This window comes from Pangasianodon hypophthalmus, chromosome 14 (genome assembly GCF_027358585.1).
Source record: "Pangasianodon hypophthalmus isolate fPanHyp1 chromosome 14, fPanHyp1.pri, whole genome shotgun sequence".
Lineage (NCBI taxonomy): Eukaryota > Metazoa > Chordata > Actinopteri > Siluriformes > Pangasiidae > Pangasianodon > Pangasianodon hypophthalmus.
This window is the reverse complement of record NC_069723.1, coordinates 8,211,590-8,355,768: the sequence shown is the minus strand read 5'-3', so window position 1 is coordinate 8,355,768 and position 144,179 is coordinate 8,211,590. Positions and strand designations below refer to the sequence as shown.

At 37.7% G+C, this 144,179-nt stretch overlaps 6 protein-coding genes, 2 long non-coding RNA genes and 1 pseudogene across 16 annotated transcripts; 1 reads left to right on the top strand and 8 right to left on the bottom strand.

The window, feature by feature from the left end:
- Positions 1-28,580: 28,580 nt before the first annotated feature.
- LOC113532954 (uncharacterized) lies at positions 28,581-43,783 on the bottom strand. 2 transcript variants are annotated; one of them, XR_008303480.1, is made up of 4 exons: positions 43,427-43,783; positions 32,691-32,751; positions 29,808-32,007; positions 28,581-29,759 (listed from the first exon to the last, which is right to left on the bottom strand). It is a non-coding gene; the product is annotated as an uncharacterized LOC113532954 (long non-coding RNA). The 2 variants fall into 2 exon arrangements; XR_003403375.3 differs by having other exon boundaries at positions 28,581-32,007; positions 43,427-43,782.
- A 12,412-nt stretch (positions 43,784-56,195) lies between these two features.
- Positions 56,196-61,294, bottom strand: LOC128320031 (uncharacterized). The gene is made up of 3 exons (XR_008303481.1): positions 61,163-61,294; positions 58,354-58,446; positions 56,196-56,532 (listed from the first exon to the last, which is right to left on the bottom strand). It is a non-coding gene; the product is annotated as an uncharacterized LOC128320031 (long non-coding RNA).
- A 4,036-nt stretch (positions 61,295-65,330) lies between these two features.
- Positions 65,331-86,676, bottom strand: ubash3bb (ubiquitin associated and SH3 domain containing Bb). Its single transcript, XM_026924474.3, has 14 exons — positions 86,400-86,676; positions 72,555-72,608; positions 71,224-71,410; positions 70,627-70,825; positions 69,972-70,141; positions 69,569-69,777; positions 68,927-69,071; positions 68,697-68,817; positions 68,484-68,603; positions 68,309-68,401; positions 66,659-66,803; positions 66,435-66,541; positions 66,239-66,348; positions 65,331-65,983 (listed from the first exon to the last, which is right to left on the bottom strand). Exons 1-14 carry the CDS (start codon positions 86,525-86,527, stop codon positions 65,849-65,851), a joined length of 1,923 nt encoding a protein of 640 aa, XP_026780275.1. The 5' UTR covers positions 86,528-86,676; the 3' UTR covers positions 65,331-65,848.
- Positions 86,677-87,215: 539 nt separating this feature from the next.
- gkup (glucuronokinase with putative uridyl pyrophosphorylase) lies at positions 87,216-100,160 on the bottom strand. The gene is made up of 23 exons (XM_026924940.3): positions 100,004-100,160; positions 98,411-98,517; positions 98,283-98,327; positions 98,003-98,156; positions 97,834-97,905; positions 97,441-97,529; positions 96,898-97,054; positions 96,645-96,722; positions 96,433-96,524; positions 96,242-96,347; positions 96,076-96,155; positions 95,894-95,962; positions 93,966-94,026; positions 93,846-93,862; positions 93,518-93,575; positions 93,333-93,425; positions 93,191-93,251; positions 92,134-92,247; positions 91,992-92,049; positions 90,578-90,646; positions 90,419-90,482; positions 88,904-88,975; positions 87,216-88,639 (listed from the first exon to the last, which is right to left on the bottom strand). Exons 1-23 carry the CDS (start codon positions 100,058-100,060, stop codon positions 88,568-88,570), a joined length of 1,845 nt encoding a protein of 614 aa, XP_026780741.3. The 5' UTR covers positions 100,061-100,160; the 3' UTR covers positions 87,216-88,567.
- Positions 100,161-102,722: 2,562 nt separating this feature from the next.
- On the bottom strand, positions 102,723-110,499 carry arcn1b (archain 1b). Its single transcript, XM_053239547.1, has 10 exons — positions 110,310-110,499; positions 108,235-108,498; positions 107,950-108,129; positions 106,995-107,194; positions 106,716-106,880; positions 106,443-106,608; positions 105,924-106,071; positions 105,698-105,806; positions 104,330-104,534; positions 102,723-104,232 (listed from the first exon to the last, which is right to left on the bottom strand). Exons 1-10 carry the CDS (start codon positions 110,310-110,312, stop codon positions 104,143-104,145), a joined length of 1,530 nt encoding a protein of 509 aa, XP_053095522.1. The 5' UTR covers positions 110,313-110,499; the 3' UTR covers positions 102,723-104,142.
- A 1,959-nt stretch (positions 110,500-112,458) lies between these two features.
- LOC113533099 (alpha-crystallin B chain-like) lies at positions 112,459-113,501 on the bottom strand (annotated as a pseudogene).
- Positions 113,502-117,240: 3,739 nt separating this feature from the next.
- dixdc1a (DIX domain containing 1a) lies at positions 117,241-125,638 on the top strand. 3 transcript variants are annotated; one of them, XM_034310363.2, is made up of 15 exons: positions 117,241-117,869; positions 119,661-119,773; positions 119,862-120,013; positions 120,992-121,078; positions 121,209-121,262; positions 121,374-121,424; positions 122,600-122,704; positions 122,845-122,898; positions 122,999-123,091; positions 123,254-123,325; positions 123,439-123,600; positions 123,692-123,758; positions 124,131-124,239; positions 124,313-124,421; positions 124,536-125,638. In XM_034310363.2, the coding sequence occupies exons 1-15, from the start codon at positions 117,847-117,849 to the stop codon at positions 124,617-124,619; spliced, it is 1,335 nt and encodes a 444-aa protein (XP_034166254.1). In that variant the 5' UTR covers positions 117,241-117,846; the 3' UTR covers positions 124,620-125,638. The 3 variants fall into 3 exon arrangements, with proteins under 3 accessions (XP_034166254.1, XP_026779716.1, XP_026779717.1); XM_026923915.3 differs by having other exon boundaries at positions 119,859-120,013; XM_026923916.3 differs by lacking the exon at positions 123,254-123,325 and having other exon boundaries at positions 119,859-120,013.
- A 56-nt stretch (positions 125,639-125,694) lies between these two features.
- pih1d2 (PIH1 domain containing 2) lies at positions 125,695-132,523 on the bottom strand. The gene is made up of 5 exons (XM_026923917.3): positions 132,101-132,523; positions 131,899-132,019; positions 126,944-127,201; positions 126,426-126,697; positions 125,695-126,006 (listed from the first exon to the last, which is right to left on the bottom strand). Exons 1-5 carry the CDS (start codon positions 132,281-132,283, stop codon positions 125,872-125,874), a joined length of 969 nt encoding a protein of 322 aa, XP_026779718.2. The 5' UTR covers positions 132,284-132,523; the 3' UTR covers positions 125,695-125,871.
- Positions 132,524-134,399: 1,876 nt separating this feature from the next.
- Positions 134,400-143,188, bottom strand: tmprss5 (transmembrane serine protease 5). Of its 6 annotated transcripts, none has more exons than XM_053239474.1 (13): positions 143,063-143,188; positions 142,339-142,408; positions 142,031-142,117; positions 141,824-141,934; positions 140,875-141,010; positions 139,129-139,242; positions 138,950-138,993; positions 138,677-138,842; positions 138,382-138,566; positions 136,241-136,339; positions 135,840-135,982; positions 135,588-135,740; positions 134,400-135,461 (listed from the first exon to the last, which is right to left on the bottom strand). In XM_053239474.1, the coding sequence occupies exons 2-13, from the start codon at positions 142,397-142,399 to the stop codon at positions 135,453-135,455; spliced, it is 1,308 nt and encodes a 435-aa protein (XP_053095449.1). In that variant the 5' UTR covers positions 142,400-142,408; positions 143,063-143,188; the 3' UTR covers positions 134,400-135,452. The 6 variants fall into 6 exon arrangements, with proteins under 6 accessions (XP_053095449.1, XP_053095451.1, XP_053095450.1 ...); XM_053239476.1 differs by having other exon boundaries at positions 138,382-138,560; XM_053239475.1 differs by having other exon boundaries at positions 138,677-138,839.
- Positions 143,189-144,179: the final 991 nt, after the last annotated feature.

Genomic DNA, 144,179 nt, shown 5'->3' with positions numbered 1-144,179 from the left:
AGTGGAGCACTATCTTAAATGGGCTGTATACATTTTTTATACCCACAGCACTTCAATGGCATAAATACATCTCTGTTTATGGTGTGCATATGCAACCCCTATTATCCAGTTCAGCAATTTGTCTGCCTTGTGTATTATGTAATGGATGGAACCTTCACCACCACTTTATATTTTGGTTGATAATTATTTTTTCTTCTGTTATTTATTTGCTTCACTGTTACATTTTTAATTTGAGTACCTTAGACTTTGAAGACTGTATTGACCCTGTTCTTCTAACATGAATTCCAACTTAAAACATTAATGATAAAATCAATAGTAACCAAAATTAGTGTGGCTAGTCTACACAATTGAGGAAGATCCTCTACCGCTATCTTTACCAGCACTGAATACTCTGGCTTTTTATTCTCAGGTGTCAAAGTAATAAAGTGGACAGCTCTGTAGTGTCTTAGCAGCACTACAAACATCTAGCTTCCAGAAATAAAGTGCTCCCAATGCCAGGTGAAAAATATGATGTGTAAATTCTGAGCCCCCACATCACAAGAAAAAAAAAAAGAAGACCTTTTAGTTGGCAATTTAACTTATGATAAATGTGCCACAAACCATAAAAAAAGATATTTACTAGAATAAGAAGCTTGAAATAAAACAGGTTACGCTGCACATGATGTTAGACTGAAGGTTTGTTGACACTGATCACTATGGGCATGACACTGAGCTGTCTATCCACTACAGGGACAATGCCTTGGTATGGGAAAGCTGAAAAGTCACAGAGCTTTTTTTTTTTTTTTTTTTTTTTGCAACTCTCCCTATTTTCACAGGGCTGAAGTAGTGGTCCAGGGCCAGATGGCTGTCCTGTAGCCCTGCACTCAATACCTTCCCTCTGATAGAGCAAGCAGACCGTTACTCTCTCCAAAAGGGTCTGAAAGAAAATACAGGAAGAAAAGCCTTGCCTTCCCAAATCTTTAATTACCCGACTGTCTGCTGCTGCTTTTCAATGCTCCTTTCTGAACAGGCCTGCCTTCTGAAGGGAAAGAAAAAAAAAGAAAACCCTTCGAGCCTCAGGAGGAGACCCTTTGGAAGAGAAAGAGTAAGAGAACCTGAAGAAAAGAAAAAAAAAAGAGACAGAGAGGAAAGAACATAAAAGATATGCAAATGTGTGTGTCTAGGGCGACAGGCATTAACCACTGATGGTGCTGTCTATTTTTATCTGTTGTCTCTTTGCAGTGAGAGTAAGGTGTGTGATGGCTTTCTTAAGCTCGGTTTTAAAGACCTCAGCAGACAGGCTGAACAAGTTGCTCTTCCAGAAATATGTCACGTAATAGAGTCACAAAAAATAGACAAGGGAGTCTACAAAATAGAAACACACTTAAGCATTGTAAAAAATAAGATGCCAGGAGTGTGATATTTTTACAAAGGTTGTACAGATGACCAAAAAATGACTCCGACAAGTCAGGTTGGAGTGAAACTCAACCTAAATAGATTGGCCTGTTACACAGATTCCTGTGTATCTCCACACTCAGATCACTGTAAGTAATATTCCACCATATGGCATTGTATTATCTTTTCAGGGCACAGATAAAAGTGGAGGGAAAAGTAATAGGTGGATGGGGCAAGCGGCCAGGTTTCAAAAGGTGCCTGAAACCATAGCACACTGATGGCTGTCTCCATGTGCCCCCTAATAAAGACTCCAAACAACGTGAATAATGATATGGATCCACCAGAGAGACGTGCAGTCATTGCGCAACTGATGATGCATGCTGGGTGGAACCTGATATCTGATAGCACAAGTGCAACCCTGTGCAGGCCCTCTCATTCATTGTCTGTCAGGTGATATAAGACAGCTCATAGACGCATGTAGTCAGGAAAGTGGTAAGCTGCTTTCCGTTCATAGAATGCCTTAGAAAATAGAAGGAGCAGGAGCGAAGCAAAGTCGCATTTGTTATTGTTTGCAGTGAATGAGCCATGGCTTGGGAAACAGCAGGCTTGCTGCAAAGCATGGCACTCCTTCTCGCCGCTTAACATATGGCATTCAAAATGAACAGAGCTCAAACAAACAAACGTGGGAACACGACTTAGGAGACTGTATGAACTATAGCATTGTCATGCGAAACATAGCATCATCCTATAGCACCCCCTGGCTATTGCCAAATGATGTTTCGCTTGATGAATGCCTTCTGACAATTAAAACAATGTGTGTTGGGCCTAGTCTTTTTCTTGATGATTCCTAATGTTGTTTTCAATGCCAGTAATAAACATATACAGCATATTTCTAATCTAGCCTAACTGCTAATTGTGAACTACTAAGCACACTGCATCGCTTAGCTCTTTGCAGATGAATCATATGTGAGGGTGAGGTGAATGAAAACCTTAAAAGTGCAACATGAATTAGAGAAACTGTACATTACATTTATAGTTCTAAAAGTAAAAATGTACTATTGGTCCATTTTTCTCTGTTTTACTTTTGTGAGACCTATTTGCAATGAACAATGCAAAAAAATAAAAAAATAAAAAAATAAGGCATTCTTTTGATTCATTCTCATTATTAGGAACACCTGTATACCTGTACATTCATGCAATTATCCAATCAGCCATCAGCCACATCATCAGAACGGGAAAAAAATTTGATCTCAGTGACTTTGACTGTGGCATGGCTGTTTACACTAGAGTTTACACAGAATGGTGGAAAAAATAAAAACATACAGTGAGTGGCAGTTTTGCTTGTGGAAAGACCTTGTTGATAATAGAGGGTAGAAGAGAATGTTCAGATTGGTTTGAGTTGACAGGAAGGATACGGTAACTCAAATAATCGCTCTTTACATCCATGGTGAGCAGAAAAGCATCTCAGAACACATAATGTGTCGAACCTTTAGGTGGTTGGGCTACAACAGCAGAAGACCACTGTCAGCCAAGTACAGCAGTCTAAGGCTACAGTGCATAGGCTGCACAGGCTCACTGAAACAGGACAGTTAAAGACTGGAAAAAAGACCGGATAATGAACACGCATGATTTCATGCTTTGCACTGCTGCCACATGATTGGCTGATTGGATAATTGCATAAATGAGCAAGGGTACAGGTGTTCCTATTGAATGGCCATTGAGTGTAAGTGCAAAAATTGTCAAACATTTTGCTTTTGCACTCATTCTGGTTTGGGTCTTGTCCCAATCCTAACACTACCTGATACACTTGTGCAAGTATAATCTAGCCTCAAAGGACACACACTAAACAGTGGCAGAATTTGTTTAAGACTAAATATATTAAATTCTCTTCTAAATAGAATTTGCAGTTAATTTTGTGTACTCAGGGGGCAGTGAGTTGCAAACCCAGGAACTCCAGGAACTTTGTTGTTACATTTGAATATATCCTGTTTCTCTGAGAAATAAATATGATCTGGGCCACCTCAAAGCCCATGGTGGTATTTTTGTTTCAGTTCCCTGGCTCAGGAATATGGTTTCTGTGTGGTGTGGTATACAAATAAACTATAGAACCAAACATAACCAGCATATGACTGACAGAACAGCAAATTAAATATTTCCTAAATACTTAAGGACCTGAATTACCATAACTGTTTATCAGTATTATTATTATTATTATATCTCTAATTATGCAGAGTTTGAATCTCGAATGCTTTTCAAAATTCCCTGTCATAAGATTCTGTCTGTAAGTGTTCTGGAAAGTGATCAGTACATGTGCTACATTACTGTGCTGGCATATGCTAGCTGTGGATAGACGGGGTCTGCTCACCATTAAAAAAAAAGTACAGTTGTAATTTCAATCTGTTGTAATAAAAACTGAAAGGCTGAGTGAATACAATTGAGGTCAAAAGTTTACATACAGGGTAAAGGCTAAAGATTTTCAATCTCAGTTTTTCACAGCTCCACACATTTCATGTTACCATACATTTCTTCTGGCAAGTCAATTAGGGCATCCACTTTATTCATATAAAATGTATTTTTAAAACAATTACAGACAGAGTTATTTCCATTTTACTTCACTATGTCAGAATTCCAGTAGGTCAAAAGTTTACATACACCAAGTTGACAGTCTCTTTAACAGTCTGGAAGATTCCAGAAATTAATGTAATGATTTTTAGAAGCTTCTGATTGGCCGACTGTCGTAATTAGAAGTTAATTGGGAGTGTACCTGTGGCTGTAAAAGGGCTACCTTTAGAACCAGTGCCTTTTTTCCCCCCTTGATACTATGGGAAAATCCAAGCTACTCAACCAAGACCTCAGAAAAATTTCTGGAATTCCACAAGTCCAATTTCCAAACAATTGAAGGTATTGAAGCATTTGAAGAATCTGTACAAATATAAAAATCTTGGGATCACAGACACTGCATCATTCAGGAAAGAGGCACAAATTAACCACCAGGAATGAACAAACTTTTGCCAAAAGATTCAAATGGACCCCAGTGGTTTACTGGTGGTCCCCAGCATTTTGGAAGAGCATTCTCTGGTCAGATTAAACAAGACTTGAACTGTTTGGCCATAATGATCAGCCCTATGTATGCAAGGAAAAGGGAGAGGCTTCTAATCGGAAGAACACCATTCCAACTGTGAAGCATGGGGGTGGCAGCATCATGATGTTGGGATATTTTGCTGGAAAAGAGACTGGTGCACTTCAGAAAATAGATGGCATCACAAGGAAGGAGGATCATCTAGAAATACTAAAGCAACACTTTAAGACATCAGACAGAAAATTAAAACTTGGTCACAACTAGGTCTTCCAGCAGAACAATGATCCTAAGCATACCTCCAAAGATGTAATAAAATGGCTTAAAAACAACAAAGAGAACGTACTTTGTTTGGAACCCTGACCTGGCTTCCACAGAAAATTTGTGGACTGAACTGGAAAAGCATGTCTGAGCAAGGAGACCCACAAACCTGACTGAGTTACACCAGTTCTGTCAGGAGGAATGAGCAAAGATTCCAGCAAAGTATTGTAAGAAGCTTGTGGAAGGTTAAACCAAGAGTTTGAGTTCAAGCAATTAAAAGGCAATGCCACCAAATACTATCAAAGTGTATGTAAACTTTTGACCCACAGAAAATCTGTATTATATTGATATAGTAAATAAAAGCTGAAATAAATCTGAAATTACTTCTTATGGAAATAAAGTAGATATCTTAACTGACTTAACGCAAGAAATGGTATGGTAACATGAAATGTGTGGAGCTGCGAAAAACTGAGTTTGAACGTCTTTAGCCTAGGTGTGTGTAAACTATTGGCCTCAGGTGTAGGTGTATAAATGACTAGGACTAAGGACAGAACATACAGTATAGTTCCTCAACTATTTCTATAAAATGTAGTAGTACATAAGTTTAAGCCCTAAAAAGCCCATTATAATTAAATGATAGAACACAATGCAAACAAAACATACTTCACATACAGTAGAGCAGCCAACAGGTGATTACTGATATCTTTGCTGTTCCCTTCTATCTGCTTTCTGCCACTGGCAAAAATATTTCCTCTTCCATTTAAAAATTACTGACTGCCCCTTTCACACGCGTGCAATACACCGTATCTTTGTCGACAATCACCCTGGGGACAACCAAAGAGCTTTCAAAAGAAATCTGATTTCTGAAGCATTTTGACCTATGTAAGTCAAGTCACTGGTATATTCTATATATACGTATAGTAATGATCTGTTAAAATACCATTAATCAGACTCAGGCAAAAAAAGACACTCAGGAATATAAAGTCTTAAAAGTATAACAGTTTCAATATTTCACAGTTTAACTGATTCTTGGGGTTGTCAATTTTCAGAAGGAAAAATTAGGCTGTTAGAGCTCTATAAGGACAAGCTGTTACATGAACATGTTGCATGAAAAATTTAAATTCTTCTTGAAATTACAGGAAAAGACTCAGTGCTGTTATTTTTTCTAAGAGAAGCTTCACCAAATCCTAAATTTGAAGCCAGTGTTTTGTATGCTAGATATGGATGTTCCACCCTAGCGTAGCATGAACAGTGGCTTTTCCTTCAGTTCTGTTTGTATATATGGAATAACAGCATTGAAAGTGTAAGACGTAAAGCTGACAGACTGGACAGAGACAGACTGTTGTAGCAACATGCTGTTAAAGCAGCCATGCCAACACACTGAATACTAAATGAAGAAGAAGAAGAAATAAGAGTAAGACAAAGAGCAATAAATAGAAAGAGCAGGAGACAGAAAACAGGAGACAGAAAACATAGAAAATGAGAGACAACAAGTGCAAAAGAGAGACGAAAACAATGATCAACTTCATATGGAGAAGACATCTTTCAGCTTGCTCTGATTCAATGCCAGAGTAGCCGGCCCACAAAGGCAGCCATTGTGTTTCATGGCTACGGACCTCAACTAGAGTTCAGGCCATCCTGGACCTGCCCAGACCTGCTTCAACTCCCCAAGCACCACAGCTCCACGACCACTTTCATTCCTACCCCCTCCCTCACACCACACACCCACCTGATATTGTCTGAGCTTACGTTCATCAGGCTTTTACCACTGGGCTTTGCGGTATCCACGGAACCGAGCTCCGACGCCACGACGCTGCCAGAATTCTTATGTTTCACGCGGAGGCGCTTGCACGGGCTAGCTTATATTTCAGTGGCTTTTACACGCATGGCCAAGGACACTGATGAACAGTTTAAGACAAAGATACATGAATACAGCCACAAAACACACACACACACACACACATGCATAAGGATACAAACACTCACTCGTGGTGCTCAGGATATAATGGAAAATCCTTGAAAAGAAGTGCAGGTCACATCCTGAGAGGATCCAGGAGATTTACAGCTTATGTTGCTTCGCTGGGCTCCATGGAGAAGTGGAGGGTTAGCCAAGGACTAATTGAATTGATAAAATCAAAGACTGCATGAGCAAAATCTCTAAACTGGAGACTCTGAGAGAAAGAGAGTAGTGAAAGATAGAGTAATGGAAAGATTCATCTGAGTGCGCACATTAAATAACATGAAGACAAGATAAAACTCTGAACTAACACTGAAGATCAAGTAGGTTCTGGTGAAATGAAGATGATTTGTATTGAGTCACAAAGGTATCATATGCCGATAGCAACAGTGCACCGTGTCTATACGTTTGCTAACAAACAGTCAGGACTACAAAGAGACACCTGTTTTAGCCGGCAGTGGATGCCAACTCTCTCTTCCTATTTTTACATTAGTGGGCTATGACAGATTATCAGATTCCCAAGAGCAACTGACCCTTATCCAGCACCCCTTCCCTACCATGCTGGACCTATTGACACCACTGACATACACACACTCACACATATGGTCATTTCACAAATGCTATTAGTGTAACGTGGTCTCATCAGCCCAGGGTGTCCTTTCTCAGTTTATAATAATCTTGTTTATTATTAGACTGAATGTTTGATGAGGTCAGCACAGGCCTGTTGCAATATTCTTTCCTTCCTTCCTGCCATCTCTCTATCTTTTGTCTGTTCTCCATCTCTTATTTCTTACCCTATCCCTTATGTGTGATGGTCTGGAAAAAACCCGGCTGATGTTGCCATGTTGCCATGACTGGCAGACAGTCAAAAAAAGACTGTTTTTTTTTTCAGCCCACTAATTTATTTTGACACCTCAAATTTAAGAAGTCACAAAGCTATTTCACCCAAATGATGTGGAAATTTTTTTATTTAATTTTTAATTATTCTTTGGCTATTTGCTGCAAAGATCATATTGGGAAAAGAGCCAGTTTAACAAACAGTGGTTAAAAACAGTCAGAGTGCCTAAAGACTAAAACCTTGCTAGCAAAGTGTGATTTCCTCACACAGTAAATATCACACTTTGATCAAGTTGTTTAACATCTATGTGGCATAGCAAAAATGGACATAAGCTTAAGCAATTTAGTAATCTGATACCAGCTGTCAAAATGTCCTCGGTGCTCCTGTACTGCATTCAGAATGGGATTTTTAAATGCAATTCTCTCCCTTTTTACTTTTAGAGAGAAACAGATTTTAAAATGCTTTTTAGATTTTAAAATCTAAATATATATATATTTATGTATATATATATATATATAAATGCAAATAGACAGTAATCTAATAATAAACAGTTATCTTACAAAAATCATGTGTTTTTCATATGCATTTATTGACTGCCCTAACAACTGCCCTTAGACATCTATTGTTAATTAGCTTTATGGAAACAGGTTTTTTTTTCATTCTTTTCTCAGTTGAGAGAAATGTGTCAAAATTAGTGTCCGTTATTGATGTGGTAGGAATTCCTTTAGGATCTCCGTTGGCACACACTAATGCTCTGAACTCAGCCTTACACATTAATGCCTGTGGCATGGAGCCTGTACTTAGCCAGCCACAATGCACTCACTGCCGTTTAGTTCTATCAGCTGTTCAGTTCTACAAAGCATTTCTTTAAGCTAGCAGCAGTGTTCTGTCTTATGGAACTGATCACACAATTGGGATCGTTCGCTAAGACTGCCAAAACTTTCTGTGAAAGAGTCTGTGTGCAAGCTTATTAGTTATTAGCTGCCAGACAGTGATTTAACTTCCTGTTTGGTGAAACTTAAGGGACTCATTAAAGTCACTGGAAATAATTGCGCCATTTCAGAAAACATCCCTTTCCACAATGCAGGTATTTCTTACATTTACTTGTACTATAGGGCACTTGGAACTCTGAGTAAACATTAGCTAAAACTTTCTCAACTAACCAGAGTGAGGCACAGCAATGCTATCTCATCAGCCTCCAGCTAAACAGAGCAGCAGCAGACACCTGAGCTGAGCTTTGCTCACGGCTGATAAACGATAAATGCTTGTGCTATGAGCACATTGTATCTTTGCTCAAACTGAAATCGGTGAGTTGACATGTTCCTGCATTTTGAATTATCTATTCTTAGATGCACTGGAATAAATACTGTAAGGCATGAGGTCTTCATGCCAAATCGATAGACATGTCTGTTTAGTGTACTCTGTTACAGCATGTATCCTGTGGAACATTTGGTAAAGTAGCTCCATCTGGGATGAACTCAATAACCTCTGCCATTCGCCCCTTCTCTCCCTCTGTCTCCCTGATACTTTCTGCATTTTCCTCCTGTTTTTTTCACTGTCTCTGTGATTTTTCATCAGCCCATACGATCAGGCTCTTCGCATTTCCTGTCTGACCCCAACACAATTAAACCCAGCTACTTTCTCTCTAATTGTTCATAAGAGGTTTTGGCTGCAGACCTGAAGAAAAAAGCTTTGTCATTGTCAAATGTTACAGTATTACAGCTTAAACAAAGCTGGGACCCCATTTTCCCCTAAGAATAAACCACATTTAAACAAGAAGGTTCAAAAGAGCGACCAGAACTATTTAATAACAAGGACAGGATGACAAAATGCTAAAGAGAATGAAGCAGAAGGAGGAACATTTGCTTTGTATATTTAATTATCTGTGTCCATACATTTTTAAGCCAAATTTACGGCGTACGATCTTCAGCCCAATTTTGCTGTCACAGACATCATCAAACAATTCTTTGGTCATTGAAAGCGGAGGTCTTAGAACACATAATGTGATGTTCTCACCAGCAACAGATTTGGTGCCACTGCGACTAAAGACAGCCGACAACAAAGTTCTGGCAGTGACCTTTATTACCTCAAATTCCCCTGAAGAATGTTTCTGTTTATGTGACCCTGTTTTCTGCACGAGCCCAGAACCCACTAACTGTTAATGTAAGCAGAATGTAGTCATTTTTAATGGCAGGTCTATTGTTAGAGGATCTTCATCATATTAACACTTTTTTACCAAAATGTCTTCCAAAATCTTTCATACTTAGTCTATAGCCTTTAAGAATGCCTTTGACAAAAGAAGAATGTATTGAAATCATTCTCATGGCTGGATCGGGAAGCGTGCAAGCTTGCAATGGACTTTAACAGGAAACATGGTAAGCACATCACATACAACGTCAAAAAGACTGGAAGTGTTGCAGACCAACCCGAGAATTGGACGTAAACGAACATCCACTGACAAAGGCACAACCGATGTGGTGCTGGCACACATAGTCTCCTATGTATGGAGACTTTTAGGACAGCCTCTGTGTGTGTGTGTATGTATGTATATATATAGTGTTCACTCCCCACACGCATCAATGAGCCTTGGGCACCCATATATATATATACATACACATCTCTTTTGGGATTTTCACGCAGAACAATCTCAGTCTTAGATTTTACACAGAATGGTGCGTGAAAAAAAAACAAAAACAAAACATACTGTATACAGAGACGCCATGTTGAGATCAGAGGAAAATGATCAGACCGGTTCGAGCTCACATGAAAGCTATAGTAACTCAAATGACAGTTTGAAAAGCATAAAAGCATCTCACATAGCGTATGTCAAGTCTTGATGCAGATGGGCAGCAGAAGACCACATCAGATTCAGTGACGAACAAGAATCTAAGGCTACAGTGGGCGCAAGTTCACTGAAATGGAACAAATGAAGACTGGAAAAAGACCATGCAACATTCTCCCAATCTGTGCACAATCAACAAAATTATCTGCCAAAGGAACATGACAATTTGACATTAGTAAAGTGTCTAGCAATAGGCTCTATAATCTTAGGTTTATTTGATTGTGATCTTAATAATTGGAAATATTAGATAAATTCAACTATTTTCAAGATATTATTCTTGCTAAGATTAGTTGTTGCAGTATTCTAGGGTTTCTTTTATTAGATCCCAAACCTCTACTAAACCTAGTGACTTTTATCAGTAAATAGGTTTAATTGCAAGAATTTGTTGTAACCGACATCAGGGTAAGAAGAGGGCTATTACAGGCAGAGTTCCCTTTTCTTACCTGCTCACAGCAGGAATGGAAATCAAGTGGTAGAGTGCTGTTTCAGATTAAACACTAGAAAGAGAACTTGCAGAAACACACACTTCCCATAGTTTAAAGCACATAAAAAGAAGCAATTAATGGCTGCTCTGGGAAATTAAGTAGGGAATTAAAACGTAAATAGAAAATGACATGCTGGAAACTACACAAGTTGTCCATAAATGACTGTCTAATTCAAAAGGCTGAACTGCGTGTGTAGTTGTGTGTGTGTATATGTGTGTTATATGCAAATATAATTTTAATATTTGAAGGAAGGACACATTCAGTGTTTGTGCCCACTGGAAAAATAGCCAGGGGCAGAAACAATACTGACAATACTATAAAATCCTTTGCTTCTGGACCATTTTAAATAAATCCATTCAGGTTGTGTGTGGCCTTAATCCTTATCTCTCAAACTGTTTAAAATTTGAAATAATGAGGTTTGTTTTAGTGCACAGCTCTAAAATAATAGGCCTGTACCTCTTTGTAATGGTGGTTTGCCTCAAAAGCCCACAAAGAGTCCAAGGAGAAGTCAATTACATTCCTTCCTCAGCAATCTGGTATTATAGTACAGTAAGTTAGGAATACCAAAATCCTGAAAGGACTGAAGAAATAAAAAAGAAATCTTTTCAAAGGATTTGTGTCTGCTTCCAGCATCAATTCCTTTTCTTCTTTTTATTACCGCTACTTCATTAGCACAATGTGATTTTTACACAGGTTTTTCTTTCACAAGACAAAGTGTTAGCTATGTGGTATTTTTTACACATTATTTTCTTAGTGTTTTTTTCTATTTTTTATTTTAAAAAAAAGGGCGGGGGGTTTATTACAGAGCTTAGCGTTCTCCGCAATACGTCTTGTGCAGTGGGGCCATGCTGTACCAGGAATGGCTACTGCAGTGTTCACTCACTGTCTCTGCTTCCTCTGTGCAGTAATCAGGCAGCCATTAGAGATGGCAGCAAATGGCATCTTTTTTCCTGTGTCCTTAGATGAACTAGTATCCAGTTTGCCTCTCTCACTCTCTCTCTCTCTCTCTCTCTCTCTGAAATCCATTTTCTTACAAGCACCTCTGCTTTCTCTCGTTCTCAATTCAGTTCAACAACGCCTTATTGGAATAAATGCTGCAAGTTGCATTCTGTTCACACCACTTAATATAACCATACAGATGAGAATAAACACTTGACATTTTAATCATTTTATTTTAAGTGGGTCTTTGAGGCATTGCGTCACTGGTTGTCCTGGATAAGTGTAATTCATGGAAAGATCTCACAAACCAGACAGCATTGAAATTTGTTTTGGTTTTTAACATAAATTCTGTTAAATAAACTCTATTTATCTATCTATCTAACTATCTATCTATCTATCTATCTGTTTTTAGGACAGCATGTTGTCTTGATGCTCCTCAGAATTTGGTGGGTTTTTGAATGCTGAATAGTAGATAGTATTGCCCTAATATAGCCTTTTTCAGTGTTTTTCTCTGCATTCTGACAAATTTACAGAATTTGACGTGTAGGGTTTCAACTGGGTGTTTGTTATAGCTTGGGACATCAGCTTCCTTCACATCAAACCAAAACTTGCACATGTATATATTGCAATATGAGAGTTGCTTAAGTATTTTATCTGAAATGTACAATGAAAAAAAAGATATCTTTACTATACTATGTTCTCCCTCTCTTGATTTGTTCTCTTCTCGAGGACTCTATTTCTATTGTAGTATATGTAATATGTACTTTACCGCATTGCCTCATTCATGACCCCCATAAATATTAGCAATGATTTGTTCACATACACCTTCAGACCATCTCTGCCCATGCCTGAATCACTCCTGCTCTATGCCTCCCTTCACTTTCTGCCACTTTCATCCCTCTTTTACTTTCTCCCTTCCGCCTCTTATTTCCCCTCTCAGGCTGATGGAAGAGGGTGGGGTCAATCTGCACCGGTTGCCATGACACCAGACAGCCCTTGCTTGGTGAAGGCACGTAGTTTCCTCTGTTCTATTTCCCCAGAGCTTTCCACGGGGGAGTGTGTGTGTCTGTGTGTGACAGCATTGAGCGAGAAAAAAGATGGGAGACAACAAGTGTGTGCATCACATGTCAGTTACGTTAAATTACAAATCGCTCGAATGTGAAGTCTGCAGGTAGTGTGAAATAAGGTAATGAGACACCTCTCAAAGATCTATCCTTCTACACTATACCATGCCAGAAAAAAATGTGATATTTGATGGTTGCGTCAGAATACTTATGAGAATATTTTACATTCTGACCAATATATCATTGGTACACACTCTTGCAATTGCACTAAAGAAGCAGACTCTCTCTCTGTGCTATGTATCCCAAAGCAGGAGCGCTGATGAATAATTTAGCAGTTGATATTTGCAGCCATCTGTTTCTCTTTTCCTCGCCATCAGTCTTACTCGCAATGTTCTTTTACGCTGTGCTGTGTCACCAAACAAGAAGTGCTGCAATAAGAGGGAGGGGGTCTCACACCACTGACCAGGACTGGATCCATTACAGCACAGAGCGTCTGTGTCTCTGAGGTCCTCATCATGGAGAATGCATTAATCATTCATGAATCATTTCACACCTGTAATTCACCATGGGTATTTAAGGTTTATTCTTAATTAGCATATATTTAATTAATCTGTGCATTATCCATTTTGATTAAAAATCGTAACGCCTTCACTTGTACTTGCATCACTATGAACTTTGTTGTTTCCGTTCTCAACTGCTATCTGTAATAAATATTAAACAATAGCAACATTTCAGCTGTCATTAATGGGCATGGACTTCCTGCTGTGTCATGTCTATTGTATGGCAAAGATGTGTGAAATTGGCATTTCATATGACTCGTATGCATTAACTAGTTAACTCTTTGCACTAGCAGCCAGTGTCCAATAGAGGGAGACGCAGAGCCCACTGCCAGGCCACAATCTTGTGGTTTTATTTAATAGCATTTAATGAAAACATTCAAGATTGGCCCGCTATTTGATTACACCAGATACTGGTTGAAAATAATATTTCAAGTCATAATTTTGCTGAGAAAGCCATAATTATACTGTATAGAGGACCAGAACAAACAAATAAACTTTATATTAAAGTGTACAGGCAGTGTTTGGAAAAAGGGGGGAGCTGGAATGGAGCTCATTGGAGAGGCTCCTAAATGATCTAAATGATGAGACCACTCAGGGCTCCAGCCTTTGGTCAAACAGTGTCCCCTTTCTCCCAAAATTACAGCTTGCGCAGATCAAGCTCTTGGTGGACGGCCAGCACAAGCGGCGTCTTTGTTCAGGTGAAATTCCTCTGTGCTATCTGCACCCCCTCCAAAGTCTGTGGCTGCCTTTGCTTTAATTAGGGCTCCTGGAGCGGGCATCAAACCACCCCCCCCCCCACTCCCACCACCCCTCCAACCCAACCCTGACTTATTCCCACACAGATGCAAGACTGGAACAGCAAGACAATAAGAGCTCCAGTAAAAGCAAAGGTATATCCACAGCCTCTCCCTCTCACTCTCTTGCAGTGTGCTGCGTTCAGGAATGCATCACTGAACTGGCATTGAAATATGCTTTCAGACTTTTTATACTACGCGGCCGCACTGCTGATTGCAAATGCAGGTTTATGAAAGTAAGACACAAGATGATGGCTGGTGGAAAATTAGGCCACCGCCAAGTTCAGGTGTGTGTGCGAGGTTAAAGACTAAGTCGTGTTATCCCCAATGACACTAACAGCAGCTCCTGTCCTCCAGAAAGAGCAGGTTCGAAAGACTAGGGAGTGGGGTGTATGAGTGTGACTCTTCTATGCACGCTAAAAATGGCAGAGCTCAGACAGGAGCGGGAGGGAGGAGGTCAAACATTCATTTTACACTGCCTTTACACACACTGACAGATGCTGTCTGCTTTGATCTATCTTTAGCCGATGCACACCTATCTGTGGGCCACTGTCCGGAAAGCTACTTAGAGATTCTGCCTGTTCTAGACCCCTAAGCGTGTGCATACAGTATGCAATCAGCCCAGAAAGACTGGGGGAAGGGTGGACTACATTCAGCACAACTGACTAATTGCACAGCATTGTGGGAAACACAGATGTAAAGCATTTGGAGTATTCCTGTTAAAGCCTATGTGAAAGTGTCAGCAGAGGAAAAGAGTGACGGTGACTGAGTAAGAGAGTAAACAGAGTGAGAACAAGAGAGAGAGACAGAGACAGAGGGAGAAACACAGAAGAGACAGACAGACATAGCCTGAGAGGAGCACAATGGCAGTGGTAGCAGCAGCAGGAGCAGGAAGAAATCTGCCAGAGCGGTGCTGGATGTGCGCTCTCTCTTCCCGAGCACAGCGCGGCCAAGCTGAACCGAGTGAACTACAGCCGAGTGCTTGCCGTGAGGTCAGAGAGTCCAACATTCCTCTGGAGCTGTGTGTTTACACTGCTTGGAGAAAAGGGGAGTCAGCAAGGGGGTGCATGAGGGCCTTACAGGAAGGGAAACAAATCAGCTCCAAGGCGCACTACACAAACCATGTGCGGTCTGGAGGCCTGCTATGGCGCAGCTAGACCTCAGCAGTTATTCATTCAGTGCCTGATCACATATGAAAACCTGGCTAGGAGAGTAGACACAGAATATAACAGCTGCACGGTCAACAATCCTGTCCTCCTCTTTCAGGATTTGGCTTGCATTTAATTTCTATTACCGTTATAAATTTGTTAACAGCTCCAGAGAAAAGAGCATGAGTAGTACAGATCACGTAATCTGATGTTCACTTTACTTCCCTAAGGAGGACTGGAAGTTCAGCTTATATTAAAAGATTGGAAGGTGCTCTGACTCACTGTATGTGTATCTCAGGAAGGAACAATTACTCATCCTTCTTTTATACAGATTCGAATCAATATTTTAAGACAGATTCTAAACAAGAGTCTGATAATGTTCACAAATTTAAATTTGGTATTTTAAATGTGAAAATTAATCAGTCTGTATCAAATCAAATATGAAAATCAACAGTATTAGTTATACAAGTCCATTATAACAAGTCAAAACCTTTTCTGAGATTTCTGTGCTCAAAGAAAAAAATACTGGAGAATTGTATTTTATGTCTATTACATTAGGTATACTGTATAAACACAATTTATTATGATTATGAATTATGATACATACGCGATCTGTTGTGAAAAATGTCTTCCATACTATGACTGCAAAATCTCTAGAATTTATTTAAAAAATATAAAGGAAGACAAATATAGGGCATCATGTTGTATTTTTTGTTATATGTATATTATTTATATAAAAATTCACTTGCTCATCAAGTGTGAATTGTGTAGTGTTTTAAATACAGACACAAAAGGAATATTGCAGCAATATTGTTATAGTTTCTGTAAAAATCACAAAATACTACAACTGATTTCAACTTGGTCAGCAATGAATGACAAAAATGCTACTCTGAAAAAAACTGTAAAGCATCAGAGCCTTACAATATCTGTTGATTTTATAATTATACACAGTACCAAATATCATAAATGTGTAACAAATGTATCTTATACACAGTACAGAGGAGCTGAGGTACAACACTGCAGCCACCAGAATGAGCTTCCGAGCAAAGATGTACAGTTTCCTCCCCCTTCTGTTCAAATAGGAGAACTACATAATAGCTACAGTAAAAGAGAAGACATGCTGTAGGTAGCATAAAATAAGGATCTTAGTTTTACGATGCAGAACGATTGAATTAAACCACAACAATAACACTGCATAAAATATCAAAATATGGTCCATTAAACACTATTAGTACTATTATTTAGAACCCCTTATCTACTGAGGACTTGGAAGTTTCTGCTTTTGATCCAATTTAAGCTTTAGGCTTTTAACTAAATGCAGAACACAAGTGAAAAATAAAATGAAATAACACCATATCACGGAATTGCAAGCTCTGTAAGAAACAGCAGCACACGCTGAAAGTGCAATTAGGATTTTAGTTCAATTATCCCCTAAGTAAATAATTTATATATGGTTTGAAAGGACTAATAAATACCAAAAAAAAAAAAACACATCTCACGCATTCATAACTAATACTCTGACTTCTAAAGCAGCAGAGATGAAGACTTATTGGATTCTACAGTCGCTGTAATCCAAATAAACACTACAGGTAAATCACACTACTTATCCCCGTACAAAGTCGCTCATTAAGATCCTCAAAAAAAAAAAAAAAGGCAGAGAGACAGAAGAGGAGAAATATTCTAACAACGGCAGTCTCCAATGTGTTAATCCAATTAACACTTTTCACACACATTCCAGCCAGCATTTTTTTTTTTTTTTTTTTTAAGAAGTCAGTGAGTTCAGCTCAGCTGTATAAACCTGGAGTTGTGTGCCACTCTGAGTCTACTCTGCATCCCTGAAGGTGCTCAAGTGTCATGCTCTGAAGTCCAGCCATGGACAGGAAATGGGGGGGAAGAGGAGGAAGTCCTCTCAGCCTTTAAATGTTGTACAGGATTTCTCTTACATTCTTTTTTTTCCGACCATTTTCTGGCATTTTACCAATGTTAGATAGAATGGACCGGCAAGCTCATGTTCAACTGGTTGCATGTTACATCTTCTCAACAATGTAAAGTTGTGTTTTTTTATGCTACTTTTTAGTTACTCACATACTCACAGATGTAAAAAAGATTAAATTACTGATACTTGTTATTAAGGGTGGGCCCAAGTTGAATTTACTGTGTATTCAGAGAGTGCAAGCAATGCTTTATTTTAATGGTTATTTCATTGATTTTACATTATATATATATATATATATATATATAAGGTCCATACTGTTTATCATTGCTAGGTAGGTTTCATTGAAGAACTTTTTAATGCTCTAAAAGACTCAAAATAATTTTAGTACTGTCACAGCATTTCAATAAAACACTCTATTAGTCTCTAATTTCAAGTATAGCTCATCTTTAAGTGCATTTTGCAAAACCCTCTTCGTAAAACAAACAAACAAAGAAAAAAAACCTTTATTTTATTATAAAAGCAATTTAAGAATCAGAATGGCATTATGATATCAAGATGCTTTATACCTGTTGCAAACTACAGAAGTTCTAAGATTGCTTCATCTTGACTGTTTTTTTTTACTTTACAATTCACTGATTCAAATACATTCCTTTTACAGTAAATACGTGTGGTAATGTGACTTAATCAGCTTAATTTGAATATTATGATATGATGATATTTTTTGCTGAGCTCTTTTTTAAATGCAGATAAGATAATCCTGTCATGCTTTTCAGGTTAAAGCGGTGTACTAATGAGAGGGGAAATTGCTAATAAAAAAGGCACTTACAGATGAGGTGTGTTAAAACACAGCATTAACACGCCCGAAGCCCAGAAGCTGAATGAACTATCAGTGGAGTGCAGAGAGAGATGTAACTGATGGATGGGATAACAGAGGACAGAAAGCAGAATGCAGAGGGAGCTCTGGAGAAGAGACACCTCAGCAGGACAGCAGCTCTCTCTCTCCACCTTGTCCATCTCTGTGCTGGACTCAGCGGTTCTTCGGAGGCCTGGGCTGGCAGGCTTTTCCACTCATATTGACAGACTGCTTTAACACAATAGCTAGCCATGGCTTTGAAAATGGATGTCCTCCTCCCTCTGCACCCCTGCTCCGAGCCCAACGCCTGGAACCTCGGTTCCCTCACCATGACACCCGCATTCAGCCAAGCAGACAGACGGAGTAAACGCGGACAAAGGCAAGTGTGGAGGGAGAGCACAAGAAAAGAAGAAAAGGGGCAAGTGATGGCGAAAAAAGAAGATGAATGGAAAATGGGGGGCAAGATCGACCGACCACGCTCACCTTTTGTCCCGTCTCTCAATTTTTCTTTTTGTCTCGTTTTAACATTTTTTTCCCCTTCTCTCTTTTGCAGTAATCCACGAAGTTTTACCGAGAGAGAGAAAGAGAGCATTCTTAAAAGAGAGAGAAAAATAGCTAAAGCTAGACAGCAGCTCCAGACAGGGAGAAACCTACATTGCTTATTACCGTTCTTTCTCTGGGTTCTTCTCTTTCTAAGTTTCCTGCCGTGCCCCCGCTGTGCTGTCAGAGAAAAGCAGGTTGGTGCAGAGGCAGCTGCTGGGGGTTTTTGGTTGTTGTCTCTACTGGGCTTTATGAATCCCTCCTGCTTCGGTACACAGTTGCAGCACAATGACTTTCTAACTCCCCCCACCCGTCATCCTTATCAGCACCTGCAAGTGGAAAAGTAAGTATAAGAAGTGGCAACGACTCTGTGTGTGTGTGTGTGTGTGTGTGTGTGGATGTATCATTCAGGGGTGTACTTCATACTTCTGAGTCCATTAATAAGTGCGTGCATACCCACATAATTTATTTCCTCATATTCATACACTTCCTTCTGACTCTGTGTGCAGTGGAAACATCACTACTACACCAATTAAAAAGAAAATATGAAGGCAGACATTTGGCTCATTAAGTATTCTCACACCAATCAGTTCAGGCTTGTCAGAGAATACCATCAAGAGCGGGAGAAAGAAGAAGAAAGTGGAACTCACTTTCTTCTTTCTTCTCTTCTGAAATCCAGTCACCGGTAATAGTGCGTTAGTGTTAGTGACTCATACATTTAGTGTGCCGATAGGGGAGAAATGGAGAGCTGCCGGGTTTTAACGGCTGAAGTGAGACAGGAAGCCAAGAGGAAACACACTTGCATAACATAAGTCAGGACAGAAATTTAAGAAAAGCTTAACTAAAAGAATAAATAACCGAAAGAAACACATTACACTAAGAGCTGGTTTGTTGGCAAAACTGCTTCTGTAAAGCTCCTGATCTACATGAATACAAAAATACTCTGCAATTTTCCTATAAACATATCATTATCAAATGACAGTTACGCAAATGATTAGGGTTTAAGAATGATTACTGGTTTCTATAATAAAAATTTGTGCTGAGCCAGCAGCAGCATCAACAGATTTTTTTTATTATTATTCTACCTGTCAGACAAATTGGATGTGGGTTTTGTAATATCAGTGCACTTAAACCGAATGAAAACAAGAGGAAATGTTTTTTAGTAAAATTCTAAATGTCGAGGTCACAGTTTAAAAAAAAAAAAAAAAAAAAAAAAAAAAAGGAGGTGTCTGGAACACTTCCCCGCAGGAAGTAAATTGAGATGTATTTCAGATTTAGGTTTCCACATGGCACTCACAGGAACTAAGCAGCACAATTTATTCGAAACTCTATAACATAGCATTGTATCAAACACTAATTCACACACATTATGGTATGCATTCCTTTAATACTAATGGCACATTCAAATTTAAATAATGTCCATTAAAGTCAATAGCAAAAGACCAAATTTTTAATTTGGTATTTGCTAATGCTGTATGAAAGTGTGTATATTTTATATATATATACACACACACACACACACACAGGCCACTTCAGTAGGAGCACCTGTACCACAGCACATTCACCCAATTCAATCATGTCACAGCAGTGCAATGCATAAAATCATTCAGATACAGGTCACGCATCAAACGTTGTTGGTGCCAGATGGGTTGGTTTGAGTATTTCAGAAACTGCTGATCTTCTCAGATTTTCATAAAAAAAACACAATAAAAACAGCCAATGAGCAGCAGTTCTGCAGGTGAAAATGCCTTGTTGATGAGAGAGGTCAGAGGAGAGTGGCCAAACTGGCTCAAGCTGACAGGAAGGCTACAGTAATTAAATTACCACTTTTTACAACTGTGGTGAGCAGAAAAGCATCTCAGAATGCACAACATCTCAATCCTCAAGGCAGATAGGCTAACAACAGAAGACCACATCAGCTTCCAATCCTATTAGCCAAGAACTGGAATCTGAGGCTACAGTCAGCACAAGCTCACTGAACCTGGACAGTGGAAGATTGGAAAAACATCAACTACTTTTCCAATCTTCAACTGTCCAGTTTTGGTGAAGCTGTGCCGACTGTAGCCACAGGTTCTTGCTCTTGGCTGACCCGAGTGGAACCTGATATGGTCTTCTGCCGTTGTAGCTCATCTGTCTCAAGGTTTGACGTGTTGTGCTTGGGTCAATTTTTAGTACATAATAGCCTGTGCTTTACAACTTATAATTATTAACAAGATAATAAAGAAATACTACTTCTTCACATGGCCATTTAGGACTGCAATTTCAGTTTTAAATAAACCAGAATTACAAACATTTTCACAAAATCAGTTTGTAAGAGGTATCTTAGTATAGTATACATAGCCAGGAATATATTGAGAAAATAAAATAAAATAGTGGCTGGTTAGAAGCAAGTGAATGCCTGACTTTTTTTTTTTTTTTTTTTAAACCATGTCTCTCTGCTGTCCTTGACCAGTAGTGTCAAAATACCTGCAGTGATTAGCATGACAACAATAGCCTGCCAGTGTGGGGTGACCAAAGCAGCTCTAACATAACATTCTTTATCCAGCAGAAGCAATTACTAAGACTTCTCTGCCTGCTGTCCATGTGTAATGTGTGAAGCAGAGTTTGCAGCAGTGGTGGGGCAGGATTACATTTAGGGTCTGATGCTTTTCTCCAGCAGTGGAGGGAATGAGTAATAAGAATGTCTGAAACAGTGGCAGGCTGTCTGCTGCACAGTGTGTGCAAGCATCAATCACACACTAGGGCCTCTACTCCGTAAACACAAGCAAATACACACACACACACACACACACACACACACACATCCCATACGGTAACCCATATGGTTAGTTAGGCATCTGTCACCCCACTTTCAAATAATGACCAGAAAAAATAAAATTGTGCCACCACAAATCCACAGCCCACATCCCCATTTTAATGTAAATATAAATCTCATTAGGATAACATTCCGAAATGTTAATCATCTGTTAGTTGTCTAGTTGTGCTTTTCATTGCTGCAGGTTAGTAGTCAGTATTCTTACTCATCAAAGTACCTAATAAAAAGAATGAAAAGATTGGGGATGGAAGAAATTAAATTACTTGGAATACCTGATAATACATAAGATGGCTATACAGCTAGTTCTCTACAACAGCTTAGCAGGCTATGCAGAGGAAGACAATAATCAACACTTGACCTAATTTACATATCTAGATATTTACTTAACCTAATTACCTTGCTGATGTAAACACATACATAAACACAAACACTGTTTTAGTGTAGCTACCTGGCAAATAAGTATCACATTGGTTGTGTTGGTCAGTGAAGCAACTTTTTCTTGATTAATAAAACAAGAAAGTGGGGCAGCAGTGGAGAGGAAGTGGAATGGCTGAGACACAGGTAGAACCACACAGTAACAGCTGGGCTCTTGACAAAGGCCTTAACCCCCCGAATGCTCCAAGGGCACACAAGCAGCTGACCCTGTGCCCTGACCCTGAACTTCCTTTCGTGTCTGGGAAGGGATGTAGGCATATGCAAAGACAACAATTCCTATTTACAATGGCCAAGTAAAGTCAATTCCTTCTAGCCTTTTAATAGAATATCTGATAAGACACCATTTTAGAAACTACCGTTCACACTGTTTCACAAGCAAAAAATAGGAGTGCATTCAGACTGCTCAGAAAGCAAATATTTTAGTTAATCCACAGCAATACTGAATTCTTGATTCTGATTGGTGGTCAGAAGGTGATTAATTTTCAGTAGCTGCTCCAGCTATAATTAAAATAATAGGTTTATCTCAATGCACCAATTCTAATACTATTCTAATACTAAGATCTACTAATACTAGATTCTAATCATTTCTATCATAACTCATTCACAGGGACTTTTATAGCGGACAGTCTACATATTCAAATGCTTATAATAAATCGATTAAAAAACATGATTTACTTTACATAGAAAAATGTATAATAATTGACATGATGTAGCTTTCTATAAGTAGATATTTATTTAACATTTATGGAAGGACTTCATGCTTACGGTTTCTCTGTTCCATGAAAAGCTGCACAAGAGGCTGGTGAGGGAACCGCTGTTTATAGCTGCTATAGCATAAATAAAAAGATGAACTAACATATCTTGCAGATGTTCCACAACATTAAATGTTACAAAGCATGACATGTCATTCAGTAATAAATTAAAAATTGCACTTGTTGGCAAATCACTGTGTTATAAGATGAATAAAACACTTCGGGATTAGGTTAGGTTCAACTTTATTGTCGAGTACGAGTACAGAGACAACGAAATGTAGTATCTCTATTTTGCAAAAACTAGTGAGACACCAAGCCTCGCGACATGCACATGCTGCCATCTAGATTGGGATGTGCCATTAAAGGGAAATAATCAACCACTGGCTGGTAACAGTAGCTCTTTACATTGTGCTGTATCACACTACCCAATCTTGGATTATTGTCCAATAACAGCATGCTCCATCATATGTTATCCCTTACACATTTGAATGTATGAGATTTTTGGTACAGCAAGGTATGACACTGTGAAATCATCAACATGAGTAATATTTGTCAGTGGCTTTAGTGTATGTGGAAGTGGTTTAGACACATTTAATTAAAAAAAATGAAAAGTCATAAATATAATAATACTTATAATGTTTTAAACAATGGAATTGCAACAAGTTACAAAAGAAAACAAGAACAGGTTCTGCATAATGTTTCAAAGAAGGGGTAAATAAATTCAAATACATAATTTGATAATTATCAGATTTCTGAAGATTGTGTAGGACTGTTTAGAATGACAGACAAACTGATACAAACTGATCTGATTTGATCTGAAACTTGATGACATTGATGACATTGAAATGACTGGTGATTTGAAGACAAATGAATCAGCTTGTGCTGTGTGGATTCAAGCTCCCATCCACTAGTCCCTTATTTAGAGGTCAAATGCTTATGAGATGCCCCAATTTACATCATATACAACCAATTTTCATGAACCACACCCTAATTTATGCAAGTGTTGCAGCAGTGGGCCAATTAAAGAAAAACGTTCAGCAGACTACAGTCCAAGATACGAGGAAATTTCAGTGATGCTGAGTTAGAGGTGTGTGTATCCAAGGTTGACACAAATAAAGATACTTGTAGCTTCAAAAATGCCATTAAAGGTGACCACAAAATGAAAACTTGAAATAAAATAAAATTAAAGGCAGTCAAATAGGTTTGGCTTTTGCAATATGTTCTTCAAAATCAGGTATTAAATTGAACTGTTTTCCTACCTTCTGAACAAGTCTATTTATAGCTAGTTTTTAATTCATTTTAGAACTCAAATAGATCAGATCTGTCTCAAGATTTAATTAAATGTAGACGTGCTGAGATTCCATCTTGAACAAATCCTTATTTCATATAAACAAAGAGCTGAAAAAAAATTAATTACCAAAGTGCATGTCACTTCTGGTGTAAAATGAGCATTACCCTACAACCCGAGATACCTGATATGTGTATAATGTAGTCTAAGACTTTTAATGGAGAATGTAATTGCGAAAACTGGAAGTATTATCTCTTGTTTGTCTTCATAGCCGACCTACTGCCTGCATGAAAGTAAAAACTGCCCACTCCCCAGATTTTTCCTCCTTTTTCAGTCTTGATGGACACATCTAATGGGCACACTACGATAACACTGCTCTCAGCATCAACATATTGCCAGACATGTTTTTTTTTTTTAAATATATTTTGTCACTGACAATGTGGACACAGGGCGTAACAAATACTGGTGCCTCAAAGGGTTAACCGGGTATTCGGATATCTGTGCACATCCTTAGCCAAAGCACGGCTATTTGCAATAGGCCCTCTTCAACTGTAGGTTAATGACAATCAGTCAGTCGGTCAAAAACTACAAAACATCTCCAGTCTTGGGTGAATCATTGTGCTTTGTCACAATTAAAGATAATGGAAAAGTGTGCTAGAATTGCCAGAGTTGATCTGATGTTATACAATTGCTCTGGATTCACAGAAGGAAAACAATAACAGAGGATTTATGTCTAGCTCGGATTGCCAATATCAACTTTGGTTAGCCTCTTTTTGAACAGGAAGTGACAAGGCCAGAGCAGCCTTTTAGGTGAAGCATCACTTTCACTGCACGGTCGACATCTGGGAATGTTCCACTGTATCCTAGCACCAGTCAGGACTCGCTTTACACCTGGTTTCCGGCGCTAATCTCTAGATGACAGATGATTGCAGATTGCAGCCCCATGTAAGCTCTCTCTGGTGCCTGGGAGAGAGAGTTGCTGCAGTCTCCTCTGCTAGGACAGCTATTTTTCCTCCTTGGATAATTTGCCAAGCATTTCCTCATGAACCTTAATCTGGAGCAGTGCCATATAGTACAGACAAGCGGCAGGATGTAGGAAGAAATGATTATAGCCAGCAAAAGCTAGCGATAAGTCCAAACAGCCAAGCCTTAACTTAAGAGGAGCTGATACCTGTGTCCTTGGTGATCAGAGAACATCTGCATGCACATGTCCCCACAGAAGCACAGGGGTCTGTGGTGCACAGAGACACCTGATCCAAAAAACAGGAGGAGCCCAGTCTTTGGTAAATATCATGCTGTTGATTCAGCTTTCGGAGTTCATCACTCAGGGGCAAGACAAAGCAGCATGGGGTGTGGGGCTCATCCCAGCCTCTATGCCCTTCTATTAATACAGCACCAATGTGGAAATATAATGGTGTACGGCATTCCATACATTTTTATTTTTATTTATTTATTTTTTTTACTGGTACCACATACATTTTTCAGACTGTGTATTACCTGCATTTCTAGCCTGGATTTGTTCAATTCCAACCAGACAAATTCAAAATAAAGGCAAAATAAATAAACGCCGACTGTCTCACTAACTCCAATATTAAATTAATTTTGCTTGCTGTGTTTTCATTGCCTGTAATCAGTGAATCAACTCTTTTTGGGATCAATTTCAATGTGAACCAAAAACAGATGGAAACTTGATAACTTGACAAAAATAATATATTAAAAATAATATACACTATATGGTCAAAAGTATGTGGACACCTGACCATCACACCCATATGTGGGCCTTCCCCAAACTGTTGCCACAAAGTTGGAAGCACACAATTTTAGAATGTCTTTGTATGCTGTAACTTTAAGATTAAATAAGGGGCCCAAACCTGTTCCAGCATGACAATGCCCCTGTGCACAAATCACAGTCCATGAGGACATGGTTTGTCAAGGTTGGAGTGGAAGAACTCGAGTAGCCGGCACAGAGCCCTGACCTCAACCCCACTCGACACCTTTGGGATAAACTGCAACACTGACTGCGCCCCACGCCTCCTGACCTGCGATCAGTGCTTGACCTCACAAATGCTCTTGTGGCTGAACAGGCACAAATCCAGGGAAAAGCAAGTCTAGTGAAAAACCTTCCCAGAAGAATAGAGGTTATTACAGCAGCAAAGGGGGCACTTAATCTGGAATGGATGTTCAAAAACACATATGGGTGTGATGGTCAGGTGTTCACAAATTTTTGGCCATATAGTGTATCAAAATACGATAATGTTTTCTGATAGGGTAGGAAGGATTGATAAATATTGTCATGAATGTGCAATACATATGGGAAAACGAGCTGAGGTAAGAATACATGGCAGTTACTAAGTATGATTCAACCTGGTACACTGGACTTCCACCTTTTTTCACTTTCCCACAAATGAATGAATAGAAATAGAAATCTTATTCCCATGACAACATAAGTTATGTCATTAGGCCAACAGCATAGTCTAATGTAAAGAGTTCCCATACTTTAGACAAATTTTACTGCCATTTCCATCAAACGCATTTTCAGTCTGAGTGAGATGACATCCAAAACAAAGTCCAAATAATTCATAATGAAATTGATTGCTAATTGTTTTTATTACTGAATTTTATTATTTAGTTGTTGCATATTACGCAAGTTCACAGCAATGTTCAATTTCATTTTATAGTTCTGGATTGTACAGTGGATGTCTAAACTTCAAACCATAACCATAGATAGAGACGTGTGACCAATGTTCAGGCCTGGTTAAATTTTAATGTGCCATTAATTGAGGAACAGTCAAAATCAGACCAGATACTTGGAGTGTGGGAAGCCTATGGTGACTGAAGTATAAACATTCCTGGTGATTTACTGTCCCCAACCCCACGTGCAGGAGCAATTACCCTGATCCTCCTTGCTGCCACAAAGTAACTTAGCTGACCAGAGCATGTCATAAAACACTCACAAGTTCTTGCAGCTCTAATAAGGCAGTGGAGGAAAGAGGGGTGAGGAGGAGGAGAATAAAGTGAAGCATGACAAAAGCCCAAGACATAAAGCACTGGTCCACATGTCCATCACTTATATTGGTCAAATAAGCAGAAAGTTGTCACACAAAAGTTTCAAAAGAGACAGGCAAGGTGGGGAAGAGAAGAGAGGGGGATGAATAGGTTGGCAAAAGAAAGAATATAATTTAAAATGTAATTAAACATTAAAACATTAAAATCATACATTAAAATAATTATCTGTCATATAAGCAATATCATGAGGAGCAGCTGGTTTTGCTCAGTGAAGTATAACAGCCTGGAGAAATGAATAACTCCCCTTTTCCTTCACGTATCTTGTCTAATGCTATAGCTGTACATGCTGATGTGAATGCAGACAGGTCAACACATATAGAATAACAGTAACACCATGCCCGACCAGACTGACTACTACCCCTACAACATATCTTTTATTCATTGAATCATACATTCATCTTCAGTAATCAATTTATCCTGGTCAGGGTTGCAGTGGATCTGGAGCCTAGTCCATCACAGGGCACCAGGCACACACACATTAACAACAATCTAGAATAGCCAATCCTCCTACTAGCATGTTTAGCATGACCCTGGAGCCATGAGGAAACCAAGCTACCCAGTGCATCGCCATGATGCCCAGATATCAATATATACTAGAAATTATACTATTTGCTTAGATACGCCTTAATACAAGTGTACATGCTCATATGCCCTTTTGAAAATAAAGGAAAAAAAAATCCTTAAAAAAAAGCGGGTAACACTGCGGTGGGCCAGTTTGAGGAATGTATCCACGTGCAGCTGAGGTGTGGTATGGCATGGTGTTGAGTGAGAGCAGCTGTGGAGGGGCCCAGCCTTGGGGAGAGCTGCAGTCATTCCTCAGCTCCCTCCGAGACACATTCAGCCATCACACCCCATGACAAAACAAACAAGATCTGTGATGACTGGAGCATGGCCAACTTTCTGGGGCTAGTGGGAGAAAAAGAATAAATAAATGGTCCTCCATCAGAGACCGACGTCCTGCCCAGAAGCTATTAGTGTTCCGAGAGCCATATACCCCCACCACCACTACCCCAACCCCTGTTCGATCCGTACAGTGTACAAGCAAATTAAATTACTGTCTCAAATGGAGAAATGGTTGACCTTTGACACATCACACTATATGAAGAAAAAGGGGGTTTTGCTGATGCATGGTATATTTGTCCTCTGACCAAAGACACAGTATGTGCTCCTATATAATGACTCATGTTTATCCCATGGGTGTCCGCCAGTCACTACAGTCTGATATCCAAACTCTGACCAGGCAGAGAAGAGACCTATTAAAGACTTGTCAAGTGTGTCACATCTGTCTATGAATCTGTAGAGTGTAAGTGGGTTGGTAATTCTGTAGGGAATGATCTTAGTCATACTTGCAAATGATGGCTTTACAGCTGCAGAAGTTTACAATTTGCAGCAGAAGTGCTGAAATATAAATATATATATATATATATATATATATATATATATATATATATATATATATATATATATATATACATACATACATACATATATATATATATATATACATACATACATACAGAATAGAAATATATCTATAGAAACAGAGCTATTGACAAAGGCTAGGCAACTAATAATCTTTTTCTGTGCTTTGTAAGACAACTGGCTATATTGCAGTTATTGCAGTTTTGTTATTGCAATTTTGACAAATCCATCTCTACAAACTGCGTTTGTACACAAGCTCACAATAAAGCTAAACATTTTGTGTCAGAAATTTGTGTGGCAGTCTGGGAAAGCCCATCAGATGACTCTGTAACTGAAGTCAGAGCAATACAGAGCAAAAATTGGGTCAAAATTGGGTTTTTCTATCTATAACATACTTTGAGACCTCAACTTCTAAAAACCATTCAAATACTTTATCAAAATGTTGCAGAAATGTTTTTATATACTTTTTAATCTTGCCCAAGCTATCTTCCTGCAAAGATCATGTTGGGTAAGGAATCAGCTTAACAAACATGATGGTAAAAACAGTCAGTCTGGCTAATGATATCTAAAACCTTGCTAAATGCAATTTACTCACATAATGAATTTCATGCTTTGAAGTTGGTAGATAGCTACCTGCTGTAGCAAAATGGACATATGTAATCAGTTCAGTTTGCTATCAAATGTCAAAATGTCTGAGATGGAAAAGAATCTTTAAATGTAACTTTCTCCCTTTGCACTTTTGGGCATAATCAGACTTTAAAATGCTAACTTTACTTGCCCAAGGCTCATTGATACATGTGGGGAGCAAAGGCTAGGCTATCTGGTCCAATCCCACAAAAGAGCTACTGTAGCACAAACTGCTAAAAAAGTTAATGCTGACTATGATAGAAAGGTGTCAGAACACACAGTGCATTGCAGCTTGCTGTGTATGCCGAAAACACATACAGTGGGCACATGAGCATCAGAACTGGACCATGGAGCAATGGAAGAAGGTGGCCTGGTCTGATGAATCGCGTTTTCTTTTACATCATGTGGATGGCTGGGTGCATGTGGATGTTACTGTGACACGTACCAGCTACCTAAAAACAAGTCCACCCCTTCAAGGCAATGGCATTCCCTAATGGCAGTAGCTTCTTTCAGCAGGATAATGCACCCTTCCACACTGCAAAAATTGTTCAGGAATGGTTTGAGGAACATGACAAAGGTGTTGACTTGGCCTCCAAATTCCCGAAATCTCAATCCAATTGAGCATCTGTGGGATGTGCTGGACAAACACGTCTGATCCATGGCGGCCCCACCTTGCAACTTACAGGGCTTAAAGGATCTGCTGCTAACATCTTGGTGCCAGATACGACAGCACACCTTCAGAGGTCTTGTGGAGGCAATGCCTTGATGGTTCAGAGCTGTTTTGGTGGTACAAGGGGGACCTACACAATATTAAGCAGATGGTTTTAATGTTATGTCTGATTGGTACGTATGTATAGTTTAAATGCAAGTCTGAATGACTGGACTTTCTAAGAAACAGTATTCATACACACTCGTGTACTTCATCTGTCCTTCCTGAATCCATTTCCCTCCAAATAAGAAAACATGGGAATGAACATACACCTGTGGTTTTAGGCTTCCAGGCAATTTATATGTGTTATGCTAACACGGCTAACACTTTACATTCAGGGCTTAATGCCAGGTCTTAAGACTGGAAGCTGATATCTGAGGAGGGACTTCCCACAGCATTCCAGGGTTCTGGAGGTGATGATTAAGAAGACATAAACAGTGTTCTCTCTTCCGTTCCATAGGCCAACAGTTCAGTGTGGGTTTGGAAAGTATTTCTTAAATGCCTTCATTTTTTTAAAACTTTTATACAAATACCAACTGGCCGTGCCACAGATTAAATGGATTTTTTGAGGCAACCACCAAGAGAGAATATGGAAAATAAGTCTGATACACACTACATTTCAGGAAAAATCTGTGCTGGTTCAAGGCAGAGAGAAAATGGATTATGTACCAGCCTTCAGGAGTATATATCTACTCCTTTCATCATGAAGCTCAAGTAACCGAAAGCTAAACTCCACTGTTAACCTTTACCTGTAATTTATATACTGCAATCACAGGAGAAAGGAATAATAAACATGTGCGCGTACTGTGCAATTATGATACATTTCCTCTGAATTATCCATAATTGTCAGGCAGTATTGGTGGAGATATAAACATACTGCTGCATTTACAGTTGAAGTGGTGAAGGACAGCTAAAATTATTGACATATGTTCCACCTGCACACATAGATCTTGAATGTACAGATGTCAGTTGAGCAGCACTGTGATAACCCCTGAAAACTGTATGTTTTAACTGGATAAACTTATCCACTGAGACATTTATATTTTATTTGTCTTTAATAAAGAAATCCATACTAGGGTGGCCAAATCACTAGCCTAGGTACCTGGGATAAGCAGCTTTGGTTAAACAACGTACTCAATAATGACTTCCACAACATAACTGTAAATATTAGGTAGGAATGTTTAAACTTAACAAGCACTTTGATTTGTTACTGACGGGTTAATTAGCCTGCACAACAAATAACCTTTTCAGAAGCATTACCATGTAGGTATGTGGAACCATTAATGAAACCAAGCAAAATAAAGCTCAGTACAAAGCTGTCATATAACTCTCCCAGTAGTGCAATGCTCAGTGTCCTCACTGAGATAATATGGAGAGAAAATAAAGACTGTATCCAGACTCAAATCATATCATTTATATGTGATGAGAGAACAACACCGCTCATAACCAAAATGTAGGCCAAACGACATGCTGACATTTTGTAAAAGATGCAAATTAGAAACTTTGTGAGAAGAGAATAGTGACTATTCACACATGCATTCTTTTCACTGAGTGGGTAGCTATTAATGCACTTAACTAGCTAACTATCTCACCTTATGTTATTATATTATTTTAGCTACCACTTTTTAGCCTAGTCAATTAAGACTCCAGGCAACACAAACTTGGGACTGGGCCGAACATTGGCGCTAATACTTACCTGGTGGGCTACGTAATTAATTTAATAATAATAAAAAATATTCATGTCACATATTCACAATTAAAGGCAGTGAGGTGCACTGACACAGAGACTGTCAATTAGATCCTCTTCCCACCCGTGAGTTGCAGGTCCCCCTATGAGGAGTGCATGAAAAAGTTCCAAGGTAAAGCAATTAAAGCATTGAAAATGGGGTGAGACTATTTGGGAAATGAAGGCGTTCAGAAGATGCAGTGAACATAGACTGCTGAGTGAGGAACAGGCCTGTATTAAGATGAAAGGCAGACTAAGCAATGCCTCATTTGGCTGCTCCCTCAGGAGGGCATGGAATGCCACAGTGGGCATCTCACATTTATCCAGCATCAGCAGCTGCGTGTCCTCCCTGCACCGCTCCTCTCCCCTCTCCTCCCCGCTGGGGCATTCAGCAGATCTTAATTTCACTTCTGGCTTCGGTGCTACAGCCTGGGCTCCAGCCACACAAAGGCCAGGGTTTCAAGTTGAACGTGAGAACCACCTCATCTCCTGACCCCCATCTACATATGAATAACCATAAAGAAATGATGGAACTGAAAGAAGGGTGAGTGCAAATGAGAGAATGATAGAACACAGAGCAAAGCGTGCCTGCCATCTTCTAATAACACACAGGATTTCCCACTTCTGACTGAAATTTGTTCAGCTTTTCTAAAGAAGAAATGAGCTATGGAATTATTCATAGAAAAACAACACTGTTATATTTGAAGTTTAGTCGCATTCAAGATTTCGATGCATTTTATTTGAACAAAGCAGATAACTTTAATTCATTTGTCACTGACCAAGCAACAGATGATATAATAGTCCTACGAAAGAACAGAAAAAAAAAATAAAGATCTTTTGAACAAATAAAAAAGCTTGTTTCAAAAACAAAACTTCAAGAATAAATTACAAGATACTTGAACTCTTTGCTCCGTTGCACTGGATGAGCTACAAATCGTTTTGAGGACAAAACAGTCATTTGGGTATTGGCTCCAGCCCATCCTGAAGGACTGTTCTCCAAACAAGATTCAGCCTGTTCTTTGGCCCAAAGCTTGCCTTACATTAGATCATTTATTGCCCCAGCAGCTAATCTGTAGGCAGCCCTCAGATTGACCCCATTCATCAGGGGTCCATGTGCATGGCTTCTGGCCTGTTGCTGGGGCTTGAGACAGAGAAGAAAAGTAATGAAAACACTTGCACTGACCTGACTTGTCTCTCTCTGTGCAGTTACAAATGGGCCCCCCGATCGAGTCGTTTGGCTCCAGCTGTGCACAAAGAGACAGTGCTTGTCATTAATGCAGAACAAAAGTAACAGCACATGTAACAAATTAACCTGGCAGTCACATAAAACTGGCATGATGCAATCAATATACAAAGATAATGAATATGTGTTGTTTTGGCAATATAATACTTGTTTTTATACCACAATGCTGTTGAATCTAATTGGTCAGAAGGTGGTGATTAATTTTCTATAATAGCAGCTTTAACAATAGTGTCAGCAACAAGACAAATCACAGATGTATATTAATGCACTCGTTCTAGCATGTTACACGGCTGCATGATATTTCATTAAACACAATTCCTGATAAGCTCACAGTTTCAGCAGTTTTCAACAATTTTATTCATGATACTTATTTTTATTAAATTCTTACATTTCAGCAATCATAACATTAACATCAGCTCATAAATCAATATAAAGTTAGCATAAACATATGTATATATGTTCACTGGCTACTTTAATGGGAACACCTGTACAAAGCAGCAGTGCAAAGTATAAAATCATGCAGATACAGGACAATGCTTCAGTTAATGTTTGCACCAAACAATCAAAAGGGATAAATGTGATCTCAGTGACTTTGACTGTGGTATGGATCACATTTTTCCACATTCTGGTATCTTAACCCGTATCTTCATGCTGCTACATGTTTGGATGACTATATAATTGCAAGAAAAAGCAGATGTACAGGTGTTCCTAATAAAGTGGCCAATGAAAGTATACAGTACATACTATACACACACAGCTATAAAACAAATTTTTGTCATGAGCTTAAATGATATATTTTTAATTAGAATGTATACCTAGGACGCGTGTACCTTTGTTTATGAAAGTGCTGGGGACAAGAAGGAAGACGGGGCAAAAGATGTATGATTAATTAGAAAACACAATGTGCAAAGCATTTCTCAAAGCATTTTAGTCCTCTGTATGAAGCGCAATTCACAGAAGTTTAAATCCACACCAACAGCTTCTAATAATCAAAGAATGACAGTGCACACTGAATAAATTTGCATATACCACAATATTATGATTGTAGTTTTATGTAAATTATTTCATGATTCTAGGGAATCTCTTATTGCCATGTTTGTCACCACTATGAAACACAGGAAAAGGCAGGTGATAGAAAGTCACTTGCGCTATTACTTTATATCTATCCAGATGCGAAGATTTTATCATAGAGAAGACAATTTATTACAGGTGACAGGATTAAATTGATATTTTTACGAAGGTGAGTCAAATTTTGTGACACATCTGTAATAAACAATGCAAAATATAATGTTTATGCTTTCATTTGACTCACTCTCGTAGAAAACATTTGGATCAGTTTCTGTCACAGGCTAGCTCGTAAAAGATTTTTGTTGAAGTACACTTTCAGTTGTGGTGAGTATAAAACCATATAGGTGAAAAAAAAAAAATGGAGACACACTCATAGCTTATGTCACGCCTGTGAATGAGGCTCTTACTGTCATTTTCGGTACTAGCATTATTTGCTTAGGACGATTGGCTGTTTTGATTAAAATAAAATTGTAATCTGGCAAATTGCTATGGCATAAGAGGAATAAAACACTTTGGGATGTGCTATTATAGGAGACTAATCAATACTGGGGTGGTAACATGAATCTGCTTATGCAGGCTGTATCACCGCACCCTGCCATTGAATTCTTTCTTATAACTGCACACACTGTTGTGTTTTATTCCTTCCATAATCACCTATGCCCTGGCATCTTGAATGTATTTTACATTTTACAAATATACTATAGGTCATATTCAAGCATAGGTGATGTTTGAAAATAAACAAGGTTGTAGAATATCATAAACAACTAAAGCCTGTATGTGTGTGCATTCAGGTAACAAGACAACCAAGACTATGAACTGGAGATATACGATGTGATATTTTATCATTGTTAGTCTTTTAGGATCTAGCACAAAAAGCAGCATCAATCTGCAGCCTGACAGGCCATTATTGTCCTCTCCTGCTATTACCCTCTCCTGTTTTTCCTCCAGCTTGTCAGGCCAGAATTACAGTAGGTGTCACTCCCTTATACTACAGTGATGAATGGCTGATGTTATCTGAGACTGAGAAACGTGAATGGCACCTATAGGCAGGGAGCATCACAGTGAAGGTCCAAAACAAGCCTATGTGATTGTACATGCCTGTAGTAAGCACTCTGAAAATGAACTCTGTAACAGTAGCTTGGTGATGAACTACTTGTCCCAGGAAAGCTATATATAGAGCATCATTAAATAGATTTAAGGATCCTCCTTTCTGTCTCTGTTCCTTTATCTCTCTCTTTTCTCTCTCTTTCTCTGCAGTGCATTATTATGGCCCAGAGCATCCTCCTCTGTCATTATTGCCCTGCACAGCTTTTATCATCCCTATAAATCTATTCCAGCAGTGCTACCCCATAAAGAGGCAACCAGTGAATATCAGCTGTTTGCTTCACCCCACAGAAAGACAGCAATGGTAGTTAAAGGCACTCTTATACAGACTAATAGCAATGTCAGACATTTGTCTCAACTGAAACCTGGCGGGAATGATTACTGCAGCTCGCATCAAATTTAACTATTCATCAAGATATAATTGAAAGGCGACTAAATGCCCACTGAGCACAGTCTGTTCAACAGGCCAGTAAGGTGAAACTTAATTAGATGTTTTCAAAGATGCTATTTTAAACATGAGACATGCCAAAGTGAGCCAAGTGAGCTAATGGGTGCTGCCTCCAGCTGCTCTGTGCAATGAATTTTGACTTCTACTAAGCTTTTACTTTATATTTCAATTTCCCTGCCTTTTGCATAGGTTATGAAAGGTATTATAAAACAGACTTTAATTAATAACTAACAAGTGTAATAATTCATTCTAGAAATAAAAAAACAACTTTCTATTAACTAACTAACAAGTTATAATAACTGGTGAGAAGCTATGTAATAATAGGTTGCAAAAGCTATCAAAATCAAATAGCATCTGTGACTTGCTTCTCAAATTCATATGGACCCTGCAATACCATGTACACAGAACAATAACAGTGTTTCCGTTTATGTTCATTTTTATTAACCGTTTCACCATTTAGCTTTTAAATCAATCATTGGGACAGACGGAAGCTGTGAAGGAACAAAGAGGTCAAAACTAATATTGCTTTTCAGTGAGATTACATCATTTTACTAGTGTGAGAAAGGAAGCTCCTTACCGGGCCTAACACCAGTCACGTAGGAAAGGCCTGCCTTCCTACAGGGCTCTGTGCCCTCACATTGTATGCTTTTAGCGTTAAAAACTGAACTGCATCACCCCATATTCAAAACACAAGGCTGACATCAGTGCCCATCAGAGATAATTGTGTAAACCCTGACGCTGGTGTGCTAGACTAGCTAAGAAGTCTGACCCAATTTACATATTTTGGACTAAAACTTGATAAACTGACATCATAACTCAGTACACTGTCTACTGGGAAAAATTATGAACTTATGGTAATAAAGTATGAAGCCAGAACCATGTATAGTGCTGCTAGTCTGAAGTAACAGTTCAGAATTTATGCAGTTGAATAGACTATGTTGTGTTACTCCTAAATATATAATGACCCCAAGGACCAACACTGTATCATCTCCTAATTTTCCTCTTAATTCTTTCCTTAATTCACAGAATCCCCTGTAATCCCATCACATACATTTTATACAAGAGGACAAAATACTGTGCCTACTAGATCAAGGTGCAGCATACAAAACAATGTAGGGACATTGGCATATGACTAGATGAAGTACAAATATTGAAATTGCAAGACAAATATCAGACAATAACAATGTAACTCCAGCCACTGCATAGAAGCGATTAAGCTTTTAAATAAACAGAACAAATAAAAAATAAGTATGTACTCTGCTATAGGCAGTCACGTTGAGATCAGTGAGGCTTCACAATGGTCCCTGATCACAAATCTACTCCCTGATCTGCTTTGTGTTTCCCTTCAGGTTGCAGGACAAAACAATCTATGACATTAATACCTCTATTCCAACCATTTTAAAGACAGTTGCCTCATTCTGCAGATGCCAGTAGCAGTTTTTTTGGGCAGCTGAATACTCTTTGCTCCAGGATACAATGCAAAATTGTGCTTGTCTTTGATGCTCTGACAGGGGAGCACGAGACATCTGACAATTTTATGGCTTTTAGAAAACAAGGCTGCATACAGTGTGATGTATGCTCCATCAACAGGGGGTAGGGACTGTGGTGTAGAACCAATAGAAATTGACCTCCCCAAATCCACCGTGCCTATTATCTATTCAAGGTTTGCCAGAGTGTATGCACAGAGCTTCTACACATTACTGTAATTTCAAAATAGCCCATGCAGCTGGTTAGTGAAGCTTTTTGACATCTCAATAGGCAGACTCATTAATTCACTGCTGATCTTTTCAATTGGGAGATCATTCAGCGGAGCTGTAGATAATGTCTATAGTGTTCACACCTACCAGACACTGTCCATTAGGCCATACAGGATACAACACCAGGACAGCAGTTTTACTAGCCTTAAAGCAGGTACTATAATAGATATATTAAAATGGTCTATTATCTTATAATTTATGACAATAAATCTGGATATATCATGAAAGAAATGGACCAGTAATAGAGTCCTATAAAGGTCCTGTAAGATACTTTTGTTTCTTCATTTCATTAATCTGTTTTTATTTTTTCGTGTTATTCTTATTTATTATATTTGATTTGAATATTTATATACAACAACAAACAACAACATTAAACATTTTTTATTGCTGAGCTGGACTGTGGATACAGTATCTTGTTGCTCGATGTCCTCACAGGGGTAGCTATCTATCTGAATAAACTCCTTACTGAAAGAAGGTCACCTGTCCCCATTCAAGCCTTATTTACCATGGAGAATGAGACACTCCAGAACCCATGCATATCAGAAAAAAAAGAAAACCACTTGTGAACGTCAAACACCTAGAAAATGGTTTCTGCTTCTACTGTGAATGTGAAATCGCATTCTGGTCTCTGCACAGTCACAAGATAGCGTCCAGTTCTCAAGACACGTTATTGTCTCGTGTTTGAATGACTACCACTATGTCACACTGACCTCCACAATCAAGAAGTGCTTGGAGAGGTTAGTTAAAACCCTTATCTGTTCATCCCTATCTGCCACCCTGGACCCTCCACCATGTACCTGCATCAAATCTCCAACAAATCCAACAAATCAACTGAGGATGCCACTGCCCTGACGAAGCACACTGATGCACACCTATGTGAGAATGTTGTTCATCATCGGTCAAACTCACCATGAAGCTTAAAGACTTGAGGTTGAATATGTCTATGTAGAAATGGATTATGGAAGTCCTGACAGACAGACTTCAACTGGTGAGAATCGGTAACTTGACCTCCTCCGTACTGACACTGTGGCCCCCACAGGTGGCTTGACCTACTCCATACTAACATAGGTGGCCCCCAGGGGTGTGTACTCAGGCCCCACCTGTACTCCCTCTTCACTAATGACTGTGTAGCCCAATGCAGCTCCCATGTCATCGTTATGTTCCCTGATGATACATCCATCCTGGTTTTAGCAAGTCAGCAAAATAATGGAAATTATAGTAGACTACAGGACATTCCATGGTGAAGCACATGCCCCCATCAACTGAGCGGTCATGGAGTTCAGGAACTTCAAGTTACTCAGTGTACATATCACAGATGACCTCTCCTTGTCCCTCCATATGCACACTATGACTATCTGCCCTCCATAGACTATTTCCTCAAGAAGTATAAGTGGACCCTAACATTCCCACCAATTTCTAATCCTATACCACTGAGAGCATCCTGACCAGATATATTGTTGTATGGTATGGCAGTTGCTACACCCACAAAAGCAAGGCTCTTAAAAACAGTGGTGAGAACAGTGATGCAACAGACTCCTAGACATTCAAGACATCTACCAGAAAATAGTGTAACTCAGGAAGATCCTTTCAGCTTGGCTAGCTAGCTAGTTTCTTGATGTAGATTTTAGGTAAGCTACTTAGGCTTGTTAAACAACATAAATGTTATGTCAGCTAACTATCAAGCAAGGCTGTTAAACTGGAAGAGACATCCTCATCATTTTTGGCTTTTTTTGATGGCATCCCTAACAAATATAGTTAAGTGATTTAAAAAGTTAAATATATACTAATGTTACCCAAGTCAAATCTATTATCTACTGTCAACCTATCAGCTACTATCTCCTTTGTACTGCTTAGAATTTGATCGGGGGATAAGCTTCCGGGCACTAGTCATTGTCATAGCCTACATGGAAGATATGAAAGATCATATTCAGCATGTTAAATTGCTCATTAAAGCTAAGAACTGTGAATTTCAAATGACTAAAATGTCTTTCAGGAGTACATTATTAGGTGTGTGTGTGTGTGGGGGGGGGGGCGGTTTGGGTCATCATGGATAAAACAAATATAAATAAAACAAGTTGATGCAGTTACACAATGGCAGACATGGTAAAACGTTAAGGACCTCCAGAGGTTTTTAGGATTCACCAATTTCTTGTGATGCTTCTATTGATCTGCTATTTTCATTCCATAGATGAACCAGTCATCTAATTTTTAGGGGTGCCATTAACGTGCATCCTGGGTGACCCAATTGTAAGTAGACACCACTACCTATGGAAGTGATTGGTGTCCAATGTGCCTCAGAGATGCATTGCTATCCAGTCACTCAAACCACCTCTGGAGGTGGTCTGGGACACATTTGACCACATAACATTTGTAGTGTGCATGCAAACCTGTCCTGATGCATCCTGGACAGCAACGATGGACTGGATAATCGACTGCAGCATTGCCCTAGCTGGAAAATATGGAAATTCTGCGAGACTGATTGGAAATTGTGCTGAACAGTAGAGTTTTTCACCAATAGGCTAATGGATAAAGGCAATGTAGAGGAAGACTTATGTAATAAATGGGGGTGACACCCTTCCTCCAGCAGAAATGATGTATGAAATCCGATCATAAGGTCAACTGGAGACGCATTCAAAAGGCTAGATATAAACAGATATGCATTTTGGCTGTCCACTTGTGATCTGATCAAGATGGATGTCCATCAGGGCCATAGAATATCTGAAATCTGCTAAATGACTCACACCTTGACAAGCCTGATGGATCTCATATCACCCAGAATTGATGATTGGTAATGCCCTGTCCTGAATTTACCTAGCTTACCCAGCCCCAAACACAGGACACCATTCTCCCCAAATCTTGTTTTATGGGCACCATTAGGACAAGAAATTACCAAGATCCCCTTCCACCTCAGTGTTCACCAGATCAAACATAGACAACAGACCTCCCTGGCCTCATGACATAGGCTTAGATGGCACTGCTTCCAGGGAATCTGGGGGTGACCAAAACACACCAACTGCTTATGGCCAAATGTTGCCTAGAATCTACACTATATATCAAAAGTATGTGGACATCTAACTATTACAATCATGTGTTTGTTAAACATCCCATTTCAGAGTTTGTTCCTCCCTTGCTGCTATAACAATGTCCACTTTTATGGGAAGGCTTTGCACTATATTTTGGAATGTGGCTGTGGGGATTTGTCCCCATTCAGCCACAAAAGCATTAATTAAGTCAGGTATTGATGTTGAGTGACAAGGCCTGGTGTGCAGTTGGCATTCCAATTCATCCCAAAGGTGTTCACTGGGGTTGAGGTCAGGGTTCTGTGAAGGCCACTTGAGTTCTTCCACACCAACCTTGGCAAAGCCTGTCATTATGGACCTTGCTTTGTGTAGAGGGGCACTGTCATGTTGGAACAGGTTAGTTCCCTTAGTTCCAGTGGAGGGACATCTTAAAGCTACAGCATATAAGGATATTCTAAAGATTTGTGTCCTTCCAACTGGCAACTTCTGGCAACAGTTTGGGGAAGACTGACATATGGGTGAAATATAGGTGTCCACATACTTTTGGCCATGTAGTGAATGTTAAAGGATATTGAGCATTGCTTAAAGTCATGGTCAATCTGTGTCCATCTCAGTCCTGCAGGTAAATTACTTCCACTCGTGATTCCTCAATGTTCCTGGTCTCACATCACTATGTGACTATCCTGGTGGTAGTAACTGATCAATCCTAAGACTTGCCCACAACTGCCAGCCTTGCCCATAGACTGTGAGACTGCTGAATTGCTATTTCAGCATATATATTGTTATTTGGAATTCTCATGGTGTTTGGCACTGGGACCAAACTCACATCACAAATATGATGGTCCTTTATGGAAGAATTTCAGTCATCCTAATATCACAATATCACCCACAAGCATATAGGCAAATAGAGAACTTGAGACAGGGACAATCAAGAGGTCGAGAGGTTCTTGAGAACCTTTTGTCCTGAGCAACTTGAAGAATGGCCAAACTTCCTCCTATGGTCTAAATATGTATAGAACCGTTTACTTGGCTACCAACCTCCACTATTCCAATAAAATGCCACACGTAGTGATGCACCTGAGAGAGGTGTACATAAATGGCTCCTGGGAAGAGAACAGTTGAAATATAACTGTCACATAAATACCACCTGTTACCTAGTTTCCATTTGTCTTTGTTTAGACCTGTAGTCTCTCATCCATTAGATGAGGCATCCCGAGTTAAGAAACCTCAGTATCAGGGGTCACCATGATACAAAATAGGGGCCATTTTCAACACTCATTGCAGAAGGGCATCTATACTACCTCACAGCCTGTGAGGGATGTGGCCCTGAGGATATCAGGGACCCAGCACTAGTCATGGAATTCTGACCTCTTACTATACTCATCTCTTACTGTACTACAGTCACTGCTATATACTGTCAGTTCTCTCACTGTTTATTTTTTTCAATAAAAGTTGCTCATTTTATATATTTTTCAATCTGCCCTACATGCAAATAGGCAGCAGTTTATCTCTTTGAAAACTTTACTTATATAGTTACATAATTTGAGATGTCTCTAATGATGACTGGTTTTGAATGTATTGCTTTGTTATGCACTTTATTGTATAGTGTTAACTTGTACTAAATCCAAATTCCACCAACTTGGTTCTCAGTAGTAAATTATCTTGGATCATGAAAACTACAAACATAATGACATAGTCCTAAGTACAAAGTAAATATTTCAAAAAACTCTGACCTGGAATAGCAGTTAATATATAACACAAAACTGATTTGATGTCAATGACCTCATTGATAATTGACCTCATATTTGGCAATGCATTCTGCTTTACTTTTTCCATTAAATATATTGCATATGCCTGCTAATATTGATGTCACAATGTTCTTGAATGGCCAAGCCAGAGCCCAGACCTGAATCCAACTAAAAATCTGTGGGGTGACCTGAAGCAGGCTGTGCACAGGAGATGCCCTTACAATTTGATTCTAGAATGTTTTTGCAAGAATGAGTGGGGAAATTTTGCCAAGTCATGATGTGCCATGCTGGTAGTCTCTTAGCCAAAAAGACTGAGTTTTTCAACAAAGTATTAGTTTAAGGGTGTGCACACTTATGCAACCAGGTTATTGTAAGTCTTTTATTTTTCCTATTTTTCCCTAAAATGTTTCTTATTTTCACTTAATTTTTATACATTGTAATTTCACATTGAGGGTGGAAAAAGTTGTGACATGATTTATCTTGGTTTCATTTTTTTTTTACATCACAAAACCCTGCCATTTTAACAGGGGTGTGTAGACTTTTTATATCCACTGTATATGGAATCCCAATTTTAATGAAATTCTCTACACTTATATAAAATTACTAAGGATCCTACACTAAAACAACTGAACAGATTTTGTTAGATAACTAAAAGATTAGTTACTAATGTAATCCAAACTATACTTCCTAGTACGCATAGTAAAAAAGTGCACAAACAGAATTCATTCTTCAGCACCTAAACATAAAAGGAACACTGCCATATTGTTTTATGGGTCATCTTAGGCCGCAGTGAAGTCTAAAAGCCCAACTTACAGCTTCAGTTATCTTAGAGATACATGCAACAAATGATCTAATCACCATAAGGTAAAGAACAAGGGTTTGTCATTAAGAATCCCAAAGTTGCAGAGTGGTTGTGTGTAAAATTTGTAAAATCTTGATATAAAAGTAACTCTGATGCTGTGAGGGAAAAAAAATCCTTTTTTTTTTTTGTTAATTATGCAAAACAGTTCTACAAATAACTAGCTATTCTATGAACAACTAACTGCCCTGCATAAAATATAAAACAATGCAAATATGATTTCAGGGCTGAGACACTTTTAAGTAGGAGTGCATCTAGAATTATCATGCTTGTGAAATAATCCTATTAGATATATTATTCATTAACATTAACAAACAAAAAAATAAGCATGGCACTACCACGTGTCACGCACACAGCCACAGTTAAGTCAAATATCTATTGTTATATCAAAGATCACAGCTATTCACACATATGAACATAGAACATATGGTACATATGGTACAGTCCTAAAAACATCTGAAGCACAGAGTTGAAGCACAGAATTGTTTTCCAGTGTAAATGTGCCCAGCATGTTCATGGGTACACCCACCCCATTGCACAATTCCAATCTATTAACCCTATTTTACCAACATATACACAGCAGTATAATATCTACAAAGTTCATGTGTCAGGTCAAACACTAAAACAAGCAGACATTCTTTACCCTTAAAGCCCACTACCCAAAATACTGACCAAAATTGCAGACTACGGTTTTGTTCCCTCGCCTTCTTCCTCACATTTCACACCTTCTGGTTTGAAGTTTCTCTCTCCCAAGACTCAGAGGCAGAGGCAGTGTAAGGGAGGTAAACCACTTCAGACACTTGTTTTGTATTTCCTTGTTTCATTTGTGTGTCCCTTTTTAGATGAATCCACTGTCCATCCCTCCTCCCACTCAGCAGGATGTAAAAAGATGAGCCACACAGTGAAACAGAGCTAGACAGAGGAGTGCTACACAAAAAAAATATATCAACAGGAGAACTTCACCTCCCTATTTAGAGGCTGGGTTTCAGAGGAGCCAAGCATGCCTGAGCAAGCATGTTCTGAAGTAGAAGACACACTTTTATACACATAGGACTTCCTTTTTTTCAGCCTCTGGGTCCCACCTCCTCTCTGCCTCTGTCCCTCCCTGCGTCTCTCCTATACCCCCCTATCCCCATTACACACACTTCACGGGCTTAAAAGGACTCAGCAGTACAGCTTAGTGTAAAATGCAGACTGAACTATGGATGGATGAAAATGATAGACTGGTTAATCATTCAATAGATGATTAGTCAATTAATGTGGTCTAGTGAGTTTTTATTTTTATCTTGATTTAAGTCAAATGATAATGAGTAAGGTGACTTGCATAAGACAATTTCAAGCTTAGGATTAGTCAAATATCTAGAACAAAGCTTAACAAATGTTATATTTGTTTAAAAATCAATTAATAACAAGATAGGTAAATTTGCCTTTATATAGACTCTTAAAAACGACTCCACACGTTACCACAGCCTCGGAAGCACACTCCATGCACAGCTGACAAAAGACTTTTGTCTGAAACATTCGGTTTCACTGAAAACTTTGTGTTCTATACTAAACTTTTACTATCTCTTACACTGTTACTAAAGTACACTGCAGTAAAATTCCTGGATTCTTTGTCACACTTGATTTTTTGCATGTAAAACATAGCAGGTTTCATTATGTTTTTTGTCTGAAGAGTGTTCTGTTATGTAATATGTTGCTTTTTTTTTTTTTTTTTTTTTTTAACTGACATGAAAACATTTTCCTGTAACATTTACTTTTGTTGGAAAAGTAATGTTTGGAATTATAAAATGTTTCTGTACAGACTAAATAATGCAGAAGTCATAAAATGAACATCTATAAAAAGAGTAAATGCATAGGAACAGATAGTCTTAAAGTAAATTAAAGTAAATAATGCTTAATATTTGATTGCATATCCCTTGCTTGTAAAAGCTGCATCTCCAAACTGTTGCATTCTTCCTTTCTGATGCTTTTCCAGGCTTGTACATCATCTTTCAGTTGTTGTTTGTTTAGGGGGGTTTCTCCCTTCAGTCTCCTCTTCAGGTGATGAAATGCATGCTCAATTGGGTTAAGATCTGGTGATTGACTTGGCCAGTCTAAAACCTTCCACTTTTTCACTTTGTTGTGTTGGCAGTGTGTTAAGTAATTTTCTTGCTGCATGACAAAATTCATCACAATTAGATTGGATTGGATCACAATTGCTTTGGATCATGAGCAGATCCTTTCTTTCTCCACACCTTGGCCTTTCTGTCACTTTGGTAGAGGTTAATCTTGGTTCGAGAACCTCTGTGGCTCATCTCTGTATTTCTTAGCAAATTCCAAACTGGCCTTCTGATTCTTACTGTAAATGAGTGGTTTGCATCTTGTGGTATGGCCTTTCTGCTCTTGAAGTCTTCTTCGAACAGTGGATTGTGATACCTTCACCGCTGCCCTGTGGAGGTTGTTGGTGATGTCACAGACTTCTGTTTTTGGGTTTTTCTTCCATAGCTCTCAACAGCTGTTTGCCATCAACTGCTGTTGTTTTCCGTGGCCAACCTGTTCAATGTCTGGTTGTTAGTATACCAGTGGTTTCTTTCTTTTCCAGGACATTCCAAATTGTTGTATTGGCTATGCCCAATGCTTGTGCAATGGCTCTGATAGATTTTCCCTCTTTTCTTAGCTTTAAAATGGCTTGCTTTTCTCCCATAGACAGCTCTTTGGTCTTCATGTTGGTTTTATCCTTTTTTAACAACAAATGCAGTCTTCACAGGTGAAATTCAGAGCTCAGACCAAAAGCAGACATTCACAGCTATTAATTGTTTAAAGAATCAATCTAACAGGGCACACCTGGGCAACAACAAACACCTATCAGTCACATGTTCCAATATTTCTCATCACTTGAAGAGGAGTGGGTAAAACAAAAGGTGCCATGTTCTAAGTTCTTCACCTAGATGTAAATACCAGGAAATTTCACATTCATCTTCTGATCTCAAAACCCGTTTATATATAAATATATAAACCCAAAAACTTGCTATATAAGTCTTGCTGTTCCAATACTTTCGGAGGAAACTGCATGCACACACACACACACACACACACGCACACCGGCCACGGAATTAGGAACACATTCATTTGCTCATTCATGAGATTATCCAATCTGCTAATCATGTGGCAGCAGCACAGTGCATAAAATCATGCAGGTACAGTTCAAGAGCTTCAGTTAATGTTCACATCAAACATCAGAATGCCCAAAAAAAATGTGAGCTCAGTGACATTGACCATATCATGGCTGTTGATGCCAGACATGGCTGTGCTGGTTTGAGTATTTCAGAAACTGCTTATCTACTGGGTTTTTCATGCTCAATAGCTTCTAGAGTTTGTACAGAATGGTATGAAAAACAAAAAGCATCCAGTGAACCGCAGTTCTAAGGGGTGAAATCAATCTTGTTGATGTGAGAGGAAAGAGGAGAATGTCCAGACTATTCAAGATGACAGAAAAGCCACGGTAACTCAAAACACAGTAGGCACAGGCTCACCGAAACTGGCCAGTTACAAACAGGATAAAGATCTGGCGACATTTTTCCAATTTTCACATGTCCAGGTTTAGTCCAGTTTTTCCCATTCTGTTTGATGTTAATATTAAGTGAATAACTGAATTAACCAATATTAACTAATATTAACACTGCACTGCTGTCACATGACTAGCTGTTGGATAATTGCATAAATGTGGAGATATACAGGTGTTCTTAATATATACTGTATTATGCAGTGCTCCATTTTTCTATTTTATTGTTTTATACTATACAGCTCTTTTCAGGTGATCCTGTAACCTTACATGATCTGTCACCAGTTGCATTTCCCTCTAGCTCTAACCAAGAATATTTCAAAACAAAATGGGCAGCATGGACAGTATTGTTTTACATATTAAGCAAGCATTATTACTGTTACACAGACATGGTTAGACATTCACCAAATCAATAAAAAAAGCGGCATGGTGAAACATTTTGAAGGTAACTGTACATGAAAACCCATAACAGGTAGAAAAAAAAACTCATTTTACCACACTACAATCCACTGCATGTAAACCACAAATCTGTGTAAATTCACAGAATATTGTGAGTTTACATAACCTGAGGAGCAAAAATGGATGTGCTTGTCAAGTGTGCTGGATCTATGCCTTCTGAAAAATTGCTAAATTTCTAATAATCCAAATAAAAAAAACTAATTTCTAACGCAAATCTCAGATATAAATTTCACAGCAACATTTCTCAAATAAACCTATGATTATGGCTTTTTTATTACAACACTGAAAAGAATACACTATAGATTGAATTTTCCAAAAATCTGAAAACTGATTAACATGACCATGTTAATAATTTATACTTAACATGACCATGTTAATAATTTATACTTAACTTATCGAGACTTAGTCAGAGCTCAGAATGAACTACATACTCCATACCCATGCTAAAAACATGCCTTGCCTTAATACCATCCTTGAATTTAAGTGTATTTCTTGCACAGTATCTTGCACAATATCCCTCTGGAGAGGGGCTGTATCAAGTCCAGTACAACTATCTGACAAATTGCTCTCATGTTTTGGACAATACACACAAAAACTGTGGAATGCCATTTGAGGGCAGTATTAAATATCTACTGTAAATATAAAATGAAACACATATGCAATGAAAAATAACTGTATGAATATTCCACACTTTCTCTGCAACTCCAAAAAAACAGCAGCTTTCTATAGGCTGTTAAAATTGTATATATAACACAAAAGCTGTGAATTGACCAAGCAAAATTATATTCACAAACATGAAAAAAAATGTGTGCTTATTTGGGATCTCAGTGGTGAGATCTTTTTGTTTATTGTATGAGAAATTTAGCATACTTTGTCTGGCCTATTTCTCCATTATTATTATTAGGATCTGCTGTATACTACTTTGGTAGCAAATGACAATCTGTCAAATAATCTGACTGATTTATAGATTACTAAACTAATTTGCAGAGACAGCAAATTAATGGATTATCATGGGTCATGGGAAAAGAAAGTACACCTTTATTTACAGGGCCTAAATATTGTATGGTTCTCACCAAATTCTATAAACAAACAAATAACCTCAGGTGACAACAAAATAGCACTCAGGTGTGTGTCTACATCATGCCAAGAAGAAAGGACATCAGCCATGACCTGTTGCTGTTCATCAATCTGGGAAGGGTTATAAGGCCATCTCCAAACAATTTGAAATTCACCATTCTACAATGAGAAGGATTGTTTACAAGATGGAGAGCCTTCAACACAGCTGCCAATCTTCCCAGGAGTGAGCATCCTAGCAGAAAAACCCAAGAGCCAAATCATGTGACCTTCAGGCCTCTGTAAGCACATTAAATGTTTATGTTCATGACAGCATGATCAGAAAAAGACTGAAAGTATGGCTTTCATGGAAGGGTGGCTAGGGAAAAGCCCCTTCTCTCCAAAAGTAATATGGCAGCATGGTCATCATGCATAGCACCATGTTTGGCGAAAAGCAAATTCAGTGTATCACCACATACACCTCATACCAACTGTCAAGCATGGTGGTGGAGGGGTGTGGAGCAGGGCTTGTTTTGCAGCCACAGGACCTGTGAAACTTGCAGTCATTGAGACAATGATGAAGTCCACTTCATACCAGAATATTCTTGAGACAAATGTGAGGTCATCTGTCCAGAAACCTAAACTGGGCTGAAACTGGGTCATGTAACAGGACAGTGATCCCAAGCACACCGGCAAATCGACATCTGAATGGCTAAAGAAGAAAAAAATCAAGGTCCTCAACCCCACTGAGATGCTGTAGCAGGACCTTAACAGAGCTGTACATAAATGAATGCCCTCATACATCAATGAACTACATATTGAAATTTGTTGTGTTATTTCATAGAAGCTGGTGAGGACCACAACTATTATTTAGCCCTGATAAATAAAAACATAGACTTGAAGGAGGGTGTACTTGCTTTTCATGTTAAAATCATTCATACATCTTTAGTAACCACTTCAGCCTGGTCAGGGTAGTGGGTTGTAGTGGATCTGGAGTCTATCCCAGGAATAGTGAACATGAGGTGGGCATACACCAGGGATGGGATGCTAGTCCATTGCAGGATAACATGCACATTCACAGACTCATTAACACCTAGCACAGCCAATCCACCTTCCAGTATGTTTTTGGGAGGTGGAAGGAAACTACAGAACCAGGAGGAAACCCACATGGAAACGGGAGGATGTGAAATTCCATACTGACAAACTAGGGACCCTGAGGCGGTAACGCTAAATGCTGCTAGTCTAAATTTTATAACAATTGCCTCTTGCTTTTATGTTATACTTTATTGCAATTAACAGCAAAAACATAATCTGTATTTTCCGTCAATTTAGAGCATAAAGGCAAATTTTGGTTTTAAAGAGAGTCTGAAACTCCTTCCTTGGCAGCAGTACTTGAGAAAAACCTGGCAACCTCACACATGTAAATGACATGCGGTCATTAACCGCAATAGTCTTAAGGGGCTGACAAGAAAATCAAGTTAAAAATCTGCAAAACACAAGACTGAGTACAGATAACATTCCCCACACAACTAACAAAGTAAGAAGCAAAGAATTGTCTAGAATGTCTTTGCATGCTGTAGCATTACAGTTTCCTTTCACTGGAGCTAAGGGGCCCAAACCTGTTCCAGCATGACAATGCCTCTGTGCACAATGCAAGGTCCATAAAGACATGGTTTGCCAAGGCTGGAGTGGAAGAACTCAAGTGGCCTGCAAAGAGCTCTGACCTCAACCCCACTGAACATCTTTGGAATGCTGACTGCAGCCCAAGCCTTCTCGACATCAGTGCCTGTCCTCACTAGTGCTCTTGTGGCTGAATGGGCAAATCCCCACAGCCACACTCCAAAATCTAGTGGAAAGCCTTCACAAAAGAGTAGAAGTTACTATAACAGCAAAATGGGGGACTAAATCTGGAATGGGATGTTCAACAAGCATATATGAGTGTTATGGTCAGGTGTCCACAAACTTTTGGCCATATAGTGTAACTTTTGAATCTAAGCTACAGATTAAGCTCTGGTTATGGCCCTAGATTTTTGTTGTGATATAAACCCTTCAATTAAAGCTGGCATTCTAAACTTAAACTTTTTTACTCATTTTAATTATAAGGTCTTGGAGCCAAAACAACAAAAAATTGCCATTATAACAAAAATTTTGTTATATCTACTGTAATCAGCCTTTGCCTACATAGCAAATATGTGAAAATCCTGTTCCAGTTTTACTGGCATTCCATATTTCAGATGAAGTTTTAAGGCCAGTTCTACAATAACACCATAAAACACTGTTAATGTTGACACCAAATTCATAGAATGTAACCACTAATTTAGAGGAATTCTGACCAATCCTGTCTGCTTACACAGAAAGTCTGACCACTCCTACAGATATTTTTGTTTGTACCTGCCCATTATATTTTGTAATGTACTTATAGTCATTTAAAACATTGGGATTAAGCAGTCACTCTATGACTGGCTGGTTAACATAAAGCATTATGTACAATTACACGGGAAATACTTCACCTCTGACCTACGCATACAAGCACAAGAATTTGTGGCTGGAAATGAAAATACTGTTGTTTTTGTCACTGAACATTTGCCAGTTGGGCTATAGGTTAGCTTATAAACTTTGTGATGGGAACACTGCCTGTAAACACTACCTTCTGTATTTTAGAGGATTTCCTATAAAATCTTTGTGTAATCTGTGTAAGAAAACCTGTGAGAGATCAAAGTACATGACAGACGTCTTTTATGGATATGAAACAGCACATGCTAAAACCACTCATTTTTTCAGCAGTAATGCTATCCAATAACTTTTACCATTTTATCTTTTATCTATTATTTGGGAATTTCTATAATTCTTTGACTTTGCTTTTTGTTCTGCACACTGGTGACAGCATATTGTGCATTCTGCGTATTGTGGACGAAAGATTCTTTTTACTGTCAGATCAAAACAAGTTGTACAATGAGCGCATAATTTTCTAGAAGCGTGTGCTCTTTGAGCCTGCCACTTTCATCACTTCCTCTCTCTATCTTTCTCTCTGACCTCAGTTTGTCAGTTCACAGCTGCTCATTAGTGAAACCTCTGTCAATGTACACACAGTAATCAGCTCTTGTTAATCAACCTGGTTCTCTTTTTGTGGTGGAACACTTGAAAAGTAAGTGCTTGAATTGCTTGCATGGTAATTCATATTTTGCATCATTTGCAGAGAAGTTAAACAGTGGAGCTGACTGTGAACAGAAATGTGAAGAGCCTATAGTATCTCTGAAAATGTAGAACAGAACAATTTCTGAACCATGCTATATATACACACATCAGGGAATATTTTACTACTATTACTTAATTCTGTAATGAAAATCTAAGTTTAACCCCTTAAATACCTGGTTTATTATTAAAGCATATTATAATTGCAGGTTATTTATGAAACCAGTTGAGAAGTGACAAATGTAAGACCCGCTGATGGGTTCTGGGAATTTAAGGGGCTGGACACCAATGCAGTCTGTTCCCTCTGTTTGACTGCAGGAAAGGGGAATTAAAATGTGGAGGGCTTTGCTTTGCCTGCAGATCTGTCAGAAAGGTCAAAGGCCACAGGGAACAAAGCAGATGAGAGCACTTGCACTGAAGTGAAGGTGGTGCGCAGACTGCACCAGAACAATACGGCCTAAAGAGGTGAGGAAGGGGGTGGAGGCTTGTCAACAAGGTGACCAAAATAAAAGCACTAAGATCAAGACACTTCAAAGCCTGAATATAAAGCCTATTAAAAGTTTTAAGAGACCCTAGCATGTAAGCAGTCAGTGTCCTAAGCCTATGGCCCTATTAGTCACTTTTAATGTCTACTCTAAACAGTCAAACAGGCTGGACTGTCTCTATACAAAAACTACAAGCAGAACAAAGCTGGGAAATTTACTGCTTTACAAATGTGAGGTTTCACAATATTCAATGACCCAAAAATCTCAAAAAATGTACATTTGGGGTTAAAATGGAGTTGGTGTTAGTTGGCACATTCAAATGCAGAACTGAACTTAACCATTCACTTTAAACTTACATTACAATTAAAAAAAACATTTATGTCATGCCTTGTCTCGCAAGTGAATGCAATGGGAGTTACAGCATCCAATAAATTATATTGAAAAAAGTCAGATGATAATTGCAGTGAGAAATAACTGAACGTTCTTTTTAAAACCCAAATGTACATTTTCAATGAGATGCTTGGGTCATTGAATGTTGTGGAACCTGACCTTTAATATAATTTTCCCAGCTTTGAAAATTCTGCATTTGAATGTGCCAACTAACACTAACTCCATTTGTGTGGAAGCCTGGGAAAACCTTAACATGGTCAAATGTTGATGTTATCTGCTATATAGGTAGTTCTGAAAACTACCTATGCAAAATGTTTCTCTTTCGCATGGATCTCAAGTTAGAGCATATTAAAATCTGCTTACACCAAAACTGAAAAGAGAGAAAATCACATTTAAAGATTTCATTTCAATTCCACTGAAAGAGACCCCATATACCTCAACATTTATAACCTAATCTACTTATGCTAAAATAAAATTACTGCCAAATTTTAAAGAATTAAAAGTTTATAATGGGAAATGAGTTCAGCATCACCCACATCACTCTCTGACTTATTAAATTCACTTTCAGTATTTAAATACAAGCCTCATCATCTCTTCACTCAACTGAGCGCTGTTCACACGAACACAATTGGGGAAATAATCTCTGATTAATTCTGTTAGTTCTGCTCTGTTGACTAAATTTTTTGTTATTAATGTCTTTTTAATAGGTTAAACATTTTTCAAACTTTGTCTGCTGTCATCTGTACAGAGCGTGTAAGTGCTCTTCTCTTTTTGATGATGACGTGATGGTGCAGGAGCATTATGGACATTTTGATAGCTATAATCTGTTCAGAAACGTGTCTGATTAGGTTTATATGAGCTCTACTATTACATGTAACTATCTAAAAACATGATAATCAGAAAATCATGAGAAAAACACACCTAGTTAGCAAGGACATCTTACTCACACTGACTGTATTTACCACTCTTTGTTAAAATGGCTCTTTAGCCAACAAGGCAGATGTCAAGGAAAGTTGGAAAATAACATAAATAAAAAAAACATTTTGGTTAAAGGATTTATGTTTTTAAATAGAGATTCAAAGTACATTACTGGCAGTAAAACTTTCATCATATTGGTCTGTTTTCCAGCTAATGGCAATTTGAACACTAGAGGAAAAAACACTATAAATCCATTGTAAAATCAATATTACTCCATTTTATCTATCTATAATAATGACGAAAACTTAGATCACAAAAGCAGGCAGAGTAATTATGACTCCAGGGATACAAGTACATCTTATGAAATGTAGGATTCACAAAGTAGCTCTCAATATCTGAATATGCTCTGATTGCTAATAAACAGTAATTTACAGAAATTTCATGTATTTTGTAGAAATAAACAGCTTAAATCAAATCATTCATCTTTTTATGTCTTTGACAGATTTGAAGCCAAATCTAAAGCAACAGATTATGATTATATATCCATGACATCAGAGTAATCATAGTTTTAAAATGTACCATACCTTCCCCAATCTACACACTCCACATATGGTCCCCTCCAAAAGTATTGGAACGGCAAGGCCAATACTTTTGTTTTTTGCTATACACTGATCACTTTAGATCAACAGATAAATGAGATGATAGATCAAAGTTTCAGTTTTCATTTCCTGACATTTACATCTAGAAGTGTTAACCAAGAATGTGGCACTTCTGGTGGCAGACCACACAATTTTTCTAGGTGAGCAAAAGAAACAGCTAGTCTTAGAGTAAATTAAATAACACTTAATATTTGTTGCATATTCCTTGCTTGCAATAACTGCAATAACTCCCTCTTCAGTCTCCTTTTCAAGAGTTGAAATGCATGCTCAATTGGGTTAAGGTCTGGTGATTGACTTGACCAGTAAAAATGTTCCACTTTTTTCCCTGCTGAAGTCCTTTGCTGTGTTGGCAGTGTGTTTTAGGTCATTGTCTTGCTGCATGATGAAGTTCCTCCCAATTAGATTGGATGCACGTCTCTGTAAATTGGCAGACAGAAGGTTTCTGTAGACTTCTAAATTCATTCTGCTGCTGCCATCATGAGTTACATCATCAATAAAGATTAGTGAGCCCGTTATAGATGCAGCCATGCAAGCCCAAATCATAACACTACTTCCATCATACTTGACTGATGAGCTTGTACATTTTGGATCATGGGCAGATCCTTTTTTCTTCACACTTTTGTGGCTCATCCAATCTGGCCTTCCAATTCTTACTGCTGATGAGTGATTTGCATCTTGTGTTATGGCCTCTATATTTCTGCTCTCTAAGTCTAAGTCTTGAACAATAGACTGTGATACCTCCACCCCTGCCCTGTGGAGGTTGTTGGTGATGGTTTTTCTTCACTAGGTTTCTGTCATCGACTGCTGTTGTTTTCCTTGCCAACCTGTTCGATGTCTGGTTGTTACTACACCAGTGGTTTCTTTCTTTTCCAGGACATTCTAAATTGTTGTATTGGCTATGCCCAATGCTTGTGCAATGGCTTTGATAGATTTTCCCTCTTTTCTCAGCTTTAAAATGGCTTGTTTTCTCCCATAGACAGCTCTCTAGTCTTCATGTTGGTTTATCATTTTTAAAAACGAATGTGGTCTTCACAGGTGAAACTCAGGACTCAAACCAAGAGTAGACATTCACAGCTATTAATTGTCTAAACAATCAATCTAACAGGGCACACCTGGGCAACAAGAAACACCTGTCAGTCACATGTTCCAATATTTTTGATCACTTGAAAAATGGGTAGTGGGTTCAAGCAAAAGGTGCTATGTTCGAAGTTGTTTATCTACATCTAGTTGTAGATACTAGGAAATAAAAGCTGAAATCCTGATCTATCATCTCATATTCATCTTTTGATCTCAAACTCAAATGTCTTCATTGTATAGCAAAACAATTGGCTCTGCCGTTCCAATACTTTCGGACGGGACTGTATTCAGATGAACGAGTGATCAATTCAAATTACATTTAATTTTTCTTTATCCGTCAGTGACTATGCAGTAAGAACATTAATGAGGAGGCAGATCTGGGCAATAAATGCACAGCTGGTAATACGCTAGCTGGCTAGCTGCAGCTTTGCTAATGCAGGATAATTCTATCGCCATTGTGTAAATTACAGTAGTACTTAGTAGTACTGCTGTTGTACATTTAATAGGCTTCAATTAGCTAATGATATTAGAGATGGATAAACCTCTTGTTTTCATAGTATTAGTTTAATTGCATTGTGCCATTGTTATCTACCCCATGGAAATAAGGCTGCTGCTTTATTTAGAGATATGCACCATAAGTGTTTATTTTACTGAGAAAGCCATAAATTTATTTTACTGAGAAAAAGATTACTCCATAATTATTCCATTACTAATCTGCCCTTTTTCCCCTTTAAATCTGCAGATGTGGGTCACGGTGTCTGCTGGTATCATCAGGTTAAACATAATACTCTTTAAGACTTGCCACTTCAAATGTAGAAATCATACTTGTCATATTCCATGGCTGTAGTGATACCTGTTATTATTTACTTCTCGTTTTTGCTTGAGATAACACCTGATAGGGCTGTAGTTTGTTTACATTTTGACTTTCCATTGTAGACAACAGAAGACTTTGAGACATCAGTCACTTGACAATACAAGGCCTAGTTTTAAGCTTATTTTATATGAGACACAGCAGCAATGCTTTCAATACCCCCACTGATCTTAATTCCCATTAAAAAGCATTGCAGTGGGGTTATGGCATGATGCAATACCTCATCACTTCCAGTGTTAAAGGTCCACATTAATTTATGTCAGTGTATGGGCTCAATGCACTTCTGCATTCTTCTTAGTACCACTCCCACGTTTGTGGTTCTTTCGCTACACTCACAATGGTGGTATTTTATAGTTGGTGTCTCCAAGAGCTCCCAAGATGAACATCAATGTCATTCAGCAGATAAGTAAGAATACCTGCAAAGCCCTTTCTAGCAAGCTGGAGAAAGGCTTCAAACTGTATGCTTTGTCAAATGAAGGAAAGAAAAAAACCTACTTTATATATAACTCATATAAATAACCTTCACGACAAGTTGCTGTCTTTGACTAATATAAACATGAAATGCATCCTAACGTTGAATGCAAGTAGTTCATTTAAAGCAGCGCTGCCGTGGTGCTTGTGCAGTACATTTACTGTGTCTGGTATAAAATTAGCTTTGTCGTATAAATATTATACGATGTTATACTCAGTGTTGTCCGTGGTAATTCACTATACACTACAGATGCACCAGGTATAGATTAGGTTTTATTTGTTTATTAATTTAAGGCAATTTAATACTCATTAAGGCCTTCAATTTATAAAATGTCATTTCAGACAAATTAAGACTTTTAAGGACCCATGGACAGCTTGAAGGTGGTCTTATTTCATATGTGAATCAATCAGCCAGTCAGAACACAGATCATTTACATTAAAGAGAAAGTAGCAAAATCAGTGAAATAATTCTTGAGGTTGGTCATGTACGAATTAATGATATTTCTTGTACATACATTCAAACAATTGGGCTTAATGAACAAATAAAATTTAAGAAAAGTGTGCAGTATGGGCCCTTTAAATGACTCAAAATATAACATCTGTCATTTGCAGAATTGAATAATGAACTCCAATGTCAGATAGATGGCAGTATTGCAGCACTGAAAAAAAAAAAAACACTACAATGCAAAATATTCTTGTAAACTAAATGCAGCCTCAAAACAGCTTCTTCAAAACGTTACACCCCACAAATTACACCTCACAGTCACTTCTCTAAATTCTATATAATTATTTGCATCCAATTGTATCACTGCATTTGTGTCATTTGAACCATGCTTTTTGTCACATTTATTCACTGACTCCAGAGTAAAAAAATTGCATTACAAAAATGAGATCATTAAACCCAAGGTAGTAAATTGCAAGTAAACACACTAATACACTCATTGAACATTTTAATAATTATTTACTTGTTATTTACTTGAATAATTATTATTTGGAACACTGTACTAATATTGGGTCGGGCCTCCCTTTGCTCTCTAAACAACCTCAGTTCTTCATGGCATGGATTTCACAAGATGATGGAAAACTCCTTTGTGATTCTGTTCCATGTTGACATGACTGCATCACGCAATTCCTGCAGATATTTCAGGTGTGCTTTCATGGTGCAAATCTCTTGTTCCACCACATCCCAGACTGTTCTATTGGATTCAGATGACTGAATCGGTGACTGGGAAGGCCACTGAAGAACACTGAACTCACTGTCACTGTCTCACTTTTGCTTTATGACATGGTGCATTATCATGCTGGAAGTAGCCATTAGAAGATGGGTAAATTGTGGCCATGAAGGGATGCACATGGTCAGCAACAGTACTCAAACAGGCTGTGGCATTCAAGCGATGATTGATTGGTATTAACAAGCCCAAACTGTGCCAAGAAAACATTCTCCACACCATTACACCACCTCCACTAGCCTGGACTGTTGACACTAGGCAGGTTGGGTCCATGGATTCATACTGTTGGCTCAAAATTCTGCCCCTACCATCTGTGTGCCTCAGCAGAAATCGATATTCATCAGACCAGATTACATATTTCCAGGCTTCAACTGTCCACATTTGGTGAGCCTCTGCAGCATCAGCTTTCTGGTCTTGGTTGGTTGTTGGTTGTAGCCCATCCGCCTCAAGGTTTGTCATGTTATGAATTCTGAGATGCTTTTCTGCTCAACACAATTATACAGAGTGGTTGTCCGAGTTACTGTAGCCTTTCTGTCAGCTCGAACCAGTCTGGCCATTCTCCGCTGACCTCTCTCATCAACAAGGTGTTTCTGTCTGCAGAACTGCTGCTCACTGGATGTTTTTTCTTTATTGCCCCATTCTGAGTAAACTCTAAAGACTGCTGTGCATTAAAATCCCAGGCGATCAGCAATTATAGTAATACTCAAACCAGCCCATCTGACACCAACAATCATGCCACGGTCAGAATCACTGAGATCACATTTTTCGCTATTCTTATGGTTGATGTGAACGTTACCTGAAGCTGCAGGCCCGTATTTGCATGATTTTATGCACTGCACTGCTGCCGCATAATTGGCTGATTAAATAATTGCATGAATGAGTAGGTGTACATGTGTTCCTAATAAAGTGCTCCATGAGTGTAAATGCTTTGCTCTATGTGCAAGAACACAAAGTGGTCCAGCACTGCTGCTGTAAATCTCTACTGCCTCCTACTGGCACTGAATGGAACAAGTGCCTGAAGGTACTTGATCATCTGAGTAGACTACTAGCAAAGCCTGGGTTTGCTGGTATCACTCAGTACAGTGAAAGTTCAAAATTTTGTCATGTAAAACAGTAAATTATTTATTTAAAATTAGTTAAGAGTAAGTAATTAAAATGCACTTAGTAGTTGACATTTACACATGCATTTGCAGAATAGTCGTTACTGGTCATATGAGTGCATAGAGTGCAAACAATGTTTAAATCACTCACCTATTCATGTTCTGCGCATCAGCAACAGCCTTTAATTCTCAAGCTGAACTTCCACTTGAGCGAGCAATGCAATACAGCTGTGACTGCCCTAATCTGTGATAAACAAACATGAAAACAGGCTTCATAACTAACCTTTAAAGTATCTGAACAGTCAGATAAGAAAAAAAAAGCCATTTGGAAAAGACCATTTCTAGAAACCAACAGCTACTTGGTAACTTCTTCTCAGAGACCTAGTGCTTCAGAGCCTTTTCACTCGCTGCTCTTGTTGCTCTGAAAAGACTTATATATGTCCAGTCTTTAGGAGGGCATTTTCTCTTCCACTTTCTCCCTTTATTTGACTGGAGCTGAAATCAATGGTCACGCAATTAAGGAATGTGGATCTGTCAAGCAAAGTGCATGGGGAGGAAGGTATTAAACAAATACCCAATAAGAAGTTCAATAACAGCAATAACCATGTTGAGTGGTGACTACAGTACTATCAAAACCAGGCTAGACATTTATGTGTCAGGTGGTTTATTTTTGTTGAGAAGCAATTTCCAGTATTGGCAAAGGCCATCAATGATCATTCAACTGTCTGGCGGCTGCGTATTGACTCTCTACCGGGGAAGCCGAGTCAACCGTTCGAAAGTTATAGGCCCTTTCAAACAGTTTAAAGATAGGAACACATGCTTGGAATGGGAAAGTGCAGTCTCGAGAGGCTCCATCACTGATAATTAGCAATCAATCACAAATTAGTTTAAAAGCTTGAAAAGAACACTGAGAGCATTATTAGATTGCTGGGATTTGGAGCTCTCAGATAATGATTTGAATTTTTAGAGGAATGAAAGGCCCCAGCCATTTATCGGCCACTTCTTTTACCAATCACTGCCATAAATCAAGGAAAAATCCAACTGCCCACACACTGAAACACTACAGGTGTCAAATGAGAACCATATGGAGAAAAAGAGCTGCTTATAACTTGTAATTAGTCTGTACGGATTTTACCAAAGGGCCTCAGGTTCAGTACAACATGATTAAAGGTCCTTCAAACATTTACTACCTTAGGGCATAGTGTACATACAGCTCAGAAAAAAAAACTAGTCCTCAGATTCTTGCATTCTTTTATTAAGTTTAAAATGTATCATGATGGCTCCCTAGTTGTCTCAATATTCACTCACTTGCCACTTTAATAGGTCCACCTGCTCATTTTTGAAGTTATCCAATCATTCAATCATGTGGCAGCAGCACAATGCATAAAATCATGCAGATACAGATACAGAGCTTCAGTTAATGTTCACACTAAACATCAGAATGGGGTAAAAATGTGATCTCTGTGACTTTAACCCTGACATGGTTGTTGGTGGCAGATGGGCTAGTTTTCAGAAACTGCTGATTTCCTTGGATTTTCATGTACAACATTCTCTAGAGTTTACACAGAATGGTGCTAAAAACATCTACTAAGCAGCAGATCTGTTGGCAGAAATGCCATGATGAGGAGAGAGGTTAGAGGAGAAGGGTCAAATAAGCACTCTTTACAACCACAGTGAACAGAAAATCATCTCAGAGCACACACACCAAACCTTGAGACTTTTATTTACATTGCATTCTTTATCTCCATTGGTAAAATGGGGAAAAATTTATATTAGTGACCAATCTAATCTTAATTGGCCGCCACTGGTTAATTCGGAGAGTAAATGCCTTTACTCCAATTTAATTTGAGAACACTAGGAAGAGGACAACACTGAAATTGGACAGCAAATATCTTCAATTGATCAGGGTACAAATCACACACATAATAGACAGCAAGGAGTCATGAAGAAAAAGGAAGAAAGGTTTACCACTGATCGTTATGCCATTTAACAGAACTTCCAGCCAAGAAGCAGCGTGGTAGAGCTGATCAGCCTCTTCCTGTGTCATAAATCTACAGTCTCGGTTCGTAGTCTAGAACAGGGCCACCTAATACTGATTGTGGGATACAGTTACATTTACATTTACAGTAACTTAATTAAATGTAAATGTGTTCCAGAGTCACTTAATACTGGTCCTGGGATACATTTAAATTTATTAATTTCTATTCATTCTATCTCAAGAGGTCCAATACAGGTTGCTTGACCAATTTTTATTTTCCTTTTTTTTTTTTGAGTGATTACCTCTATGTACTGGCATTGCAAAACTACCAATTTTTTTTTTTATTATTATTATTATTATTTCACTTGGTTTAACCACGATGGCCATCTTTGTGTCATGGCACACAACAAATTTTGGTTATACAGCTGTTTACAGAAAGCTCAATATCTCAGCTCAGGATGGTCTTAGCTCCTTGGAACAAAAACTGATCTCTAGAGCACATTACAAGGTGCATGAACATATATCAACATTTTGCACATTCTTGTTCGTTAGAGTTAGAACTTACGTCCTAATATAATGCTCAAGATTGCTCACAGTTCCTCTTTTGGGTCAGTTTATAGCGGGAAAAGTTCGAGGCTCAGTCTTATTTTTTTTAGGGGGTACCTAGATAAGTATAGTGTGCATGTGGGTTTGAGACTTTTTGAGTATGAAATTCTACTGGTTCCAGAGCTAGGGCTAGTAGAAATCTGGGGAAAAGCCTACTTTATTCATGCATTTTGAGAAATGAACAGATGTTCTGAAAGCATAACAAATAATAAAAACAAAGAGTATTCTACAGTAATTGAGTTTATAACTGACATACAATAACTTATGCTTGTCAGTGAGGTCTAAAATGTTACTACATTTGATACTGCCAACAGTGACGCATGATTTATCACAGGGTTCTTCAAATCTGCAGTTTAGCTCGAACCTCCAAACTCACCTGCCTGTAATCCTGAAGACTTGACTTGTTAGCTTGTTCAGGTGTGTTTGATTAGGGTTGGAGAGAAACTCTGCAGGACATTGGACCTCGAGGGCCAGATTTGAAGAACCGTGATCTATCATGTTCATTCTGGTGTGAACGTTAACTGAAGCTCTTGACCTGTACCTGCATGATGTTTTGCACTGCGTTGCTGCCACATGATTGGCTAATTGGATAACTGCATGAATGTGCAGGTGTACCTAATAAAGTGGACGATGAGTGTATACAGAGGAATGACAATAAAAACCCATTTGACTTGACTTAATTCAGTCCAAATTAATTCTAACAGTGTAATTTTCCTCAAGTCAGCAAACTACTGCTAAAATCTGTTGCATATTTATAGTCAGAACTTGAATCCCAGCATAATTCCTAACATTTAATTCATCCATTTGTTTGCTTCCTCATGGAGGGTATTATACCCAAAACACTAGCACATATTGTGTTATATATTTTTTTTTATCTTTTACTAAGACATTCTAACTAAATTATCTAAGTTTGAGGCTGTTTTTTTTTTTAAATTGATGAGCATGTGCCCATGTACCACTGACTCTAAGTGCCCTCTTGATGTTTAAATCCCTCTATAATTTTCAAATTAGTTTTATATACAGCTACAAGAATGCAGAATTATGTTTTCCTGTCTAAGCCATAATATTCTAGAGACTATAGAGAATACTCTCTCTTATCTCACGTAATTCATATTTGCCCCCTAGTGATTTAGACGCCATCATCCTGTTTCCAATTAGGTCAAACATTAAGAACAAATGCTCCGAAAATATCAGTAGTATCTTCAAATTCTCCAATTAATATTTCTTAATAACTGCTTTGCTCTCTGCAATATGAAAGTTCAGACTGCTATGTACAACCATTTGTAAGAAATCCCAAAAACAGCTTCACCTGACTCTCTCCCAAGTGCAGGACTGTGTTTGGTTGCAAAGACACCCTACACAATCTAACTTGTTATGTCAGGAGACTGACACTTATCCCATCCAATCCTACTCTTCCTAAGATTTAAAATTACATAAGGCTTGCCCTGATTAGTGGTCTGCAGCACTGTGAAAGTGATGTGTAAAAGGACTAGTTCTCATTTGTGCATATAAAAGAGTTACATGGAAGAAAAACATCTCAGCAGAGCTGCAACATTGGCCAAGATGGGACACAGAGCTTGTTTGGGGTGGCCAAGTTGGGACACAGAGCTTGTTTGGGGTGGCCAAGTTGGGACACAGAGCTTGTTTGGGGTGGCCAAGATGGGACACAGAGCTTGTTTGGGGTGGCCAAGGTGGGACACAGAGCTTGTTTGGGGTGGCCAAGATGTGACACAGAGCTTGTTTGGGGTGGCCAGGGTGGGACACAGAGCTTGTTTGGGGTGGCCAAGTTGGGACACAGAGCTTGTGCAGGGTTGCAAAGACAATATCCATATGCAAATGCTATAGTTTGATTGCATGTTTCTACTCATTTTATTATTTGGGTTAGACCTAGCTGTCATGTTTGGAGTGGGTTTTTTTTTTGTTTGTTTGTATATTACTAATGCTGTATATTTGTAATATACAGTATTAGTGTTGTGCACTCACCATCCACTTTAATAGGAACACCTTTACACCTGCTCATTTATGCAGTTATCCAATCATGCAATCATATGGCAGCAGCACAATGCACATACAGGTCAAGTGCTTCAGGTAGTGTTCAAACCAAATGTCACAATGGGGAAAAAATGTGATCTCTGTTTCACACAGAACAGTTTCTAGAGTTTACACAGAAAAATGCGAGAAAAAAAAAAAGAAGAAAAAAAAAGATTATGTGACTGTTCTGTGGGCAGAAACGCCTTGTTGATAAGAGAAGTCACAGAAAAATGGCCAGATTGGTTTAAGCTGCCAGAAAGAATATAGTAACTCATACAATCACTCTTTACAACCGTGGTGAACGGAAAAGGACCTCAACGTGCACAAAACACTGAACTGAGGTGGATGAGCTACAACAGCAGAAGACAACATTTGCTGTGAGCCAAGAACAAAAATCTGAAGCTATCATGGGCACAGACTCACCCAAACTGGACAGTTGAAGATTAGAAGAAAAAAAAAAATCGCCTGGTCTTCAACTGTCCAGTTTTGGTGAGTCCATGTGTCCATGATAACTGCAGATTCTTGTTCTTGGCTGACAGGAGTGGAACCTGATGTGGTCTTCTTCTGTTGTAGCTCATCCACCTCAAGGTTTGATGTGATGTGTGTTCTGAGATGCTTTTCTGCTCACCACGGTTGTAAAGAGTGCTTACTTGAGTTACGATAGATTTTATTTCAGCTCAGACCATTCTGGTCATTCTCCTCTGATCTCTCTCATGAACAAGGTGTTTCAGCCTGTAGACCCTCTGCTTACAGGATGTTTTTTTGCACCATTCTGTGTAAACTCTAGAAACTGTTGTGTGTGAAAATCCCAGGAGATCAACAGTTTCTGAAATACTTAAATAAGCCCATCTGGCACCAACAACCATGCCATGGTTAAAGTCACAGAGCTCACATTTTTCCCCCTTTCTGACGTTTAATGTGAACATTATCTGATGTTCTTGATCTGTATCTGCATGATTTTATGCATTGTGCTGCTGCCACATGATTGAAATTGGATAACCTCACAAATGAGCAAGTATACAGGTGTTCCTATTAAAGTGGACAGTGAGTGTATTTCTGATTGCATTTGTATTTTTAATCACAAATAATTTTCACTATACATTTCCCATAAATGCCTAACTCCTGAATAAATTGACTATTAATGCAATCAATGGAAATATATTTGTACATTTATATCATAGCTGATAATGTAGGACTATTAACCAGTAACTTAAAGGTGAACAAACAAACAAACAGACAAAAAAATGCTTCATTAGCATGTGCTCAGATAATGTACAAACATATATACACTGAACCTCATAATGCTTCTTTGTGTTGTTTTTGAAGCTGGTCTAAATTGTTGTGCTGCTTTTAAGTTTTAGCTCAAGAAAAGACATTTCCTGATGGATATGTGGGTATCAAATAGGTTTAGTTTGCTGCCTGCATGAAAACAAACATCCAGAACAGAATGGCCAGTCTGATCAAGAAGCAATCGATAGGGCAAATCAAATGAACTAGTCAAACAAATCAATAGGATAAATATTTAGCTTTTGGCAAATTAAAAAATAAAAATGTGATGAGAATATGGCAGAGCTTGCCTCCAGTTTGGTATTTTGTCACTGATCTGATTAGCCTGACTGCTAACCTGTGTCTGTCTTTACTGTGTTCCAAATTAATATGAATTACACAATTTAAGTGCTATCTTTCGTTTGAATATCTGATTGTGTAGATCAACATTAAAACCTGAGCTTGAAAGGGTAAAAACAGGGAGAATCTGATCAAATTTGGCTGGTGCCCTAACAGGTTTAAACCACTATTAATGACAGACTTCAATAATATCATTATATATAACCAAACCCAAAGATTATCAAGTAAGAAGCACATTCTACCTACTGTAAATTGACTTAAATACTGTATATAGACATTTAATGTGAATTATGCTTTACAAATGTCCTTTCATTATCAGAAAATGGTCACAAGATATATGTTGATATATTAATGAGGAAATAATTAAAAATTATATTATTAAACGAAATATAAATGTAGACTTTTATTTGACTTGCTTCTAAGGCCTGTTTGTTTTGAATTCATTCCTTTATTCATTCACTCATTTATTCTTTGGTATTGCCTTTGATTAAACCAGAGTACTCTTTTTTTCTAATGTAGAGAACTCAATTGCTTTAAAATGTAACCCAGGTTTTCAGTAGCAAAACACAAAGAAACCAATGCAAATATTTGCATTTAACTGTATATTCATTTAGGCACCAAAACAATAACCTCCAAACCTGATATAATATACTTAAAACTACTGAAAATAATTGTTAATCTTCTGGATTTCTTCTGGATTTTGCATGCAGAATAAACAAAACCTTTGCATTAAATACGTGTGCTCTTCTTGAAGTTCATCCAGCTGTCACATATCAATACAATTTTTCATCCAATAAGGAAAGACAACAGGCCCTTTCTCTTTATAATTAACCAACATTTTAGCTAGACCTCAGCATGTTTGTGCATTCAAAAGGTTGTTAGGCTGCTTGTTAGTGAATGTCTTTATTTACTTACAGAAATTAAAAGTAAATCACAAAGCAGTGCCTTAATACAATGTTATAGTTCGATCAAGTTAATATGCATAGCATGATTATAAAAAGTGCTAAGAGAGTTGCACATATTACCCTGCCAATCACATTTTTGACAGATCAAGGAAAAATTTTACACAAGACTCAGTTTTTAACAGAACGAGCTGTCCCCAAACTCATGTCTGTAGACAGTCTGGGTGAATTATGCCGTTTGTGCGATTGGTCTTGTGCCTTACCTACTAAGAGGGATTAACAATGCCCTGAGAATACCCTGCATCCAAGATAACTATATCACATATTTAAATAAAATACATCCATCAGTTTACTGTCCCTATTCCACTTGTAAACGTAAAACATGATGTTAATGTCCCAGAGATTAATCACACAAGCACAAAATTGTTGATCAGAGTCCCAGTGCATCAAAGACAGCAGGATGCACAGCCCTCCAGAGCTGTTAGCAGACAGGTCAGGGAATGTCATTCCTGCTGTAGAGTCTCCCTCCAACTGAAGCTGTGATTGGGTCCGTGTGTGAGCGGGAGGATAGGTGGGTCTACCAGCTGCCACGCACCAGTGTCTTGCTCTTCACATGCACATAGACCCAGATATGGAATCTGGTAGGAGAAATTAACACTTTAATATTAGCATAATTTTGGTAGGAAAATAGGAGTTTGGCTACGGTACCAACTGTCTCCTATGGAACTATGTGGGCATGTTTGACGCAACGTGCATGTTTGATGCTTCAAATGCATCGTTTGATGCATTTTTCCGAAATGATGTATGTTCATAAAGAGTTTACGTTTAAAAAGGTTATCAAAAGCTATGGATAATATTCTGAAAGAAAGAAAATAAGAAAGAACGAACCACACCTTCCTGACGACTTGGACAAACTCTTTGGCGTTGTGTGGGGTGAGGCCTTGGAGCTGGCGGGTGCAGGCCTCTAGAGATGAAGCATGGGCCACGATGAGAATGTTGTTTCCTATCAATAGAAACACAAGAACCCTTAGCACTTACTTGTACCACGACCATAAATTGTTTAAGGAAGCACACTTATTTGGCACTCACCCTTATTTTTGCAGTCTGCCAGGATGTCTTTGGTCACTCTGTAACTGCGGCTCATGTAGGTGTCGTAGGACTCAGACACATTTAGTTTAGTAATGGATATATGAGGTCTGTGAATATAGAAATATTTCTTCTGAGGATTTATGTTTGATTGTCATAGTAGTTGCATGGCATGTAGATATAAAAATACTATACTATAAAATAATAATATTGATTTCAGTATGTACTTGTATGTTGTGTCAACACTGAGATTGGCTGCAGCAAGGCCTATAGGAGAAATCCATGCAGGTAAAGAATTTCCAGAGACCCATTTTGTCCATTCAAATAACCCCGGCTCCACTCGTATCCTCAACTTCCCTTCCCGCTTCATACCTGTACATGGAAAGGCAGACAGAAGGCAAAAAACATTGTGTTTAGGTAAGAGGGTAAAAACGTTTTCTGTGTATAGTCAAACCCTTGAATTGAGGAATTGAATACACCCAATCAAAATGAGAATGATCCATCATTTACTATATTTTAAAAGCATTCATGGATAATTTAAAATATCATCCATCATTTAAAAAAAGGTATACAATAAGGTATATTGTATGTTAATATCATCATGACGTGGACTCACACTGGGCATTGTAAGTCAATAGTTTAGATTCCAAGTGTTAAAATAAAACCAATAGTGCCACCTTGAGGAACAATATTATGGGTTTATCTTCTAGGTGGAGTGATGAGTAATTTTGCCAAGGCTCTTTCACTGCATTCATTAATACTCTGATTTTACCTTTTCAAATGTTTTTGAAATAGGTAATAACAACTGGTCTGTTTCACAGGACTCATACCTGTCAGCCTACCAACATTTTAGCTTTTTTCTTTTTATTTTTCTTCCATTTTATTTCTTGCCAGGTCTATGTAGTTACACATTTAGGCTCATCCAGCTTCAGGTTACACGACAGTAGGTGGATTAACGACTCTAAAATGGCTCTAGGTGTGAATGTGTGTATGCGTGCATAGTGCACTGCAATGGACTGGCGTCCCATCCAGGGTTCCAGGGTGTACTCCCACTTCACGCCCAGCATCCCTGGATAGGCTCCAGATCCATCATAACCCTGAAGTGGTTACTGAAGATGAATGAAACATTTATTGAAAGGGCAATCCAGAAAATAAAGTGCAAAGTAGGCACAAAGATTTTTTTTTTTTTACAACTGGAATAATGTACTCTGCTCTTTTGAAACTGGTTAGAAATCTTTCCGCAGTATATTAAATGAGTTACAGCTTAATCTTTTGGGAAAAGTTCATTTAAGAGTTATAGTTACAGAAGTTAATTCTGCTGGTAATAAAAGCATGGATGCATTTCTCTAGGTCTTGATTCGTTAATTATTTATTGTTTTTTTTACACAGTGACCCCCAGATTCACAGACAAGTCTATTGGGCCATTATCATTTGGTGAAATAGCAGTATATATTTGAATATACATACCATAAATATGGTAAGTAATTTTTGTTGTTATGTAGGATTTGACCTACTGGGAGCAAATCAATTTTTAAATGAAAGGAGCTGAAGAACTGATCCCTAGGGGATTCATGCCAATGATGACAGAGTGGCCTTGACCTTCAAAATACTACCTGAACAAGGACTGTTCCAGAAAGTCCTACACAATTTTTTTTAACTTGGCTTAAAGTATTCTATAATTGACAGTGCCAAAAGCTGTATTATGACCCAGTAACACCAGAACTCATATTGGGCTACTGAATTTGTCATAATATCCATATGTATGAATATATATTTGAGCAAATAAATACAAATTTGGTGGGTAAAAATAGACTATGATGTTTTTTACAACACTATAGGACACAGTAATGGATAATAATTACTAATTAAACAAGTACCTTTGAGAATCTCGTGGGCTGTTTGGACACAGCGGAGACTGGGCGAGCAGTATACAAAGTCAATAGTAGTATTATTCTCCAGTAATGCCTCACCTGCAACACACATTCAGACACTCAAAGCTTCCCTGAACTGTTTAGTTAAAAAAAAAATGTAGAGTGAAAAGTTTCAACGTACCCACAGTCCTGGCCTGTATTGCTCCAAACACCGTAATGGGAGCGTCCATGTCATAATCTCGGTTCCCACCCCAAGCCGGCAGAGAAGGGGGCATGTTCAGGTTACTTCGCACATATCTGCCTGCAGAAAGACCAAATTAGGCTGAAGTCTCTTTTCATCTATGTGTATGTGTGAGTGAGAGAGAGAGTGTCTGAGTGGTATGGGTCCCACTACCTTTGGCATCTGAGCACTGTGAGAGCCAGTGTTTCCCGAACACCACATCCATTCTCTCTCCATGACGACATACAAACAGGGTTCTTTTAGGGGACTGAGAGTGACTGTTAACTCTGAGTACCTGTACCAACACAAAGCCATCTACAGTCAAAATACACAGCTTCACTTTATTTAACATCATAATTATCATGTTATCTGATAGTAAGTGATATTCATTATAAAAATGGCACCTGCATAGGTTGGCAGACTACATTCATAATAGATGAGTCTCCAGCTTTTGAATTATCTAGGCACTGAATGCTGAGCAGCCCATCCAGTGTTCTGCTCTCTTTGTTGCTTTTTTCTGAAGGCAAGGCACTGAAGAATGAGTGCGACCTGTGTATAATGAAACAGAGTAACTTTCCTGTGATGCTTAAACCTCTGACAATACTACAACAGTGGAACAGTCATTGGATCTGAGATTATGATTATATCTTTTTGACCTTTAGAAAAACGACAGATTTTTATATGATACAAGACATCCAGGGTCCCAGGATCGATCCTAAGCTTGATTTGCTGTCTGTGTAGAATTTCTGCGCATATTCTCCCCCACATCCACATGTATTTCCCCCAGGTTCTGCCCAAAAAACATGCCACTAGGTGGACTGGCTACACTGGCCCCTAGGTGTGAATGAGTATGTGTGTGAGAGAGAAAGAGAGAGTATGTGAATGTCACGTCATGCCTAGTGTTCCCGGAATAAACTCTGGATCGACTGTAACCCTGACCAGGATAAAATGGTTACATAAGCTGAATCAATGAATGAAGAACTTCTCTTATTGAAATCATTTTACCCATTATAAATAAAAAGATAGTGAGTTTTAAACATGCTCACCCATGGAAGACCCAGGTGTCACACTCGTCAGCCCGACTAACATAATTTTCAGGAAGCAGCCCGGAAAGCCCTGTGCTCAGAGAGGTGCCATACACCCATCCCTCACTGGTGCTCATATGCTCCACTGGAGAGGTGAAAATAAAATCCCCTGGTACCAGCTCCAGCTCATCTTCATTCTGAGGAATGTATGGGTACATTACCTTCAGAGTCTGGAAACAAAGAGAGAAGAGTTTTTAGACAACCATATTTTGTTCCAAGACATGGACTAAGTATAGCTAGTATGTTACATCAACAGTTATGTAGCCCTGAATTACATAGGCTCAATCTGAGTCTAATAAATCCAGAATTATTTGAACAGTCATTAAACAGTCTTTCGAATTCAGAATTAATCTGCAAAACCTACCTCATGATTTGCAAATCTGACATCCCGTGAGAAGAGAACAGCAAGCCAATCGCAACTGAGCTTGACTTCAATTCCTCTTGCCAGTTTCTCCAAGGAAGCCAAATGGCTGCTTGGAAAGTTGTAGGCTAGAGTCACATGCAGCTGCTTCTTATGTGGCTCCACTTGTACATCTGTGAAATGATCAGAAGTTTCCATTAGCTCACATCCTTTCAAGCTCATTTCCTTTCAAATGTAGTGAAGTTGTACTGTGATCATTTAAATCAGTGAACAATTCATTATTATGTGATCCATCAAGATGGTGATTTACCATTTAAGATGAGAAGTAATATGATTCAATGTTTTGCAACCAGCTAAATTTTAACCAGAAAGAAGTTAATGGGACCTGCCTTCTTCACAGGGACTCTTAAGAACAGAGAACCATGAAAGGGGAGAAAGAGAGGAAAATAGAAATGTACAGGGCAAAAAAATCACTTTGATAATGTCTCTAAATAAAAGTAGCAGTTTTGAAAGAGGTGAGTATGTGATATCAGGAATGAAGGTCTCGAAACTGTTGTCTGATACAAAGTGCTCTGAATTGGTGCAACTTACTGTAATTACCAATATACATTAAGGCTGTTGGATGAAGTCTATTCACTCTTTACACTTGTAGTTCTACCTGCTTTAGTAGCAGCTTCTGCAGCAAAGTCGAAAGCAAATTTCTTCAGGGTCTCAGCGATCTGCTCCTCGACGAAGAGGCCGATAAAATTTGAAGAGGTGTAGAGCTCTAAGGGCAAAGGGCTAGGGAAGCGGCCTCTCCACTGATTAACTGTGGACTGCAAAGCCCCACATAGAGCTTCCACCTTACTGTCTGCACACTGGGCAAGAGAGAAATATGATAACATTATGAGCATACAACTCATGTTAATGGTCAACTACTCAAACTAACACCAGCAAACTTAAACCAAAATACTGCTAGAGATATGTTATTCTAGCAACACAGAAATGTTTCTTTTTGGTACAATAGTATGAATGAGGCAATAACTTGGGAAAGACCTGATCTGTGGTCCTTCTCTCCTCAAACCTATGTTAGACATTCATTGGATTTTTTGCAGAAATTCATTTCAACAGTAAAATACAAGTTCAGGAAATAGCATTCACCATATCACTTGGTATTCTGTTATATACAGCATATGGTACATGTTTAAAGGATAAAGAAAAGATTCTGAGAAGGCCACGGAAAAGGTATGAAAATAAACTACCAGAAAAAGCTCACCATGAAGAACTGACAGAGTGTGATGTGAGGAAATATGTTGTGGGCTTTGTTCTTGCCGCAGGTGAGGCGTGACTGCTGCCAGAAGTGAGACAGTTGGTTCTGAAGAGGGCCACTAGGCCGTAGGTACAGTACATACTCTCTGGGTAAGGGGTCGTCCAGAAAAGGGTCATCTACATGGGAGAAAAGCCTGCAGAGAGGAGATCAATAGATCACATATCACATAAGTTACTGAATCTTAAAAAAAAATCACAGAAAATTATGGTTATTACGGTTATTAATAGCCTAAATAATTTTAATTAATTCACTCACATTCAGTAACTACATAGTCACACATTCATTCACTCCTAGTAGCAATTTAGAATTTTTCGGGAGAATCCAGAGAACCCAGAGGAAACTTACACAGACATGGAGAGAATAGCCACCATGCTACTCAAGAGCAATTCATTCTAACGTCAGTTTCATAAATCACAATAAACTGCAGTACTGGAAGACCATAGCTCTAAATCATCTCCTTCCACCATTGACAGTGAATAAGACTGTGACACTGCTGTTTTTAATTGGCCGGAGGTGTGGCTACCACTTCTAATGGGCTTCTTATGCAATGTAAACCAGGAAAGTGCAAGATACCAGGAATGCACATCCCAAATGACTTTACAGTAGATGTGTCACAAAATTCTCTTGAGAAACGCATTGGAAGGCATCAGAATGCAAAATCATTAAGTGTCATTCAAGGCATTTGACATATGAATGATCCATCATATTTTTCAGTAAATTTCTGTCATTTTTACATGACAGAACAATATTTATTAGCAGTTATTATTAGATATTTTATGTATAAGTTATGAGCCTAATGATTCAATTTGATTTTGATTCAGAATACCAAGCCAGTTATTTATGCATTATAGTTTTTCTTTACAGTATAACCACTTCTTATTTTTAAAATGCAAGTTTCAAAACAGTTCACAAATACAAGAAAAAAATAATAAAATATTTATGCATTTAAGGGCAAAAACTCAACATTCAAATGTGCAAGATATTATATTTTAATTTTAGCCCTAAAGTAAATGCATCAAAACTCACATTTTCTAAGCTTTTTGGATTAACACAGGAAAAGAGCACTGAATGCATGTCATAAATGCATGTCTAAGGCTGAGGCTAGACTAAACCAAGAACAGTGTTGTGCTGTGATCCTCCAGGAGCAGTATGACATGACACAAACACAGTATTGCCAGTGGGAGGCAGCAGAACGCAGTAGGAAGGAACCAAATTTGAGGGTGGTATGTATTTTGTATGATTGCTTACAGCATTAAGGAAATGAAACGGGGTCTTACCAGTCACAAGCAAGTTGTACATTCCTGCCTCCTGTAGAAACCAGTGCCTTCAACCTGCAATCAACATGGACAGATGGTAGCACACACACTCAACGGACAGCAAAAACATCATTCATCATCTTTCATCCTAAGACAGTGGAACTGTCGGTTGTGCAATAACCTGATTTTTTTTTTTCTTTTTTCTCTTTAATTGCACTGTGGCACCATATTGATTTTCCACATTCAATTCTGTCACACCGCGTTCACTCTGACACCCTCAATGAGCAGCATATATTACGCAAGGGAAAATATGAAGTACCTTGATGTTTCTTTAGCATATTGTAACACTGTCTCTTTTTCTTGTTGCACATGGCTTATCATGGGAGGGGTTTGTGCTTGAGCTGACTAAAACCGTGTGGGCGGACATGAAGCTACAGAGCCAAGAAGTGATACTCTGTGTTCCATGATGTGACTCACAATCAAAGATATGACATACTTTGGCTTGTATACAGTGTATTAACATGACTGGTGACAAAATGGAGAACATCTGACAGTGAGAGCTATATGATGGATAAAACACCTCTCTGATGCTTTCACAGGAGTGTGTGGAAACATTTAAGCTATGTGGGAGAGAAGATGAGTATACTGTTCCCTTGCATAGTATGGGTTTAAAAATAATAGAATTGCAAAAGGTCTTTCTTGGTCACTTATTAGCATCTTATATAACAGAAGATCATATTCTACAGTGAAGAAAATCTGAAATTGTACATTTGGGGTTACGGTGAAACCAGCATAACACTTAATACCCTTAGAAGGAGTTTAGCTAATACAAAATTACAGCAATTGCAACTAGGGTTTGCAAAGTAATATGCTATTCCATACTTATTCTTTAGCTCCACCACAAAAAAAATAATCCCTATATTCATACCAGGACATAATTTTTTATATGTGTTCTTTTTTTACCTCTACTACATCTGCCTGAACTGCCTTGTGTCCAACAGGGACTTGTTTCGTGGTGGATGTTGTATATCTGGGATAATTAATGCCGCCTGACCTGATGCATGCTCACTAATGAGATAATTAGCAAAGAATGATTTGAGTCATGAGAAAGTGTGTCATATCCACCGCCCCAGTAAAATAACAAGGGTATGAGCTTTACAGCATAATTATAGCTGAACTTTTATACCTCTTTTGCAGAATACTTTAGTGTAAATGGTAATACTTTACATTAAATTTCCCTTAACTGCCATTATTTAAGCATTAGTTAACATGAACAAACTAAAAACTTGAACATTAATGAACCTTAAGTAACATTATCAAAGTAATAAAACTCATATTAATTGATGTCTTTTTAAATAATAAACCAAAGTAACCAAATAATCAACTCCTGCATACAAGTGTTTATCCCATTCATAAGTAAAAATACATCAACAGTGAGTTAACTTAATTAACGTTTGCAATTGTTAACTGTCAAAAATTCCCAAATGAGTAGCAAATTCTAAAATTTAATGTAAAACATTATCATGTACACATACTAGTGTATCTATAATAAAGCATATAGCAGTAGAAGCAAGAATGCTGAATATGGTGTTTAAAAATGATTACTGAAATCTGATTCACAGCAATCACTTCCCTTCCAGACTGTATACCATTAGTATGTTAATGTTACCCATTGCATGAGTGCATTAAGACCTCAGTTTCATAAGACCCTATGAAACAGGTGTCCAGAGATCTTTCACAGTTTATTAACTATTGAAGTGAAACCCCACAGTTTGCTAGAGCTTCCCCTTAAGGTCACAGTCTCCTAATGCCTCTGAAACAAAGGTCTATACTGTAGAGTAAGGCAATTCTTCAGCAATAGCCCATTCAGAGGACTTTAACCTAGTGCAGAATAGATTCTTCACACCATTCAAAGATAGCGTTTATGTTATTGAAGAACACCACAGTGCCTATGTTACACTGAAAGCCAGTGGTGTCGTGAGAATGTGATAAAAACAGTGGTTTGCCACTTTTCATATGGCTAAATTAAGAAATGCAAGCAAAAGAGCTGTGAATCACCTGTGGATGGGTATATGGCAAGCAACTTGTTTCATATGCAAAAAGGGAGAAAAACGATTAGGCATGAAAATGCACGATTAACAGAAGTTTGATTTAAGCATAAACTGGTTTCATCAACACCTTACATCAGTAATTTCTCGTGTATAATTACACCACAGTGGTAAGCTAACCATAGTACACTGACAGAAAGGCCACACTTCCTGATTACTCTGAGAACTCTCTTGCCTTGCTCACACTGAACACAGAAACGTGAAATCAGATATAGAGCACATGAAACTACACTAAACAGTGTTTATAGGATCATACTCATCCTCTAACCAGTGGTGGAAAAATAATACACTGACTTGAGTTAAAATACTGATATTGTAGTAATAATTCACTTAAGTACATGTAAAATTAATGATCAAGCAAATTTTACTTCATACATGTTTCCAGCTACGTAGTTAGCTATCTAGCAAACATGTCCTTAATACATTGTCCTGAGCTTTGCCTAAAGGCTGTAGCAGCACTTTGATATGTTTAACACAACAGACAATAACTACTGAAATGACATCTTAAGTTTAATACTGAGCTTTCATACGCTGTAACCTCATAGATCTGGCTAGTAGTCTAGCTCACTCAGCTGGGTAATGGCTTACCTGTACATGTTTCTGCAGTTTGGATGTTAAATGCTGATATATCCACAGGTTTGGCTCACATCATTTGCAGGTCATTATCATGCTATTTCGTCTGAAGCATTTAAAAACTGAGAATCTAATAAATTGGGCCAGGGATGCTCATCTGTCTCCACTGTCTCAGACATTACTGCTGCTGGCTAAACATTTGGCTGTGTAGACTTTAGGCAGAAATCAACTTTATTTTGATTGGGATTTGAAATTTAATTATTTAAAATTTGCTAATTCTGACTTTAACTTACAGTTTTCCAGGGTTAAATGCATTTCGTACTCTGTAATGGTGATCAAAAATAAATGTAACAATGTTGAATATTTTAATAAAATAAAATAAAAAGGAAAAGAAATATGATTTAATTATACTCAAATGAAATGCCCATATGAGCAGCTGAGCCAACTGTACACAGTTTCTGAAATATAGTACAATGAGGAATTAATCTTAGGCAAAAGTCTTAGTCAGCTGTACCATTTAAATAGTATGAAATATTCTAAAATGGTATGAAAGGGGTCTTCTGTACTGACATAGCACTAAGTTGAGTGCTGCTACTGAAACAGTTTCCACTCTTAAAGAACAAAGTAACCACAAATGTGGGGAGAAGAACCTATTATGAATTTCCGTTCTTATAATAAATCAAAAAAGGCTGTGATCAGCAAATGCCCTCGTAAAAAACATCCGTTTCTGACAACCAATATGGAATAAAACATAACTGTGTACTGATGAGGCATGTGGCATATTCCTGTTCACACTAGAAGATAAAAACGTTAAAGATAAAACTCTAACGATGCTCATACTCAAGTTTCTTTTAACACATTTAGCACTGCTTGACTTCATAGCATACAGTTATAGAAGTGAAACGATTAATAATGACACTATTATTCACATTGGGTGTCACCCAGATGAGGATGAGTTCCCTTTTGAGTCTGGTTCCTCTCAAGGTTTCTTCCTTTTGTCACCTCAAGGAGTTTTTCCTTGCTACTGTTGCCTCTGGCTTGCACGTTAGGGATAAATTAAAATTTTATTTCCAGATTTCTATAAAGCTGCTTTATGACGATGTCCACTGTTAAAAGTGCTATACAAATAAAATTTAATTGAATTAAAGACCTGGGTTAGGAATAATGCCTCAACGACTATAAAAATATATCAAATCCATTCAGTCATCTAGAGTTTAAATTTTTGTTAGAATAATTTACATTTGCCGGAGCTTTACCCTAATTTCAGACACTAAGGGTTTGGGGTGAGCTGCTTTTAAGCATTTGCCAGAGAATGAATGTAACGAGAGATTTTGGGTTAAGGAGACAGCCAAATAAAGACTCCTGATAACATTTTTACACACTAACATGGAGTTGTAAGAAGGGGCAGGAAAAGCAGTCAAAGCTGCTCTCATGATGGAAAATGGTTATAAGTTATAGTTTGAATTCATATTGAAGTAACTACCATCAGGAATGTGGATTATCTATTTTAAAGTAGCAGGCTATTAGGTGGCTAACTAGCAAGCAGCTAGTGTTAGCTAGCAGGGCTTACACGTCTCCTTTCCCTAACCTTGTTTTCTTATATAATTGAAGCTATAACATTTAATCAAAAGTTAGGAGGAAAAAACAATGTAAGGCGCTTTATTGCCTTTGACGCAAAGTTTTACACTAAATGGTTCATAGTTTTGCACCCAAAATTCTGCACACAAAATACGGTCATACTGTTTCCGGCACTGATCTTTGTATCCCATATATCATATCATATTTTTGTATTTTTCCTTTCCTACCTATATATAAATAAATTCTAATTTATGTAAATTCGATTTTTATGTCAGGGAAAGTCGAAAAAAGCATTTCACTGCACATCGTACTGTGTATGGTTGTGTATGTGACCAATAAAATTTGAATTTGAGTTTTTACAGTAAAGGTTATAGCCATGTTACAGTTTTTATACACCAAAAACACACAGGCTGTTATACTGAAGTGTTTGTAATGTATTACACTGAATGTTATTGTAGATATTACATAAATTATTTACTGTGTATTAGACACCCCATTAGCTTTGAACAGCTGAGGCCGAGTATATTTGAATCGGGTACCATGGTCATCAATCCAGCTACAAAAACAATTTACATCTGTATGCATGCCCCCTAAAATCCTTGTCTTTGGCAAGGGTGAATAACAATATCCTTCAAGAGCAATGTGCCATACCTATACCTCTCATTATAAGGGGTTGATTCCAAAACTAAGGAATTTCATTGTACATAATGTAATCGAAAGAGTGTCTATCATCACCAGAACCTGGCTGAAAAGATGGTTGGAAACCATCATATAATATGTCTCCATATGCAAGCCTCATTACAATCGTGCTCTACAGATGGAGAGAATTTCAATCCATATGTATGCCTCCCGTGAACCATAAACCACATGATTAAACTACTGCAATTGCACTCTGCATCTGTAGCATTATCTGTAGCAAGTATTATCATTTTAGATTTAACAAGGTGACATTCGATTCATATTTAACTAATTTAGCATCATCTGCTGGAACTATGCCTAACTGACTGTTTGTTGGACACATGGCTTTTTACATATTCCAGTGTGCCATTAGAGCTTGCTGACCTTCACCCTGCGTTTACGTTTATGTCTTTCCACCCCCCACACAGCTGTCCATACAGACGCTAGCACACCTTCTCCCTGCTGCTCTTCAGAAGGGAAATCTCTCGGCATCAGGCCCGGCATCCTTATGCTTCCTGTTTATAGTGATGCTTTGTGATAAATGAAAGAGCAGTTCTATTCATAACCACCCCACATACACACTACGTTAGGATCATATGTTCTTTCTGCGTATATATGTTCTTTTATATTTGATGGTCACAAAGAGACAAAATACAAAAAGTATAATGTTCTTCTGTTCCATGACTGATCTATGAAATCAAAGTCCATCACAATGATCTTCTCAACATTCGGAAATTCACAGAGACTAACTACACTGGGTACAGTATAACTGAAAGACTGTGTAGTCGCAAAGTGTGTATAAATCTGCCCTGTGCACTAATTATACTTGGCCATCAGCACCAGCTATGTTTTTAAAAACAAATAGCAAGCTTCCTTTCTTCCATTTCTGGACACAGAATTTATTATGCTGGAGGCTCTTTGGCAGTACAGTTCCATCAAAAGCAAACAAAAGTCAAATTGTGCCAATGGGGTTTCCCTTCATAACTGTAATAAGAGCTTATTGTAAGATTGTTCTGGTAAAGTATGGCAGAGTTCAGCATAAGATTTCATTTGAGTACATATCTGATTCGATCAACAACCATACTAAGACTGTGGGGCAGGCATTTGCAGTTTTGCATTTTTGCATTTTACTATATTTTTTAAAAATCGACTGTTTTATTTGAAACAATACACAGTTGTTTAGAAGTGTATCATAACAAAATTGCAATTTCAACTAAAATATTGTGAGTGGCTTTTCTAAATTCAGCATGAGTGGGCAACATGTATACTGCATTCCTTTTGTTTGGCAGATCGACACAAATCGGATCTGCTCACAGTGATATTTCTTATAACAGTGTACGGAATCTGCCAAGGAACAGGGCAAAAGGTCCAAAAAGTTAAAAAAAAAATCTAAAAAGGAGGAAAAGAAAAAGAAAAAATAGAAGAAGATGTCTTGCGTTGTTCAGAAGCAATGTCTATGATAGTAATGTGACAAGCTGTCCTCTAAGCTGCAAGACAATACTACTAGTCTTTCCATTTAAAATAGCCATGTTCTCAATTGCATCATTATTTAAACGAATCTAAAACAGTCTCCATCAGTCTGATTGAGAGCATGCATCTCCCAGAGCTTGAGAGTGAGGCAATGCAGCAGCAGGTTGGAAGGACACTCACTTTTGGATGCACGCTTTTTATTTGGCAAGGGCACAACAGACACAGATGGTGGACTCACTACTGAGAGGATACCCACACAAACTCTGGCGAATACATTCTCTACACTGATGGTGGTGAAGCAAACTGCAGAAAAAAAGGCAGACTGCATGCCTTTACCAGAGATTGTCAGTGTATTTCAGGTTTTTTTTTAACATTGCTAAAATTGTCTCAGTTGCTTCTGGTGTCAGAGTGTAGTGCTGCATCGGATTCTGTTATTATGAGAACATGAGTTTGCATATGATGGAACATAGGCAGCAAAGGGACTAGTGCAGAACTATCTCCATTGGCTCAAGTACAGCCCATGAAACAACAGCTGCTATGTCTGGCAAACATGAGCTCAAATCAGGGATTGAGTGCGGGGACAAGAGGCACACAGCTGTCCATCCAAAAACATGAACCACAACACCTGCAAGCACAACTGTGACTGTTGCCCAGCCTACAGCTGGTCTCAAACAAGAAGTCTTCGAAAGGCCAGTGTACACCATTTAGTTTCAAAGAAAGGACAATAAAATAGTCAGACTTGGAGAAACACATCAATGATATGCTCACTTAATGAAATAAAAGCCAAGTAAAGTGAGCCATTTGCAGTGCTACGTGTATCATGTTTCATGACGGAAACTAACAGCAACATCCCAACTTAACCATAATGACACAGCATGATCTCAATGTCACTCTGCTTGTAGGAAAATTATACAACTGTTAGCCCTCGAGGCACAAGATATTGAAACAGATTTGCTTTGATACCTCATAAATCTAAGTAAAAATAAAACTATCTATAATCTAAATTATAACCAAAAAGCTAATGAGATTTACAGTAGTGAAAATGTAATGGGAAATTCTCCTACAGAAGGAGAACACCAGACACAGTAATATGTTTTGATGTAACTCTACATTCATTCAGTATTTTTGATAGATTCTACAGGCGAGCCATTTAGTAATATAAATGACAAAAATTTCAACTTCAGTCATGTAGAACCACTTAAGCCCTTAACTGTTTTATGCAGAACTCTACAGTTGAGTGTTTCCTTATCAAAAGGGTTCCAAGTTTAACCATTTTAGGAAGCTAAGAACCCCTGACTATACAAAGAACCCCAGAAGGGTTGTACAACAAATGTACAGTTTAAAGAAAATCAACTAAAGGAGTGTCCTTTTGCTGAAAGCAAAGGCTCAGATACTACAGGGAGGCCCTCTGTTCAGAAAAAAAGAGATCATAACTGTCTTTAAAACCAGCTGCAAGGCTTTAGGCTCCCTCCCATGGCTCTTGTGTCAGATGTTCTTGTGTCAAAAGAAGATTGAAAGACAGCACCTTGTGACTTGAACATCAGTCATGGGGTGATGAGCACAGATGCTATCTGTCCCTGTGTTTCCACTCTACTGTGCATGCATTTAGTTATTAAGCACGCAATGACACTTTGGAATGTCTCTCATCAGACTGTAAGGTTACGTCTGATTTGAACAAGTGAGAATTCTGAAAGTTCTCTTAAACAAATTTGGGACATTCCCTTTTCATTTGGGAGAGCGACAAAAAAATGGGCCAATACTTCAAAAATGAGATGGTGATAAGGGGTATTAATAACTTTCTGTGTTAAAGCTCAAAGGAAAACTCCACCCTGAAATGTTAAATATGTTTATGTTGATATTTTTGTGATGTGAGGGGTTCTCAAAGTAGGGGTCACAACAAATGAGGTCACTAACCATAACCCCTGATTTAGTGGTTTTCTGCCATGCTGATCTCATAGGGGTACACTGTAGTGTTTAACAGGAGAAAACAATTCAACAACCTCAAACCTAAAGGTCAGGTTTCACTGTTAGCTCCTAAAAACAAAAGCGCAAGAGCTTCTTCTCTAACTTTTTTCCTCACCATACTCCAGCAATGTTCAATGTCATGTTAATGAGAAATCCAATACAGAATTAGTAGAGACAGCAAAGTTTGGACTTACATTTACAGAATGCAATGCAGCTATACACACAGTTGCGCAGAGTTACAGCAGAGGCTCACCTCAGCTAGCGATCTACGAGCTGACATTCATGATGACATTGACGGCGATATTAACATCAGTTGAAGCTCTGGAACCTTATTTGTTTAAGCAGAGCGTACAGATGAGGAGCTGAGAGAGCTGGACAGACTAAAGAACTAAAGTACTGCTGCATTGCTCTCTTTAGTAGAGATAAAACGAGGGCTAAATCCCACTGGTGCCATTTTCAGCAGGTAGTTGACAATGCATTTTGGGTTAAGTAATAAACTGTTAACCAAAGTGATAGACAAAGATGTTGAAAGAACTTTAAACTAAAAAAGTTAATTCAGAATTTCATTACAAAATAAATCTAGGAAGCCACTGAAGATCATATGTTAATTATAAAGATTAATGCAAGTAGTACAGGGCGGCTTTTTCCTTTACACCACAGACTGCAAACACAAAGGATTTATTCCCAGAGCAATCAGGACACATTCATTTTCTTCAGCAAAAAGTTACTTTTACTTTTTCTTATCTGTTTCCTGACATTTAGGGATCAGAGGAACTTTCTGGTAGGCAAAATTCCCTGGGCTAAAACTAAAAACACTGAAGTAATGCCTACTATGATTCTCTCTGCAATGCAAGAACTTGCACTAAAGTGAGTCAGAATTCATGAGGCATTTACTGACATGTCCCAAAAGCATGAGTTAACTTGGGTGTAAACGTAATACAGAAAAAGGAAGTGCCAAAAGCTACTGCAATGACCACAGCAAAATACTGTTATTTTTCAAGTGTAATTCATTGCAGAACTAAAACTCTTCCCATGCTGAATTTCCATTAGTCCAGTGGGTAGAGTCAAACCTGATGTGTGAGATCCACTCATGATGTCTTTCCATTGTTCTGAGACCAAACCGTCTCTTTTTCCTCCCTTTACTTTTTTCCTACAGCAGCCTGGTCTGCTTATTAATCGTACCACGCAGAAATACAATGCTTAACATACAATTTAAACACTCAAACAGTTTTTATTTAGCTACTCTTTCACTTTTGCTCACTTAAAGCATGATGTTTCGGACCATGAATCAGACTACTAGCAAATCTCTCTGTACGAGATCTGCTCTGCTAGTGAACTGTTAACCTTTCACAATCGTTAACTCTAACAAGAGTACAAATGTGGCAAACTGGTAGCTATAAAAAAAACAAAACTGAAACCATACTTTTTTTAGTAGCATAATCTTAGGTAGATAAATAGAAACATCTACCACATTTGCCTGCGCAAAACACAAAAATGTTCCTGGCCAAAACTTTTCTCCCTTTCTTTGTGAGAAGAGAGAAAGGATACGCTTAGATCTTATACCACAGTGCTGTTGAAGTCTTGAATTAGATTGGTCAGAAGGTTCTGATTAATTATCTACAATGCTTGTAAAGGTTTCTAAAAGGGTTAAAATGTTAAAATATTAATACACTCATAATAATAAGTGATTGTTTCTACTGTCATTTCACTGGGAGTATGGCAGGCACTCTACATAATAAACAGACTTTAAAAAACATGTTATTTAACACAAGAAAATGTCGAATAGTTGATGTGGTGAAACTTTTTTTTTTTTTTTTTAAAGGAGACATTTATTTAACATTTTTGATAGGCATCTCCATTGTCAGGGCTTTCCTAGAAGTCGGAGGTGCAGTTATTCCTATACGTGTTCTGCCATGAGAAAGTCTAAGAAGGCAGGACATTGCACTTCATGGTTACTTTGTGCAACAAGCATTTTTTTCTGTTTTATTAACCCCTTCAAGAGATTGTGAGGTAACAACTGCTATAATGTAAGTGATAAGAGGAAATAAGTAGTTTCATGGAAGTAACAGTAAATATAACCACAAACAGATAAACAGTACATTGTGTCATTAATAAAAACGTGTAATCATTGGCACGTTGCTGTGGTATAAGAGGAATAAAATTTGGGAAGCACTGTTATAGGGGGGAAAAAAGATCAACTTTGAGGTGGAAACGCATCACACCTCTCCATCAGTGATTATTTTTTATGTCCCTTCATTTTTTTTATATACATAATATATTCTCTGTCACGTAATTTGCCAGTAGTTCTGCCTTATCTCATGGTCAAAGACATTTTCAGGTGGGCAAAAGCAGAAGTGGGGAGAGGGAGTTTCTGATCCCCCACAGTGCCAATAAAACAAGAAATGGGAGTTGGGTAAGAGTCCACCACTCATTGCACTTTATTTTTTTTTCTTTTTCACAACAATAACCAAAACATTTTTTCCAGCTGTGGTGCAAAAAACAAAACAAAACAAAAAACCAACGAATAACACCCACAAAAGTGTGACAGCCTATACCATGAAGTTTCTGATCTTCTACAGTGTACGCCAGTAAAACAAGAAATGGGACCTGGATTAGAATCAACCACCCACTGCAATTTTTTGCTTTTCCATAACAACAACCAAAACTTTTTTTCAAGTGTGGTGCAGAAGATTACATCTTACCAAGTGGAAAGACCTTGAATATAATCAAATTTAGCTAGTATTTCCTACTATAAGAGTACAAGAAACCAAATATAAACCAAATATTATTAAGCCTATTTACAGACAATTTTTTTTTTTTTACTAATTTCAAGATATAATTTCAAGATAAGAAATAGGCCTGTTCTATTGGCAGATAATTTTTACTCATTTTTAGCATTCATATCTAGAAAGACGTAAAATTATCTGCCAATAGAATAAGAAAATTCAAAGCTTGAAATGAGCAGAAATGTCTAGAAACAGGTTTAATAATTTTATATTTGGTTTATCGCTAGCTAACTTATAACAGGAAATACTAAATACATTTGACTATATTCAAGATAGCTTCATTTGCTAAGATGCCATTTGTTGCAGTGTGTCACTGGGGTGGTACCATCAAGGGTACATATTTTCTACCTTTAGTATGTACCTTTTACCTCAGAAAGTGCATGGAGTGTACCTTTATTAGCTTTTAGAGTAAAGCTTTTTTTTAAGGTGGTACATCAGTGGTCTTTAAGGTCGAATTATTTTTATATAATATCTAATTTGTTTTTAAGGGTACACTGTATTCATATTTCCATGCCTGGCTAGCTCATCTGGTTGAGCATGAGACTCTTAATCTCAGGGTTGTGGGTTTGAGCCCCACAACGGGGACCAAACCCAGCCATTGGGGTTGCATGAGCTAGTGCACTCTCAATGCTGCTGCCAAGCCTGGATAAAATGGGAGGGGTCCCATCAGAAGGGGCATCTGGTGTAAAACCTCTTCTAATGGGAGCAGCTGAAAGAAGAACAACAACTATACTCACATTTCCAGGTGAAAGATACATACTAAAGGTACAAAAAAAATGTACCCTTAATAATATCACCTCAGCAACAAGGATAAGTATAGTTCAGTACTTTAATTTCTGAGAGTATGTGCTATATAAAATATAATAACTATTCTACCATATATTGCTACTATTGAAATTAAAACTGTGGTATTGTAAATACTCCCGACATTCTCCTACACAGCTGAACTTAGAACAAAATTCGAAATAAGTTGAATGGAGAATAGTGAAAATGTACTTATTGTTTATTCTTCTTGCTGGTAGTCTGTTATGACATAGCAGTCTGCTATGAAGTCTGGTTTCATATATCACATTTTGGTCACAATCTTTTTTTTTTTTTTTAGATTTTTGAATAAACTGCGTCTATAATATGTCTAATCGCTGTAGCAATATAAATTCAACAGAAAACTTTTTTTTTTCTTCACTCATAAACATTGCATTAAACCTGACAACTTTAAAGAAGGCTTTAATCTCTACCCACTCAGCACAATCACATCATATCACATATTCCTGAAAATCTTGTTTAATGATATATACACTCACTTTATTAGGAACTGCTGTACAACTGTTTCATTTCCCTGTACAATATTTCCTCAAAATGTTGATTATTGTTGGATTAAATGTTGGATTATTGTTGTATCTTATACTGGAAAATCTCATAAAATATTTTTTAATAATAGTGCATGGGATTTTCTTGATTGGAAATTATATTCCAACAAACCTGTCTATAAAAGCTTTTCTCTTCTTCACAGTGAAATCCATCCCTCCATCCATTTTATGTACCGCTTATCATACACAGGGTCCCAGCGGACTCGGGGCACAAGGCAGGGGACACCCTGGACGGGGTGCCAACCCATCTCAGGGCACAATTGCACACACTCTCACATCCACATTCACACACTACAGACAATTCAGAGATGTCAATCAGCCTACAACACGTCTTTGGACTGAGAGAGGAAACTGGAGTACCCAGAGGAAACCACCGAAGCACGGGGAGAGCATGTAAACTCCGCGCACACAGGGCAGGGACAGGAATCAAGCCTCCAACCCTGGAGGTGCAAGGCAAACGTGCTGAACACTAAGCTACTGTGCCCGCCTTCTTCACAGTGAAATAAATATTTAATTCTAACATCAAAAGACTAGATTTTTAGTGGTTTTATGCAGAATGCAACTTTATTAGACAAAGCCTTATTTGTGTAAATAAAAAAGTTCCAATACAAAAAAAATGCTTGTAAGAATATCAGCAATTGAGTACACTGGACTGGAAGAATGGTTGTGATTATTTATATATATATATATATATATATATATATATATATATATATACATATATATATATATATATATATATATATATATATATATATATATATATATATATATATATCACAACCATTCTTCCAGTCCAGTGTGTGTGTGTGTGTGCGCGTAAAATCACAACCATTCTTCCAGTCAGTGTACAAGATCAATGTACAAGATATATATATATATATATATATATATATATATATATATATATATATATATATCTGTGTATGTATGTATGTGTGTGTGTATGTGTTTTTCCAATTTCCTGTATATATCTTATACATTTATATATATATATATATATATATATATATATATATATATATATATATATATATATATATATATCTTGTACATTTATCTTGTAAACTGACTGTATGTATATATATATGTGTATGTGTATGTGTATGTATGTATATGTGTGTGTGTGTGTGCATGTGTGTGTTTTTCCAATTACCTGTAGTGTCGTTAATCTGTAAAGTCATTATTTAGCAGCCATGAAAAGTTGAAATAAAAAAGAAATAGAAAAGTTCATGATTGTATAACCATAAAAGCACTGATACAGCCGTGAGAACCCCATAAAGCAGGTATAATATAAACACATGTCTCCAGCGCACCGTTAGAGTACAGTCATACACTTACGCTCGGTTGTGAGGGAAGCCCATCAATAACAGCACGTCCAAATGCGAGCCGTGTTTAACGGCGTTTTGTCGGTTTGGCCGGAGTCTGCGGGGAATAATTTTGGAATAAATGTCTTCCTTCGCTGCCATGCCTTAGGATGCCAGTTCACTTTTCGGTCGGGGGGATAAAACGGCAGAGACAGCTACACAGATAATTTCGAGTTCCGTATGACCATGTTGGTCGCCCTCCTCCCCCGCTACTGTGAGGCGCAGCACGTCCAGGCGCTTTTACTGTAATAAACACACCACTCTACAGCCTCAATACTACCTACTACACTACCACCACACGGTGGCATACTAGCCTGACATACTATTAAGTACAGTAGTACGCAGTATGCTAAGCACTGAGGCAGCTTGGGCATTTTATCAACTGTAATTCACCTCCGAGTGAGTGGAAGAGTGGACAAAGAGATTGAAAACTCATTACCTTTTGTTTTAAAAGTTTTATTTCAATGTACAAGATTAAAAAAATTGGACTATTTGTATCACATGGTATATCCAGTAACTTTCAGATTATATGGGTGAGCCCATGACTGGGGTGACATTTGCAGTGACCCAGTTCATTAGAACTCATAATAACACATAATTATTAAAATACTTTAAAAGTCTTATTTTCGCATTTAAAAAAGTTTTTTTTTTTTTTTAACCAATTTGAAGTGAGAGGAACTACACTGAAAGTAAGTAATGTATATCATTGGACAAGATTCAAAACCCTGGACAATTTAATCACATGATATATCCTAAAAACACCATAAAAATCAATGTAGTGTATGCTATATTCTTTAAAAAAAAAAAAAAAAAGGTGTAGGAGCCGACAGAACAGCAACTTTCCGTGTGTATGGATGATTCCATGACCGGGGTGCCATTTGTGTCTCCCTGATAGTACATGTACAAATATCATCACCTAGAGAGCAGCATTTGTTACCTATCTCAGTCCACTATAACTACAATTATTAAAATGCTTCAAAAGTCTTGTTTAGGTGACTTTTAGGCAAGAGGAACCATATTGGAAGTAAGTGATGTCCATGTGCACATCAAAATGACCAATATGGTTGCATTGGCTACCTGTTTTATCCCAACCACAGAAACTGAAGTGATTTATTTCTTGCTCACTCAACCTCTTTTCACATGAGTAACCATGCATCTAGCAAGCATTTTTCTAGCATCTTGTATTCATGCATTCATCCTTATGAAATATTCCACAAGTCACATGTTCAACAGGAAGTTGCATCATCCAAATTTCATGAAGATCTTGGGAAGATGAAAAATAGGTTTTCTCATTCGTTTTTCATTATTGTCAATGACATTGTAATACTGACTGATGAGACACTTAGTACAGCCCTTTTAGCCAAATTATAGACTGTTAACTACATTTTGTGGGTTTGCTAAATATTATCAAAATATCTTCTGATTATTATCTAGCAAAATACAGAGTACAGTGAAGCCTTTAAACTAGCAGGATAAACACAGGGTCAAAAGTATACTCGGCAAATAACTGCCTTCACTGAATTTACAAATTCTGACTTGAAAGCACTTTTCAATAAAAGAGTGTGAAACTGCATCACATTATTATTATTATTATTATTATTATTATATCCTCTGCCATTCCATGCTATAATTAATATTTCCATCAAATTATTGTACTGGAGCATAGCCTCACTTACTGTTCAAATAGAGCCTTTTCTCCCAACCAAATGTGCAATTACACTGTGGTTTGTTTGTATATATATATATATATATATATATATATATATATATATATATATATATATATAAATATGTTTCCATACAGAATACATTACACTCCTTACAACAAACATTTTGGTTATAAGTCTGTGGCCATTATTGTACTGAGACACATGGACAGGAAGGGTGTACAATGCTGGCATTGATAGCACTTTAAATAGACAATTGTTTGTGCTGCCTGAAACTCACAGCAACAGGAGTTCAATGACTCTTATATGTGGCCAGGGTTACACTATCCACATGCCAGAGTCGACACTGTAGCCAATAATGATGACCTCTAATACATTGTGACCTCTTAAGCCTGGATAGCAGAGTGTGTAGGCACAGAAATGCAATCTAATTTGTAATATGTTGTTGATACGAAAATTACTTCTAGACCATACATTAAGATGGACTATGGGGCACAACGAGGCAGAAAACATAGCCAGCCTTCTGGAATGCTCTCTTCATCTCCACCTAATGGTACGACAAGCAAACATACTCATAATTACTGTGGAAGAAATATCTCACTTACTTATCTCACTTATCTTTTTTCAAAGGGAAGACCTTATTTATCATCTTTACTACACATTTATCATCATTGAATCATTGAATAGGCTTCATCAATATTTATTATAATTAAACAACTAAAGTAATAGATTATGTGAAACACTTTATCTATGAAAAAAAGAACTTACAGGCATATATAGTAAATATGGCATACAAAAAAATAAAGTTTACCAACTGGTCAGGATCCATACACAGGCCCACTACAGCACCACCGCTACCAGGTAATTTCACAGCAGAGCCAAACTGTACGCACATACAAAAGACAAGAAAACTTGTGAAAACTCATGATTAATATATTACTATAACCTATAGCTACTGTGGTGAACCCCCTATATTCTGCAATAAAGATAGCTGTTTTTATAGTATTATTTCCTTTTTCTGTTGGCCAGTTGAAGGTGAAGTTGCAGACGTCAGGTAATGAAGTGAAGTGACTTGTGGCCAAGTATGGTGACCCATACTCGGAATTTGTGCTCTGCATTTAACCCATCCAAGTGCACGCGCACACACACACACACACACACACACACACACACACACACACACACACACACACACACACACACACACACACCTGGAGCAGTGGGCAGCCTTTTTTGCTGCGGCGCCCAGGGAGCAGTTGGGGGTTCAGTGCCTTGCTCAAGGGTCTCACCTCAGTCGTGGTATTGAGGGTGGGAGAGAGCACTGGTCATTCACTCCCCCCACCTACAATCCCTGCTGGACCTGAGACTCGAACCCACAACCTTCAGGTTCACCTTCGGGTTGCAAGTCCGACTCTCTATCCATTAGGCCACGACTGCCCCCATCTACATATCAGAATTAGCAATAAGTTTGGATTGGTTACCTGCTTTTCATCAAATAGAAATTGACATGACTTCTTTCCTGTTAAATCAGTCTCTTTGCACAGGAATAACTATGGTTATTCATTCATTTATTTGGCCTAAGCTTTTATCCAAAATGACTTACAATTTTGACTGGATACAACTGAGCAGATGAGGGTTAAGAGTCTTGCTCAAGGACACAACAGTGGCAGGTTGGCAGTGCTAGTAGTTGATCTCATAACCTTCCATTCAGTAGCCCAAAGCCTTAACCACAGTGTCATGACTAGCCTGGTTCCAGGGTGGCTGTGCCATTTTACATCCTTGACTCATACGGTAAGAGGCAGGGCATGGTGCTGCCTTTGTTTTAGTACACAGTTAAAAGTGAGGGGACTAAAGCTAATTTTAAACCAAAAGCGTTAACCATGCAGCTTCCTGTGCTAAGCAATGTAGATTTTAAACTATTTGGAAATGCCACTGAAGGCATGAAGCACACACTCTGTCTTTCCTGCTTGTCACAAAGTTCAAGAAATGGCATTCCTGCAATGTTTTAACTCAAGAAAAGCAAAAGCACTGTAGACACATTCTAGTTTGTCATTCCTACCTTCTTTTCCATTATTGCGTTCTATTGTTGTTTACTCTGCTGGAGAGGTGCCATTGCTATTCATTATGTAATCTGACACGCCCACACAGGGAGTGGGAGTTTTGTACCATTTAGCTATAATTATATTCTAGTTAAGGATATACAGTATACTTCCCTAATATACTCTTGATTAATGCTTATCACATCACACATATTTGGAAGCATAAAAATTATAACCATTTAAAAATCATGTTGACACTGGAAATCTACATACTCGCAATGCTTTACCTGTCTCGCCATTTGTACCATTCTGAGATTTCCTGTGCCCAAACAGGCTTCAGTGTAAACAGACCTGCAGGAAAAAAAGACTCTTTAATTTGTAGTTCAAGATGGACATCACACTATATCATGAGTAGAATGGCTAGATAGAAGTGTGAAGGATCTTACCGTCTCAGTTCAAAGTTTTCATCCATAAGCTGGGCCAGTCTGGGCCAGTCCTTAGATTCTAAGGCTTCTCTGCATGAAGAAAAGAAAGTATCTAGTAACACAGCAGTTTGTTCCCTTTGTTCCTGACTATACATCAGCTAAAATTATAGCAACAGAGATTGCATGTGAAATGGATGTTGAAAAATGTTGTAATCAGGAAGAAAAATGCAAATCTCTCATGAAATATTTTTTAAGCAGATCAAGCACTCATGTTACAGTGCACTTTGTCAGAAGACAAATAAAACAAAAGAGCAGTGTGTTCATTTTGTGATAGTCAGGGAGAGGCTATGACGATCAGGGAAAGAATTTATCGTGTTATTGATCGTAGAGAATAAAAAAGAAACAACAATTTTAGATACATTATATGGCCACACATTTGTGGACACCTGAACATCACACCCATATGTGGTTCTTCCCCAAACTGTTGCCACAAAGTTTGAAGCACACACTTGCACAGGATGTTTTTGCATGCTGTAGCATTACAATTTCCCTTGCCTGGAACTAAGAAGCCCAAATCTGTTCCAGCATGACAATGCCCCTGTGCACAGACAAAATCCATTAAGATATGGTTGCCCAAAGTCAGTTCCTGTCCTCACTAATGCCCTGGTGGCTGAGTGGGCAAATCCCCACAGCCATGTTCCAAAATCTTGTGGAAGCCTTCCCAGAAGAGTGAAGATTATTAGAACAGCAAAGGGGAAATGGGATATTAAAAAGCACATATGGTTGTTTTGGTCAGGTATCCACAAAGTGTATCACTTGCTGGCTGCTCTGCTGTATATGAAGTTTAGCCTACTTTATATGTATTCAACTGTAATTGCCTTTTAAGGACTTAAACCCAAATACTATTAAGTGGAGAACTATTTGTCTTGTTTTGCATCATCAGTCCTAGCCACTTAGGCAACAAAACTATGCTCATACTAGCATATTCCTGAGCATTTCACTTTTTTATTAAAATGCAGTGCATTTATAGTTTTATAGTGTTTTGCTGCTTTTCACATTTTCACCAGAGCAGCAGCAGGCTGATATGGCTTTTAAATGGTTTGCAGTCATGCCATGCTGTCATTTATGTACAGGTTATTTTTCGCTCTATAGTTTATTTGTTATGTGCACCCACATAAGCCACGTTCCCTCAGCCTGGGCCCTGCCACAAAAATACCATCATGGGATGGCCCTAGAATTATACACACTCATTCATACCTAGGACCAATGCATCTACTTCTTAGCATTTTTGGAGGTTGGAGGAAACAGGAAAACCCAGAGGAAACCACACTTATATGGTTTGTTATGTAGCAACACTATATAAGAGTGTGATGATTAACACTATCTTAAATAATAGTCTGAATGTAGATAGTAAATGTGCAGTGCTTGAACAAACCGGGCCTGGTCTGTGAGCTTAGCAAAGCGTTTCATGGCTTCTACCACTTCGGGTTCACCTAATCAAAGACAACAGGGCAAAAGAGATGAGCAGGAGAACTGCACTAAAATCACAAGAGTTCATGTTCACTCTGTGTACTTACCCTTCAGCCAGCGCTCTCTCACATTGCTGTGAATGCGGCCAGAGTCACTTGGATCCCCTGAATAAGCTAACCAAAACGTGGGAAGACTGCTCATATCCATAGAGATGTACTCCCCTAAGCAAATATACAGATATTAGCAAGCTCCAGATGTGTGGGGTTCAAGACTGACTATAATGCACACAACACTTCATTATGTGATTAGGTAAATATACTAAGCTTCCTAAATCCAAAATATTTGTACTGCATCTGGAGCGCTCTGTCTGTGACAGCATCTGTGCACAAAAAAGGTCAGAAACCTATACAGTACACATATTTAAAGGGATGTTTATCTCACTTATCTAAACTTTAAACTTGGTTATAACCACTTGAAATTTTATACGATATTCTATGCATTTAATGTAAAACGATATCCATAAATGTACTGAGTTCAAAATGATTTTCAAGTCAAATGAAAATGAACTATCAGTGAAATTGATTTTGGTAGTCACAAATTCTTGATAGAAATATTGAGTTGATATCCTGTTGAAAATCTTGGAAAGTTATTAAAACAATGGGTGACTGCTTTGAGAGATGAAGGAAGGAAAGATTAATGCTTTTATTTAATCTTGTTTGTATTTCCCCCTTATATATTTCTTTGTAAATTCGGGTCAAGTATATCAATAATTATATATGTAGTGTATTTAGTAAACATCTGGAAAAACATTAATTCATTCATCTTCAGTAATGTACATGGTGGATTCAGATCTTGTCCCACTGAGGGCAAGGTGGAAACAAAACGTGGAGAGGACAAGAGTCCATCGCAGAGCTCCATGCACACATACATTCACATCTAGGGGCAGTTTAGCATAGTCTACTGCACCTACTGCATTCTGTCCTGAGTAAAAATATATTTCCTGGTATTACTGAGTGGCTAACTATAATTGGTATTACTGAGTGGCTAACTATATATTGCCAAACCATGACCCTCTCCAAAGTGATATCTAATCTGAATCAAGCTGTGATCATTGAAAAATAAAGTAATAAGCTCTACAAAGAAATTAGATTTCAGAATCAGTACCATAACCTTGCTTGTCCATTAGCTGCTTGTTAAAGTCCATGTACACCAAACCCTCATACACCTGCAAGAGCATCGTGAAACAATAATGTAAGAAAAGTGGATACCACTAAAAAATTTACTGAGTGAATGATGCAAGACTAACCTGTACCACTCTGTCCTGCAACCCGGCTGTGATAAAGAGCTCATCCGTCTCCACATTCAGTATAAAGTTGGCTCGGACTGGTTTAGGAAGATCCTAACAATAGAAGCTCTTATATTATTATTCAAGTCACATCTGAATGAAATTAAGATTAAAGATTTGTAAGGGGAAAAAAACAGTAAACTTACATCTTCAGTGAGGTTGTAAAATTTTATCAGGCACTTCAAGGTAGCAGACACAATTGCACTTCACATAAGACACAACCAGTAAGAATGTCAGTAAAATTACAGGATAAATGTAAGTATTGATGTACAAGCAACACACCAAGTCTTATTACAAATCATTAAGAATATATTATAGTTGCGGTTTATTCATCAATGCAAATTTTCATTGCAGTATATACTCACAGTTTTTATCTGATTATTTTTGATGACTTATTTCAGAGGATTGATGGCATATAGCTTGTATTGTACAATAACCAAAAACCTTTTTATATCCTCGGTTAAGAATACTTACCTACTGCCAGCTAGGCCCTGGAAGTGACCACAAACATGCATTACATTTGAATTTCAGTTTTGAAGCAACAAATTAATACATTAAAAGATCTGTAGAGAATGCAGGACTATTTGAACTTACCACCTGCCGTGGAATGTTGGTGTCGTACTTTAGAGTGAAATTTTGCTTGGTAAGAGCAATGCTGTCCAGATAATAAGGAGATCAAGATGTTAGTTATATTTTCATTTATTTATTTTAAGAATTTCTTTAGGTCACTTGATAAAACTTTTAGCACAATATCCACCCAAGAAATTCTATGACAATTAGATCTTAAGGTAATTTTTTATATAAACCATGAGCCAGGATTATCATATTAAATGAGAACAAAATAGCATTTGGACACTTAGGCCTATTCCAGTGCACTAGCATTCCTAATTGGAACATACCCATAAACAATGTTCTCATCTGCATCTGGGAGGCTAATTTACTCCATGTTTGCCATAAATTACATTGGGACCAGTAGTTTAAAGTTTAAAAATTCACTAATTGAAATTTTTGTTGGGTTCCTGTACATGTTGGGGTCTTATGAAATAAAATAGCTGACATACTTGCAAAAGAAGGAGTTAAAACAAGGAAAGTGGACATTAAAGAAGCTAAATCAATAATAATAATAATATAAAAAAATACACAAATGGCAAGAGAGCTTAGATAATCCTGTCACATTTTTAGGCTACCCACATAGGGTCATATTCAAGGTCACAAAGTTAAGACTTTGTTATCGATACTCATGAAGGAAACAAACAAAAAAGTAATACATCTTAGTGGTGTAACAGTATCAGTTGCAGAACCACTGTTCCCTTGTGTATGAACAACTTCCTGTGTGGCTTGCTTGGTTATGGTTGGGATACACAAGACTGAACACAACCGTGGAAACTGTGGAACATATTTTAACAGAATGTATAAAGTACATTATTAAACGCAATAAGTTGACTGATTGTAACAAGGAAAGACTGATTAGAGTAGTAAAACGTTTGCATCAGGAGAAGGGTATTCATGGATGTATGGGAGATTGTTCATTTTGTATTTAGTAATAGGCTCTAAGATGAATGGATGTGTTATGGACACTTTGTAGTGTCCAGCTTAGCAGGAGTTCCAGACAAACACAAGGATGAAGAAGTATTTTAAAATTTGTTGCAAAAATGGCTAAGAGTGAAAGGGAAGTAAGTTCTGTGAAAAGGGCTCACATTTTCTGTTTGAATACAGGCACACCCAGAAAGGCCAATCTGACAATTAAAAGCAGGAAAAAAAAACAGGCAAGAAACAGCAGCAAGCATTTCTTCTGGGATCAGTCAGGAATACCAGATAACTAAGTTCACAGACCATTCGATACAGGATCAATGAGCCTGGTCTGGTGCTCTTTTACTTACATTGGTGTCAGTGAGCTTGTGTTCATTTACGTGATCATGAACTCAGAAGTGTACAAAGGCATTTGGATGTAAATTCGCAGAAGTTTGCAAATGAATTGTTCAAATGATAGTCGTGGCTCTTTCAGCAATATAACACTCTGAAAAACACCAGCTGCCTTTTCAAAGAATACTTTGCCAAAAAGAAATTTACAGTCTCGGAATGGTCTTTTCAGAGCCCAGACTTAAACCCTATAAACCCCCCAGGGAATACAGTGGAGAGGGAAATGACAGGTCATCGATGTTCCAGTGTGTATGAATTGAAATCTTTACTGCCTGACTCTTGGAAGAAACTTTCTGCACAACTGTTACAGAAACTGGTCGATTCCATGCCCAGACAATGTCAATGTCAGTACTGAAAAGCAAAAGATTGCTTTGTAAGTTATAACCTAAAAATCTACTGTGCTACTATAATGTTTGTTTAAAATTAAATGCATGGTTTGATATTTTGTTTAATTTATACAATTTTAACTATGGGCCATATGTGTCTCAGACAGTCTGAAAAAGTCTACTTAAATAGTTAAATCTCTGGTGTCAGTAAGTAATCCAAGTTTTTATTATTATTATTATTATATCCCACTACATTGTGAAATGTGTTAGTCTCACCCTTGATTTGAGCAGAACTGATAAAACTTCTTACAGGTGGCCTGTAACAGTCTCAGACCTCCCAAGTACCTGGCCAGAGGGAACATGATCCAATTGTTGTTTCACAATCATTTCATAAAGGATATATTGTCTACACACAAAGCAAACAGAGACAGGAAGTATTACTGAAAAAAAGAACAAACCCTTCTTTGTGGCTGATGCGAAACAGATCCTGTAGGCTGCCGAACTCAGTGGGATCATTCAGTGGATGAGGAAGGAGGACCTAAACATGAACATGTTAGAGGAGTTCAAAAGAAATCAGACCATGTCTTTTACTTAGAATTTATAAGTTTTACTCTTTTTATCTACCAGAGACTGGCTTTCTATTAGTGTCACTTCAGCCCAGAAATTAGAGATGGTCATAGCAATGGTTTTACCATTGAAGCCATCAGAGGGATTTCCCATCAGGCCTACCCTGTGGAGGGGCAAACAGTGATAAAGCAGGACACAAGAGGTTACAGCAAGACTGTATTGATGGTGGTGGGTGTGTTATCACCAACCTGGCATAAGAGCGGAATGTGATGGGTTTGGCTGGAAGCTCTTGCTGTTTAGTTGAGTAGTGTGCAAGCCATTTTGTGTAGTCAGACAGACCCTGTAATATAAGACATAAAACTAATTAACTCTGCCTAACTGGAATCATCTGATTTTGCAAAATGCACTAAATAAACTGATAAACAGATATCAAGACTATACATTTTATTCAGGCTCTCACCACTTGTCCAATTAACTGGAACCCTGTGGGTAGCTTCATTCCATACACAGGCAATTGTTCTTCATTTATAAGCCATTCCTAAGTACCAGTACATGAATAGAACAAGCAGTGTCAGCTGCAAATAATTCCACAAATTAAACTTTGGCATAGTACTTCAATGTTTGGAGAAGCTGTGTTTCTCCTGTTCTCACTTCAAGGTTATTGTTGCTGTATTTTTTTTTTGCTTAAAAATAAACTGAAGCAATGCACTGACCCATAACCTGCCGAACGTCCTGTATTCCACATCCGGCTGCTTGAGCAGGAAGTCTGAGAGGTAAGATAGCGTCTCTTTGCGGAGGCAGTAGAAGACCACACTGGCCAGACGAGATGCCGTGACGCCCTCCTGTGGCTTCTCAAGGAAACGCTTGATCCTAAAAGACAAAAAAAGCTAAATATGATCCAGCTACAATGTACAAGATGGTGCCAGACAGGTGCCACCTGCATATACAGACACAGAATAAGTGTATCTCCTACACTGGAATTACTTAATACATACTACTAAAGCTGATTAATATGTGAAACTGAGCTTTAGTCCTAAATTTGTATAAAGTTATCTATAACATTATATTTCATATTTCACTACATAAAACAGTTAAGTACAGGAATATACACAGGTAGTTACCTGATGAATGTTGTTAACCAAAATGTCTAGTGAAATCTTTTGTAGCTTCTTATAAACATTTTAGATGATGTTTTCTTAAAAATTGCATGGGTAGTAAACTTTTCTGTCTGTAAACAGTTATAGAGCAACTATTACCTATGAGAATCTGGACAAACTTCTACAATGCCTCTGGTGTAACATTTCTCCCCTTCTTCTAGCTCATAATATATAGCCAACTCTCCAGACTGAAAAATGAAACACAAATGTGATTAACTGAGCCATTCAGTTGTGAAGCAGTCTCTACATGTTGTTTTAATACATTAAAGAGCTAAGTAATACAGGTGCAACTGCAGCAAAAAGCAATGAGTTAATAACATTATCATTAATTTGCTAAAATATTGGTTGCGCAATGGTCACAACAATATATTAATAATTTGTCATGATATAATAATTTGCCATGCTTACACAAAAACTGTTTGTGAATATTAGCTGGCATGCACAACAACATTGCTATTGCACATACTTTGCACAAACAGCAGTTGTTCTTACCTTGGACCTAAAAAAACGAATAACCTGAGCAATGTCAAAGTTCTGGTCAGAACAAAGCATGTCTCCTGCAATCTAGAGAAACAAAAACACAACATTAAAAGCACAAAATGCTTAGAAAAATAGGGGGAAATGCTAAATGCTGTAAACGTAAATTGAGTCCATGCCATACCACCATGATGTCATCTTGAAGGTGACGGCTTCGGATAGCCAGCTCCAAGTCAGCGACAGCCCCAAGCCGATCCTCCAAAGTGGTGCTACCATCATTCACCACATTCTCCACTGGGAAGTCATTGGCAGTTGCCCACCGCTCATAATGTTTGTACCTACAATGATGGAATGAGTCTTTTGTGGAAACTTCCTCAATATTACAGGTAATCTTAAACTATGAATAATGGCTTCAACATGTAATACCAGGACTATGATCTTAAAAAAGCTAAAAATGTACTCACTTATCTGCATTTGTGACTAAATAGACTTCACTGAAGAGTTGTCGCCTATAAAGGACAAGATAGATTAAATGGAGCTGGGTGAAACATATCCTTTCAAAATGATAACAATTTAATCTATGGCAACTTACGTGTTGACTGTTTCCCACCAGAAATCTAGGATTTTCTTCCCCCCAACACCAGGTAGCAATGCTTTTGGCACCCCAGCTAGATGTGCGTACAAGCCTGTGACATCATTCTGCCATAAAGAGAAAAATGGTAAACAGGATGATAAACTGCCTCTTGACTTAGGGCCCACTCCAACACATTATCGGCTCAAGTGAAGAACCCTAACCCATATATTTTACAAGGCTGTATCAATATTTGTTTATTTAATATTACACATTTCATTTGTTACATTTTGTAAATTGGGAGCCTAATACATTGATACAGCTGTTGAATCACACTCAATTCACACCTAATTACACTTGTAAAATACGTAATATCACACCTGGTACATTCATGCACATGTTCTGCAAATACCCCAGAGCAGCAGATTTGTGGACACTGCAGTAGATAAAAGCTACCTGAACCTCTTGATTCCCAGAATCCACTATTACATCATTTGTGCCTACTGCATGACTCAAATCCCTAACTATAGAGTCAGAGTCTGATTCAAATGAAGAAGCTAAGGGCAGGTTGCACGGCCCCAAAACCCCTTCTACAATCTACAATCAGGGCAGTGGTAGCCCAGTGGTTAAGACGTTGGATTACTGATCGGAAGGTCATGAGTTCAATCCCCAGCACCACCAAGCTGCCACCGCTGGGCCCTTGAGCAAGGCCCTTAACCCTCAACTGCTCAGTTGTATAAATGAGATAAATGTAAGTCTGGATAAGGGCGTCTGCCAAATGCCATAAATGTAATGTAAATGTACAATCTACAGTGGTGCAGAGTGCTACACCGTATCACTGCCACCTCACAGCTCCAGGATTCTTGGTTCGATTCTTGAGCTCAGGTTACTGTCTGGGAGGAGTTTCACATGTTCTCCCTGTGTCCATGTGGTTTCTTCCAGGTTCTCCAGTTTCATCCAACTTCCACAGAACATGTGTGCACAAAACATGCCCTGCAATAGACTGGTGTATTCCCTCCTCGGACCCACTCAGGATAAAGCAGTTACTGAAGATGAATAAATGAGTATACAGAGCACAGCCTGCATGGAATATACCACAGTTATGTGAAACAAAGCAAAGTGGCCAAATCTTCAAGAATGAGTGAATTATTTTTTCCAAAAAGAGAGTGAGGCTTCTTGGAGTTTTCTATAGGTGTATGTTTATCGTATGGACAGCTATTAGTACTCATTTAGTACTAATGATATATATATATATATATATATATATATACAATAATGAGTATAATAATAATAATGAATTTCTAGGGGAAAGTCCACTATCCCTTGCACCCTCCTTCCCTTAAAGCAAGTGGCCCATGGGACAAGTGAATTAGGATGCAGTGAGACAGTGTTCCCTCAATCAGAAGGTTTGATGCAAATATTCCTATTGTGTGTTTGTGTGTGTGTGTGTGTGTGTGTGTGTGTGGAAAGCATACTCCTACATTAGATATGTTTGCTTTTCCACGTCATCTGTTCCAACAGGTAACTGTTACTTAACGGTTAGTGTTGGAAACGTGAACAGAAAAATTACATGAAATGTTGAACATTGATATGATAAAGACTGTAGTTCTGTACCTTAATCTGCGTCTCTAAAACAGTACCATGCCCTGCAACAAGTAAAATGCAAATCATTGTAAAGCGTGTTATTTAGAGAGTTTGCAAGATGTTAAGAGTGCAGAGTTCAGTAACAACCCGGAAGTGGGCGTGTCATTACATTTCTTAAAGCTACAACGTCCACCAAATGCTTGCCTACTGACAAATACAGTAATGCAGGAATTCTCAAACAGATATAAAAATAAAAATAAATTTTTATTTATTTATTTATTTTTATTTTATTACATCTGTGGAAATCACAACCTACCGCTATCAAAGTTATCATATTTCTTATAGTTATTCAGATGTTCCCAAACATGGGCCCTGGTCCTGTATTAATGCATAGAATACACTGTAACACATGTAAATGTAGCACAGGCCCAGATCATGAGATTATTTAGGGCATACTGTACAGAATGAAGCCTGTTTGAGAATGTGAAATGCAGCTAATCGACTTTCATTCATTTTTTTAAAAAATTGCTTTACAGCAGTTTCAGACTTTTTGCAGCCCGAGACCCATTAAACTGTAAATTTGACAGATCACCTGTTACAATCCAACTATTCAAATATTAAATTTATTATTTAAATGTGCAGATTAGTATTTTGGCTATTTATTGAAGCCTAAAAGTGACCAGGCAACACAAATGGCTCTGGTTGATTGTCTCAGATGTGTTGGGAGCAGGGAAGCACTGAAATGTGCAGGGCTGGGAACCTGTGGTGCTGTTCAACTGAATGGGTTTAATCCAAACCTCAAACACCTCAAAAACAAGTAGGCTTATAAATCATGTCAACTTGGACCTAATGTGTTCTGTGTTCTGGTGGAAATTTCTATGGCTTAAATAAATTAAATTCGACTATTTGGATTATGTGCACAGGGCAGCAAAGCAATCATAAAAAATAAATGAGATTTGATTTGCTGCATTTCACACAGGCTTCATGCATATCGCCTCATGCGATCATGATCCATCTCTAATGATCCAACTGCCAGTGTATTACATTTTAGTTACAAGTTAGTCTATGCATTAATACAGGACAGGGGTTACTCCAGGACCAGGGCTGGAGACCTATGAAATTGGCTAACAGCTATAAAAAACACAATAATAAATACAATTACTTTAATAATGGTGGTCTGTGATTTCCACCAGACAGTAACACAGTAAACACCAATGTGGATTTGCAATCTCCAATCATCTTCCAAATATAATTTATGAGGAAAATAGATTTCCATCTACTTCATATTGCAATGAACTTGAGGCTTTTCCTCTTTAATAATAAATAATAATCCAACATCCTTTTCAATTTCTATAGTCCCATATGATACACAGGCCTATTTCTAATACCTTACTTCTTGTCTTTATTAAACTGTTATTATACTGTAAGTGATAGTACAGCATACACCAGTCAGCCATAACATTAAAACCACTGACAGGTGAAGTGAATAACATTGATTATCTCATTACAGTGGCACTTGTCAAGGGGTGGGATATATCAGGCAGCAAGTGAACAGTCAGTTCTCGAAGTTGATGTTTTGGAAGCAGGAAAAATGGGTAAGCATACGGATCTGAGCAACTTTGACAAGGGCCAAATTGTGATGGCTACACGACTGGGTCAGAGCATCCCCAAAACCGCAGGTGTTGTGGGGTGTTCCCGGTATGCAGTGGTTAGTACCTACCAAAAGTGGTCCAAGGAAGAACAACTGGTGAACGGGCGACAGGGTCATGGGCACCCAAGGCTCATTGATGCACGTGGGAAGCGAAGGCCAGCCTGCCTGGTCCAATCCCACAGAAGAGCTACTGTAGCACAAAATGCTGAAAAATAATGCTGGCTATGATAGAAAGGTGTCAGAACACACAGTTCATTGCAGCTTGCTGTGTATGGGGCTGCGTAGCCGCAGACCGGTCAGAGTGCCCATCCTGACTCCTGCCCACCATCGAACACCCCTAGAACGTGGTCAGAACTGGACCATGGAGCAATGGAAATAGGTGGCCTGGTCTGATGAATCATTTTTTCTTTTACACACAATATTAGGCAGGTGCTTTTAATGTTATGGCTAATGTTATCGGTGTATAAATGCTAGTACTAAGGGTACTTAAAAAAATTAAACATTATCTCTAACTTTTAGTTCATTTTTGGAGCTTCCTTTACACCAAACATTATACTTTATAAATAGAAATACAAAAAAACAACAGCAACGCAACAAGGTTTTGGATAAATATAGAAGTCAAAAGGAGGCTTTTTAAATGTAGTGTATAAAATAAACGACAGTGCATGCCCAGTAATGGTGAGCTCCAATACTTTCCTCCTTGATTGTTAATTTACTGTTAAAAGGATAAATTACCCAAGTACTAACAAAATGGCCGGATTGTTTAATTATATTTGTCAAATTTGTCTTAAAAATTAAAAGTATATTCTAAATAATGTCCTAACAAATGAATAGGTATCTGTTACATTACATTAAATTCTATTTTCTAGAAAATGCTCAACTGCTGTACTTTGGTTTTTAAAAACTGCAGGTGTACATAAATGTACAAACAGTGTACAAACTTAAATGTACAAAGCAAATCATTCGCTAATTCATTCATTCATCTTCAGTTACCAGTTTATCCTCGGCAGGGTCGCGATCAAACAACCAATCAAATAAAACAACCAAGTTAGTGCTGGAATTAAAATACAACTCATGAAAACACACCTCACGTTCATATTCAAGCAATATGCTTTAATATCAAAACAAGTAATTGTAAGCTGGAATGTTATCATTTTCATCTCTCCATTGGATATTAAAATAACCCCCTCAAAAATTATTATCTGAAGTTTTTGGGAAGATACAAAAATGATGTCAGTGAGAAAATATTTTCCACTCAAGAAAATCAATACATATCAGAGGACTTCTACTGTTTTGGTATTCTTAAAGCAAGCTGAACAAAATACATGAAATGTTGTGTGCCTACTATTAATGCATGATTTAAGTGCTTAGATTAAATCTTTTAAAACATGAATGTAGAACCCAAGTACTGAGCACCTGAATTTGCAAAAATCTTACAAATTTGGCTGTTTTATCAGATTTCACTTGAATCAACATTAGATTTGCACTGACAAATTTAGAGCAACCAGTGAACATTTTATTCCCAGTGCAAGTTGGTTCAGCAGATATAAAATTTGAGTTTCGGATTGCATATGACTGGTTATACGAAGGAAGAATAGCAAGGCTCCTCTTAAACCTCTATTACTGTGTCAGTGTTTTCCTCTAGACCTCTAAAATACTCTATAGCTCTTTATAACCGGTAGCAGCTATCAGAGCAAAAGAAAACATTTAAATCGGGTGCAGTTTCTGCCCAGAAATATGCCATACAGAAATTCTTGCAGATTTAGGTAACTGATGTATTACTGTGAAAACAACTGATGCAGAAAGTAAATTACTTTAAGAAGCAGATAGAAAACAATATTTTGTCCTGGATGGGCCTTATATGCATTGATATTTAAAATTCTAAGTAGTTTCTCAAAAAAAAATTGAACTGCCCTCCTAAATATAGAACACAGTGAAAATGTGAACGCTATTTATATTTCAAAACAGAGCCAGTATCAGTTCGATGTGAATGAACATAGAATCAAGAAGGAAGAAAAAAAAAAAAAAAAACACTTCCTGTTCTTATTTCATTCATTTTGGACAAACAAAATGAGAACCCCTTGTGTACAAACGAGTCATTCTAAATACACTCTGTTGAGTATTTAAGAATGTGTGGCTCTGTAAGGTTACAACATAGAAAATATATTATACTGGGGCAACTCTCAAGTTCCTCCTATAATTTATTTCAGGGGTAATGAGGACTCATAGGTCCAGATTCAGGGTATTCTGTAAGATGAGACAATGTGGTTTGATGATATCGCAGTGTCCTCGACCTCAAGTCACAAAGCTCCAGGTCCATCTGTATTCATATTAGGATGTGGTTCGTTTACCTCTTAGATTCATTTTATATAAACATATATAATTTCCTTTGCCATACAAACAAATACACAAATACTGCACGCCACTGGGAGAGATTTGGACACTCTGGTCGTACTGTGTCCAAACTGTTACACAGATAGGCAGGCAGGCTGGCTAGAAACATTCCTTTTAAAAGTCTTTAGAGTATTTCATACTTGTCGACAACAAAGGAAGTCTCGTTGGAGAATTTCACTGGGCTGTCCCCTTCTACCTGGGTCACTTTAGCCACCTATAGTAACAGGAAAAAAGATTTGTTTTTCATGACTTTTAAAAGATTTCATCATTGTCATAATAACTGGGCTTACATCCCAAAAATTACAGCTCACCTGAATGTTGGAATAGATGCGTTTAGACACAAATGAGACGTTCACTGGGAAGAAGTCGTTTGGCCTCCCAGCTATGCTGAACTCCAAACTTCCACTCTTGTTGTTTTCATCAATGACAGGCAGGCACCATTCAAGAATGTTTTTCCTGCTATCATGGCGATACTCACCATCAAGATCTCCAACAACAGGGGCGCCTACTCCTGACCTGCAAATTTGGAATGCGTGATGTAAGGAATAAAACATGACACAACACACCATTATAGGAAAATAATTCACGATGAGGTGATGAGATGTGGCCTGATACAAAACATAGTTACTCTTACCTCAAAGTTTTTATTTTTCTATAACAGCATATTTGTTCATCTTATACCACAGTAATTTGCCAACACTAACATTTTTAAATAAAGTATGTCACATCATACTTTTTATCCATGTATATTTAGATTTAATGCTGTGGAATGGGCATCTCTTTTTTTTCCTCTCTCAAAATCAATAAGAGAAAAGAAAATGCAGATTGTCATGTTAGCACAAAATGCAAAGCCCTCCATCGTGAAGACTTTCCCATGGCGGAAAACCTAAAGTTACAGCTTCACCTCTGATAGTTACAAATGCTGACACTGGAGACACATTCCATAAATGGTAAATAAACATCTCCTTAAAGAAATTTTCACCATATCAACAAGTAAACAGAATTTTAAAATCTGTTTATGTTTATGTAGTGTCTGCCACATAGGTTTCTGTGTAAGTTGCTACTATAGAAACAGTAACCAAATGTATTAGGATATGTGCATTAACATAAACTTGTGATTTGTCTTGCTGCCAGCACTACTGTCAGAGCTGCTGTTATAAAAAAATTAATCAACAACCTTCTGACCAATCAAAATTGAGCATTCAACAGCAGTGTGATATATACTGTATATCATACAAGGAAAATCCATTTTCTGGATCTGCTTTCCCTCCAATTTGTGACTGTCCTGCCAATTTGGTCACCTGTCAATTCCCATCCACCAGCCACCTCTCTCTCCTATCACAGGACAGGACACCTCAAGGACACATGAAGTCAACCAACCTTTCAAACTGCTGCTCATACTGCATGATAAGGCAGTGTAACACACTAGGAGAAATGTGCTATCTACCCTCTTCTGCATACATGAGCCATGATTGGTTAGTGTCGCTCTGACTGACAGAGAGAAATTGTATGCCTTCCCTCCCACCCAGACAACAAGGCCAAATTTTACTGCCTTGGGTCCCACCCACAGATGGCTGTAGAATCATCAGGATTCAAACTTGTGATCTCCCAACAATTGGGCAAACGCTTTTCTGATGCGCCAGTCAGGGGCCTCTGGATGTACTTTAACAGGAACTTACGGCACAGGGATGGTGATGACTACATCATTGAGTTCAAGGCTCTCCTCCTGGAGCTCATACTCAATGTTGACATCGCAGTTGCTACCACTTTCTGAAGGCCAGCAGTTTACTACAGATAAAATAAGCCTAACATTAATAGACAAATCGTAAACATACATACATTTACACATTTAAGTGTAAAGTACTAATTCAAACTTAAGCATGTACTAATTTAAGAGGGACATACTGGTTAAAGGGATGAGGGACTCGTCTGTGCTCTGTAGTCTCCACTTCAGCACGCCCACATCGTTGTTTAGGGGAAAAGACTTTTCCGGATTTTTCAGTCCAATCAAAGACTCTGCAGTGAACAGCTTCTTATCTACATTAGGATGGGTCTGAAAAAAGATTTAAAAAATGAGTCATTTCCAATGATATTTGATATAGATTTGCACTTGTCTTGTTATGAAGAATTCTTAAATGAGGGGTTTCATGCAGAGGCATATGGTTTTATATGCTCTGAGCATCCTACTCAAGCAAAATTAAAATCAATAAAACATTCAAATCCATGCAACAATGTAGAGTTGTGGGCAGGACTGTTTTTTTAATCCCACTCCTGCTCATTCCAGAAAGAATTGTGCAGACCCCCTTGGCCAATCCTGCCAATTTACACCAGGGGTTCTCAAACTTTTTGAATCTAGGGACCTCTTTAACTGTAAAATAAAATTCTTTACATATGCAACCTTGAAACACCAGAACGCAAAATTACCTGCAGTTGCACTCCTTTCTTGTCGTTGTTATTAATCTGCAGACGGATGCGGCCATATTTTTCATCTGAGACTCTCAGTGTGATCATACCCAAGATCTCCATGCTCTGCAGCCCACCATCCCGTCCACAGGTCAGCGATATCTTCTCCTCTATCTTCAGATGTACACTGAGCCACAGGAGTAATACATGAGCCACACATTGTTCTCCGAAGATTTTCAATATACCATATGCTTAATAATTATGCAGAATTACTGTTTAGAAGATCGCATATACCTTTCTGTGTTCACTGGAGGCTGAAGGACTTTAGATACTTCTGAAGCTTTCTTTCCTGCACTGGGTATCATGATATTTTCACCCTCTGACTTGAGTTTGTCCACAAAGTTATCAATCTCCTTTCCTTTGGCACCCAGCTTCAGTGCTTTACTAGAACCACTTGGCCTGGAGATGACACAATCTCACGTTAATTCTGTTCGTATATGAAAGTAATAAGTAAGAAGGAAGTGCACTGTTATGTAGTCAAGACTTTTGCATGGAACTACACGGTACACATACCTAACTGGTATAGGAGCTGATTTAGGCTTTTCTGGTTCCATCACCGAGTCTGTGATGATGGTAGCTGGGCTGCTCATTCCTGAGCTTCCGAAACCTCCAAAGCCTGGTGCCTTTTTGCCAGCACGCTCTGCATCCCTTCTTGCCTGCTGTAGCTCTTTAGCCTTCCGCCTCATCTCTGCGTTTGCCTCCCGTTCTTGGGTCTGGTGTGAGGAGAATAAAAATTTTTTTTTTAAAAAATCATTAAATGATGTGGATAAATCAGTAGCCCATTACCCTAGGGAGTAAGCAGATTTCATGTTGGAACTTGTCTTTTTTTTTTTTTCCTTTTCATTCGTAGTTGCTGGACAAAATTCGGTTCAATAACCAGAGAAAATAAACTCTAATTCCCATTGACTTTTTCACAACAAAAGTCTTCATACTGGTAAGTATGTTTAATTTCAAAGTGCTTCACACTGGCATGACACACATCTTACTCATTCTGAACCTAACCACCTGCTGCATTACATATACCGGCTGAGTTATCATGCACAGATGACAGGCAATCATTTCTAAATCAGGAACATGCAAGTATATGCAAATACTGATGAAGCTGAGCAAAATAAAGTGCAGCACAAAGCTACCATATAACTCTCCTGCTAGCACAACATGCATAATACATCACCTTATGGTTAAACATATCAAGAGAAAAAAATGTATCAAGAGAGCTTGTATCCTTAATCTGTATTAATGCACCTAATAAACTAACGAGCTCGCTATACGTTGGTACATTATGTTACTTATATTAGCCGAGTGAATTAAGTTTCTCGCCAAAAAAGAAAAAAAAAAGTTGGGACTGGATAGCACATTATATCTTTCACACACTCACTGGGCTAGCTCATAAAATTATTGTTTGTCCACCCCGATTAAAGAGAACACATCGAGAGTGCTCCTTTGTCATACTTTTCAGCCACCTCACCTCTCTGACTGCACGGAAGACCTTCTCTTCGTGCGAGTCCATTTCAGTGAAGGTTCGGATCTGGGCCAGGTTAACATTTTCCCTGTAGCCCAAAGCAACAATTTCATCAAAAGCAAATATGAGATCGAAGCAGTGTTCAGAGATCTCACTCTCTTCCAACACACGGCAGTACTCGGGGATCTGAAAACAAACACAGACATGTATATAATCACTGTAATCTCATACTGAATGGAATACAATGAAGGGTAGTGTAGAGGGGAAGTAAAGCAGAAAATAATTTCATACCACACGGGAGAAGAGCCGTAGTGTCTCCAAGTCCTCCAGAATGTTGCTGTTCTTTGTAGTGACGAGAACCATATAGAGCTTCTCTAATGGCTGATAGACATAGCGCACGCTATCTGTCTCTACAAAGGTGTGCTGCTTCCCTGTGCTCATCAGTTTAGGAAAGGCAGCCAGGAGACCCTCGATGCGAGTGCGGGTCATCTCTACAAACTGCCGTGACACTATGGCTTTTCCTGACTTGGTGCACACTGCAGCTGCCAAGAGCACCTAAAAAGGAATTTAAAAATTATACACACATAAACAAAGTAGGCAAAACAAGATAAGATCTACTGAAGTTCTTCAGTCCTGATCCTCTGATCTCACAAGGACTCATTCTTAATACTTTTTTTTTTTATTTAGTGCCATAGGTGCAAGCCGATTGAGGAACTGGTTCACAATTCCAGGCCCTAGAAACCAGATTACTGAACCTGTGATGATGATTAATGGCAGTTATTAACTTGTGTATTTCTTCATAAGCTGGTGAGTGAAAGCAGTGATAATGTGTAGAGCACACACAAGGGACTCCACCAAAAAAAAAAAAAAAAAAAAAAAGGAAATTAAAAAAAAAAAAATGTTGTGCATTTATAAATGTATCCACAGATGATTGAAGTCATGCTGAATGATCGTTTCATCTTATTTTCTTGTTACTGATGTTTATCAGTAATTGCTTATCAGCTGTTTTTTTGTTCTCCATGCACCAATTCAAATGATTTACATCCACATAAGTTCCCACACTGGTACATTGTTACAGAGCCAGACTCTGATATTTTTATTAATATCCTGATTGGTTTGGACTTTAAAAGATATTTTATAAACAAAACTATGCATGATATGCACTTATGTTGATTTTTTTTTCCTATAACAGCATGTCTTGAAGTGTTTTATTGCCCTTATATTAAAATTTGTCAACGATTACAATTTTATTAGTCTTTATTTAGTTTTAAGAACATCATGTCTTACTTTTTTTTTTTTTTTTTTTTTTTTTTTTTTTTTTAAGAAATGATTATTTATTAGATTACTTTTCTATAACACCAGCTCTGACAGTTCTGGCTGCAACTCAAGTATATTTATGAAAAAAAAAAAGGGTATATTAATACACCTGTAATTTATTTTTTTTTAATGTACGTGAGTAGTAGCCAGAACTGTCAGAGCTGCTGTTATAGAAAATTAATCAACACCTTCTGACCAATCAGGTTCGAGTATTCAACAGCACTGTGGTGTGTATTAATTAATTAATTAAAACTCCTATGCAAAAGTCTGAGCACTGGGTGCATCATCACAATAAACAAACAATCTGAGGGAAATCCATTAATTGATTGAAAATTAGATTCTTTTCATTATTAAATTAGATATTTTTTATTTATCTCTTACCTCATATACTGTAATACATTTTTTATTAAAAAAATATTTATGTACACCTTCAATAGGTTAGGTTTCATAATGACTCAGGGAAAAAAAAAGCTTTTTAGAGTCTGGCCTTTAGCTGTATGTGTACTTGACCAGGTAAAGCCTCACTAATCTCTGTGAAAACTGAGAGAAATATTAAAATATATTATCAGTGTGTTCTTCAAAATTCAATCACTATTCACTCCAAGTTGGCTAAACTTACATCTGTCAATCTTCATGAACAAAAGGTCATATCTATTATACTGATAAACAGTAATAACCTGGTGAACTGAATAAAGTCATGATTAATATTTAATCTGAAATCTAAAAATTTTGCATTTATCCAATTTGTCTACACCTTTAACGACTAACATTAGCTAAATAGCTACCTAGCGAGCTACAACCAGCTAGCTAACATTACCCAGTATTAACCTATGACCAGCTCGCTATGACATCCGGCTAATTTCCGAAATATGTGTTAAAGTAAAGTTCTGATGAAAGATATTTCACAAAATATTCGTGCTATGCTGTCAGACTGAATAGTTGTGACAGTTGCGCAGTGTGCTGTCAGTAGTTAACTTGCTCTATATTAGCCGATAGCTAGTTCAGTAACTCTGTTCCGCTTTATAACCAGAGATAAAATTACCCCATACCATTTTGGATCCGTCTTAACGTGCTTAATTCCGCAGCCAAGATACTCAATTGCTTTCAAAAACAGTAACGGGCTGATTAATAGAACACGGTCTTTGTTTATTTCTTGTGAGGCTCACGCAATCAGACTTGCAGCGGTACAGAAAAGCAGAGCCACGTCTCCAACCGGAAAAAGTTCCAGTCTGAAACAGGTTTCTGAGAAGCGCTGGAGCTGAAACGGCGCCCCCGTGTGGAGAGGAGACACATCACATCGCCTCGTCTAATGCTGATTCACGTGCTATGGGAATTCTCCTACTTCCCACTACTGAAGTGGTAATTACGAGTATGTCGTGTTCACATGCTTTGTTGCCGGAAAGAACATGAAACATGGACGACGCTTTCCAGGTTCATTCATACATATTTCTTTTTTCTTTTATTTTGACACCATAACCCATATTACTCAGTTAGCTAGCTTGCTGACGATAATGAAAGTTTGGTCAAATACAAGCTATTTTCACGGTGTAAAAAAAGTTCAACATGCACAGAATGGTTGCTGATACAGTACATGAATGAATATGACCAAAACGGCAAGTGCTAACAATTAGCTGTATTTAGACAAATGAACAAAAGCTGCCTTTCAGGACAGAAAGTGTCTTCTCCTCCGCCATGTTGAAAGTTTAGGACTGCTCATATCTCAAAATTATCTCCGAGTTTCCCTGTCGTAATTACGACTTGAGGGGTCATTCAAGTGCAACTTCCTAGTGGGGAAACTCGCATTTACGATCATTCCGATAGCACGTGAAGGCAGCATAACACCCCACACTTTCACAATTCCTCACAGGTTCCCAAGCACTGAAGCTGTTCTGGTGGCTCATGGTGCCCCAACAATGTCTCAGTTTTACACATGATATATAGTAGGTGTATCTATAAAGCCAAATGTTTATATAACAAAATTACCCCAAATTTACAAAATAAATTTGTTTTTATTTATGTGGTCGCTGCTCCATATAGCCCACAAAGACCAAATGCTGTACATGTGGCAGCATATCTCTGCTGGGTCTCCAAAAATTATCATTTAATTCATTTTAAATATATTAATTTGTATGTTTATTGTGGATCATTCTTAAATGAATGTTCTACAAAATTAATAAAAGAAAATCTTCCCAGAAATGCTGCTTAAAGGACATCATTTTGACTAGCAGCAGTACTGTGTCCTAGATTTGAAGTAGATTCTAATATTGTGTCGAGTGAAATTTTCTGAACTTTCTTGAATGTAACAAATTAATAAAGATTTTTTTTTTTTTCAAATTGTTATGTTTTTTTTTCCTAATTGTTTTCCAGTGTTTTCACAATAACACTGTTCCCTTTTTAAATCCGAGTACAGATACATGTATGAATATTTGGAGCACTAAAAAGATGAAGATAGTGGCATTGCATTGCATCCATAATATTTACCCTAAATTATGAACAGATTAAAAATTTTTTGTCATTTTTTGACAGTTGGCTAATGTGCTGGTATGTGAATACAGTTCAAATTTTTGCAGCTGATGGCGCTGAAGTTCTTTTTATGACAGACTTTTTGTGTCTACTCATAGTGAGTAATAAAATAAAATGATTAGGGCTTTCTTAAATCCGAAACAGGTACATGGTGCTGTCAGTCATCTACAACCATTTATTTTTGTTAAATATTATAGAATACAATATGAAATGAAACTACTGAAATGAAAGCCTTGGCTCAAGTATTGTGCTAATGTAGAGGAACCATGAATCAAGTACCATTCAAGCAAACACAGCCATTTTCAGATTAAATTTTTAACAGACATGCTATGGTTATCTACTGCCACTGTTACTATAGTTACTATACTATACTAAAGAAAGCATAAAGGTTACAATGCATGACAGTAGAGACGAATATGAATTGCTGATTACCCAGCTTGCTCCAGCAGTGCAAACCCATAAGGCCCATGAATGTGCTAATGTCTAGCCTCGTCAGAAGAGCTAATTTGTTTCTGAGAGTTATGCCTTAAGCTTGTAGAACTGATCTTACTTGAACTGATTTAGTCATAGAGTACAGTGTTGCTAGTGTTGTGGTATTATTAAACACTGTTCTTGACTGACATACAAAGCTACAAAGCCTCCATACTACTTTGAACACTACAGTAATTGTACAGTAAACCACATGTTGGGTCCAAAGCACTCCGGCTCTACGATTTTGCCTTCCGCATTTTCACTGAATTGTTTATTTGAATGGGAAATGGTTTCAATTAAATTGCATTTGGGGTTTAAAATCTCTTCTACTGAAAGCTAAGGTCAGTTCTCTTCGAAATGTGTGTGCATGTTTCTATAGGCTGTAGCTTCAGAAGTAGTAACACATTAGTGACATGAACAGTAAGAGAAGCAGTATGGAAATGAGAGGAGATCCAAGCCTGGGGACAGGGGTTTACTTTGGTGCAGAAACCTTCTCCTCACTGGTGATGGGAATGGTGCGCTCAGCGAGATCTTGCAGGTTCCGGGGAGCACAGACACTCAGTACACCATCAGCTGACAGACAGGAGGTGAAGGCCCTTCGGTCGACTCCTGCTGGCACCTTACACTTCCTGAAAAATTCCCTTGCCACATATCCATGCTCATCCTGTGAGGAAGTGCATTTTCTTTTAAAGAGTATACGGATCAACTATATCTGTTTTGCAAATCTTTATAATATAGACCAGTTTCATTCTAAACCTGGGGAGAAATCATGTAATAGACACAGTTATTCTGTAGTGAGTGTGCTTACCTGTCGCTCCTTATGTTTTCCATGAATATTTACATACTCATCACTGATCTTGATTGACTTCAGGGGTGAAGTGCTTCACATCCAAGTTAATTACAAAGTGGTCTTTATTCATTTTTACCTGCATGTCAGAGAGTAAAGCACCTGACCTATGTAAAAAACAAACTTATTTATTTATTTATTTACTTACTTTATAATATGTTTTGATTTAGATACCTCTAGAAATAAAATCATTAGCAACTCTTTTACTTGCCTTCGACATGCCAGTGTCCCACCAACTTCGATGATGCCAGAAATAAGGTTGGTAGTAAAACAAGGAGTGGAAAGGTGCAAAGAATTTACTGTCCCACTGATCCCAAAAGTGCTGGTCAAAGGTCCGCAATGGGAAGAATGCTGGGTAAAGGGGCCGGTGAAACCAAGGGCTCTGAATTAGTATGTCCATTATCTTATCTAAGTGGTCTTGGTTGACAGTTATGCCTATGGATGTACAGCTTACCACAGCCCATATTTATGCTTTGATTTTCAAGTACTTGCCAACTACACACCCACACACTGGTCTTTATCCAATGAAGAGGTGAAGTATTTGGGTGGCTTTTTCCTCTCTTAACTTGCACTGATGCAAAGCCGCCAAATCCTCCAATGGATCAATCATATGTAGAACCCTGGATTACTCTCAGGGATTTGAATATCACTGATGGCCATCTGCTCACACCTATTGAAAGATATTCAACAGACTTTGTTGGAATGGTTTTGAACGAGGCCTCTTGTAAATTGGCCGGAGCCACAGTTGAGACTCGTGCCAAGGGGATTTTGGATGGAACAAGGCCAGATGCAGGCTGCTTCCACCCAGTCTGGGTCAATTGAAAACTCAGGCAGAAGGATAATATGATGCCTCACAAAAATGAGTGGGAATGCAGAACTAAGCAGATTGAGTGATCCATTTGAATCAACCAGGATTAAAAAATCCTTTGAGTCTGGCAGCAAGCACAGCCACTCCCCCACAATTTTAACCTCAGTATGTGAAAAGCATTGTTCCATGCCATATAAAAGTTTCCAGGTATGAAAAGGCTGGAAATAGAGATATTGCAATGCAGACATATTTTCAACACCTCGCTTGTCCTCCAGGTTACCATGGAAACAATCTTGAGAATGTGTGATGTGGTATGAATAAAACAACCTAGGAAAGGAAAATAATGCATATTATTAAGGGAAGAGATAACAAAATTCAATTTTAGTTGAGGAAAGTCAATTAAAGAATATCATTCACGACAACAGTTTCTGCAACATTCAAAATAGATGTGTCAAATCATTCATTCATCTTCAGTAAGAGATTTATCCTGGTAAGGGTTATAGTGGATCTGTAATCTACCCCAGGAACAATAGGCATGAGGTGAGGACACTCCTTGGATGGGACACATATTCACATACTCTTTCACACCTAGGGGCAGTTTAGAGTAGCAAATCCACCCAGAGGCATGTTTTTGGGAGCTGGGAGGAAACTGGAGAACCCAGAGGAAACCCACATAAACAGACCAAGAACATGCACTGAAACACCACACCAACAGTAACCTGGGCTTAAGATTGAACCCCGGACTCTGGAGCTGTGAGCCGGCAATGCTACCCCCTGTGCAACTGTACCACCAAGATGTGTGAAATTAAAATTTTAAATACCTTGGTTGTAGATCTCATTGCAAGTATATATTTGACCTTATGAGAGGAGTGTTATTTTTGATTCCATTTTATCTCAGATTTTTGGGATTTTTGCCTATTTTTACTGTATGAAAACACATTTAACAGGTTATGTTGATAAATAAGCTAACTAAACCCTTAAGTCATGGTGCTAACCATTAATGATTGATCTCTCAGCTCTTTAGGATTTCCCTTGGCTACTACTGTGTGATTTTTGGTACTCATATACTGATCTCTTAATTTTTCCAATTTAACATTTTAGATTGTGTTTCGAGTGAAACATCTATACATGGAGAGAGATGTGAAAGTGAAAGAGAAAAAAATCTTTATGAAACAATTTGACTTCCTGAGACTCCTGTAACATATTATCCACTTTCCAGTTGTAATCAATTGATACGTGACAAAGTAGCATTTACATGTTAATGTGATGAAGTGGGGTCCAATTCATTCCATTTTCATCATTACTACAGTCATTTTTGTTTAATTGATATATTTTTCTGTGTAACTAACTAAAGATTTACAACATATAGAGCTGCAAGGTTCGGATATATTCTGTAGCATATTCTAACATGCTATATGTAACAATATATTAACATTCATTCATTCATTCATTCATCTTCAGTAAGTGCTTTATCCAATTCAGGATAATGATGGATCTGGAGCTTATCCTTGGAACACTGCTCATGAGGTGGAAAAACACCCTGGATGGAACATCAGTCCATGGCAGGGCACCATGTACACACTTATTTACACCTAGGGGCAGTGTATGGTAACAAATTTTTGGTAGGTGGCAGGGAAACTTGGGAGAACCCAGAGGAAACCCACACAGACACAGAGAGAACATGGAACGTTTTACACAAACAGTGAACAGAACTGGGGACTCTAGAGCAATTGACAATATTGTAAAATTGAAAATATATGTAAACACATTGTAGAAAATATACATAAATTGACTTATTGTATATTAGAAAGTAAATTTTTACTTACATTGTATTAGTATTATGGTATATAGTGTATTATTATTATTATTATTATTATTATTATATTCCTGTAGGGGTCAGGATGCCACACTTATGGTAATGTACACAAAGGCACATAAAGACAGAGAAGAATATCAAGGGTTTCTTGAAGAATACTGTTCATTATAAGAAAGACAAATAATGGTCTTTTTTGAATAATGCTGCATTCTCATTGAGCCTACACAGTGGCACAGTTATATACACTACTGAGGCCTCACAGCTTGAGGGTCCTGGGTTCCACACTGAGCTCAGGTTTCTGTCTGTTTTGTTCCCGATATGCCTGTGTGAGATTTCTCTAAGTTATCCTGTTGCCTTTCATTTTCCAAAAACATGCTGGTAGGTGGACTGGCTACTTTAAATAGCCCCTAGGTGTGAACTAGTATGTATGTGTGTGTGTGTGTGTGTGTGTGTGTGTGTGTGTCTGTGTGACTAAGGTTCCATCCAGGGTGTATTCTTGCCTTCTGACCAGTGTTCCCGGATTAGGCTTCGGATTCACTTTGACCTTGACCAGGACAAAGTGGTTACTGAAGGCTAATAAATGAATTTTTTTCATTGTTCGCATTATCGGGGTGACAACAAAATGTTTAACCCTTCCCTGCGTAAGTTAATTAAGAAAACATATGCATATTCTTTATATGTTTTTTATTACTTCATGCCAAAATTCAAGTAAATTGATTATCCACGTGTAGGACTAATAAAGGATATTTAAAAAATCCAGTGTTTATAAACAGAAATTATTAATATTCAGGCCTAAAATACTGAATGTTGATGACCAGAATTATATCATAGAAAATGGCCAAAAAATAACATTTCTGAAAAAATTTGACCAATATTCTTGGCATGTATGAATTTACATTAGGATTCTATTTTCACTTTTAAAAAAAAAAAAAAAAAAAAAGAGCAAAGGTGTTCATTAGAGTCTGGCACAAAATATATTTAATTAATTTGGGATTTTGTACAGAAAGTTGTGAATATATACCAGAGACATGCTGCATTGAGAATGGCAAATAGTCCTGAGAGCAACAGAAATCAGAATAAAGATGTATGATAAATTACAGTAATGGTCTGAAGTGATCTGGAGGTGATTTCCTAACAACAGCCTTAAAATTACTGTCCATAAGTGTGGACACTGGAAATATGAAATCTGATTTTGCTATATTCTTCATAGCTACTTCACAGCACATCTAAATTTGGGTGCCATTTCATTCTTTCCAAACAAAAGGTTTCTGTTTTATTTGCACAGGATGTATTATTGTATGTAATAATTCATGAAATAAAACGATTATTGCTGAGCATAATATGAAAATGTGTTAACCAGTTTTCTCACCAGTATTGTTAAGGAGTGAGTGCTGGAGCATTCAGCTTTTCTGCCTAGAGGAGGATTTTGTGACCACAGACCCATTGGCCAGCCCCTTGATGGGGGGCTGCTTGGTATGTGAGGGAGGGGTGAGAAGGAGGAGATGATGGTGAAGGGGGAGGGTAAACACATCAGGCTGAGCCATCTGAACAGAAACAGGAACAAGAGCGTGAGACATGAAGACATGAAACTAATCCTTCTTACTAATCGCAGTGAACAGCAAGCCTGCAATGAAGAGGAGAGGAGATACACAATTTGCGAGGAAAATGCCTGAAGAAACATGCACAATTCAGCGGCCAGGGGACATGGCATACTATCCCGTTCCTCTTTTCTTTCTTATTATGGCTCACAGCTGAAAACAGGAATGCCTCATGATTCATAAACCAAACACTTACACACATGCTGGTCACTTTATTTCATTCTAAAGAGGATTTAGTCAGGGTTTTAAGCCCTGTTGACTGAGGTGTCTTATTCTGGAGGATTTACAAAAACAAGCAGAGATTTGGATTTGTACATGCTGACAGAAATATTGTCCTGGTGTCTGAGGGCTGCTTCCCATCACTGGATCAGTGCTCTGTGCAGGCTGCTTTTGTTGTGTTACTGACTGACGTGCCCACCCTTTTAACTGGGGCTGCTTCATTTCGGTATGGTCTTGTCCTGGTCCATCATATACCACACCTTGGGAAGAAACAGCATGGAAGGTTAGGAGAGCAGCTACAAGCATGGGAGCCAAACAGATGAAATGGTATGAATGAAATTCCACACATTAGGTTCTTGGGTGCTCAAGTTTCTTTTTCTTGCTCCCACACCCCAATCTCCCTTTCAGATAGTACTAAACTGGCTCTATTATTATAATTAGAGATGGTACCAATCTGAATCCCAGGATTAGATTTGGGCCAATACCAGCAAAAAATGGTGGATCAAATATTTGAAGAAAAAAAAAGAATGAATATCATTAGATCCTGTAACAAATGGAAAACATTGGAATTGGGGTTGGAACAGTAAATGTTTACATATATAATGCTACTTGATTGTATTTTTTGTTAGGTTTAATTTTTACTGTATGTATAAATTATGCTTTATTATATTTGCAATGTAAGTGTTTTTTTTTTGTGTGTGATAACTGAGGTTTTGTGTAAGTCAGGTTTTAAGCTTTGTGTTTTTTCCTGGATTTTTTAAATGCTGCAGGCAGAAAAAAACAGTGTAAAGCTTAGTAGTTTTTAAAGAAAAAATCAGATGGGTACTGATATTGACTGGTACTCAAGGTTTCAGTATCGGTATTGGAAAAGAAAAAAGTGGTATCGTGCCATCTCCAAAATATAGTAGATTCATGTAGACCATGATAATGTTATTGTTATAATCCTTGGTAGCATTATAATCTTGCCTTCATCTAATGGGCATTCTTGGATCTGTCAAGTATAAAACAGGCTTCACATCATTCATTTCCCTGCTTACTATGGATAATCTGGTTGCTTCACTTTCCATGCGAGCCTGAGCTATGGGTGTTGGTGCTGAAATAAAACTGCCTGGCAACCATAATAACCATTGTATCTTGAATAGTCAGTGGTATCCATCCATCTGTTCTGAGTCGTGGACAGAATTTTGACCTGGATCTGTATAAACGTTCTGTGTATGGTTGCATAATGATTTCATAGATCTAATTCAAACACAGAATTAGTATACTAACATGGTGATCACTGGAATAATTATGCACCAAATATTTTGTCAGTCATTACTTGTAGTGCACCACAAAAAGCTAAGTAGATGACCTTAAATTTAATCTTGTGTAGTTTGACTGTGAAGTCTCATTGCCACATGCTGAATTTTGTGGTTTTGTCATGTCAATCCACGAATCTGTGTTCCTTAGCAACTGTGCAAAGCAACTGTGAAATGAACAGAGGACTATGAGATGAGACTATTTACCATTTTGTGGAAGTGTCTTAGAGGTAGAAAATGATTAATCGGTTTATTATGCCAAGAACAAAAAATGGTTCAATAATTATGGACCAAACTGTTCTTTAGAAAACTAAAAATAGTTACGGGATGACATCACCCTAAACAACTTTTTATGGCTGAATTTTTAATGCCTGAGGGAGCACATAATTAATATTGCTTTCCTTTTATTACATTTATACATCATTGACTGGAGATGCGGTTATATGAGACAATGTAATTCTCTATAATAATTTGAAGGGGGTTCCCATTTCACATCTATTGAAATTTTATGAGTGCACATTTCTGTGAAATATTTCAGCATCATATATCAGAGGTTAGAATGTAAAACCCTACATGGGAATGGAATTTATGTTTTGAAAGAGCATTGTGGTGAAGGATCAGCACTAAGAATGAACAAAGCAATCATATAATATTCAGAAAAAGGTTTAGTATATCCAACTCCTCACATCCAAATGGTCTCCTGAAAAAAGTACTATTTTGATTATGTGTGCTTCAAAAGCTTAAGCTAAATATGTTCTGACATTATGTTCTTCAAATAAATAATTTAGAAATTCTCTTGCTGCTTGCTTTACCTCCACAGTCTTAGCTCATCCAGCCCGACACACACGCCTAAAGAGGATTACATCATCGGCCAGGCTGAAGAACAGGGAGAGATTGTGGGAAACCACACAGAGCAACCGCAAAGCCTAAATGGTCAGTTGAAGATCTGTATAGATCAAAAACCACCTTCATTCTTCTGCTTCTGCATCATTCACCATTCCCTTTGATCCCATTCTAGCAGATGCAGTAAAATTGTCATTCAATGAGCCAACTCCAGGACCTGAGAACACTGGGACAGGAGATGGGAGCTCCTGGGAGGAGCAGCTTTGTGTCCAGCAGGAGCAGCTGGAGAAGGAGATGCAGGAGACTAGGAAGATGGTGACAAGGCTTCAAGTCAGTTTTTTTAAACTTATACATATAACATATACTGATTATGACACCCATGTGTGGGCCTTTCTGAAACATGTATGACAATGCCCCTGTGCAAGGTCTATAAGGATCTATGGTTTTATCTAGGTTGAAGTGGAAGAACTTAAGTGGCCTGCACAGTAATAACATATACAAACTTCTACTAGAAATGGTAGATCTACTGTATGTGTGTGATGTCAAATGAGCTGCTGTGGTAATTGGCAAAAATTCGACACAGTGTTAGTGGCTTTACATGCATTACTAAGTAGATTACACTAATTACCAAAACTGCAACCATAAATATTCCCAATATATTAAAATTTACTGTGCATCATTTCAAATTGTTTGTAATCCCTTACTGTGGAACATTTTAAAGCTCTTAGGCCATATACAGTTTCTTTTATGTACTGTACATGGCCTAAGAGCTTTAAAATGTTCCACAGTGGGAAATGAGGAGGATAGGTAGCTTACCTCTGAGTTTCAGCTTCCTGTTGAAAAAGCATTCACAGTCATAATCTGTTTGTGATGCCAGATTTTAAGAATGTTCTCTCCTTATGATCTGCAGAAAAGAGATATAGGCAGGCACACAACATAGGAAAAAACCCATAATTTTACTGAAGCTTAATGCGTACAGATGTTATCCCTTCAGGTTTCTCTTCTTCAACCTGCTTCCTTCAACCACCTGTGTCTAAGTGCAAAAAAGTCATGTACAGGCTACAAGAGATAACTTTCTCCAGCATCACACAGCAATGATATTCCTCTATCCCTGCAGCACCTACATTTACCCACAATAAGTTCACTTATAGAGGTCCTCTCAATGCCTGAACATACATGGATTTTAAAAAATGAATTAAAAATTATAATATTGTACACTGTTTTTTGGGAATCCTAGCTGGTCCTACACAACTTCCAGAGTCTGGTTTGTGTCTTACACATATCCTTTGCATTTATTACTTCATTCAGGCTTTACTACTTCATGGGTCACTTCCTGAAGATGAGCAAACAACTTCTCTATTTGGAGACAGTGCTATCAATGCAGAGCAGCAGCTGGTAATTTACTTGCATGTAAAATGCAGTTTTTAATTATCTTATTCTTCTGTGATAGAGAAATACTTTATAGACTTTATGTAATTTTAGACAGATTATAATTACTGTTTAATCCATTGTCTGCCCTGTACAGATATTAATTCGCAGTCGCCTCGATCAGAGCATGGAAGAGTCCCTGGATCTGAAGGTAAGTATTCAATAGCAGATAAATGCCTGAGCTGTATATTCAGAGAACATTGGCCAAGGTTTTTAATATTTAATATTTTGGCCAAGGCGTTTAATAATATGTGTCTTCCAGAGGGAGTTGCTGAGGTACAAGCAGGAGGCACGCAATCTTCAGGCAGTTAAGGTAAACCAGAACAATTTAGACCTAATTTATATTCTAGATTAATTATCTATGAATGGTCAATGGTCATTACATTTTTCAACCTATTTTCTATTAACCACACCTGTATGGTACATGTGATTACCACAGAGAAGAATTTCAACACATTTCCATGTCAGAGAAAAGAGAGGTAAACCTGATTTTTCTTGTTGATGTGTCATAATTTTTAATCTTTTATAGTTACATGTTGTTGTTGTTGTTCCTCTTTTGGCTGCTCCCATTAGGGGTTGCCACAGTGGATCATTGGTCCAGGTATTTGATTTGGCACAGTTTTAACACTGGATGCCCTTCCCGATGCAACCTTCCCCAATTTTATCTGGGCTTGGGACTGGCACTGACAACGCATTGTTACACGCAACCATAGTGGCTGGGGTTGGTTCCCTGGCCAGGACTCAAACCACTAGTCCTCCAGGGACCCCCTTTATAGTTACAAGTAATGTCTGCAAAACAAATTAGTTTCTGTTATCGCTTACATTATAACAGCTATTAACAGTCACTTTCTCTTCAAGTTAATGTGACAGAAAAAATTCAGCACTTTATCGAGAAACCATTCTTCACCGGGTAACATTCTTCATCTTTTGATTTGATTTTCCTATGGATGAAAACTTAAAGGAACACCAGAGACTCCTTCTATAAATGTGGTTTCACCATATCAATGATTATAATTCTTCATTAAATAACAACATATTTTAAAAATCTGTTTATTACTATTCTCAGACTATGTGGAGCGCCTCCTGTGAAACCCCCTGTGAATGAGTTGTTACTATAGAAACTTTAACATATTAGAATGGGCATATAGAAAATTTAATCCACACCTTCTGACCAGTCAAATTTGATAATTCAACAGCACTGTGGTATAAAAACACTTATTCTCTATCTCAATAATTGACCTTTGCAGGTTTTTGTCTGTGGTAATCACACATATGTTCAACATGCAGCAGATGGAGATAAGGTTGATAAATATGCTGGCACATTCATGTCAATATCAATAGTGTCCTTTTGAGGTTGTAAGAAATATGCAGATAGTTTGTGGACTAGTTGGCTCAAATGTTCTTCAGCAATTTTGAACAACAAGAAGGCTTGGACCAAATGAAATCAGGCCTTTAGTTTATGCCTATGTCCTTCACCTGCCACTACAGGATGCCTTGCAGTACCGCATGTCAATACAGGAAGACTCAGTACTGCAGCTTAAACAGGAACTACTCCGATCCAGCATGGACAAGGAGGACCTAGAAGGGCAGAATGTGAGTGAAAAATCTAATATTTAAAGTACCATTTGCTGTAGCAAAATACTTTAAGCTCAGTATGGTGTCATACAAATATGGGGATAGAGATGTGATATGCTGCATGATGAACTATTTATATAAAACGCCTGTGCTTCCAGATGGAACTGCAAAGGAAGCTAAGTGATAGAGACAGATTGCTGAGTGAATACAAAGTAGGTGATATCCCTCGTTATTAAACCAATTTTGTAGCTACAGTCATGATTAGAAAAAAACTAATTAAAAATTTAAAAAAAAAGTTTCTTTCTCTCACAGAAAGAACTTGCACAGAAAGACAGACAACTTCAGCAGCATCAGCCTAAACTGGAGGAGTCAGTGTGCACACTCAATGAGACTAATCATCACAGGGTAAAGTACAGAGCTAATATATATATATATTACTAATCATTTTATTGCATTATTTTGCAGTTGGATTTGACTGAAGTCTCTTGGCATTCAGTAGAATGTAGTTTTGTATGGTTCAACGTAAGTCTTTTCCCCCAATGTCTAATTCAATGTTTTGTTGATTAGATGTCTAGTTGTAAAAACAATGGCTACAGCCATATGATGGAAACATTGTCTTCACCATTTCCACATGGAGTGGTACGTCAGAACATAAAGAGTTTTTAACCATAACTGTAAGTAAATGTTGGGCATTTTTGCCCTTAGACAATGGTAGAATATTTGCCCAAGGTATTTGCATGTATATGTGTCAGGGTGATGAGCTGCAGCTGGTGCGGGATGCTCTGCGCACTCTGAGGAACAGTTTCAGTGGTCATGACCCACAGCACCACACACTGGACACTCTGGAGCAGGGGGTGTCCACCCTGATAGACCGTCTCCATTCTATTGACTCTAAGAGGAGGCAGGACAGAAAGGCAAGCATGTAGTTCTCTACCTAAAACTGCATTTTTTCAAATGCATTCATTACTAGTATATACATCCAAATCTCATTGTGTCTGAACACAGGGTTCGAACAAATCGCCAGGGAGAAGAGCCAATCACACTGATCGAGAGTCATGGCCACCTAGTTCAAGTGAGACACTTTTGACTCACTAAATTACAATTTAAGTAATAAATAAAACACAATGGGGCGTGCTGTTCTAGGAAAATAATGAAAATTCAATGACAGGGTAGTGTAAGGCAGTCGATAATTTTCTAATTTTCTAACAGCACACCCTGAAGTGTTTTATTCATCTTATACCACAGCAATTTGACAACATTATTATTTTTATTTATTAAAGAATGAAACATCATTATATTATTGCTGTTATAGAAAATTAAGAATAATCATGATTTAACTAAAATCAAATGAACCTTCATTACCAATCAGAATCGAGCATTCAACAGCACTGTGGTATAAAAATTTATCATGTATTGTAAATGAATTGTGTTCTTCTTTTTCCAGAAATACCCCATTCTCACAGTAGTCCTGTGCTCGGCTCCTCAACCTCAACCAAAGTACTCTATTTCACAGATCGCTCTCTCACACCCTTTCTAGTAAACATCCCTAAAAGGTATCAAAGGCATATTTAGCTTCCTCAGTTCTCAGATTCTGTGCAATATTCTGAATAAATTGACTATTTTCAGACTGGGGGAGGTCACACTTCAGGATTTCAAGGCCGCTGTTGGAAGACACAGCAATTTCAGGTATCACTTCAAGTCTCTGGACCCTGAGTTTGGAACAGTGAAGGAGGAGGCAAGTATATAGTCCAGCATATGATAGCTTATGAGTCAGTGCTTTTAAAAATGTCAGATAGTACATTAATGTTAAGCGTAATGAAGCCCTGTCTATTTACATCGTGCTAATCAGGTATTCCAGGATGACGCTATAATACCTGGATGGGAAGGGAAGATCGTTGCCTGGGTGGAAGAAGACCATAGTGAAGGCAGGTAACTGAAGACAGAAGAACAGCCTGTGATCTGGGAATTGTAATCTGCCCAATGTGTTCATTTTATACGTGTGTATACCTCAGCTCTACACAAATCTGCACCATGTCATCCCATATAATGCAATGGTCCATTTTTGTGTGACAACTGATTGTAAAAACTGTTTACAAAATCATTCCTGACCTTCCTCTGATTGTATTAGTACTACGACTGATATTTTTTTGGAAGACATCTTTATATAGTGTTTAGAAAAGACACTATTTTAAAGGATGCTAGACATAGTATGCAGAAATGACTATATGTTAGCTGCCAACCTATTTGCTAAATGAACATACTAAGTACTAAACCTAAGTATTCACCCCACTTGTACCCCACATTTACAACCTGGAACTGAAAGGACTTAATTGGGATTATATGTCATTACACAAAATAGCAATAATATTGGAGTGAATGGAAAAATCAATATAGTTTGCAAAAATATTTACAAATAAAAAATGTAATTGAATAAGTAACCCCCCACTAGTGTGCAACTAAATTAATTCTATTGCAACCAGTTGCCACAATGGAGTCCACAGATTTTCCCTCTCACTTCAGTATTATGGGTTATTTTACGTAGATTAATGACATATAATCCCAACACTACAAAATGTGGAAAAGGTCAAGGGGGGTGAATACTTTATCAAGCCACTGTATCATCAAATGTGTTTCATGTCACAGCTTCCAATGTCATGTTAGAGTACCTTGCTGAAGGCATTAATTCCTACAATTAATACCTTTTTTTTTTTTTTTTTTTTAAATCTAAAGTCTTTTTAGATTTCATATTTTTGTTATTCTATTATTTGAAATCACTGGTGATTCTGAAATGTGAACCTAAAAGTAGGAAAGATGGGACCACTTCATTTGTAAAAATTTCTATAATTTTAATACAAAATATGTTTCTGAAAATAATTTTCTGTATAGTGTGCATGTTTGTCCAGTGTTTTTATCCATGTTAAATGAAACATCCAATATTTGTCCACCATGTTAATAAAGATGCATTTCCTGTACACCTTGAGTTCACCAACTCCTTCACATTTTAGGTTCTGCAAGCATGTGTGTCAACTTGCAAAATTTAATGTTCAGTTAGTATAATGTCATAAATATCACCTAGATAAGGACATTGATATAGCATACAATACATACATAGATGATTAACATCATGGAGCTGAAAAGGAGTGTGTACAGTAGATGATGGTTTGTTGGAAAACTACTTATTGAATTTACAGTACAGATGCTGTAACAGTCAGTATGTGTTTCTTCTTGTTGAATGTTGCATGGCACGTTTCCTCTTTCACTCGTTCAGGGAACCAAAGATGAAGAAAATACATCTTCTCCGCTTCCAGCAGTATGTCATCCTAAATATATGAACATCAGTGTCGTAAGACAATACAAGAATACACCAGTAAAGTAAATATCTGATGAAGATGATTAACCATAGTTTGAAGGGAACAAATCTAAGGACATGGAAGAGACCTATCAAGTAGCCAGTGTTTCAACTGAGGAAGAACAAAGCTGATGTAATGAGATTTTTTTTGATCAGTTGCTCAGTAGTTTAAAAAAACTGAGTGACTATAAAAGGTTCAGACCCATGATAATAATACTAAACATATCTAAACATATATAGATGATTAATAATAATAATAATCATCATTATCATCATCTTCATCATCATAACAAGAAACTCATTTTCATAAACTCATTCCAGAGCAAAAATGAGTTATAAGATAATGGTTCCCACCAAATGCATAGTAAAGGTAAATATAGCGCGTCTAACCTGACTGATGCTGAGCTGGCACTGGGAGACAGAGCTTATTGCCGGCAGTTCTACACGCAGCTTTATCCTCCTGACTGAGTCACTGCTCAGTGAGCACACTGTCATCTGATGTTTTGGCTGCTGAGGCTGAACAAACTCAGTGCTGGAGATCACCTCAATCAGACCTGGCCTGGCCTTGTCTTTGTTCTCCTGCCCCTGATTCAGCTGAATGCTGCACTCATCGCTTGCTTCTCCTATTCGTAGTGAGCAGATCTGCTGAAGCAATGACTGGGCTGTGGAAAGAAATTTGTAGATCTAAGTAAATCAAGTCATAGGCTTTAAAATCACTGGCAAAGTTCTTAGTGGCAAAAAAAATCATACTGACAAGAAATGAATATAGAATCAAATATAAATGCATCGTCTCAGATCTGGAAACAAGTAAGGAAAATCTTTTTTTTAATTTTTTTTAAAACTTATTTCTCTGGTTAATTGTCACTGAGGAAAACATTCACAATGCATGGTACCTATTTGTCATTTACCTGGTTCAGTTTGCAGATTATCCTGGTTTAGTGTCCTGGATTTGGTCTGATTTAGTGACATTAGCCGGTGTTTCATATCCTGTACAGTGCCCTTTAGTTTGGCCTTCATGACAGTGAAGTGTTGCGACAGGCTCAGCTTATGCTGCTTCTGGATGAAGTTTAGAGCCAGTAGGTGTATCTGCTCCTTTTCTTGTGGGTTTTTCTCTGCTCTGTGAAGAACCTTTGGGTTGAAGGCCACCTCCACTATACGGTAATTCTCTGCAAAACAAATAAGCTGAGTCATCCCATATGGCCAGGACTTTTATTGCCTATTATGAACTGGTTAATAAAATAAAGTAAAATAGAACTGCATGAAAGTACGACTTATTATAAAGCAGAGCAGTCAACCCCAAGAAGAATAATGCAAAGTCCCACTGGTTGAGTGTTTGTGTGTGTGTATATGTGTGTGTATGGCTTGTCTAATGTCCTGAACAGAAACTGTGAAATGATTCTACTTTTCCATATCTTCACTCTTGATCTGCTCAACTGTTTGAATGAATCTGTGCTGACTGGTGCAGGAGGCCAGGAAACAAAGAGCAGTTTTCTACTAGTTTTCACTTTCTAATAATCATTTTCATTAAATTAATTGTAAAGTGTTTGATTTGCCACTTTGATGTAGGCTGCTAATTCTATGGGTTTTTTTTCCTGTCAAACTTTTTTTTCTCTTTTATTCATCCCTAATAAATGTAGTTAACTGATGGTAAAGTTTGTCTAATGTGAGCTAAGTGGATCATACATTGCTGCTGCATCAGCTTTTTTTTTTTTTTCTTTTTTTTTAAACTGGAAAATCAGTTGAGACGAGAGCAAAGATTACTAAATTGAGTTGGGGGAGAAGTGGACAGGACTGTCAATCATTCCAGATTCATATATTGATTGACTCATCTGCCATTTTTATCATGAGTAAAAGTAGACTGCTCTATTGGCATTTTGTCGAATGATAACTCGTTCTAGAGTACTCCAATGAGCAAGGCTCAAATTCAAAATACAGTGAACATAAAAATCAGAAACAGAAACAGCTGATCTTTATTTGGGGTTAATCAGAATCACTTCATTGATGACAGGCATATGATAATTACTTTTGAACATGAGTTTGAATGTGACTGCCTAATTCTGCACACAGTCACATGCCCCATTATAAAAGGGTGTGCACACTTACACAACCAGGTTTTTGTAAGTTTTGTTTTCCCATTCCCCCCATAAAATGTTTATTTGTATTTCAGTTGAATTTTGTTGGTTGCTATATCACTTTGGAATTTTGTTGTTTACTATATTAAAGATAGAAAAAGATTTGATATGATTTATCTTGGTTTTATTTTTTACATCATAAAAACCTGTCAAAATCCACTGTACACAAGTCATTTAAATGCATATTTTTTGGCATCTTTCATCTCACCTGCAATTCTTTGGGCCATGCCCCACAGTTTAAATACCTCTGTTCTAAAACATGGTCCTGATATAGCTCGGAAATGCAGGAAATGTGACACTCCAATTTATGACAGTGCTGTCAGACATTGTTTTCTATAAATGCTTGATGACTTTACGTAAAAAAATAATAAGGGTCCCTTGATCTCCCTGTTAATGAAAAGAAATATGACTGAGTGAACAGAGGTGGGAAGTAACAGAATACAGTGTCTGTTACTGTACTTAAGTCTGCTTTTTAAGTATCTGTACTTTTTTCTTTCACTCAGTTTTGAATTTTACTTATTATTTCAAAGAAAATATCTATTTTCTACTGACTGCATTTTCAAGCATGACACCACTACATTTCTCTAATAATAACACACCCACTAGCCACTTTAATAGGAACACCTGTACACTGGCTCATTCAAAATCAGCCAATCATGTGGCAGCAGCACAATGCATAAAATTATATGGATAGATACAGCTAGGGGCAATTTAGCATTGCCAGTCTGCCTATCTGCATGTTTTTAGGCAGTGGGAGGAAATCAGAGAACCTGGAAAAAAAAAACATGCGAGCTCAAGAACGAACCAGGGACCCTACAGCTGTGAGGTGGCATGTTCGCATCAAAAAACAGAATAGGGGAAAAATGTGATCTCAGTGACTCTGACCAAGCTTATTTGGCTATTTCATAAACTGCTGATCTCCTGAGATTTTTTACGTACAATAGTCTATAAAATGTACACAGAACGGTGCAAAAAACATCCAGTGAGTGACAGTTCTGTGGGCGGAAATGCCCTGTAGATGATAGATGTCAGAGGAAATTGGGAAGACTGAAACATTCGTTTTAATCTTTTAAATTAAATTAATCTGATTTGACTGAAAAGGATACACCTAAACCGATTATTATTTAAAAGTGGTTATGTTTGTGTATTCTTAGCTTTCTTTTTCCATGGAAAGGTTGATAAACTGATATGAGAAATTTGCAAGAATCTGAATAAATGAGAGCAATATGGTTGGATTTTGTTTGATATCATACAAACTGTGAGAAAATTTACAAACACTAACCCCTTCACTACAGCCTTAACCTTTATTTTTTTTCTTATACCACAAAGCTGTTCAATCCTTGACTTGGATTGGTCAGAAGGTGTTGATGAATTTTCCTTATACAACAGTTAGTCCCGGTTCACCAATCTGATTGGACGAATGACGTTCCAAAAGTGCTCATATAACAGCTCATATAACAGCACTGAGACATTTCACTGTGTGATTCACTTCACTCTACTAGCAACACTTAACTGAAACCTTTACTATAGTAGAGTTAGCAACATTATCAGCAGATATGGTAAATGACACTTTTTTCATGAAAATAACATTTGACTTAAAATATGAAAGGTCATTAGATGAAGATGGAAGAGGCAAAGCCAATTTCACCAGATGCACCTTTAATGGGAATGTACAAATCAATCAATTTACTCTATACTAATATCTTGTTTATGGAACAGTTGTATAAAAACAATACTGCACTCACAGTCATGCTGTTATACTGAATGTTGGTTCAGCTTTGATTACCTACGACACTCGCCCTGTGGCCTCGTGCCTATGGCAAAATCACAGCCATGCTGTTATTCAGAATAACCGCACTTTTGCTCCTGTGATACTGCTTAAAGAACAGCAGCTCTGTCAGTAGTGGCAGGTGTAATTCAAATCACAGATTTACAGTATACTAACGTGCATTTTCTAATATATTACTGTAACAGCTCCAAACCGCTTTTATGGTTACATTCTACATAATCTAAGACTAACCTCTTTAAAAAACATATTGTTATTTTAAAAAAAGAAAATGTATAATTATTAATATGCTGAAGATATATAAGAAGGCATATATTTAACATTTATGAAAGGTGTCTTGGGTCATTACACTTTCCGGTTTCCCAGTAACATAACGAGCTGCATTTTTTTGTCTCATTAACTTCAGAAAAAAAAGATGCTAGAAAAAAGAGATGCTGATGAGGGAACAACTGTTTATAGCTGCTATAACGTAAGTGATAACAGGAGTTAACTTGTTTTACATATGTTCCGCAATATTAAATGCAACTACAGTTGTAGGCAAACATTTGGGCACCCTTCATCAAATTACATATTTTGTTGATTTTTGAAGTGAAAACACAACCTCTGCAGCAAATTATTTAAAAAAAAACAAAACAAAACATTTTTTTCTGCAAATAATGATGCATAGCTACTTTTGAGTCTGGTTCCTCTCAAGGTTTCTTCCTCATGTCTTCTCAGGGAGTTTTACCTTGCCACCATCGCCTCTGGCTTGCTCATTAGGGATAAATTCACATATTTACAATTTAATTTGAATCTACTTGTTTCTGTAAAGCTGCTTTGTGACAATGTCCATAAAAATAAAATTGAAATTGAATTTATACTTCATGAATTTAAAAAATAGAAAAAAAACAAAAACAATTGTGGCATGTACCAAGATTTGGACTGGATCAAATTGTAAAGTCACAGAACTTAATTAACTTGTTAGGCTTTAATTGACTAGTTAGGACTCGTTACTCAGGTCAAGAACTGTCATTAGGAATTGTCACCTGATGAAATTCCAGATCACGATAAATTTTCTGACTCTTCAAACCCTGTGCTAACTTTTGCATACAACTGTATAAATGGTTACCTCCAAAAAAATGTCATTTCTGCCTGTTTTTGGGGTTTCCTGTGTTCAGCATTGAATTTAGTTGTGATGTCACACTCCACAGTAGTGGTTAATGGTTCATATGAAAGTAGACACTCAGAGCTTTAAGAATATAAGAATTTGCACTTTTTCATAAGTATTTCTTTTTTTTTAAAACCTAGCCTACTAGGTTTAAGTGTTATAATTTCATTGTGGAAGTTGTATACAGTATTTTACTATTAAAAAAGCTTTGTTTATGCTGTCTGTTTTATCTCTGTACCAATGTTATTGTGGAGAGGTGTGAACTGTTTGCCCAGCAGGGGGCTCACGCTCCTCCCCTTTCCCATCGCCCTGCTCACCAGCAGCTAAACACAGAGTCACGATACTCTACACACAGAAACCCAACAGTATCCTGACTAATCTTACAACAGACTTGCGGCGATAAAATAATTCATTTGTTTATACTGATTGAAAAATATCCGATAAGTCGATTTCCGTTCCATTGGCGGAATGGAACGCCAGTGTACTGCGAGAAAAGGGTTAAAAAGTACAATGTGTCATTTATTAATAAAATTAAAAAATTTAAGTGTTGGCAAATTTCTGTGGCATAAGACAAATAAAACACTTCGGGGTATGCCGAAAATAGTCAAGGCAGGGTCAGTAACAGTAACTGCTTTGTATGGGGCTGCATCGCACCACTGATTGTTTTCCTAAAAAAAGCTGTACAAGTTGTTACGTTGTACCTGGAATTATGTAGACCAGGTTAAAGGTTGAAATTTGCAAGGAACTGACCAGAATTTTTTTCCTACTATTTTGAACACGATGGAAGATGAAGTGTACCTTCGCGTTCAGAAGAGGTCTCCAGTTTTCCTCCACACACAGGAACAGGTTGAGTAGGAGAGGCCGGTGCAGGCACTCGCTTCCAACCACACACGTTCACATACAGTATCCCATCATGTGGCTTTGGGAAAGGATCATACAAACTTTAGATACATGATATCCGCTGTAGATGTTTTTACCTACCATACTCTGAGTTATTTACCTGTACAGATGCGCGGAGGCAGCTGTTCGGCTCAGGGGGTGAAAAATATTCGGCACTGTCTCGCATCTGGCGCTCGATAAAAGTCTTGTACTCGTCAGGATTATTTTGGGCCATATCATCCAGCATGGACCAAAACTGGTTCACATGGTTTAGAGCAGCATTCTGACATGCGGAAATGTCCATGCTTTAACACGTTATCTATGATTAGATAATTTAGTTGGCTAACTATGCGTCACTGCTTGTCTAAACCTCGCGTATAACTAGATAAATTCGCTATCTAGTAGGTTAACGCCGCGTTAACTTGGATAAGTTAGTTAGTTATCCGCTTTGGTCGCAAATGTTTCACTTAAGTAAACTAAGCTTTCAAACTAATTAAACTGGCCTATAGCGGACCGACCTGAGTTAGTATCGTCCGTTTCCATAGATACGAGTCCCAACTAACAGCTGACTCCCAAACAGATCACTACTTACTATACTGGTGCACTATGTAGGGTATGAAGGCTTCTTACACCCTCTATAGGGCACTATGTTCGAACGTAAGCAATTTGAGATTCAGCCAGTTTCTGTTGACGTCCAATAGATGGCGTTTGGTGGCATCAAAACAAAATCAGCCCTATGAGCTTTACTTTTTCTTTTTTTTCTTAACAATTAGTTCCATGCATGTATCAATACATGGCTGCATATATTCCTATTCCTATGGCATTTTTTTAAAAAATGTATTCAAAGCCTAATAAAAATATCAGGTCAAGTGCCTTTATTGTCATTTCAACCATATACAGCTAGTTAGTACACAGTGAAACTAAACAGCGTTCCTCCAGGACCATGGTGCTACATAAAACAAACACAGAACTACATATATTTACATAAAGTGCACAGTGCAGACATGTGCAGACAGCACAAAATAGTACAAAACTACTAAAACAAGTCAATGGGCACAGTAAGTTACAGTGCAGTGCCGACTAGTACACAGTTCTCGTAGAAAGTCAATCAGATAACAGTAGTGCAACAAAGTGAGTAACAATATAAGTTGCTGTAATGTAAACATAAGGAGTAGCAGCCAGGTAGAGAGTATAAAAATTATATACAGTATATTATAAATATTGTAGCAGCAGAAATTGAATACAGAGATGTGCAAAAATTGCAAAGAGAATGGGGTGATGTTCAGTTGAGTGTGTGTGCTGTCAGTCCAGTCTCTGAATGCTGAGGAGTCTGCTGGCTTGGGGGAAGAAACTGTTGCACAGTCTGGCTGTGAGGGCCCGAATGCTTCGGTACTGTTTGCCAGACGGCAGGAGGGTGAAGAGTTTGTGTGAGGGGTGCGTGGGTCATCCACAATGATGGTGGCTTTGCGGATGCAGCGTGTGGTGTAAGTGTCTGTGATCAAGGGAAGAGAGACCCCGATGATCTCAGCTGTCCTCACCATCCGATGCAGGGTCTTGTGATCTGAGATGGTGCAATTCCCAAACCAGGCAGTGATGCAGCTGCTCAGGATGCTCTCGATAGGCCCTTTGTAGAACATGGTGAGGATGGGGGGTGGGAGATGTATAAAATATATATATATATATATATATATATATATATATATATATATATATATATATATATATAATCTGTTTTAATCAACCAATCACAGCTGATTCCCAGTTTAGCTGAAGCCCAATCCATGTGTTCATTTTTCAGCTTTTTTTTTTCAACCATCAATATAAAAGGCAACATCTTTGAATTGATTTTTATGTAAACACAGTCTGAATCTATAACAGAAGTTGTATTACTGGACAAGACATAAGATGTGAGGTGGATTAAAACCCGTGGCTAAATAAAGAAGACAAAATTGACAGCATTGCTGCCTCACAGCTCCAGGGTCCCATGTTTGATCCTGAGCTCAGGTTACTGTTTGCAGAGTTTCACATTTTCTCACATGTTTGTGTGGGTTTCCTTTGGGTTCTCTGGTTTCCTCCCACTCTCAAAAAAAAAAAAAAAAAATGTATAGTGTGTATACATATGTATAGTGAATATACACAATTTTTTAAATCCCTGAAATTTGTTTATTTATTTATTTATTTATTTATTTATTTTGGATTTACTTCCTACAAAAATGGCAGAAAACATCCTGAAGTATATTGCAGCATACTTCCTGTAACCAATACTGTAGAACATTCTATACAGCAAGGAGGTACCATTCTTGTTTTTTAATGGAATGTTGGTTTTTATATATATATATATATATATATATATATATATATATATATATATATATATATATATATATAAATGTAAACAGGACAAAAAGCAAAAAGATACATCTTATAATTTTGTGCCCAGTTTGGGTGAGTCTGTGCCCATGATAGCCTCAGATTCTTGTCCTTGGCTGACAGGAGTGGAACCTGATGTAGTCTTCTGCTGTTGTAGCCCATCCACCGCAAGGGTCAAACTTTTGTGCATGATGAGATGCTTTTCTGCATGGTTGTAAAGAGTGATATTTGAATTATATTCTTCCTGGCAGCTTGAACAAATCTGGCCATTTTCCTCATTTCCACCTACAAGGCAACAAGGCGTTTCTCATGTTTTTTGTTTTTCACACCATTCTGTGTAAACTCTAGAGACTGTTGTGTGTGAAAATCCCAGGAGATCAGCAGTTTCTGAAATACTCAGACCAGCCCAACTGGTACCAATATCCATGCCACGATCAAAGTCACAGAGATCACACTTTCTCTTCATTCTGATGTTTTGTGTGAACTATATCTGAAGCTCTTGACCTGTATCTGCATGATTTTATGCATTGTGCTGCTGACACACAATCAGCTGATTAGATAACTGCATGAATGTGCAGGTGTTCCTAATAAAGTGGATGGTGAGTGTATATAGTCTTTGAGATGTAGGGCTTGCTAAAATAAAGAAGTAACTAAAAAAAATAATTAAATATAAATATGTTTAACATACACAACACAGTGTTTATTATAAAAAGCTAAATGGGCTACTGAGAAACAATCCACAATCAGAAGTTAAATAGGCCAAGATCATACACAAAATCAAAACTAGCAGGGAAAATCCAAAGAATAGTCAAAACTAAGCAAGGGTCAGAAACACAATAAGGTATAGATAGGAAACAGCTATGGATGTACATAATAGGCAAGTGAAATAGTCTGTGAAGCAGAAATGACTGTATGACAAGAGATACGTATCCTAGAATTTGGGGCAGGGGGCCCTCTGGTGGCTTGGCTGTGAATTTTCCCTGATGGATATGACATTATAGTGGTGACGGTATTACAAAAATATAGCTCAAAAATGTCCATAATATCTTGAACATGCAACTCAGGAGATTATGCTCTTTTATAGCAGAATTTCATTCAGGTTCTTAGTAAGTCTGCATGGAAGGGGAAAAAAAATACAATTTTAATTTAAAAAAAATATATCAAGAATTGCATCAGTAGTTAACACTGTTCACAAGGGTGACCAGTTACTGGCCCCTATGTTCATTACTGCAACATACCTCTATTATCTCAAAAATCCAGCCTAAAAACTCAGCCACTTTTGTGTATACACCCGGGTGATTAGGCTCTGCACAGCCTGTTCCCCAACTAACAACTCCAACCAGCCTCCAAACATTATTATCCTGGCAAACCAGTGGGCCTCCACTGTCTCCCTGTGGGAAAGAAGAAAATTTTTACCATCTTCCCTTTTGCTATTCAAAAAAAAAATGTTTTGAGGAGATTTCTAAAGTCTGTTTAGATTAAAACTTTACCTGACAGGCATCAACATTACCCTCTGTATGGCCAGCACAGAGCATCCGTGGTGTGATCTCTCCATTATACATACAAGAGCTATTGCATTTTTTTGTGCTTATCAAGGGCACTTGAGCTTCTTTCAGTGTATCAGGAATATGAACTGTGCAGAACAAAATAAATTGACATTTGTTTATCTGCAATTCACCTGCTACCATGTGCATTTATTGGACTTTTACTACTAGTTAGAACATTGTTACCATCTTCCATTAAATTGTTATAGTATTTTTGCACAAAATTCCATTGAATGCATTTCCATTTATTTTTATTAATATTTTATTCCATTTATTTAATTAATATTAATAATATTCATATTTATTTTATATTCCTTATCTTATTAATATATATTTTATACTCTTACCATTGTCAGGCTGTGTGTGTCCCCAACCAGAAATCCAACACAGTGTCCCTCCTGGAAGTTCATGGTCATACTGTGGTAGGCATACTGGCCTGATGGTGTCTTTATTTAAATGAAAAATATGTAATATTCAATTACATTCCTTTAGATGAAAGATGAAACGACTACATTTACAGACCACTCCTGAATTATTGGCACCCTTTATGAAACTGCATAAAATAATCAGCATCTCTATAACTAATATTTGGTGAAGCCTTCCCTTGTGAGCCTCATGTAATGTCAGAAGCTGCTGTACAAGCCTGGAAAAGCATCATAAAGAAGAATGCGAGACTCTTAATCTCAGTAGAGCATGAGACTCTTAATCTCAGGGTTGCGGGTTTGAGCGCCATGTTGGGCACCAAACCCAATCGTGGGATTGCACGAGCTAGTGCACTCTCAGTGCTAGTGCCAAACCCGTGAGAGAGTAAATAAAATGAGAGTGTTGCATCAGGAAGGGTATCCGGTGTAAAACCTGTGCCAAATCAAATATGCGGATCATAAACTGGATTTCCATAATGGAGACGGAGGATCTGCTGTGGCGACCCCTAACGGGAGCAGCTGAAAGAGGTACAACATTTACATTAAGACTATCTGTTCCTATACATTTCCTCACCTAAAAATTGTGTGGTCTGTCACCAAAGGTGCCATTTTTCTTTACTTTGTCTGACCTGTTTGGTTGTTAATACACCAGTGGTTTCTTTCTTTTTCAGGACATTCCAAATTGTTGTATTGGCTATGCCCAGTGCTTGTGTGATTCTCCCTCTTGTCTCAGCTTCAAAATAGCTTGCGTTTCTCCCATAGACAGCTCTCAGGTCTTCATGCTAGTTTATCCTTTTTAACAACAAATGTAGTCTTCACAGGCAAAACCCAGGGCTCAAACCAACAGTAGACATTCTGAGCTATAAATCTTTTAAACACTCAATCTAACAGGGCACACCTGATCTTCAAGAAACATCAGTTTGGTCACATGTTCCAATATTTTTGATCACTTAAAAATGGGTGAGTTCATACAAAAGGTGCCATGCTCTAAGTTGTTTAACAGATCTAGACGCAAACATACGTGAACTTCTGATCTATCGTCTCATATTCATCTTTTGATCTCAAACTCAAATGTCTTCAGTGTTTAGCAAAAACAAAAGAATTGGCCCTGCCATTCCATAAGTTGTTACTGTATCATGTTTCTGACAATAAAGTATAGGGATATTTATTTAATATCATTTAAATAAATCTATTGGATATTATTTGTGTTCTGTGTGCTATCATTAGGGCTGTAACTAACAAGTATTTTGATAATTGATTAATCTATTGATCATTTTCTTGATTAATTTATTAGTTGGATTGTTTTTAAAATATATTAAAATACCAAAAATTATGATTATGATTTGTTTAATTAAAACTAGGCAAATTCAAAATAAAGGCAAAATTAATATATTTACTGGCTGTCTTGGTAACCAGTAAAAATCTGTTTATTTACTTACAAGCTAAACGGTACAAATAGCTTCACTACTCACTGCCCAACACTGAATAATTCACACGCATCATGACATGAGTTTTGAAATGAGAAAAAAAATCTTAATTTGAGACCATGCTCATTTTCAACCCATTGAGTTATCATATGAACTACTAACGCTTTGGATGAAGTAGCACGAGATGATGTTTTCCAATAGGACAGGAAAGATAGATAAATATGGTCATAAATGTGTGATATAGGTAGAACACCAGATAAGGTAGGACAACTCAATACATGGTGGTTAATAAGCATGATTCACGCAGGCACATTGCACTTCCACTTTATCTCACACTGACTACAAACAAATGAATAGAAATTGAAATATTGCTCACATGAAAACACATTATGAGGCCAATAGCATAGTGTAACAGCACTGCCATTTCCATCAAATGTGTTTTCAGTTTAAATGAAGTGATGTAGCACACCATAGCATAGGTTCATAACACGGTCCAACTAACTGATAATGAAATTTGTTCCCAACTGTTTTTTATTAACAATTTTTATGTATTTTGTCAAAGAGTTGTTGCAGCCCTAGCTGTCAAATGGGATTCATATGAAAAGTGCAATTTAGGGACTATGTGTGAGGTACTGTCACCTGAAAAATTCAAAGGATTCCTCAACTTCATCAATGCAATATCACTGTCATGACTCCTGTGATTGTAATTCTTATTGTAGATTATTTTTTCCACAGTGTAGCCCATATACTGAGCCAACTTAGCTGCATTACGAGTAACAATCCCAGCGTAGACCACCCAACTGGAAACCTGATGCAGCCTGTAGCTTAAATAAGAAAAATAATCAGGAAGGATGCCATGTGCGGCAGAACGCACATTAGCAAGTTATGGCAAGATTTGGTAAGTGATAATGCAGTCGTTATTGAGGGATCTTACGTGGACACACAGTGAGCAGCTGTAATGATCCACTGGCTTGTTATGATGGATCCTCCACAGGTGTGACGATTGCTGTAGTAGAGACTCACTTGCCATGGCCATCTGCCTAGTGTGGCATCTACACCACCAATTATCCTGGGTATCTTTGCCCTGGTGCCACAATCTACTTGGAGTAAACAAACCAGCCTCAGTTTCAGCTCAACATTTTTGTTGCTTCACCAGAATATTTCGCATGCTTCTTCTGGCTGTAGATCATTTCAGTTTAGGTATTACCAAAACATTTCAAAGCTATAATCTTCCCTGTGCTGCAGCTTCCCCTAAAAGCAAAAAACAAAACAAAACGAAACAAAAAGCGAACAAAAAAAATTAATAGAGGTTATACTGTATGTCTAGGATCCACTGTTTTCATAATGTCTAATTATGTGTTATAGTTTGTAGGCAAAAATAAGTACCTGAATTGCCATAAATGTTCCAATTTGCTTTGATGTTCTGAGGTAATTTGAACAAATCCATCTGTGTAGCTTTGCCCAATGTCCGTCAAATTCACACCTTTGTGTTTGGTTAATCTATAAACAGTGGTTATTTAGGTAAGTGACAGGATTTACAACAGTAATTGTCAACCACCATGAGACCTATCACCAAATGATTCTGTAATATACAACTGAAGTAACCCATCTGAAACAACTATTAGCACTGTTGGAAATGTAGAAAAAGTCAGCCTACAAAATGGTTCTTGAAAACTGATACAGGTGTGGGAGATGCTCTGTAATTTTTATCTGTATTCTCATTGTTTAAACACCTTAAGATGTTTGTCAGTGTGACTCTAGTAATAACAACTGAGTGCCAAAAAGGTACAAATGCCTAATCTAGAGTGAGCACACAGGTCATAGATAAATATATTATAAAAATCCATGTTTTCCTAGACCTCTCTGCCAAGACTGAGGACAATTTAATCAAGTCAGATCTGTTCATTTGGTTGTGATATGCTTCACTGTGAGAACACCCCCAGAACTGTAATAGCTCCATCTGATAATACCACCTGATTTGTAACTGAATGATTCTGTTGTTCTGAGCATGTTTCATTTCAATATTTAAAATGCTTATTAACTCCTGGGTGTTTGGATGTTTGTAGGCACTGTATTTTGAGCTTTATTCCCTTCTTCATGTTCTACTGTGTTTGGGATTTGGTTTTGGTTTCTAGATTTATTCATCTTGACAGATGGTTTAAGAGATTTTACGGGACTACATTTGTCCTGTGGCTCCTTCTCCCAAGTGTTAAGTAATTTTAAGTGCTCACTTTGGGCTTTGAGACAGTTAAGGTTTCCACTCTGTCTCCACTGTGAGACATGTTTTAAATACCCTTAACCTTTTTTTTCAGAATCTTTGAAAACTGGATAATGTTCCTCTCCTGTTCTTTCTTTGGTCCAAAATTGTACGTACATTAGTGCCTCTGGGGACCCCTGCTTAGTGTACATGCACTAGGGGAAAATGACTGTCCCAGTCATTTCTTACAATTTTTGTGAAATAAAAATTTGGATAATGTATTTATTTTGACTCTACTCATTTCTACAATTATGGTGCTCTTTGCCAGGTTACACCCAAGGTCACAAAACTACCAAAAACATTTCTGTCACACCAACATGGGCCAATATTGCGATCTTATTGTCATGTCTGAACCAGTTTCCACTGTGAACTCTGCTTCCTGGGGTTCATCATGGCCTAACAATATGGCCACCTAAGTCTCCATTTCCCATTAGCCACTACCATGGCATTGTTCTAAACATCAGACTACTGATTATGCACACCTATTTTCAGTTTCCCCCTTGATTGGTTTGGTATACCTGGTTGTTTCTACTCTTGTTTGCTAAATCTCTTGTATCTGAGGTCTGGGTTATACTGTAATAACTCATGCCTTGATGCACTTTCATCCTGTCTCACTCAAATCTGAGAAACAACAGAATGTTGTTCCTCAACTGCTGCCATTGCCAGAAACCTTTCCACTGCGCCAGAAACTTTTCCACTGTTTCTTTTTTTCACCCTAAATGTGGGTGTATTTTTAAAAATCTTTGTAAATGCATGTCGTGGTCATCACTTAATAAATAGAGTTGAAAAAACCCACAGATAGCAGTCACAGCTGCCTTACAAATAAAAGGTGTTGATAGCTAGAAGTGTGTGATTGAGCTGTCAGGTTTGCCCACCTCAGATGTCCCAGTTGTCGGCACACGAGGGTGCCTAATGAAGAGTTCCAGCGCTCGTAGCACACGGGCAGCCACGTTTGCAGTTTCTCCAGCTGGATCTCAAGCAAAGAGTTCTCAGCACTAATTCTGTAAAACACTGAGCCGTTTTCAGTCAAAACCTCTCCAAGCACTGCCCAGCACTGTGGAGATTATGCATAAATTTGGCAACAGAATGTTCAATGGTGTCAGTTTGGTTCAGAAAATTATTGGAACTAGCATAAGTATGGTGCAAAAGATTGAAACTTGTGTGATTAATGTTAAACAGGTTCACACTGGCAACACTATTACAAAAGGAATTGTACATACAGTTACTTACAATAGTGTTGCATTTTACCAAGAAAACGGAGAAATCGGAAAGCTGTTACTCTGTTGTCAGAGACTGAGAGCATTTACAATCAAGACTTCTTCCATAAATGTTAAATAACCATCTCCTAACAAAGAAACACCACAGCAACAATTATACGAATTATTTTGTTAAACAACATGTTTATGTCTGCTTATTATTAGTCTTAGATTAGTCTTAGATTATTTGGAGCATCTGCAGTACAAGTCCCTGTGTATGAACTGTTACTATAGAAACAACAATGTATTAGAACGAGTGCATTAATATTAACCTATAGTTAATGTTACAGCCAGAACTATCTGCTGTTATATGAAAATAATGCACACCTTCTGACCAATCAGATTTGTGCATTCAACTGCACTGTAGTATAACAGCATTTATTTAAATACAGTATTTACATACTGTTAATACTGTTAACAGTGTTTAACTCCATTGATGTCACTTTTTTCTCTGTGTAGCTAGCTTTTTTTTTCTTACCATGAAGTTTATTGTTCCAACACTTTTGTTTGTGCCACTGTCATCCGGTATGAAAGGCAGCACAGTGAGTTTTATGGCTCTTGAACATACCTTTCCTGGGGTCAGTCACACTGCTGTCATCTGATATATTACAGAATGAAGTCTCCTTGGTGTCCTCTAACCCTGTAGGACTATTTGAGGTAGGCTTTAAGAGCAGTTTGACTATACAGAAATAGACAGATAAAATATGGTAAATGTCCATGTTCGAATCATATATTCACAAGGTACCTGTCTATGTTTAAAACAAGAGAGTCTTACCTATGAACCACACACTTATAGTAACACCTCCAAGTAGTCCCAGAGCACAAAGAGCTGCCAAAACTCGAATTGCTTTTTGAATGGAAACTTTTGTCAAAACCAAATCAAAAACTGCTCAAGATGGGAATGGGAGCACACAAATGTTCACAGCATAACACTGGCCCATTTATATACACACATTATATAATATAACTTGTCAGTAGTGTTATTGTATAAAGCATCATTTAAAGATGTCACAATACAGTAACCTTAATTATGTAATGTGTTTACATCAGCATATGTAGGTTAGTAATGTGCAGTGCATGTACCTGGGTGTGAAGACTGTAGCTCCCTGAACCAGGAACTGCACCTGTCTACTTTTCTGCTCATCCTCTTGGCCTGGAAAGAATGTGTGACCACTAAAGGGTTCGCAATTACCACCACAGCACTTTCTCCAAGACTTTTCCTGTCAGTTACCTCATAATGTAATGTTTTAATTAGTATAAAATTATTGTAATTATTATAATGTAATTACTTCTGCTGCCATATCTACTATCGAGCCACATACCATTGTTTTGCTATGCTCAATACTCAACCTCTGATTCCCTACTCACTGAGCAAAGTAAAAATTTAAAGTGTGATCTTTGACTATAACAGCAGAGGTCTTTTTACATCATTAATGTTATGAAGGTTTACTAATGTTATACATGTTTCTTGCACTATATCAAATATACAGATTTCTCTGCATGACCTTGTATAAATATGTTGAGATTAGAAGTTTGCTAGAACAATAGATATTGAGAGAAGCTTACAAATGAGTGCATGTCTAGACTAAATTTAAAACAATAATTTTAAGATCTCAAAATTATATTAAAAGCTATTTTGAATAACGGTAAACAATAAATGCAGGTAATTAGAAAATAAATACTCTTACACTTAAGATAATTTTCAACAATTTCATTTGCAAACTTTACTGCCTACGCACATATTATATATAACTCTATTAATAAAAAGGCAATACCATTTCAAAAGGATAAGCATGAGAGATCTCACCGTGTTTTTTTCCACTGGTTTTGTGGTGTAAGTACCAAGCGTGGTTCTAGCAGTTCATGCTCTTCTTCACCTTTGCATTTCCATCACTGCCACATGCTCCTGCTGCCTGGTGCATGTCCATTTAGGAGAATGCAACACAGGATTTTGGTTTTAAAAAGAAATAATGAGGTCAGCAGTGGAGCAAAGAATGAGCCTGTTGTTTAATGTAGGGGTCATAGGGGTCTAGGCTGAATGGATGAATCACTTCTTTGTCCTGCTAAACATCTCCAAAAATATTTCCTTGTCACTGATATGATGGAGGTTGGTTAGTAACACTCCCTAGTACTTGTGCCAACAGTGTGTTCACTTTAAAGTAGCGGTGATTATCTGATGATTCACAGCCTTAGAGAAAAGCTTTTAATTACAAAATGTTGAAAAGCTGAGGGTAGTCCTTCAATTTCAACACATATGCACAGTACACACTCCATCATTCAGAAGCGCACACCTGCTTTCGTAACTGAGAACACTGTAAACGTTATTTGGCAAAGATTGCATAAGAAAGACCTTTTTCATAAAATATTATTTGAATCATGAATATCACCTGGTAACAAACTGAATTTACCCCAGATCGATCACATTATGATGACAGTTTCTCTATTTAAATTTAAAAGTAGGGAAACTAGGTATTTGTCCATAAGGATATGCAAACTCACGCTGCAAACCCTAAACACACTGTTTAGTGATAAATTTGACATTCACCTTTGCATATTAAACATTATTTACAATGCTTACAGTGCATTAGTATTTAACCCTATGGAATACAATGCATTACAGTGCTTAAATATTTATTGTATATATTAATATATTTTGTAGCGTTTGTTGAAAGAGCATTATATGTCATGAATATATTCAGTGGTAGCTCAGTGGTTAAGGCAAAATGAGATATATGAGATAAACGTACGTAGCTCTGGATAAGGCCGTCTGCCAAATGCCATGAATGTAAATGTACTCAAAATAGCTCAGGATATTGAAAAGTGGGAAAATCAATTCAGTTTGAAAAATTATTTACAAATAAAGAAGCACAAAGCTTGTGGGTTCATAAGTATTCAACCCGGTTGCTGTAAACCCCTAAATTAGT

Coding starts and splice junctions, on each gene's coding strand:
- arcn1b (XM_053239547.1), bottom strand. Junction 108,130..108,234: donor TACGGCTCTTCTCCCGTGTG/GTATGAAATTAT, acceptor GTTTGTTTTCAG/ATCCCCGAGTACTGCCGTGT. Junction 106,609..106,715: donor CCTCCAGTGAACACAGAAAG/GTATATGCGATC, acceptor CCTGTGGCTCAG/TGTACATCTGAAGATAGAGG.
- ubash3bb (XM_026924474.3), bottom strand. CDS start 86,527: ATGGCAGCGAAGGAAGACATTTATTCCAAAATTATTCCCCGCAGACTC. Junction 70,826..71,223: donor CACTCTGTCAGTTCTTCATG/GTGAGCTTTTTC, acceptor TCTCTTGCCCAG/TGTGCAGACAGTAAGGTGGA. Junction 69,072..69,568: donor GACACCTGGGTCTTCCATGG/GTGAGCATGTTT, acceptor CATTATACACAG/GTCGCACTCATTCTTCAGTG.
- pih1d2 (XM_026923917.3), bottom strand. CDS start 132,283: ATGGACATTTCCGCATGTCAGAATGCTGCTCTAAACCATGTGAACCAG. Junction 126,698..126,943: donor TAATCTGCAAACTGAACCAG/GTAAATGACAAA, acceptor TTCTTTCCACAG/CCCAGTCATTGCTTCAGCAG. Junction 126,007..126,425: donor GCCAGCTCAGCATCAGTCAG/GTTAGACGCGCT, acceptor TCATATATTTAG/GATGACATACTGCTGGAAGC.
- gkup (XM_026924940.3), bottom strand. CDS start 100,060: ATGATTTGCATTTTACTTGTTGCAGGGCATGGTACTGTTTTAGAGACG. Junction 97,530..97,833: donor TTCGTTTTTTTAGGTCCAAG/GTAAGAACAACT, acceptor TTCATTTTTCAG/TCTGGAGAGTTGGCTATATA. Junction 90,483..90,577: donor GAAAACTTTGAACTGAGACG/GTAAGATCCTTC, acceptor TTTTTCCTGCAG/GTCTGTTTACACTGAAGCCT.
- tmprss5 (XM_053239474.1), bottom strand. CDS start 142,399: ATGAGCAGAAAAGTAGACAGGTGCAGTTCCTGGTTCAGGGAGCTACAG. Junction 141,011..141,823: donor TGTGACTGACCCCAGGAAAG/GTATGTTCAAGA, acceptor AAAACGGCTCAG/TGTTTTACAGAATTAGTGCT. Junction 138,843..138,949: donor TATAGCTTTGAAATGTTTTG/GTAATACCTAAA, acceptor GTTTACTCCAAG/TAGATTGTGGCACCAGGGCA.
- dixdc1a (XM_026923915.3), top strand. CDS start 117,847: ATGGGAGCCAAACAGATGAAATG. Junction 121,425..122,599: donor GCAATCTTCAGGCAGTTAAG/GTAAACCAGAAC, acceptor CTGCCACTACAG/GATGCCTTGCAGTACCGCAT. Junction 123,092..123,253: donor ATGAGACTAATCATCACAGG/GTAAAGTACAGA, acceptor TTTGTTGATTAG/ATGTCTAGTTGTAAAAACAA.